The sequence below is a fragment of the Atractosteus spatula genome, chromosome 1 (assembly GCF_055471065.1).
Source record: "Atractosteus spatula isolate fAtrSpa1 chromosome 1, fAtrSpa1.hap1, whole genome shotgun sequence".
Taxonomy (NCBI): domain Eukaryota; kingdom Metazoa; phylum Chordata; class Actinopteri; order Semionotiformes; family Lepisosteidae; genus Atractosteus; species Atractosteus spatula.
Window position 1 is genome coordinate 40708610 of NC_142706.1, and position 144179 is coordinate 40852788.

Below are 144179 nucleotides of genomic sequence, written 5' to 3' on the forward strand. Positions count from 1 at the left end.
ACCACCCGTTGCACCACTGAGATGTGATGTAATTCATTGCTCAAGCTTATAATTTTCATATAATATGGCTCAGTTGAAAGTGCTTTGAGACGGTGCTCTTTAGGAACTATTACATTGTACATTATTATAAAATATTATAGCTGCATTACATGAAATTAACTTCATAGAAAGCATGAAAAAAAATGAAAAGGTGTGCAAATGAAATATGAATATATGTGAATATATGTAAATTTAATATGTGAATTATCATAAAATCTAGTCAGACGTGGAGCATGAAAAGTGTCATTCTAACTGATGAAAAAACAAAACCTGTTTAATTTTTACCTAATTTGTTTCTAATGCCGTGTCTTAGAAAATCCACTAGTTTTTATTTAAAAACACACTTCTACCCTTTTTCTGTGATTTTTCAACTCAGCAAATCTGGCTTTGTGCATTAGATTTTCCTCAATATGCATGACAATGATGGATAAACAGTTAATTATTGATGCTAGTTAGAAGACTTTTTTTTGTCTGTACGCTAAGAATATTTCCTGGGAAACAAGGCTTGCCAGGAGCCTGGAGGGAACCCCAGCCTTCTGTCATGTGCTGTAGTCACAGATGTTACCAAGAGAGTAAACCATCTTGATATTTGGCAAATAAAGCCTCCCATTTATTTCTCTTCTCTTGTTAAGTTAGAAGTTCACTCCACTTCCCTGGCCTCCCTGTTCCCTTCCCTTTTTGGATGATGAGAAATTTGAAAATTGAATCAGTCCAGATAAGATTTGAAATCTACTGGCAGTAGGTAGTAGGGTCATTAGTTATCTTGTCAGTGGCTGTTCCACGGTGACTGCTGGTTTGGAAGCTTAGGGCGGCTGGCATTTTACTACAGAGCAGATGGAGACTATGCTAATAGCAGTGTGGAAATCAATAGGAACTGTGGCCAAAATGACCCGGGCTACCCTGCCTGCGGCTGTGTATCCATGGGCTGCCGTGTGAACCAGACTTCCATCCCATTCATGCTGACCTTGTAACAGTTGCTCAAATTAGGTTACACAGATGCGTGTTTATAGAGCAGTGGGGTGGCTTTTGTGTTCTGCTAGTCTATTTAGGTATTTATGATCGCAGCGCGTGAGCTCATTTATTAGACTGAACACCTTTTCTCAAATAAAACAAACACATACACGTTACACCATGTGAATTAATTTGTTCCTGGCATTTGGTACTGTGCTGCTTTCCTCCTGTCACTGTTTTCGTAGTTGTATTATAATTTGGTGGCACCAAAAGTCTCATGTATTTTAATAAGCATGGGGAGGTGCATGTTGGACATGATATAATAGGTCACCAGCAGAAACCTGTTATCTTCAGTGTTGGTTCTAGGAGCTAAAGATATCTTGCTATTTGTTGAATTTTTACTTCTGAAGGTCTTGCTATACTTAGGGACAAATAAAAAGTCAAGGCTGCTTCTTATGTGAAGATAAGAAGGAATTTAGTTGCCTTTTGAATGTACAGTAGATAAAATACTAATGTTTGTTTAGGGGTCTGAACAGTATCACCTGATATCCATGGGGTACATGTAGTAATATGTATTTACAGCAGTGTTTTCAGGAGACTTTTCTTCAGCATTTTTTTCTAAAATTGTGCCATGCACAATATTATTTTGATGGGCAATTCATAAATCTATACAAATTAATATTTCAGTTCAGATCTTAAACTGTGTTTGGAGAGACTGAACCCATATTTCTCAGTTTACAGGGTTATATTCATATCCCTTTTCAGAATAATAGCTCTGTAACAAACTTCATTCAATCCTCATGATCTCAGCACATTCAGTCACAAATTAAAATACATTCCAAAAACAAGTATTTTTTGTTAGATTATTTTCGAAAAAAATATATTAACAGCATAATGTGACATGCTCCAGGGTGTCTGCTGGATTATAAATATATAAAAAAAACTGTTTTCTACCTAAATTCTGCCTAAAGTAAACTTTCATGCTTTTTCATGATGTGCATGATGTGTGATTATGAAACATTAACTCATAATCTAAAGGTATAATTACTTAACTTCCCTGAAAAACACAGCATTAAATCTCTACTGTCGCTGGTCGCAATGATGTTAGACTAAGTAAACTCTGTACTATGCTAAGAACAAAACTGTTTTGATTTCTAATACATAAATGAACACAGAAACATGTGTTCACCATACACTGCTTCACCAAAATATTAGAGGATGGTATGAGTCATAGGAGTGACCCATCTTGTCCAAAGCATTGGGAATGATAGTGTGTGTGGCATGTCTCATGAATCTTCAGATGCAATAGCAGGTGAGTGGTCCTCAGCTTTTCCTCTGTATGCTGAGCTATGGGAAAGTAGGCTGATGTACAGTAAGTGACCTTACAAGATGCATGATTGTTGTTGTACGTGCCTCTGGGGCATCACTAAATGTACCAGCATAGGTAGTTATTGTGTCAATTCAGACAACTTCAAGGCAGTTGCTAGATGATTGAAAAAACAACAACAGGAAGTGCTATTTAGGTCATTAGAGACTACTAAATCGCTACCTACAGTACATACTGTATATATATACAATATATCTCATATATACAATAGATATGTCAATTGCTATTTGCTGAGCAGTCCAATATACAGTATCTACAGAGGTCTGTGTACATCTAATGGAATGAATTCTGTGGTGTGATTGCTGCTGGGGATAGACTCACCTCCTGTTTGGTTGTTACGTCCCAGTGTGTGGTCGAAAGTGTGAGGAGACGAACACAAAAAATGAAAACACACACACGTAGCAAAACGAACGAAAATGAAGAGAAGCGAAGCCAAAGCTGAGCCGAGCAGAACCAAAGTCAAGCAAAAGGCCTCTTCATTCAGAAAACCTCCAAGTTAAATACTTGGAGTTCAAAATAAAACTATTTTTTTTCTAATACTCGATGGATGTTTAGTCATATGGTACTTTTCAAACGTATTCAGGTTTTATATTTTTTTTATGGTAATAATTTTGTTTTGAATTATTTCACAGAAAAAAACATTAGGATTCAATAAAGGAAATGATAAAATGTGAAACTGTAATCATGTAAAAGAACATGTTATTAGTGTGATAAATTCAGACTTCAGGAAACATTGATTTTATGTGTTATTAGTGCACATCCTATTGATGATACTGTAAGGTATTGCTGTTAAAGATTCAATATAATTTGATTGACAATTCATAAACCTTTACAAATTAAAGTTTCAATTTAAGTCTGAAGTAGTGTTTGGAGTGACTGAATGCCTATTTGTTACTTTATACATTTATATTCTTCCTTTTTTTCAGAGAAATATCTCTGCAACAGCTTGCATTTAGTCCATATTGCCTTCAACACACTGAAAGGATAGTGATCTCAGCACATTCAGGCACAAATTAAAGATATTTTTTTAGTATATAAAGATATAAAGATATATTTTTAGTAAATAAAGCATAATAGCATAGAGTGACATACTCCAGGTTATCTGGATGATCACAAATTAAATAAACAGACATTGTTGAGCTGAAATAAGAAATAATCTAGTAATCCTGTCCGTCACAAATAATAGACCATAAACAGTAGTGGTTATATTAATCTTTCTGGGATGGAAATTTCTGCAATTTCCCTCACAGGATCAATAAAGTATCTATCTATCAAATCATTATTAATATGTTTAATTGCTTTACCAATTAAAGAACATGCTGTCTCACTGTTTTGTACAATTTGGGTGGGAAGGTGCTTTTTAAGTACTATTACTACATGTTCATTGTGGTTTCCAATTGTTTGTAACCCACATAGCAATTGTGCGTCTATAACTCTGTCTCAGTAGAAATAAGGAGTAATTATACTGTAGCGCTTATGGGTTCACGCAGGACAAAGGACAAGTGGAGACGAGTTAGGAAAACAAGCAACTTCTTTTATTCTCCTTTCAAAACAACACCAACCACAGGATTTACACACACATAAGGGGATCGACGGAACACATACACAGGTAGGATGGTAACTCGTTAACAGAAAACTACACACTTATTAAGCTACACAGGACACTTAAACTAACATAAATCTATTTACATGAGCAGGGTCAGCTGCTAGTCATCGTGCTGACCCTTAGACTCCCCCCTGGCTACAACTGCCAGCCTGCTTCGCGGTACCCTGAGTGCCACCGGGCGAGAGCGCTACAATACTTTATACATTACTATCCAACTTCAAAACTAAATGAGGTATTGATCTCTGTGTGTTGTAGGACGTGAAATATATGTTTTAAACTCTTTTCCATTCAATGATAAGCAAGCACAACATTGATTTAGTATTATAATTCTTGATTTAGTATTGAAAAAAAGACTTGCAAAAAACATTTGAGCTTAACTTCCTGGGCCTAGCAGAGGAGTGCAATTCTTAGGTTTGTGCAAAAAGAAACAGCAAGCTCTGGGGAGATTTACTTCTCTTCAATTCTAAGACCTTAAGAACAGAAATGCAAAATCACAAGGTGAAAAGCCATCAGATTGTCACACCCTCTACAGCTAGAGGGCACTCCTACTCTGTCCTGTCCCTAGTTTCCTGTGCTTTGCTTGTCCTTCCGGTGTGTCTCTGTCTCGGGCTATTTATTTCCGGGTCATGCTTACCTTCATGTTCAGCATTGAGGTTCAGATGTCCTGAAACCCGCCTAGCACCAGGTCTCCCCAAGTTCATGGCCTGAGGGCATAGGATTCTATACGGCATTTCTGAACTGCTGAGCCCGGGCTAAACCCCCTCCCACCACTACGCATGGGGTCTTTTTTCACTTTCCTGCCATTCCACTGTTCATCCCTTTCGACATCTGTGACAGTGATGGTCTTGGCTTGGCTTGCATTGTACTTTAATTTTATTTTTGTGGTTGCTTGGTCATCTCTCGCTCTATTCACTGTCAGCATGGAAAATTATTAGCCATGGCTAAGCTGTAAAGCTCTCGCTGTTCAGCTTTGGGTGTATCACTGATACTTTACTAAGCCACCTGTCTATATTTCAAAATATTTTTTGTTTTATCCCAACACACTTAAGCAGAAACCCTAGAAAACTAGAAAAGTTAGAACTCTGTATAATGTATCAGCTATTTTACTAAATACATGGAAATATTGTCCTTAAATGACACACGTCATATTTCTCCTTCTAATTGATCTTATGGGAATCCCTTCAATAAGTGAAAGATATTGTGTCAACAACCTGCATTGCTGACATTTCTACGTACTGTACATTCATACAACATTGAAATAAACTTGATATCCATCTTCTCACCCTGGGCATGTTTTATAAGAGTTGCAGCTCCATTATCACTGTTAAATCTGGGCATGGAAAATCACATTGCTAATCACATTGTTAATATAGCCTTAATAGAGCCCATAATGAATATCTTAATGGAGTTGAAACATTAACAATTTAATTTCCTAATTAAAGAACTTAGAAATGTATGCTTAGAACTATATGCAGTTTTTCCATAAGGATAATTGAAAGGTTAAAATGATATTTCAATTCATATTTACAAATCTATAGCATAAAGTAGCATAAAGATAATATTAAAAATGATAAACAGCATTATATGAACGTTATATACAAAGCTGATATACAGTATACACACAAATTATACTGTATATCTATAGACATACATAAATACATAAATCTAAATCTGATGAATCAGCAATAATGTACAGTGCAGCCTCACTTTTCTTTGATAATTCATATTCCTCCTTTTAATTTGGATAATAGTTTAGATTATATATATATATATATTTTCACATTAAATGTAGCATTACAAATATTGAGAAAGCACAGAATAGAATGAATGCTTAGTGATTATATGGACTCACACAAAAATAAAAGGAAATATAGCACAAAATGAACTGAAACAATCTATTTGCACTGTGTTTTTGTTCAGTTGAATGTATGATTTCTATTGATAATAGATTAAAAATAAGTGAGATGTTCCTTTTTATATAAATTCTACATTTTGTATATACAGTATACTGTCTACGTATATAGGAGAACTACTGTACATAGAACTTGTACATAGAACCATTTTTAATGTCTTCAGTTTAAAATGAACTATTATGGTAAGGTATATTTGTGAATATTCGGCTGCTTAGGAATATGTATAACCTATGTGCGACATCTTATAAACTGCAATGTAAAGTACAGTAAATATAAAACAAATGATTTTTTATCAAGTAAAATACATTAAATTTAAAGACATTAAATTGCTTTGCACATTTCATAAGCCTGTTTGGTGGAATCACTGATTAATACTGTGCTCTTCTTTGCTACAGGATTATTCTAAATACATTTGATAAATTAGAAATGGAGATCCTGAGTGCAAATCTGAGTATCCAAAGTAGCTCATTCTGCACCAGAGCACAACAAAAACTGAGAATTGCATGGGAGCTCTTTTTCATCTCTTTCTGTACAGACTGGTTAGTCTAACAACTGTTAACACTGCAATGATATGACAATAACCTTTGCAGCAATAGTGATGCTGTGTGGTTCTGAGGGCTAGAAGATTTGAAAGAACCACAATCAAAATCCATACTGCAAGTACAGAGCGAGTTACACCTTCAATGATAGAAATTGTCTGAGCCTATACCCACCACCCACATGTATTTAATATCAACATTTTGCATTCAATTCTTTATTGATGCAAAGATCACAATAGTGAGCAAATGTGATTTATAATAAGTGATTGAGAAAATATACATTTTATTTTTTATTAGATAATGTCTGTTATTGGTTTGTTATATAGCCTCCCAAATCCAGTTTGATGTTTTTTCAAGATTTGGCTTTCTGACAATGACTACTGTATCCAAACTGTCAAAAAGGGGAGCATTATACAGTATGTGCTCTGCCAGAGCAACTTTAATAATAGTCCCACATGAAGGTCTTTGAGAAATGATTGTCAATATTAACAATGCTTTTTTGTGGAGAGCCATTTTTGGCCTTTAGACAGAGGTTGGCCCATCTTAAGTGCTTTTTTAAAATCCCAGAAGATGACTGATTGTATTAAAAGCTTCAAATGTTCCAAAAGCTCAGTTAGTTGACCAGCATAGTATTATAGCGATCTGCACCCCCTGGCTTTAGACTGTCCCCACGACCTCTCTCCTTTTACCCCAGGTTCACCCTAGGTTCACCCTTTCCTGCTGTTATCCTTTATAAAACCAGGGAGCAATCCCCACCCTCTCTATCCTACCTCTGTGTCCAGAGGATCTCTGCTCTTTCAGCTTGCCCAGCTGTAAAGAAAAGGACAGTATAACTATCAGTGAGCCTATTTGTTGTCTCCAGCCTGTCTTTCCAAATACTGCCACCAAATCAAGAGCATTGGTGTCAAGAAGTGGGATGATCCACCTCAGGTTGTAGACAGCTTGGAACACAGTGGAATGACTGCAGTCCACACAGAACCAAAACAGAGTAGCTAGGGGTGTGATGGGCTGGCTCACTGAAGGTGGACTTTAGGAGATTCCTCCCAGCACCCTGGAGGTCAAGCATCGCCTCGTTCTGCTCCCACACAAGCCAGAGGCAACCCAGAGCACCTGAACCAACAGAGGGTGCCGTCCAGCATCACTCCCACAAGCTGCATGTGTCCCCCACATACTGTGAGCTGCCAGACCCTGCTACCAGAGCATGTTTCCCCAGAGAAGACAGCAGAGGTGCGAAAGCCAGGATCCAGATGGTCAGACAGTACATTCAGACCCATGACTGGACTAGATCCCGTCTTCTTCCATTTACACAGAACACAGTCAGTCCAATGCTGGGGTTACAAAGTCTCCCTCAGGAAAGAGGTACGAGGAGAGGGGCTGTATGGTGATCTGTACCCCCCTGCGTTGGACTGTCCCCATGACATTTCCCCCTTTACCTCAGGTTCACCCTTTCCTTCCGTTTCCCTCTTAAAAACCAGGGAAATAGTCCTGCAGTATGAATAATGTCAGAATGAAGAAAAAATAGCATTCATATAAAAATAAAGTACATATTGTAAGGTTTAGCCCTAATAAGAAAAAGAATAACAAGAATAATACAAATGTAAGATTTAATTGAATTAGAAATTAAGAAGTGCTAATTTACAGTTTGCTGCATACCACACTTCCCCCAGAATTCATCACCCAGATTTCCACTCTTTTCCTCCCTTTCGACCTCCCCCTCCCCATTGTCACATTTGCTTTCTTTGGTCTACCTGTATGTGTACAGTACATACATTACCTTTGTGACTTTGAGTTACTTGATTATTTGATTTTTAATGATTAGGATCAATTTAACAATTGTGGTTGTGTCCAGGTACTTCAGTGGTGTTGATTGCAGGGTTGGACAGTTTGAGCAACACTGATTTAGTGCACGTGCATGTTGTTCTTTTTTTGCTTTCCCACATTCGTAGTCACTCTTGCACAGATATCAGTATGCAGTGAAAATAACCATGACCATAGCAATCATTTTACTTTCCCAGAAGATTAAATATGCCAGTTCCTACTGACTTGTTCGGCATTAAAAGATGGAATTAGAAATACTAATGAAGCTTACAATTGGTTTAACCCTCTGAATTTTTCAGTGAGTATTGTGTTTGACAGGGCTGACCATTTGCTTAGAACTCCTTAAAACAACAGTGATAATTTTTAAACTTTCCTCTATTCTCCAAGAAAATTAAATGTAAACTATTTAAAGTATTCAAGCATTTTTTTTCTATGACTTGCTGTAATCTTTTGTGCTTTTTCCTATACTCTGCTTAAAATATATCTGCAATATTTTGCCTTATTCAATACAAATTGGAGCATATTGCAACACTAAAAAAAACAGCCACAGACAAAAATGATATTCGCAAAATGCTGCTGAATATGGTCAAATGTGTCCTCTGATCTGTTGAATATAAAATGGTAGGATGGTTTAATATGTAAATCTTCTATACTAGCAGATATTTTGTTAGTGCTTTTCATTAGTCCCTGATAAAAGCAAGTCAGATATGTTGAAAGAAAGCTGACCTGAATGTTTTAAAGGTCACTGCTTCCTTGTTCAATGGACTAAACAATAACAAAGAAATTATGATTTAAATATATTTCTGAATTGGGGACCTACTGTACATATTAAATACATTTTAATTTTCAATATCTTACCCAATGGCTTTCAGTTCATCACCTCTGCTAAATGACTAATACTGTAAGTGTCTCCCACATCAATGTTATTGGATATTAATTTCTGTAAAGAACATAATAAACACAACAAAATACAGGAAATTAATTCATTCTAATGCAAAAGGGTGTACAGTAGTTTACAAAAATGAATACAAAGTAAGGCAGATTTCTATGCATTATTTCAAACGTAAACTATATTTATAAGTATGACAACTGGAAATACATGTAAGTCACATCATACATTTAGGATACAAGACTTGAACGACTTTGTATTTGGTTTTCAAAATCCATACATATTATAAAATAAATTCAGTAAGTTTCATAGCATTTCATGAAAATTATATACAAGAAATCTTTAGAAATGTTTAAGCTCAGAAAGAGACTGAACAATATTCTGTAAAACAAGTTTTAGAATGACAGTTAGAAACCAATACAACTTGCCTGAGAAGAATATTTAGTATTATAGTTCCTGTCCTAAACCAGCCAGTCTGTTTGGAACAGGTTGTACTGTTCCTCTCATTTTGGAAGTTTCACAGCAGCTGAAGAAAGGAATTCAGATGTAGGCAATTATTCTGTGCAGCAAATAGATATGACATTTTTTTCATGAAATATGGAATTCATGTGTTATAAATGGACTGTACATGAATGCAAAAAAGGGATGTTTTTGTTTTATTATTATAGTTTCATATGTAACCCATTGGCATTAACTATAATATGTATTACAATACTTTGAAAAGGAAATAGAGTTAAAGCAGAATTTTCAGTGTGATTAGGGGCATGTTTCATGTTTACAATGGCATAATGTAAAGGAAATTATTAATTTAACAGCTGTAATTTGTTAGGATAAACAAAAGGAAATTTATTTGTCATAACAGAGAATCATCTGAATATTTTATAGACTTTGATTGAACGTGAAACAGCTCCTTTACAGCCTTTATTAGCTCTTACTTTTCTTAATTTAAAACAACCTTACCTACTAAGATGTTTGCATCTCCAATGTATTTACGAAACAACTATCAGTGGAATCCTCCAACTGGACGTGATGGCAGTAGATATGTATTGTATCTTACCCAGTTCATCCCCTCCTGCTCATAGGAGCAATAATATTTATAGGAGATCTTTCACTGTCTCAGAATTTAGGAATTTCCAAAGTCACAACCAAGGACAATCAGTCTGAGGACATAAAATCCAGTTTGTCTTCTTTAAGTGATGACCTTTAAAAAAATCTAACATTTGAATGTAAAAAGTTATCAGTGAAATATTTAGCTTGAAATGAAGAAGTGAAATGAATATTTTTTTAAATCTAATTTAAGTTAAATATAAAAATACATTTGGCTTGCTATTAGATAAAAGTGCATTGAGGAGGTATTTGTGATTATTAGTTTGGAATATTTAACACAATTGCTTTGCAATGACAATACACTACATCTTTGATTAAAAGGATAGTCTTACATAATCTCAGTTTTATTAAGAAATGCTACATTAAATATCAAGCAGCATAAACCGAATATTAAGAAAAAATGTTTAAATTGAGTCATGTGAGATTTAATTCTTTTAAATTATTTTTTCTTCTAAAATTTGCACCAGGCTTTTCGTTGTATTAACCAGTTAAAAAAGTAATTTTGCTCTGAGAATACCATGGTCTCTTTTGCATTGCTTAGGAGCTGGAAAAGAAATTGAATGGCAACTGCTGTCAGTTCTCCAGTAAGCTATTGCTGAAAAATTTGGATCAGAGTAATCATGGCAAAATTCCCACATTCTTTGATAGGCAGCACCCATTCCTCCCTAAATTGTATGTGTACAAGAGACAGCATGCTCATAACAACCATAAGTCAGACAATCCTCACAGGTGCTTCAGTCTTCACCTGTTCTCATTTTCTCAAATCCCCTACGAATTAAATTACAGAGATGATTACATGTGGTAACTTGTTCAATTTCACAACATCATTCTAAAAATTATAACCACATACTGTAAGACGATGAATTTGATACAAGGTAAAAAAACTACCAATAGATTTTTTTTTTTACAAAAGAATAATATTACTTATAAAAGATTATGGACCTAGATACATTTGTTTTCTATCATTTGTAGGTTTTAAGGTATTTACTATTTGCTAATGCTGACCATAGTACCAGCTATGAGAATATAACCCAGAGGAAACATTGTAACATAATGTTGTATGTACAGTAAGTATTGCTTTGGCCTAAATACCTGATCCAGGATGCTCAGATCATGTTTAATTGTACTGCATATGAACTGTATAAACTAAACCAGCTCTTAGTTACTGAATGTGACGGTATTATTAAATCAGGTGAACAACCTTATACTGTAGGTCTTATGACTCTGATCAATGGCTTGTCAATCACTGTGGTTACTGTGGACTTTGGAAGAGAAGAGGGTAATAGATCTCCTAGTGTAAAATGAAACTGTTATAATGTCATCATACCTCAGGTCTCTCAAGAATATTCAAAGTCCTCTACATTATGAGCCTTTTGGAGTATACTGTAGTTTTGATACTTATTTGGGCTGTGTGGAGCAGGTATTTGAGAGTCTGTATGCTGTGCTTATACTGTACAAACACACAGTACAGTGCATTCATGCTGAAAAAAGATTTTCACAGGCACGTGACACAGCTACCATGACTTTCACCAGGAAAAGAGGTCTGAAAATGAATGGATAGATAACCAGAATTCAGATGAACTGAGGTAAATAAAGTACAATACAAGTCACATTTTCTTGACAGTGAGAAGCAAAGCTGCTCAGTGCACTTAGTTTTAAATCTCCTGGTTTGTACATACCTGTATCTATCTTATCTAAGTTTTGGATGAATGCTGAAAATATTTTAGATTCTAACTGCTTACAATGAATTTGAATCTTATTTTAATTCTTTGATATCTCTATGTATTTTATATTATATATGCTACTGTGATAGACTAGACTAAGTGGACTATTAATAGTGCTCTATATTTTATTTTAATATTTGATAATACAGCATACCTGAAGTCTTATGAAATAGGGTACTGTACAGTGATCATTGTTAGAGCTTTTAGTAAAATAATATAGAACTCTTCTACAATAGGCTTATTCTTCTTAGAAACTTGTTATATAATCCTTTCAGAAATGTTAAGTAAAGCCCATTGTTTAATAACCAAATATAAAACTACTGTAAAGTTAGAGCTTGTTCTTGCACATCTTTTTTTTCAGACACATTTTAGTCAAAATGAGGAATAAACAGGGGGGATTCATTCCAGTTCTTCAGTGGAGTTGATAAGTTCTGCTCGCTAGTCAAGATGAAGAGAAGAGTTGAAGAGGTCAGCTGTGAGTAAACTTTGAAAGTAATGGAACTATTTCATATAGCTTAGAGTATATTATAAAGTATGCTACTGCAGACTACAAGGAAGGGCTGCTGAAAAAAAAATGCTCCCATGTAAACACAAAAAATTATTTGATGCACAAGAGAGCTGATTTTTATATCCATCTATTGTTATTATAAGTATTTATTATACCTAAAAGAGCCCTGCTAGGTCACTGAGAAACACTTTCAATTCATGCAAACCTTGTCTGAACACCATTTGTAATTTTTTAGTAATGCATTTGCTGGTCTTGCTGTTTTACTGATGCTTGTCTAATACTATTTTTTTACTCTGCATTTTTAATAATATGTTAATTTTCAGTTTTAAGTATTAATTGTGGTTTCCTAGTCCTGTTCAGTTTTCGGATGTAATTTTCAGCTTTCTCTGTAATATTTCAAGATGTTGTTGCTCTGAATATATCTGAACTGTTCTTAATGACACACAGTACATTTTGGGAATAATTTGTCCTTTGTTAATTAAAAGAATGGTATAATATGTGTATTTCTCAGCAAACACAAATCATAACCACAACATACCACATTTACTATTTATTCAGAATTGCATCTTAAAATACAGTGTGTTTTCTGAACTTCAAATCATAACACTTTAAAATCTTTAATGATGTGAGGTAGTTGTTTTTTACTATTTTCCTACTGATGAAGCCTTGATATTAACTTACATACAGTATATATAATGAAAGAACACTAAAATAAAACATATTATCAGCAAGCCTTTACAAAGGATGTTAAATCAAATGTTTTATGTACATCACCTCTTAGTTATAGCTTTTAAAGCTGTTCTGTATATCCATGAATGCTTTTAATCCTAAATATTTTTTTTCTTATATTCCACACTATAGATACCACAGAATCTTTCCTAGTCCTGCATTGAATTTGAGAGTAATCAGCAAAGTTAATAGTACAATAAAACTATTACAAACCATGTCATTCTTTGCTGCACTATTGCTGCACTGTTTGGTTTGATCAGTAATTCGCTTGACGTTATGGTTAATACTATTGTGCAGCAGAGCACAAATTCATTAAATTAGTAATGTGGTCAAGAGCTGAGACCTAATTTTCTTTATTAATCTTCTGAAATGGTGGCTAATGAGAGCCCTGTGGTTGTCCTGCAAATTTCCACACAGGCCGTTAAACCTTGTGATACCTCTTTTCATAATGTGAAAAGGGGAAACTGAACAGATTAGAGGACATGTGAGCATAAATGTCTGCCAGTTCATTCTAACACTTGCCTAATTTATTTTGCATAACATTCTGATTGCCTTTGCCAGCAATGCAATGTAAGTGGATTTTGTTGCTAAGAACGGCAGAGTCCTCAATTAAAATGTAACACATAGGAAAATGTCTAGTTGAATAGACGGCTGCAATTACTTGGCTGAATACAGCTACCAACTGTAGTGGTACACATGGGTAAAGACCTATTTTTACTGTGTGAAGTAGAATAAATATGAATGGCAGCACATGCCTGTGCAGAATTTTGCTTTCATTCTAATATTTCTTCCAATTGATTTATACAGTAATATGTTTAAGTTTGTTAATTTTGTGTTGAAATCAAGGTATTTTGACTTTTGTGAGAAAGGCTTTTTTTATTTTAGCATTTTCATCATAAAAGAAAAAATAAGGGACTCCAATATTAAAATTTAATCTTGGAAACAGTAGAGGAATGCTGAGGAGTAACGGTTGCAGCAGATGAATACAGATGAGCAGATGAAGTTGCTTGTATTGTTTTAAATGAATCTGCTTCATAATTTCCATTCCAAACATGCTTTTTTATATACGTTTATATAATTACTGATGATAAAAGTACATTTCTTTCTTAAGAAGGTTAAGGTGCTTGAATCAGTTAATTGCTGAAATGGTCAAGGACTTCAACAAAATGCAAAAGTTCAGTTCTGACCTGCTTGAATGGTTTTCTAACCATCACGTACAAAAACAGCATATAAACTTTGGTTCCAGTTATTCCTTCATCTCCTTGTCAAGGAATAGTAAACCTGTACTATATCTATAGAAAATGATTCACCCAATAAGGTTTTAGCCTTTTATGTACAGTATACAGCGTTAAATTGCAGTTATTGGAAGGCAGCTCAGATGCTGGTTGTTTCATTTTTTAAGCAATACAGTACGTCTTGTAAGATGTATATATTATGTGCCATTTCACAAGGTAATGAGGAAGGGTAACTTTTGTAGATTAAAGTGGCGAGTTCTCACACAATTCTATAAACCCAGCAAGAGCACAGATGCAGGTTTTAGATACTGTATAAAATACTGTGACCTTTCTTCTTCATGAATCCCGATGATTTTAAAATCCCAGTAATAATGCAGTTGAGCAGAGTTGATCCATTTTTACTGGTACAAGAAAACGTTTAATTTGTGACACTGTATGACTTTTTTTAACCAAAGTGTCATCATTATGTTCTCTATTGAGTTTTCATAAATTGCAAAACAAATAAACAACAAAATATTATATGTCACAGACTCCACAGGAAAATATAAAAAAATATAAAAAGACACATTGTGTCTTTATGTATTAATGGACATTTTTATGGGAGTAGTCTTGATAAAATGAAAACAAATAACATGCTGAAGGCATATGAAATTTAGAATTTCAGATCTGCCTGGCAATAATGAGAAATTAAAGCTACTGTATTTTATTTTGTACTTTATCTTTCATTTATGCCCACTGTTCTGTTGCATTTTGCTCAAATAAAAAAAGTTATCTTTTGGCAGATGGCAGTAAATAATTTATAATTCAGTATTTCCAAACTTCCAGCAGGGAAGTGACATATAAGAACTGTCAATGTTGTAAATATTTTAAATTGTTTCCCCAAGTGACTTATCTATATTTCATACAGTGGTGCTAAACCAGTGGTGCAGGATTCATCTTGGCAACTTGTGCTCCTGGTGGAAGCATGCATGTGTGGAATGAAGAGATTTACTTCAGAGAGCAATTAAATAATTAAACAAAAATTCCTTACTGAACATAAGAGCTTACAGATATGACTTTTTTTTAAATTTAGCATGCTCTGAGAGTTTTTACATTTCTTTAAATTATGAATCATAAGAACATTGATTATGTTACATTACTTACCTCACCATAGTCACTTCTAGTCCTTTTACTGTAGGTGTCGTTGTCACTCTAGTCAACTGTATACACTGCAATTTTTTGTGTCCTCCAATATTAAATTCATAAACTAAAAAAAAATACATTGTATAGATTAGCAGTATATGGAATGACAGCACTTGCAAACTTATGAACACAGACCCAATCCGGCAGACCATCTGATCTGTTGTCATTTTCTACTGTATATGTATTCAATACATGCTCCCATTGCTTCAGATTATTTAAACCCACCAAGCTTTCTGAAATACTGAAGACTACTATAGATTTATTGGAAACAACCACTATGTTTCTAGCACTGTGCAAAGCTACATGTTCATGTTTCTTAGTTTGTCTCTGTCATCTAGTTTGCAATGAAATATTATGCTGAGTAATTAACATGACATGGTTAAGAAGATAAAAAGAAAAAGAAAAGAAATATCTCCATACCAAATGCCAAAAGTGTTAATGACCCTGTAAAAAAAAATCATCCAGTTCTGCCTAATTAAAAAGATCTATGTTATATGAATTAAATAATATGTCAGTAATGTTGGTCTAGTTCTAGGTCAAAACATGAAAGAGGTAATCTTTTCACCTTCTAAAATTCCAAACTGTTTGTTGTTTATTGTGGCTTTAATTAATTTAACAATTGTAAAGCTATGGCAACAGTTTGAGCTTCACTCCTTCCATCTTTAGAATAGATAATGACAGAAAATTAATAACTGTATTTTCTTTAAAAGTTAAAAATTTAATGGTTACACTGAAGGGCCAAAGAAGCACTACAGTATGTTACATTCCACATTTTAGATTTTGGTCACAGACAGACAGCATATCATTGAGAGTTACAGAAAAGCTGTGTTTAGTTTTACAACATTTTTCCATTCCTCTGCACATATAAAATAAGCTTACTCCTCAGCTCTCATTTTGGATTACATTTTCTTTTCTTAATGTATTTGTTTTGGTAAGTTAGTTATTACTATATAATTTCCAGGTTGGCTAGCTTCTGTTTATCCTAACTGCTGTTAGAAATACTGTATATTTAAATTTTCAAAAAGATTTCTCAGTATTAATCTGTAAATATTTCCTAACAAACAAATTATACACAAAATAAGGACTGTCATTATTTATAACAGTCCACTCTGTATGGTATGACGTGGTTGGTGTTAGTAGCGGAGGGGTGTTAGATTCCAAAGTAGGAAGAAGCAGCCAGAATCCATGTGTCAGCCATGAATCTTCGCCCTTGACCTGGTATATAATATATTACCATAGAAAGAAGAGAGACATAGAAAACATTGTCTACAACTACAGCATTTGCTTTCATTGGAACAGAGCAGTTAGTAACAGAACAGTACAAAGAAGCCAGACAAGCTATGGATTGCAATGCTGTTAGGCCTTATTATGACCAAATATTTATTCATTTACATCAGCGTTCACAGCAACATTGATAACCATATCGAGGAAGCCTTGGTGACAGAAGCAACATATAATTTTCTCTGAGAAATTTAAGTTTATTAATAATTAATATCTCCTTGTACTTATATAATTACAGTACATCTTTTCATCCTTAAATATCTCAAAGCTCTTTCCAAATAACAAGAGATCTACTGCAACCACCACTGAAATGCAGCACTGGCCAGCTTTTTACCTAGAGAACTAGAAATTGCTTCACCAATTGAATAAAGGTGAAATTTCAGAAAGGCTAGATTTTATAAGACCTCGGTAGAATTTAGCCAGGACACTGGGGACAGTCATGACTTCAGATTTATATCTTATCTGAAGAACAGCTCCTTGTATTCTGTCCCCCAATGCCATGCTGGTTTCAACATTATATTTCTTTTCTTCTCTTTTCAGCATGGAATAAACCTTTACTTGATAATTTTTGCAGGTTGATTTTTTTTCTCATTGTTTATGTGTTGTATATTATTCAACATACATTCCATGCAGTGGATTAAACTATTTGCAAGTCTTTATATTTCATTCTGGACTTTCAATTTTAATATCCATAGGAAACTTACTGTATAACAATTATTATTAAATTAGCTTTAGCCTCCCCTCACATACCACAGCTGGGTATGGCTGTAAAATAGAAATGATCATTAAAACTAAATTAGAATACTTACAAAACAATGGGCATTTTAAGAGAAAGCCAAGTGGATTTAGAAAGTGACTGTGGTTTTTAAACTTCTTTTCATTAAACAAGCAATGACAGTTTATTGAACTAAAGCATATGACATAATATACTTAGATTTCCAGAAAACATTTGTCAAAGTTGCTCATTACAATCTAGTTCTCAAATTCAAAGCAATGGGAATCCAGGGTAATTCATACACATTAACGGAGAAATGGTTAGCAAACAGAATCCAGTACATCTTAAGGGCATAACCTCTAAGTAAGTATAACTAAGCAGTAGATCCTCAGGATCTGTTTTAGGCCCATTTCCTTATCCACAGTTTTCAATTTAGATATAAGTACAGTATACTGCTAATTACATTTTCAGAATATTTAAAAATAAGAGGAATGGCAAACAGCCACAAGGCAATTATAAAATAGTCATAGACTGGGTAGAAGCTTGGTTAATAAAATGTAATGTTGATAAATGTAAATGATCTGCGCAAGAATTAAGAACTCTATAGATATTGCATGGATGGTTCTGAAGTGCAGGAACCTCGAGATTTAAAGGTTTTGAGTGTTTATATACTGTAGATTTTCTGTGTCCTCATTAAAGCAATGTGGGAAAGCAAGAAAAAAAGCAAACAGAACTGTACAAATTAAATTAAGTGAAGATGTGATCAAGCTGTACCATGCACTAATAACATCTCATTTAGAATATTAAACTCAGTTTTAGTCACCAAACCATAAAAATAAGATAGTACAGTTTTATGAAGAGTTCAAAGACGAACATAAAAAATGATTCCTGGTCTTAATAGGTTGTCATATGCAGACAAATTAAAGATGCTACATCTTTTTGGTCTAAAGCAAAGGAGATTGAAAGATTAAGAGGAGATTTGTGTAGTGCATAAAATCCTAAGGAGTACGGACAGGATCAACCCTTTCACCTATTTTGTGCTTAATCATGCAACATGGCCATAGGGTTACTTTTGGAAACCTTTAAAACTTAAGATAGGAAATGCTTCTTTTTATGAAACATTTGGGGTTTCTAAAACAGGCTTCTGGCCAGGTTACTGAAAACCAAGCTCTGAGTTCCTTTAGGACATAACAGGACAACATTGCAGTACTGTACCTTGTGAGCAAGATGGGACAAATGGCCTCTCACACTTTCTTAGGAGCAGGGAAATCAAAATCCCCAAAATTGTACAAGGTAATTATTCAGGCTTTGGGGATATACTGTACCTATAGGTCATGTTCTGTTTAGTTTAGAAGGCAGCTTCATCTCATCTGTTAGCCTTTGTAGGTGTTATACTGTATAGGATCTGAAAACTTAGTATTAGTCTTGGATTTTTGCCCAGGACGCAGACTTTAAATATGCATTGTTTGGGAGTTTGTAAATGGCTTAACTTCTATGTTGTACAGTATGTTATGTTGTGTGTTGTTTAATTTGTTTAATTTAGTGTGCCTGACTTAGTACTTTTTACACTAAAGCTGTGCTAGAGAATGAAGCCTTCAGATGCCTCCTATTATACCAAACACTCTGATATATTCTTGGAAATTTGGGGATTTTCATTATTCCTGATATTCACTGTTTTTAAAATGCCTATTTGTAACAATACATTTTCCTAGACATCTTTTTAGTTGTTTTTTGTTGTCTGCTACCCAATCCAAGAGCTATTTGGAATTTAAGGAAAAATCATATATTTAATATAATGTTGAAGTATGTTTAATATTATTACAACAAACTTTTGAAGTAAAATACAGTGCATATCAAGGAAACACACATAAAAATACAGATGTGTTAAAGTAAATGTAATAACTTGAATTGCGGGCCTTAACCACCCACCTCAAATGTATTCTCCAATCAAAAAACTAAAGAGAAACAGTGAATTAATTATAATGATCTCTTTAATTTAAACTTTAATTACACAGTTGAAAGCTTAAAGAAGGAGCAAATTAAAATGTGTATAATACGGTTTACTTTTTTTCTTGTACTTTAAGACCAAAATTAAAAGTTTAATCTTATTGAGAAAAAAAATAAGTGCAGGATTCAGAGATGTTCTGTTCTGTAGGTGGTACTCTGCACTAATATTAAAATGCAACTTTAAAGATGTAAATTATCTTTGACAAATAAATAAAGAACTGATTTTTTCTAAGAATGTCCCTGAGAAACTATATACTATATTGACTAAGTTAAATACAAATGTCTGTTCAATGTCATGGAGTTTTATTAACCTTTACTTATATGTTCATTGTGTGCCAAAATGATATCTCAGAGTTGACAGCGAAATTGAAAAGATATGCATCTTTGAATCCATGAGGGAAGAATAAATCTGAAACTGTTATTTCATTTTATGCTATTGTTATACCATGACCAAATCAAAAGCCTTGGCAAGATATGGCTACATTCAGAAGTTTAATTGCAAATCTTTTTTTTTTCCATCAAATTCTTGAAGATGTAAAAGACATAAAATGATTTACAGGAAATATGGTAAATGGTGAACTCGCAAATCAGCTGATAGTTAATTGCTTTTTGCATCATACATCTGTTTTATACAAAGGTAAATAAGGTATAAGGTCTATTTTTAGAAAATGCATTGGAAGAACATAAAAAAATGTAACTGCAGGGCATTTTTAAATGCATATTACACTTATGTTTTTTGGTTTGTAAAGTCTAGCTTTTGTAAAGCAAAAGAGAAAGGAGCTGTCTTAGGGTGAGCTCAGGGTTTCTAGCAAACTGGTGGATTGTGGACCCTGACAGGGGAGGCACACTCCTGGTGCTTCAGGATGGTGGACAGCCAGATTGCTAGGAGTTGGCTCCCCACTCCAGGATGGTGAAAAACCTGACTGCACACTGCAAATCACTTCAGCTGAGTGACAGTCTGCTGTATGGCCTTTGACGGGCACTGCGTACTGGGGAGAGCTGCTGGCAATTGGTGGTTGTATGGGTGCTGAGGGAGGTACTGCTACAGGCCATGCATGGGGCAATTTCAGCAGGTTGCTTTGGAGTCGATATCTATAGGGGAAGCTGCCAATGGGACACCCTGCACTTCGTAGGCCTGGCAGGTGTGCAAGGCATAGAAGGGGCATACTGTCCTGTCACAGATGTACCTGCAGCAGTACCTTGTGTGTATAATGTGAACTCAGACTGGAAACTTATTTAGCCTTGTGGAAGACACCCGTAGTGGTGGACACACTGCTGTAGGTGCTGACAACCCACTTTTGAGGTTCTCAAGGGGCATAAAGGGTTGGAAGTTTGAGGAATTATATTTCAGGTCTGTTCCACCTTCAGAGTGATGAACTATGAGACCACCTACATTTACAAGCACCCAGAGGACATTTACCCCCCCATCTACAGGGAGACCAATAGTTCCTCTGGCACAGGATCTATATCGTTGCGTGTAACAGGAAAATATCAAGCTTTTTTCAGTAAGTTTCTAAAAAAACTGCAGAAGACTAATTTGCATAGATTTGCATTTCATTGCTGTCTTCTACATTTACAGACCCATGCTAATTATTTTAAGTACTCACAGGTGAGCTAACGCATACAGTATATCTGATATTGATGTGGTTCTACTTAGAAATAACATGGAGATACTTCATTTTCTGTGCTGTTAAAGCAGGATGTTCAGAAGTGCATTAGCATAATCATCTCCTTATTTATAAATCACTGAGAAAGCAATAACAGTGTTTTTAGATTTGATGGGCGTGTTAGAAACACAATAGAAATAAAACAAGACATAATTCTCAACTTATCTGTGTATAAAAAGATTGATTTTTGCTTGAAACAAATTAAACTGTAGTTAATAAAGCTGATAATTTACTATTACCTACACCAAAGATTAGTATTTAACTTGTTAAAAGTCAACTAATACCAGAAATCACAGTAACATACTTTAGCTTCTGTCTTTAATTATAACTGAAAATAACACAAAATCAGATTTCATAAATCATATACAGTACACACTGTATCTAAATTAAAAAAACAGCTGCGGTGCAATCATCCATTTCTACATGAGTCTGGCCTTTCATATTTATGCACATGTTTTATTGTTTAATAACATACCACAAACACAGTAAAGTAAGAACATGTGACCATAAATTGATGTTTAATTTTTAACCACATTTTTAAGAAAAAGCAATGTCAAGAACAGAGTGAAAAGATGTGTGTTTACTAAATAATTCAGTAATACTGGATTGTCCATTTCCATTCACGGTCCAAAAGGATACATACTTAATCTGCTACCCAATATGATCTAAAAATAACAGTGGTAAAAATATATGTTTGATATAAATTAATTGCAGATAGCCTTCAGTATAACTTCTCCCCATAGTGATTCATTTTCATTCCACTCAATACTAATCAAGAGGATCAGAACTATAAAATGAAAGTTCATTTCATAAAGAAAATGTATTTGTATGATGTCATAGAAAACCACTCAGTCCTGCTGAAAAAGACATTGCACTACCATTCTTTCTGCTGTGGTCATAAACCAACATGAAGCTCTTCATACATTCCAGTAATGAATCTTGACATTATTATTATTTGAGTTACTTTATGTACAAACAGATTTTAATTCTGTTTTGTTACTGATGTGCTGAATCAAGGGTTCCAATCTGGTGCTGCTTAACCCCTTTCTGTGAACAGAGGATGACTCTCACAAAGAGAGATTAGGTACTGTTTGGATAATTTTATCAGATCCTCAGGCTAAAAGCTCAAGGGAAAGTATATTCAGGGTTGCTTTTATCTGCATCCTATTTGATCTGATTCAAAAATTGTCCTGTCCTCTGTTTTAGGATCTGAGACAGTTCTGTTTTTCTTCTTTTTGTTTTTTGAAACCAGTGGAGTCCATGGTGCTCACATTGTAGTTGTTCAGTTCTTTGAAAGACAGTATGAGCCTAAATAGTGGAATTTCACATATGTAATAACACAAAAAACTAGTTTGCACTTAATTAACTCAAGATTCTCAGCTCAAAAAGTTTTTTATAGAAAATATGAGAATGTATTTGATCACAATCATATCTTCTTTTTTTACAATGAATGAGTTCTATAGTATGAAGCTTACATTGCTGGTATTCTGTATTTGAGTCCAAGAAAAGGTAGCACATGTGAGAATAATGGGAATTAAAATCTAATGGTATACACATTTGTTATACAGAATATTCAATATTGTAAGAGTAATTGAATGTTTTGAAAACCATCATAGAGTTTCACTTCTATCAGTTGAAGATTCCTTGGTATTTTATAGAGATTATTTTATCAATACTGTCAAAAAACTATGCACCATTTAAGAGGTTTAGAGTTCAAAATCATTATAACCCTTGGTTAAGCCTTGAGCTGTCAACTTTATCCAAACAAAAGAATCTAACTTGATGAAATGCTAAGGCCTCTAAGGATTCAACTGATTTGCTTACCTTTAGACAAATTCAAAATAAATGCACTCAAGCTATTAAGAGTTCCAAAGTGAATTATTACAGTCATCAATTCTCCAGCCACTTAAACAGTCCAAAGAAATATCTGAAGTAATTTAAATTTATGGATAACAAATCATTCTCCTCTCATTTACCTGTTTCAATTATTTACAACAAACAAAAGAACAAATAATGAATCCATTCAAACGTGAATTAATTCTGCTGGTGTGTATGAAGTTGCTGGCTCTGCATTGAGATCACCTACATTCCCTCTCTTGGCATCATGGGATCCTGGCATACCTTAATGTTATTTTAAGGAAATTTATAATCTACAGGTATGTTGCCAATGGAGGTAGAGGTGGGGGTGTTGGAGGCCTAGTGTGCTGCTGCTGACACAGAGCCTTACATGATGTTTAATTGTAGATGTTTGACTGTGTTTTAAAAGTCCTCCGGCAGTAACCTGGATAGGAGTACTAGGGAGGGGGGTGGGTGAGGAGTTTTTGGATGAGGTGAGAAGACTTTTTTTTAATTTTGTTTTCAGGACAGCATGGTGGCTCAGTGATTAGCACAATTACAGACCTAGGGTGCTATCAGTGTAGAGTTAGAATATTCTCCCCATGTTCACACTGGTTTCCTCCGCGTGACCTGGTTTCCTACCACAGTTCAAAGACATACTGTGCTAGTAGGTCAACTGGCTTCTGGGAAAATTGGAAAAGTGTGAATGTGTGTGTGTCAGTGCTTGTGTCTGTCTGCCCTGAGATGAACTGGGATCCCATCAAGCAAGTATCCTGCTTTGCGACCACTAATTGCCAGAAGAGGCTCCAGTTCCCCTGCGACCCTGAATAAAGTGATAGAAAATGGTTTGACAGATTTAGTTGTTTTTTTTGTACTTTGAAAAGTCACTAAAATGATTATACAGTTCCTGTTGTGCTTTTGTTAGGTTGAAGTTTAAAAATAATAAAGATTCAGATGAGTTTGATGCTGTCGAGTTCCAGAGTCCCTTCATTTTTTACAATACAGTCCGTTACTGAGTCAGAAGCTTACTGACCTAATTATAAATACTATGCCTTGTAAAATTTGCAGTAATAAGTACACAGGTTAGGATCATATTGAACAATTTTTTAATGAAACTTGCTGCTCATTTTCTCTCTAGTCTTCTGACCATTTTTTGAATCTTTCATTTAAAGATTGAAATACCAGCAGACTGGATGTGTTGCCCTTGTTGACTCTTTTCAAAGGGGTTTGATAAGTCAGGCATGAAATGTTATAGATCTGAATAATGGAAAGAATTGTCAATAAGCTCTTTTTAGATAGTGTCATTACCGTATATTTTATCATATGTGCAGTCTGCTTTTTTATCTGGTCATGGATGTGTTATAGTAATTGTAAACATTTTGTCTTTATGATAAAAAAGTTTTGTCACAAATCTTGACGAAAAATTTCACTTGTTCAGATATCTTTATAGATTTGTCTATAGAGTTGCACTGGTCTTGATGTAACTTGTATGCTTTCTGAATAATTTAGAAACAAATGTACTGTATTTCTGACAAATGTATTTAATTACCTCATCCACTTATTAAGGGAGTCCAGCAGGACTCTATCTGGGCCCTACTCTTCTCCATTGATAAAAACAGTATTAGTCAGGCAGTAGGTAACGCTTATATCTACATTTCTTATATAGGCAATTCTTATATCCACATACTTATATTCAACTAGACCACGTTATCTCCAGTAATGTCCAACTTTAAACTAAAGACTGACAAAATTCATTTTCTATTCTGTTAACTTCAATAAAAATTATCCTGTTCAAAAATACCTAAAACAGCTTCATTATAACTTATTTGCTTATTATACTAATTACTTATTATAAGTAAGATGAAGCTGTAACAAGTCATGTTTTATAAATGTCTAGGCATTTGGCCAGAGAGACCTTTAGCTTTTCAAGTCTTATATTAATAAATTACAGGCAAAAGTCTAGCATAGACTGGTTACCTTTATCATCGTCTATTACACATTCCTCTAGTATAAACTAGTTAAAATATCCCTGTTTCCAGTCTTAGATTATTTTTAACAGAATGGCCTCAAAAGCTGTTCTTAGGAGACTTACAGTATCTTATTGCACTCTGCTATATGTATCACAGGTGTACCCTTCTTCTTCTTCATCTTCTTTTTCACAGCCTTAGTCCCAGACTGTCCTGGGGTAAGCTGCTTTGGTTGCTCTTCTCCACTTGTCTCTGTCGAGCACATCTTCCTCACTCACTTCACATACCTCCATATCTTTTCTCACACAATCTATCCATCTCTTTCTAGGCCTGCCTCTTCCCCTGTTACCTTCCACCTCAAATTCCATTAAAATTCAAATTCAAAAATTCAAATTCTTTGTTACTTCCTCAACGTCCCTCCTCATGATATGTCCATACCACCGTAACCTCGCCTCTCGCATCTTCTCAGCCACATCCACCACCCTACATCGTCTATGGATTTCTTCATTTCTGATCTTATCCTTCATTGAAACCTGCAGAATCCATCTCAACATCCTCATTTCAGTTCTTCTCATCAAGTTCTCTTCCCTCTTTCCAACTGCCAAGCATTCAGCTCCATATAGTAGTACAGGTCTAATCACAGTCGTGTACATTTTGCACTTTAACTTTCTAGGAATTTTCCTGTCACAGATTATTCCAGTTATTTCCCTCCACTTGTTCCATCCAGCTTTCACTCTTTGTTTGCCTCCAGTGTTTCTCCTCCCTTTACCAGTTTTGATCCAAGGTATTTAAAGCCATCAACCTGTTTCAGTTTTCATCCATTTGTCTCCTCAAAATTGGTCATAGTATCTCCTCTTCTCTCCATTACCTTTATTTCAGATTTTTCTGCATTCATTTTCAGTCCACCCTTTTCCAGACTCCTCTGCCATTTGAACACTTTCTCCTGTAGTTCTACTTCTGAATCTGCCATCAGTGCCACATCATCAGCAAAGATGAGTTCCCAAGGCACTTCTGTTCTTACCTCCTCTGTCAGTGTGTCAATAATGTTTATAAAAAGGAAAGGACTTAGTGCTGATCCTTGGTGTACTCCAACTGGTGTACCAGGTGTACCCTGTCACCTTTTTATTGTGTTCTTCACTCTTTGATAAACATCTTTCCTTCATACTAATTGAATGATTTGTTGGCCTAAGTTATTTTCTAGATTATTTATTTGGAAAACACTTTCCTTTCTCATTCATTTTATCTGTCTGTGCAGTCTGACAATGTAGTGCCGAAACTATACTAACTTTGTATCTTAGAGCATCGTCTGCCTGATACTTGTAATACTAAGCACACCTGCTATGCTACAATCCTGTTAATTGCACTTTATTAATGCTAATTTTATTGACTGTCCTTTATTTTGCTGTAGCAATGTAGGCTTCTGGGATACATGGATGATCTCCAGGTCATCTTTGTAAATGAGAGTTTATTCTTATATGACGTAGCTGGTTAAATAAAGGCTAAAATAAATAAAAACACAGAGTTCAGTGGCTTGAATGGAACTCTCTTGAGAGGACCCAATATCACATCCAAATGCCACTTGCTCAGTCAGCCAGGATCTGAGTGCCACAGAAACAGCAGCCTGAAACAGCAGAGTCTGCCTCAGTGGGAGTATCTCACTGCCACAGCAGATGAGGAAACCATGTCCTCCAGAGACAGAACAAAGTCACCAGAATATTCATATAGAATTAGGAGAAGAGGAGGAAAAAGATATAGAGTTGCAGCCTGGACTGCCTGTGCACCAGTACAGTATATACTGTACAAGGCTAGTCAGCCTCATGAGTCCAAGAGGGAGTACCAGAGCAGTTGAATCGTTATTTCAATGTAGACCAAAGACAGAGATGAGAAAAAATAGGATTGATCCCTTTTATTTGTGAGTTGCTGAAAAAGGATAAACAGAGAGCAAATAGATTTGTCTGACTTGTCCTGCAAGTTGAGCAAGAAAGAGAAAGAGCGTCAGTGTAGCACTAGCTTGATCTCAAGGGAGGGAAGGATCAAGCAGCATCACATTGGCTGAGCTTAAAACAAATCATACCTTCTCATGTCTCCGACGTAATTTCATGAAGCATGTCTCGGCTTGTTTTGAATGACAAGGGATCTTAAGTGTTTCCATTTTCAATCTTTTCCAGCTTTCTAAAAGATGCTGCAGGCCAGCAAAACCAGTACTGAATTCACCTGCAAGAGAAATCTATTGTTGCACTTGCGTAGTGTAGAAGTGCCAAATACAGTATATGTTTTGGTTTCTTCATACTGTATACTCCAATTGTTGGTTGCATTCTCAACATAATCTTTTGTTAACAAGTGGATGCAGTTGTTTCTAACTAATAACTTTATATAATCAATAACACAACATACACTAGCTTGCTTTTCATGCGTGATAGTTTAAGGCTAGAGCAATGCATTTGGATTAAGAAAACAACAGAAACATACAATGCATTAAAATTCATTGCCTGAGAAGGTAAGTGCTGGAACACAAATCTGCAGGACATTTACGTAATGGAAAACATTGAGGTCATGCAGAATCACAAGAGGTAAAAATGTTAGTCTGAACTATGTAATGCTAAGTAAGAACAATAGTAAACAAGAGGAGCCATTCGAATTTGAAGTTTGCCTAGGTGCCTTTGACAGTGCCTTTGAGGATGTTGAATGTTTGCATTATGTCCCCTCATAGTCTCTTTATTTTAAATTTAAAAAGTTCAGTTTCTTCAGCCTGTAGGAAATTCCCTATCACCTGCATGTACAACTCTACAGTGTTAACACCCTTAGCCTTAGGAACACTCCCATGAATCTGTAATGACCTGGTTTCAAGTGCCATCTACTGGTCCACCAACACCACACCAAAACCTGATTCTCCATGTAGGTCTTCCATTCAAGTACTGATGAGTATCAGCCTTACATACTGTAGTTAATGAGATATAATGAGATAGGGCATTGTGGTGGTAATATTATAAAAGTATTACAAAGCCTAAGGTTGAGCCTATGAAGTGAATGCCAGAGAAATTATTTTCAAATTTATGAAATTATATCTCAGAATTAGGTGATTCCTTTATTCAATCCAGAGAGTGTTCTCTTTTTCCCACAGAACAAGTCATTTTAGAATTTTGAGCCCTTCCCTTACTTTCATTATTGTTCTTGTTTTTGGAAAAAAAGAGGCTTGCCTAGTGTTTTGCTCTGAAGCTGAAGATTGCATAGTCCATTGTTTCTTTATTTTTATTTGTCGCAATTGATACTAAACCTGGAAATGATCACGTTGTGTGATCAAATACATACAGCACTAAGTCCACAGTTTTGTTGCCCTTCACTTATTCAGTTACACACAGTCTTTTAAAAAAACTTTGCCATTAACTTCTGTAGTATTGTCTTGAAGAGTAGATTGTTATTTGTTCAGATAACAGATCACTGTATATCAGAAATATAAAAAAACAGAGTGAAGATGAATATGTAAAATATGTTTTTTTGCAACAGGCATATTAAGGCTAATATGTTCTAGTAGATTTACATAGTTTCATAGTTTTACATAGCAACATTGTTATTTTTTTCTATTACAACATCAACATGCTGTGCCCAAATAATGACTTCACAGAACTATTCAAATATACTGAAAGAATAATTACAGATGTGCCAAGTCTCAGCTTTGGACTCCTGGAAGTGTCTTTTAAGTTTCCATATTAAGGCTAATATGTTCTAGTAGATTTATATAGTTTCATAGTTTTACATAGCAACATTGTTATTTTTTCCTATTACAACATCAACATGCTGTGCCCATATAATGACTTCACAGAACTATTCAAATATACTGAAAGAATAATTACAGATGTGTCAAGTCTCAGCTGTGGACTCCTGGAGGTTTCCTTTAAGTTAAATGAGGTTTTTCCTCTCCCCAGTGCTTAGCAGCTCTTTTTTGGACGTCAGGAGCTGCCCTTGAAAGGGGGTACTGGCACGCCCTATACATCTAGAGGATGCTCTACTTCTACTTCCTAGTTCCCTTTGATTATTCATGGCTTTTTCTGTGTGTGCCTATTTACAGTACTTCCTGTGTCTGCTCTGCATCTTGCTCAGCATTGAGGGTACGTATATCGTGAGACCAGCCTATTACCAGGCCGCCCCGTGTCCGTGGCCTGAGAGCATAGGTTTCTACACCGACATCATCCGACCTCCTGAGCTTGGGCTAACCTCTGTGTTGCTCCTTTTGCCGCTACGCATAGGGTCTTTATCGCTCTCCTTGTTATTCCACGGCATGCCCTTCCAACATCCATGACACAAAACATGTCTACTTAGTTTTCTGAACTTAAAAATAAGTAGTTCCTGCTCTGTAATTGTTCTGTCATTTGTTTAGTTGTATTTATTGTTGCAAACTGGAAGCAATTCATTTAGAAGGACAGAATTCTCTTGGCTATTGAATGTCTTTAAAGACCAGTGTGCCTTATGTCTCTAAGCTTAAACAATGCAACTAAATGTTCCCTGACAGTAAAATCTGAGGCTGTCTAGATTTTAAGAATAGCATTCTTTTATGATATGAGAATGAAAGGCAAAAGAGTTTTGAAAAGCAAAAAAATATTTTCATACAAAAAGTTTTCTTGTTTACCTATTAATGAACAAACAATAGACAAATAAACCATAACCATACTTTTTACACCTCAAAACAGCTTTACATCCTACTCTATGAACAGTATGTAAAAATACAGTATGTTCTTAATGCACTGTTAATAGAAATGCTACAATTTGTAATGTTCTGTTGTAGAGCAGCAGAAAGGCAGAATAAACATTCATTGAGAAAACACAGGGTGGCAAGATGGTACAGTGGTTCGCCCTGGAGCTATCTGTGTGGAGTTTGTACTGTATATTCACCCCATGTTTGCACAGGTTTTCTCTGGGTGCTCTGGTTTCCTCTCACAATCCAAAGACGTACTTGTAGATTAGTTGGCTTCTGGGAAAATTGTCCTAGTGTGAGCGTGTGCATGTTTGTGTCTGTGTGTATCCTGCAATAGATTGGTGGCCCACTCAGTTTGTATCCTGCCTCGCGCCCATTGCCTGCTGGGATAGAGTCTGGTTCCCCTGTGATCCTGTGTTGGATAAAGTGGTTGGAAAATGAAAAGATGCATATAAGTCTACATTTTACATTGAAATTTAAATATTTAATAGAACCCTCAATCCAAATTAGTGGAGTACTCAACATACTTTTACAGTGAATTGATTTGTGAAGTTCATAAAAAGGTTCCTGCCAAAAGTGCAACTTTTTATCATAATAATGTTACTATACATCAGTTTAGATAGGTCTTGACAAGACACATCTCCTTTGAAATGTTTGTGATGTATTATATTAGTTTACCATCTTAGTTAGTTTAACTAACACAACCTATTTTTAACATCATAATTTATTTGCTACCAAGTGAAACTTATTACAAGAATCAAACTTATTGTCAAGGCTGTAGGAGGAAGAGCCGAAAGATGCTTATACAATACAGTATATCAGATATTTTTAGCAGACACGGTGGTGAGACTTTACATTTCCTGCTGTATTCCAATTTTTATTTCAAAAGTTTAATGGATATCTGAAAGCAATAAACACATTGGACATGTACTGTATGTTTCAGTCTCTAATTTTTTTTTAATCCTAGAAAAAAGAAAGGCTAGAAATGAGCAGGAAGTGTTTAATAAACACACAGTTTGAATAGTCTCTTTCTTAACTATTTCACTTTAAAGCTGGAATACTATTTTAAAATGCCAACACCACTGAGGGAAATGTATAATAACATACATATTATAATTATCATAAAGTAAATTATTTTTCCAAATAATTTATATTATATATTGCAATTAGCAAAATAAATAATTTGTGGTAATATACAGTAACATGTTCTAACAACATTTAACATAAGTGTACCATCTAAAGAAGAATAACTGGAACGTTCATTCTGATTTATTACTTTGCAATAGGCTTTGCATCTCATTGCTATGTGGTTGTTAAGATGTTTCAAGATCAGATCAAATACTCATTTTTTTCAAGGTAAATGTAAATACTTTAAAACATCAATACCAACTAAATTGGAAACATGTTACTATACACAATATTATATACAGTATGGTGACATTAAACTGTCATAGAAACCATACATTAGCAGTATGTGTCCTTGCGGTAGAAAATGAGTCATTATTATTGGAATTAAATCTTCAGGGCTATTAGAACGTATACAGATTAACATAAAAACACTTTTACCCCAAGTTACTGTGAAAAGGTTTCATAATAAATAATGAATTAAAAATGCAGAAATATTACTGTTATCTTTGTAAAATTCTGTGGTTGTGATGGTATTCCATTTTAATCAGAATAAAACTATCATTTTCAGCTATGTACTGTATGATTTGTGTTGAATTTCAATGTAACTTCATAGCAGTAACATTTAGATAAGTTCTTTTGTATGACACACAATGATTTATATCCATGGACTCTCACATAATCTGAAATGGCTGCTAAACCAAGGGGGGTCATTTATATTCTGTGTGATGAAATAAGATGAAGAGAAAGCAGCTATTTGTGTGAAAATGAGCTCATGATTTGCTTGCCCCATTTTTCTGGCCTTATACACTGAGCAATATACTGTGGCGTTTGTCTCAAGAGAAGAAGAAAAGAGCAGGCCTCAATTTTTCATTCTCACTTCTTTAGTTCATAAAACAGTCCAGCAGCAGGGTTCTCATCTGAGAATGGTTGAATCCACTGAGATATTTTCTCAGCATACAAAATAAACGGAATCAATTCTGCTCCTTGTATGGAGCAGTTGAATAACCTTTTCCTTGCTATTGCCATGGAAGTGGCTGACCTTGGTAGTCAAGTTCCATATACAACACCAGAGAAAAATGAGTCCCCAAAGCTGCCAAGTGGTAGGTCCAAATGAAAAAAAACAACACATGCCACAAGGTGAAGAACATACAGAACTTTAAAAATAGTGTCCAACATCAAATACATACACATTTAAAAGTGGAAGCTCGAGTGGTTTGTAGATCACGGAACACCAGAAATGTTGTCTTGCATTTTTTAAAATACAGTACATGGATACCTCTTGACCTACCTAAGAAACAAAAGGAAGCAAACAATAAATACTTTTGAAATGGAAAAGAAAATGATCTGCTTGTTAATTTCTGCTAACTTCCTTGCAATCTTCTTGCTTGCTTGACAACAAGTGGAACCAGTCTAAATCACCAAGAAGACATCGACTGTAGAAAACAATGCTTTTCTCAAGTTAGCCAAATTCAAAATACATAAAAACAGAGTATACTGTAAGTGGTTAATTTTTGCCAAGGCATATCTTTCATGGTACTCTAGGAACTAGCTGTTGTTCTGTCATCAAAATAAGTTTAGGAACTGCAATACTAACAAGTAGCATGCATAATTTGATTTACCTACTGTACGTAACACAAATCCCAACGCAACTGTCTTTTCTGTTTCATTCCTTTTTTGCTTGATTTTTTTTTATTTCGCAATATAAGCAAAATACTTTGCATCAACACTAAGGCAACAATTCATTTTGGTCTTTGAAACTTTGACATGATCAGAAAATTATTGTTTTTGAGTAAAAAAAACAAGATTTAGCATAACATGGACACATAAAATAAATATATTTTTTAAAAATCTGTTTTAGGCCATTTTCAAAGTAAATAAAAAAAAACTTTGATTTGACTGTGTTTGTGGTGTGTGTGTATGATATCTGTATCCAGCAATGTAATGAAGACATGTTCAGGTTGCAATCCTTGTATTTTATGTTTCTGGGGTAGACTCTGCATTGCCTCAACTTTTACCAGTAATAACTGGCTTTCTGATAATGGATAGTTGGATGAATTCCAGTAGTAATAGGCTGTGGACATGTTCATTTTCAGCATGGTAAATAGAATTAGGAACTTGTTGTTCACCTTTATGCAATATCTTTAATCTATCAGAACAGCTGGGAAGTGCTTTGTCATTGCTTTGGCTCTGGGTTTAAATTGATTGCTACACAAGAGGAATATCAAATAAAAAATACATTAGGCTTTGCATTGCTTATCAGTAGCAAATAAGTACGTAACTGTTTGTCTATGCAGTAACACAAAACATTAGGGGAGTTGTAATAATTAATTTCCTGGTTTGTTACTATTTCCTTTTCGGGAGGATAAGGTTTCACTTACAATAATGAGCACACTACAAAGTGCTGAGTAATCCTAAGGCGTGCTTGTGGCTGATGCAAACCTGAATATTTTGCATCATCATAAGCAGCAGTAACTGAGTGTGGCAGCAATTTCTATATAATCCGACACAGAAACAGGAGCTGGAGCATGATGACAAGGCAGCTGGTAGGGAGAGTATTCAGTTGAGAATAGGCTCAACTTACAGTAAGCTGGGGAGGCAGTGTCTCTTTTCCACAGCAGCCACAGAGGGCTTCTGTCAAGTGTATGAGAGTTCAAGGCAAAGCCAGAACTGCCAGCTAAAGTTTTGACTGCCTGCAGCGAGTAAGATCACACATATCATCATGTCCAGGACATCTGCTGCTGTTAATAATGCCTACACTAGGGGATATATTAGAGGGAACTCCAAAGGGAGCCCAGGTGTAGAGTCACGTAATCAAGATGCCACAGGTAAAGTAGAACTAAGAAAAAAAGTAACTTTGCTGAGAGGAATCTCAATTATAACAGGGACCATCATCGGAGCTGGGATATTCATCTCACCCAAGGGCATCCTGAAGCACTCTGGCAGTATTGGAATGTCTCTTGTGATCTGGAGTGCATGTGGGGTCCTGTCATTGTTTGGTAAGAAGCTGATATTTTCATTTTATACTACAGTTGTGTAAAATAAAATGATAGAGATGGAAGACACTGAAAATAAGACAAAGTATAATTGATGTCTTTTGCCCAGTTAATGTGTTCTGAATTACGTCCTCACAGTTATAATATACAGTAAGTTATTTATTTATTAAATGAAATCCAAATGGTATTAAGATGTTTATCTATTCACATTCATTATCTTAGGCTGTATAAGTTAATGATGAATACACGAATGATTTATTTGGCAAATACCTTCACAGTTTACCTTTAATAAAGTTCGGCTAAGTATATCAATCTTATGTGAGCAAAAGCAATAATAATCATCAAACAAACACAAAAATTAATGTGAGTTTTTTTGTAAGTTTGTTTTAAAAGGTTGAGAAATGTAAATTACAATTCTACTATGGCAAACACCATTAAATAAAGAAAAGGAAATAAATGTGTATGCTCTCTTGTTCAAGCAAAATTATAAACATTTTTGAAGCACCCGTACTTTAAGGTGCTCTCAGATGAAGGTATTGGAATAAAGTTTGAATATTTTAATAAGAGGATTATTTAATTTCTAATTAAAAAACAAACAAACTTGTATTTAACTAGGGTGTTACTTGAGATATATTTTTTTAAGAGCATGAAAACAGAATGGCAGAATCACACAAGCAAACATACATTTATGGGAAATGCAAATTATATGACTTTAAAGTCAATAAGGACTGAAACAAGAAGGATGTTTGCGCAGAACTGCTTTAAGAACAAATACTGTAGGTATCAGTATTCCCATGTTCTTCACTGGCTGTAGGGTATAAAGGTGGGTCACCAGACCAACACTTTACGACATACGCTGTGCATCACATGCAACAGTCAACTCACTTCTCTTTCTTTTGTTGAGTTTTTTTTTCTGAACTGCTTGTAGTTCAGGATGATGACCAAACATCATCCTGCAAACCTAATGGGATAAGGCAAACCTTATACCATACTTACTCGATTGCGTGTCTACTGCCTTGCCCTCATGGCCAGATATTGACTCTCAAGCCAAGCACATTAATGTCAGACATTTCTGTAAAATGCTCTCTTTCCTCCAATCATTTTATTGGAACTGTCAGAAACTATGAATCGTCACACCCTGTTACTGTTATCAGCATTCTGGTGTAATTACATTGATAATAGAAGACCTGGTTGGTTTCTGGAAGTTCCTGACTTATTTTTCCACATCTGCAATTGCATTATTAGGCTTTCATATACAGTACCTTCTGATTTAGTAGAAATAAGTAAAATATCTTGGATTTGTAATAAGAGTGTTTTTTAAAGAAGCTAAGGGAAATCTGGTAAGACTTTTTAAACTGCAGGACTATAAAATCTAGAAAAAAAGAAAAGCTTTTCATTTTTTGGTAAAGAAAAGTGAGACATTTAAAATATACCAAAAGAAGCAGTGAAGAAGTGTTTGTAAACAGAATTTTTGTATGCCCTTTTATGTGATAGTCAGACTTTAACATCCTTAGTCAGATGGTAAATTTAAAAAATACTCCATTGTCTTGAATTGTATTTTACTTAATATTTTCTCTATAAAAATTCAGTAGATTAAATTTAATTTTTTTCCATCTAACTGCTTTAACCTATACAGGGTTATAGAAGAACCAGTCCAGGGTCAATTTTTTCAGAAGCCAATTATCCTATCAGAACTATTTTGTACTGTGGGTCAAACTGGAGTAACCAGAGGAAAGCCAATCAAACTCCACACAGATAGAACCCCTAGGAATTGAACCCTGGGCCCCATTAGTGCAAGGCAACGATGTTTTGCATGGCACCACTATGCCACCCAAATCTGCTTGTATTTTTAATGTTTAATTTGTATAACAGAAGGATTAAAATAATAGCAATATTACTTTTAAGATTTTAAAGATGTGTTAACGATATTAAGTTATTCCATTTAAAATAACATCTGTTTCTATACACTGCACCGAAACATGAGGCACTCTTCTATCAATATAGAGCAACTTTATTTAATTTGCTATTTGCTGCGGGCTTACTTCTGTAACGGAAGCCGATCCAGGCTCCCATGAAGCGTAGTTCAGGACCCTATGCAGACGGTATAATCCGGAAGTAAGTGGAAAAGGACAAAGGCAGGAGACAACGAGAATCGCGAGGGGTTGACAGACAGGGGGCATGACGATGGTGAACTGGTGCTCGGGGTGTGTAGCCAAGGTGAACAAGTCCAAGGAGTCCAGGGGGGAAATCTGGGGCGAAGTCCAAAAGTCCAAACGAGGTGATCCAACCGAGACGTGACAAAACAGAGTTATGAGGAACGAGATCCGGTACAGGGATGGGGAATAAAACCGGGATGATGAGGCTGATAGGAGGGCCATGTCCTCAAGCTGTGGACATAAGGCAGCTTGATGCTAGGCGGGCCTCCGGGCGTCCGTCTTCCAATGCAGAGCCCAGAGTAGTGAGAGTGCCAGGTTTAAATAAGGAGGGGCAGGATTGGAGGCAGGTGCATGAAATCATCAAAAATGTGAAAGAACCGGAGCACCCTTAAGAGGAAGGATTAAGATTGTGACAACTTCAAAGGAAACTTAATGTTATTCTGAATTGCATACTTTAATACACAAGTAGTGCTAAAAAAGCATCATTAAGATATTTCAAGACCACAAAGACAGTGTAGAAAGAGAAGAAACTATTTCCAATCCTCTTGCAATAATGTCAATACTGAAATTAGAGAAACCATTATTCAGTTTCACATTTTCACATTATCTTATAAACTCCCATTCAGTCAATATAATCTGTCGTACTGTATGTTTGTCTTAAATCTTCTTTAGTCAAAGTTAAAAAAAATGTGAAACTCATTTTTTCCCATAAGTATAGACACGTTATACTGTATATACAATATATTGTATATACTATATAAGCAATATACTGTCTCTATATCATATAATTTGTATTTGTATACAATATACAAATACAGTAAGAGTTGAAATCCAGTCATGTGTCATAAAAACTCCTCAATTGTTGCACATAAACCTGACAACTGGGTTAATGGATTAGCTGGAATTTAAACTAAATTCTGAAACAAATTCCCAAAAATTATTTAAAGAAAAAAAGTCTGAAAATTAGTTCCTCAAAACTGGATGCACATGGAATTGTTCTAACCTAACCACTGGGTTATTAATGGATTAGTTGGAATTTAAAACAAAAATCTGAACCTAATTCCAAAAAAGGTATTTAAAGAAAAAAAAATCTGATGTAGCATAAGGAACTAGGCAATATTGTTTTTCTTTGAGAATATACCTCCTTTCAATAAAAGCGTGGTGCAATTTTAACTAGCATCTCCAAACAAAAACACTTTAGGATATATCCATTTTTTATACAAGACTTCAACAGTTATTAAAATAAACAGATCTAATCATTGATATTCAAATAATTGAATAAGCTGAACACTTATTTACTGTGTACAGCATATTTCAATGTTTTTTACAGTTTTGAATCAATAAAATGTTATTTTATTATGATTTATTTTAAATAATTTTAAACACATGTAACACAAAGGGTATACTGTAATCAGTGTACTCAACAAAATGTTTTCTAAAGGAAGAGAAAGAAATATAGAAACATCAATATCATTCCATGATATTTTGATATTAATATTTTTGTAAATATGAATTACAAAGTTAATAACCAAATTCTATTGTTGTGCTGGAACCTCATAATGAGGTATTAACATTCAGTGCAATGTAATGTGTCTCAGTCCACAGTTTATGAGTGCTATTGAAAAACAGTCTTATGCCAGTATTAAGTAGTTCGCAAAGCAAACTTATGTCTTTAAGAAAATACTTATCCTATCTAATAGTGTGTGTATTTCTATGTCTGTCTATAATCTATTTTATGTATTTAATAAATCTCAAAAATTAATTCAAATTTTAAAGCTTATCTCACAAGCAGTTCAATTATGCCATCTTTTGAAACATCAGAAAATTAGTTTTCATAACACTTCAATAACATTTGTTTATTTATGCTTCAGCTCCATTTCTGTGATAGACAACTTTCCAGTGACATTATACCGTATGTAACCAGAATACAATCATTTATGAGTTGCAGTCATAGAAAAGTGTGGCTGTTTTTTCATTTTCCAAATCCTTCTTAATGATACCACAATGCAGTATTGTATGGTAAATAATGCAATTTATTTATTTTATGTTGCAAAATGGAAAATTAAAATCAGGAAACTTTCATCAAAGTTCTGACAGGTAAAGAGAATCAAACATGATATAAAATCCTGCTCTGAGTCAGTTGAAACCACACAACCTATCACTTTATATACAGTATATACTGTAGAGTAATAAAAATTGAAAAAATAGTATCCACTTATCTCTAAAAGTTGATGTCAGGTCACAATGTAGAAAAAAAAACTTGTGTTATATTCTAGGTCATCATGCAAATCATTTAAAATAAAACTTGAAACAGTAATAGTCTATTTTGCATCTACTGTATGCTCTTTGTGTTATTATTATAATGTTAGTGTTAATATTAAAAGTAATTTTTTACACTATTTTGTATGATACACACCTGAAACAACACCATTGAAATGAAAAAATAATCATTGCACAAAATCTAAAGTGACTATAAGAACTGGACAAACCAGTAGTGTGTATTAAATCGTTACAAAAAAAAACAGCGGAGACTGTTAATGGTCTGGGTAAACATTGTATGGTCTCAGGGCATAATAAAAACAATGCTTGTAGACAAAATTCAAGGAAAAACAGCTGGCCAACAATAATCTAGGACAGGCTGCGTGCAGGAATGTGAGATCTTTCATGTTGGGGCAGACCTAGCCCATCTACTACCTTATAATTAGACAGAGACAGATCTTTTAAGTTGGTTCTGTAAGTCTTGGGAAGCTGGCACAATGACATTTAAAATAAGATTAATATGATTCCAATGAGTTTTTATTCAGAGTCATTTAACATCATTTTGATCTAAAGTCCTTAGATAAACAAATTGCAAAATCAACATTGCTAAACACACAGCTGTATTAATGCACTATAGCCTAAAACAAAGTTAATACCTTGTGAAACAGACATTGCATTTGAAGCAAAGAGCTTGGTATTGTCTTTAATTCTGGCCAAACTTTGTAAGTTCACTTGTGCTACTAACATTTTAGTTAGCATTTATATTACACATAATCATGTATAATTATACTCAAAAGCATTCTAATTCAGCTCTAATTAATGCACACTGAAGTACTTTAACATCCTTAGATAGATTTTATGTAGATAATAGTAAAACATAGTACAGTTCTTCTCAGTGCAATAGCTTTATTAATAAATTATCCCATTTTGGACTGTATGCATATTATTTCGATTCTGCCAATATGAAGCTAACCCTAAACTTCACTTTACTTCACTTTAGTTCATCCCATATAACTATAGGCATTTTGTTTAGAACTCTAAGACATTACTTGTTTTAATTTAATGTAAACAAATGTCTGATCTTGTCATTCCTCAATCCACCATACTTAAGTCTCAGAATTGCTCATTATAAACAGACGCTGTGCTTGCTAATTGCTATTATTTACAGTACATCCTTATTTACATCCTTGCTCTGAGTATTTCCAATGATTAGGTATTACATATACTGTTGAATAAATAAATTTGCAATATTGGAAACCAAACACAACATATCAGCATTACACCATCTTCACTATTGCTTAAATTTTAATTGCTTTATTTTTATTTTATTAAAAACATTACTTTTTATAACTGGCAGGCCTTTATGACAGTACACAGTATGCTTGTATAGGGATGCAAGATGCCACAGAAAATTACAGTAAAGGAAAGGCCTCCCAGAGATCACATTTGGACAGGTCCCTATATGACCTCCATACAGTATAAATGCTCACAAGACCCTTCTGTATTCTAAAACATCTTCAATTACAATAGACTGCATTTAAAGATGCACATTTTTTACGACAAGTATATTCAAAGTAAACATTTTGATTTTTCAGATTTCCCCATACTTACTATTACTGCAAATAGCAGTATGTTTCTGATGCACAGTACTTTAATCATTATACAGAAAAATCCTACACTTTGAATGAGAAATGATTATATAAAGGAAACAGTACATATAAGCAGTGAATGCTCATATTGGGGTGGAATAATTAGTGGAGGGCCTACAGAGATAATTACTAGGACCACAGATATTCCTTATTTATATAGAAAATCTAGATTCTGGTTTAATTAGAAAACTAGTCCAGTTTACAGATGAAACCTTATTAGGAGGATTAGCAAAAACCTATAGAAGCATCAGATTACATTCAAAGTTTTACATAAAAGTAAAGACTTCAAGACTGATGATACATGTAGACAAGTGCAAGGTTTTGCCTGAAGGTATCAAAAACAAATCATTGATACAAAATGGGAACCGCAAAGCTAGAAGAAGAGGAACTTTTTTTTATTCTTGAACACAGAAGACCATAAAGGGAGGCGATTCAAAATTTACAAAATCCACACATTCCACAAAGACAAATTGATTGATTTAGTCAATCTAGATGACTTCTCCAGAATGAATAGTGAACCACAAACTGGAGGACACAAATGGAGACTAGGTGAAAGTGCCTTGAATATTGAGTTCAATATCCAGACACATTGTTGAAGTGAATAACCTGGCTTCTTTCAACAAACAGCTGGATAAGATGTTTACATCAATCAGCTAGTGATGACAAAAACAGGCTAGATGGGCCAAATAGCTTCCTCTCATTTGCAGCTCTTCTTCTGTTCATATTACAGTGTGTTGGTACAGTACAAGTTGGCGGAATGTGTGTCAGTAAATGCCACATCTACATAATAACTATAAAAGCATTGGCCATGATGACATTGCAATGCATTGAATGCTACTGCTGTATATGGCTTCAGAGAAGCAAATATCACATCAAATATGAATAACTCAAGTCTTAATTAGTGAAGGATATACCCTGGGATAGAATGCAGCCTAATTTCATGTTTCTGCAGGAGCTTTATGAAAGACTCTGAAAAGAGCACATCCTGACTCTGACAAGAGTATGCAAAACTCAAAACTTTGATAATTAAAGTATCTAGTTTTAAAAGAAATGCATTTATATGTTTCATTAATATTTTTCATTTATTTTTGTAATAAATGTTCATCTTTTAAATTAAATCTTAGTTTTGAAGCCTTAATAATAAGTATTCCACATTTTCCTGAACAATTTATTACAATTATTTTACCAACAGACATAATGAAATGACCATGAAATGGGAATGTAATGTTAGAATACCATAATGTGTACCAATGAATTATCATTATTTAGTCGTACATGGGTAAAGTATAATCAGTTTTCCCCAAAATAAACTCTACCTGTGTCCTTTCTTATATTGTCATTACAGTCTTAAAAAAAATGAAAAAAGAAAAGATAGACAAAATCATGATTGAAAAAATGAATGCCAATGTCAAGTACCAGAGCAGCACATGAACAAGGCTCAGAATTTTACTTTTTTGTGCAAAACTTTTAATTCATTTCCTCATGGTACTTTATTAAAACAAGGAACATGGAGAGATGCTGTGGTGACAAAGTGTTTTTTACGGGAGTTTTTTTTTTGCATAAACAGCATTTCTTCAGGATACAAACTAACGCTTACAGTATATCAGTTTTAGAAATAGGATACAGTGTGGAAGGTCCATGTATTGTCAAGGAGTTTGATAGGATTTACTTCTGACAAAACTGTATGCTAGATTAAAGAGACATCTTGTATGAGCTATGCTACAATGCCAAAACTATACAGTAAATAGCAGATTCAGGCCTTAAAGTTAAAAGGCAGAGGCTACAAAAGATGTGCATAAGCACAGCGTGAAGAGTAAGCCTTAACTGTTTTTTGGCTTTTGTAATACACAAAAATGACCATTGTAATAACAACAAAACAACTTGTATTTTGAATTTTATTATTCAGTCTGTTGATAACTGAATAGAAGCCTGTATGACATGTTGTAGATCATTTACATTTTCTTCTTTTTCTACTGTACAGTTATAGTAAGTGTCGGTACAGATGTGATTGGTATCACAGTTCCATTATTAAGCCTTCATCCACAATAGTAGGAGAAGTTAGTAAAGAACAAAACTATGTCTTTAACACTTCCAATTCCTGCCCCTTACTGTAAAATAATTTACTACTAATAATATTCTGTGTAAACTGAGGAAATTAAACATCCTATGCCACTTTTTGTAAATATTCAGGTGTTTACTGTATTTCACTTAATTTAATTTAATACCAAAAATTGATATAATAAAAGTAGGCATCAATAGCAACTACCTTAAGTGTACTTAATGTCTGTCTCTTACCCCTATTAAAAGAGATTAATCCAATTATTAAAAGTCCTTTAAAAAAACATATGCTAAAAACTGAAAGCTTGAATAATTTCTGATTCAGTTGCAAGTACAGCCATATGTTGACAATCATGCCCTAACTCTGATTAATTATCTATAAGTAAACAAAACTTAAAATAACACAAAAAAGAAGGACACACACTCAGTGTTTCTGAGTCAGAGGCCATGAAGTCTACGTAGTTTTGTGTGGGAGTGATAATTTCCTGTTTGTTCAATGTCATGGTCACAGACTGCAATAGACACAGGAGAAATCACCAGCTTTATAGAGTAAAGGAAAAAGAAAAAAAGGGAAGAGATGACTAAACTCTATAAGGTTTGTTTTCTTTAAACCAAGGTTTAAAAAGTCTGTGACTCAGCCACTACCGACAACATTTTCACTTCTTTTCTTGAAAGTTCTTGAAAAATCTAGAAATTCAAAGGCAACTGACTTATCTTTGCCTCTCCAAATAACCACAAGGTCACACTATTCATTAGAGACATGCACTGTCCTGTTGTCTGCATCTTTTCAGACTTATCTTCCTTAATGGAAACAAGTGAATAAGTGATTAAAAAAATAAGCAGACTATTATTTTCTCCCAATGTAATAATATTTTTATTTAACTTAACAGTAATTCAGTTAAACCTGCTTTTCATATTTGACCTATTTGTTCTTTCCAGCTTAAACATTTCTCAAAAATTCTTCTGATCTTCTTTTGTAATCCCTTTCAGGTGATAGCTAGTCATTACATTATGTTACGTTAAGACTATAAATTCTACTGTCAAAATGCATAACTTCTGATGTGACAGATGAAGATGTAAATCAGAAACTAAAGAAGTGATACTGAAGAAGAAAATTAAAACAAAAATGAAATGTTTAATGCAGCTACAGTCACTCCAGAAAACAACAATATGGCAATAAAGAAAATAGCCTGCTGTATTTAGTTTCATCTGCTGTTCATACTGTAACGCTTACGGCCGACAGGTACTGTGTAAGAGCCGGCTTACCAGAGCAGGTGACGTCACCGCCCTTCCCAGTGATAGCAGGACCACAGCCCCTGGGCTGTAGAGAGATCTCTCTTTGGCTCACCGGGCTGGGTCCCTACTGAGTGATGCAGGAGTCCCAGATTCGAGCCCCCGACGGTGGGGGGCTGACCTAATGCAGCAAGGGTGCCCACCTGAGCCCCTGTTGCATTACATTGGTGTCAGAAGCAGAGTGGGATAGCCCTTCGCCGGGGACGGCAAGTTAAGCAGGGGAGAGTGTAACGCTTACAGCCGACAGGTACTGTGTAAGAGCCGGCTTACCAGAGCAGGTGACGTCACCGCCCTTCCCATTGATAGCAGGACCACAGCCCCTGGGCTGTAGAGAGATCTCTCTTTGGCTCACCGGGCTGGGACCCTGCTGAGCGACGCGGGAGTCCCGGGTTCGAGCCCCCGACGGTGGGGAGCCGACCTAATGTGGCAAGGGCGCCCGCCTGAGCCCCCGTTGTGTTACAATACAGTATAAGCTCAAACACCAAATGTTGAATGCCTGAATAAAACTAAGCAACCATACAGAGAGGGAAACTGGAAGAAATCCTCTCTTACGTATTTTGTTTTAAAACTAATTTGTGGACTTCATATAGAAACACAAATGTTGAATCTTTCAGGTATTTGAAAAAAAAGACTTCAGTGAAGTGAAGAATATTCTTAAAAAATATACACACCTTCTTCTAAACATAATCAGCTTGGAAATTTGTTTTTAGTGATCTTTCAATGATTCACAGGCAAACAATACTTTATTTGAAAGAAGACAATATAAAATTGTTTTCCTGTGTTTTCTTAAGCCTAACATTTCAGAAATCTGCTTATTTATTAAAATATTTTCTAAAATATTCATATTTATGAAAGACATTTAGGAAAGGGCATTTATTGATACTTCTTAGTTTACAATTTTCCCAAGTATTCAAGGTTGATGTAAATAATGATGTAAATCTGTTTGTGATGTCTTTTACAGGAGCCTTGTCATATGCTGAGCTTGGCACAACTATCAGGAAATCAGGCGGTCATTATACCTATATGCTGGAAGCTTTTGGCCCACAAATCGCCTTTATAGGACTTTGGGCAGACTTGGTTGCAATCCGGTTAGTAATGCAAGCTAATTCATCCTTAAGTTCTTTAAAACAATAATCACATCTATAAAGCATGATAATGTTGAAACAAATACTGGAAGGTCTTTACATATTTTTACAAATCTTTTTCATGCATTTCTATGCATTCATGCATGCAGACTATACAGTAAGTATATAATTGTACACACAGTAGCATCTAATACTGTAGTTCTTGTCAATTGCTAATTTGCATTCTTATTCAATGAATTTGCAAAGAAGTATAAAGAACCTAAATAAGTTCAAGAATTGCAATATACAGTATAACACTAGAACAGGTAGCATTATGCATAACAAAGCGTTCAAGAATAAGGTCTTTTTTATTCTTATCTTCTGAGATTTCAAATAATGAACAAATGGTGATAAGAGATTACAGGTTGACATACTGTACATATCATAGGATTTATAATAAAAATTGAGCTTTGAGCTGACAACTGAAAAGACACAGTCCAAATGCCTGCAGACAAAAAAAAAACGGGAAACACTGATACAGAAGTGCCTACTATGAAGAAAGACTTAGGTGTTTATGTTGACACATTGCTTATATCTTCTAGTCAATCAAAAGGCAAACCAAAAGTCAGGATATATAGTCATGAACTTAAATCAAGGAATGTTATATTAAAATTGTACATTGCCCCATTAAGTCCTCGTTTAGAATCTTGTGTAGAATGTTGGTCAACTCACCACCTCATAAAAAATTCACAAAAAAAGAGAGCAGCTGAAGATTGTGTGAAAATAGAATCTTATTGATTGTGTTGAAAATTGACTTAACCGACTTTGTTCCGGGCCAACCTCCCAGCCATGCCCAGGACGTGGACCCCAATGCCTGGTAAAAAGGCAACCAAAGGTAGTAGCAAAGGTGATGATTGGGTGGAGGAAGGATGCAAAACAAGGAAGAGGAGAGGGTGACGTGGTATATACTGTATGGGAATCTTAGAAATTAGGTCAGAAATAGTTGTGAGTTGCAGAAGCACATGGCTGCTCTTGTCCCTCTCTAACTTTTATTAGAACTCTGTTATGTTTCTGCTCTATGAAATTAGTCTTAAAGTGTCATTTACAGAGAAAATTATGAAGTGACTTGGTGCATCTATGCAAAATCTTCAAAGGCATTGATAAAATTGACCCATTGGACTTTTCAGAATCAGAAGCGAAGTACAAACTAGAGGACACAAGTGAGAACTACTGAGAAAAGGAGGCAATTCTTTACCAAAATGGATGTGGGAGTATGGATCAAGCTACCCAGCCATGATGTTTAAAAAATATCCTGGTTTTCTTTAAGAAACAGTCGGATAGAAATCTTGGACCAATGAGCTATTATCTACTAAATGTGCTAGATAGGCCTCTATTCAATTGTAACCATTCTTATGTTCAGATACTGTAACTTAATCTAAAAAAGGGTTTAAAACAAGAAAAATGAGCAGGAACATGAAATAAGAAAGCAAGAAACAGATTCAGTCAGTTGGCCAGGAAACCTGAGGAGAGTAGATGAGAAGGGGTATAATAAGAGACAAGACAAGACAAGACAAGACATTACGGCCAGCAGCCATATCACTCTGCAACTCACAACTGGCAACCCACTGAAACTAAGTAGGTGTGAACCTGGTCGGTACCTGGATGGGAGACCTCCTGGGAAAAACTAAGGTTGCTGCTGGAAGAGGTGTTAGAGGGGCCAGCAGGGGGCGCTCACCCTGCAGTCCATGTGGGTCCTAATGCCCTAGTATAGTGATGGGGACACTATACTGTAAACAGGTGCCATCCTTCGGATGAGACGTAAAACCAAGGTCCTGACTCTCTGTGGTCATTAAAAATCCCAGGGCGTTTCTTGAAAAGAGTAGGGGTGTAACCCCGGCATCCTGGCCAAATTTCCCATTGGCCCTTACCAATCATGGCCTCCTAATAATCCCCATCTATGAATTGACTTCATTACTCTGCTCTCCTCCCCACTGATAGCTGATGTGTGGTGAGCGTTCTGGTGCACTAAGGCTGCTGTCGCATCATCCAGGTGGATGCTGCACATTGGTGGTGGTGGAGGGGAGTCCCCATTACCTGTAAAGTGCTTTGAGTGGAGTGTCCAGAAAAGTGCTATATATTATATATTATAAGTAAGTAAGCAATTATTATAACAGAGATAGGAAAGAGGGTGACAGTCGTGATGAAGAGAGCAGCAGGCAAGAATAAAAATCTGGTGGAAAGTGACAACCAGCCAATGAAACAAAATTAATAAAAAATAGGGCCTGGATCAACATGAGATAAAAGAGCTCCTAAAATAAAATGTGGGTGCTATAGACTGCAGGTTGAAGGAAATTTACATTGCACTGTGCTGTAAAATGACTTGGAAAAATATTATATAGTAAAGGTACTTCTGCTCAGTATTTCTTCTTAATAAGCTTTGAGAGATCTTCACAGAAACCTTTTCTCTTCTGCAGTATACAGTATATATATAGCAAAATAAAATGTAAAAAATATGTGCACCAGGCTAGTTAAAACTTTGTTCTAAGAAGCTAAGTAACTATATGACATATTAATTTAAATTTTGTCTCTAGCCCTTCAGCTGTAGCTGTTATAGCCTTGGCTTTTGGGCAGCACATTCTGGAACCCCTGTTCATGCCATGCGCAGTACCGGAAATTGCAGTGAAACTTGCCACAGCCATCGGAATAAGTAAGTATTCAGAAAACATTCCGTTTCTAGAAAACTGACCTTAACTATAGAACATGTACTGTAACTTGTGTGGAGAGACCACACTTTTATTTAGAAATTCTCATTGATTATTTGCAAATAAACTTTACTTTAAAAGATAAGGAGAGAAATGCTAAAATGGTCACAAGTGATGGGAAATGTGCAGGCAAGCAAACAGATGTGGATAAAAAAAATCAGGAAATGCCACCCGTTTTCAGATGAAAAGAGATTATATGTCTCTCAATTAAAAGGGTTGCAGTAGTATGCCTAGTGTAGTATGGAAGCATTTTAACTATTTTGGTTTACTGAGTCAAAATAGTGATGTGGTCTTTGTGGTGTGTGAAATTCTCCCATTCTGGAGCTGGAGCTGTAATATGCAGAAAATGAATGGAGAAGCGCCCTAGATGCCGTGTGGAGGGCTATAGAGAAAAACTGTTCTTCACCTGTTCCAAGTAGCCAAGAAGTCCTGAAAGACAGCAGAGACATTTTGGGGGTTATTCCTTAAAGGCACGAGTTTGTCAATGAAAATGCTACTGTTTGGAGCGCATCTGAGAGAACTGGCTGAGGAGAAGTTAGTCAAATCATGGGTGGTACTGACAGCAAGCAATAAGGCATTGTGGCAAAGAAAGTGAATTCCGGTGAAAGAGAATACCCTCCTTTCAATAAACAGAATGTTAGAGGTAACATTGGATATACAAGCACTTTGAGAAGCCACCTTAAAAGGCGCTATATAAAATAAAGTTTATTATTATTATTATTATTATTATAAAGATAGGCCACTTGAGGAGATAATTTGCAAGTACTGATCAGGAAGAGGCAACGAGCAGATGGATGGTGGCCTTGGTTTTCGTCCTTAATGTTTTGAATCATTGAAGCAAAATAGCTTGTTTTGAAAGGACATGTCTTTTGCATGGGAAAGATGGTTCTTTTTTGTAAGCAATGATTTATGTACCAGTGTATACTGTATGTAATATACAGTATATTTAATGTTAAAATGTTTTGGTTAAAGGTTATAATTGTTATTAATATAATAAATATCATTGTTTACTTTTCTAAGCAACAAAAAAACTTTGAAACAGGGGTGATTGTTGGGGTACAGTATGTTTGGCAGCTCAACCTGGTTCATGATCAACAATGTCTAAGTTGATGTCAGCTTGGAAATGCGAGGGGAAGACATCATCAGCACAATGCAACATTTAGAAGAACCACATACTCTAGGATTATGTTATCCTTGCATTAATTCTAAATGTGTTCTAAATGCAAGGCAAATCAGGTGAGCAACTGCAGATCAATTGACCGGGGAAACCTACAGGATGACAATGCCCTCATCCACAGGGCATGTGTGGTTGCCCAGTGGTTTGATGAGCTTGATACTGCTGGTACCCATACTGTATGTCATGTCCTTGCCAGTAACCAGATCAGATCCCAATCAAGTACTTACGGGATAGTGTTTTTCACCTCCAACAGCCAGGCATGGGTTGATTGAGCTTCTCATGGAAAAATAGCAGCACACGGCATTATGCAGCAGAGATACTGCACCTAGACTCTATGTCGCTTTCCATTGATGTTTCAGTTTTTTTGGCCACTACTTGATAGTTTGATTGATGCACAGTTGAATTTGTGAGAGAAAGAATATAAAAAATGTTAATTTTTATGTCTCTATTGCATGTTTTAAACTGCCAACCTACAAATCAATTAAATGCCATTATTATTTTTATTTATTGCAAAGTTAATCTAACTGAATGAAATGACATGATTTAAACTAGGAAATATTGTTTGGAAAAATGAATTCGCATTCATGAGAAAATGTTTATGAAGATATTAAAAACAGTGTTTGTTTTCAAGCACACTAGGAAGAATGGTTAAGTAAACAGTGATTAGTTATTTAGACATATCTTGCTCTTCTAAAAATGAACAGGGAATCTTTTCTAGAATCTTCCCTTGAGCCCAATTTGGTAAAATTGATAGCAAATGATCTGAAAACCATTATCATCCCATAAGTATAACAATTTATTCTACTAATAAATAGTGAACTAAAAATGTCAAAGCTAACAGTGAAACATAACCTAAGGGACTATTTACAGGTTAACAAACATCTGTGTCGAATATATCTGCTTTCAAAATATATTGCATTTTTATTACAAGTTAAATAATAAGAATAAGAATACTCCTACAGTATTTGTTATTTTATGAAGAAGGCCCTGTGTAATACACTTATGCATTTGAATCATTGAGGGAATAACCTTTTGTTTTAGTTTGATTCTAGTCAATCCACCTGAATACTACATCAGCTATATTACTTATTAGACATTTCCTAGTACTGAGGGAAAATTAAGGTCATTTCGCAACAGGTACTTTTTAAGGTAAGGGCCAACAACTATATGCTTATTATTAATGTGCTGATAAAACAAAAGTTATATGATGCTTTCTTTTTTGTCATTATTCACACTTCTTTGCTTTTTATTAGATAGTATTTCTCACTAAAATCCAAATCAGTTTGTGTGATCTCAATCCATTTGCTCATTGCTCTAGGTTCAAAAGATATGCATGACTGGCCTTTAATAATTATAAAGCTTTAAGCAGTTATGTCAAATAAGAACAATAGCTTGCTTGCCATGATTAACTGGTACCCATTTATACAGCAGGGTATTTTACCAGGACAAACTGCTTGAAGTACTTTTGCTCAAAGATACTGTACATCAGCAGTGCACCACGCAGGCTTGAACACTCATCCTTTCAGTTACAAACCTAGAGCCCTAACCATTGTTCTACATAGCAGACTACTTGAAGGTTTGAAAAACTTTAAAATCAATTGGCAAAATTAACCATGTAAATATTTTAGATTTACTTTATTTATTCTTCCTTTACCCAATGTACAGCTCTTTAACAGCCACAAAAAGCCCATGTTTACGACACCTTGACAAAGCTTTTTGTTAACCCAAGCATCATTCTAGTTGACTAGAAGTTTCTTCATGTAGTGTCTCATAACAGATGTGACAGACATCCATACCGCCTTTCTAAACATCTGCTAAATCATATTTTTTAAACATAATGCAATGATTATGTTGCAGCAAATGGTTGTAAACCTAGTTGCTGGGAAGCATTCTTATGTTATTTAATATCATTTTTTATAAAATTTTTTCAAGCAAATGTATGAACCAGTTTAATTTCACAGTCAACTAAAGCGTTTGTTAGCTGCAATTCAAAATAATGGTGTTTTTTTTAAAAGCTTGCTTGTTTCACAACATGAAAGGCCATACTTTTGACAAAACTATTCTTTGGATAGAGTTTATGTGGCATATACTGTACCATACAGTACATATTACAAGGGCATTAGACAAAGGTTCATGGATAGAGTTAACTGAGTGATAGTATTTGAATGGAATTGATGACAAGTATACTGTATAATTTTGACTGTTTGCATGACATTTATTTGTCTGTATAAAAGTGCAGACATTAGATTTATTTGTAGGTTGATAGACTAAAACAGGTCCCCAAGGTAATATGGAGTGACTGGGTAAAAGACAGACAGCAGATCAATAGGTGCATGTAAAATATAAAGATCCTGTCCAAACCATACCTCTTGAAATAAAAAAAGAGTCATATTATACAATATTTCTTTGTCCATACTCACACATCCACTTTATTGGTCTTAGGGATTAATTCAGATTTACTTTGTTATAGTTGCAATCAGTTTTGAGCATCAAAGAAGAACAAAGCTGTAAACTGTACTGTAAATTTAGCTCTGCATTTTTTACAGGTAGTAAATTATAGCACATATTGCACACACAATAACTGTCCTTTTGACACAGGGATATCTGCACAATATAAGGGGGAAAAACAAATCAAAAGATTGTTTTGCAAAGAATACTATTTTCATACCATAATATTTGCAAACCATATAATGTACTATCTTTGTGACCATATGGAAATCAAAATTAAATTCATTTCATAGTAATTTGATCAATAAGATGTACTTGTACGTAGACCCAGATTCATTAGTTGGGGAGGGGAGTGTTAAGTTCTCACCTGTCCAACTTTGATTCTTTCCCAAAAGCCAATTAACCTACCAGTATGTTTTTAGAGTATGCAGGAAATTGGAACACTGAGAGGAAATCCACATAAACACAGGAAAAACATACACAGATAGCACCCCAGGCCCTGAATTGAACACAGGGCTCCAGCACTGCAAGACAGCAATGCTAAACTGTGCCACCTTGTAACATTTTAATATCCTACAGTATATTATAAGAATGGAAATGTTAATTTTAACCTGATAAAAATGCACCTGAATTCTTACTTTTTAAATTATTATTAAACAACCTTGGGTTTGAAAAGGTGCTTTATGAATATAAATTATTATTTTTTTAAATTGCAAAGTTTGAGGAAAAAAACATGAATCAACACACCATTTCAAGTGAAGAGCTGATTGGTATAAACATTAAAGTAGCACCAGTGTTGAACAAAACACAAATCTACAGTATATAACCCTAGTTGCAGAATATAAAAAGATGTCTTATGTGCTTTTAGCTTCTGATGACAATGTAATCTCTATCTCTTTCAATATCAGTTTTCTCACTCATGATCAAGCATGCATTTACGGTATGCCTAAGCCAACTCCCCAGCTTTTATCTAATCATCCTACATATTGAAATCTTCAACCTGTCGCCCGCTGTTCCCATTCTATGCATGGCACTTAACATTCTGTCTTCACAGTCCTGAAATGACATTGTTTGATTCTTGTTCTGGCACAGAGCCCAGTACCAAGGGAGACTCCTCTTTCTAAAGCACCATCTTTTCTGCTAAGCTGTTGCCAAGCAAACATGTCACACAAGCAGAAAGCATAATTCTCCTCTGAAAGGAAGATGTAGAATCTTTCACTTTGACTTTGGTCCAAATATGACCCAGCAATCTGAGGCTCTGTTCAAGCTTCGGTTGCTCAGCTTGGGTTCAAATAAAGATTTAAGCCAGGATTTCTTTAAGAATACAACAATTTGGGTAACAATCGGGTAATGTTAAATGTTTAAATTCCTATCAATGAAATAATTGCAGTTTTATTAGCTACTTCTCCTATGTATTTTGCTAGGCCTGAGACATTTATACATGTATCTTTACTGCCAACCTAATAATTTCTCCTTGTATATACAATACAGTAATAGCGGTTCTGTGTAACCCAGGTCGCTGCTGCACTTTGTTGGTGGCCGAAATGAATCTGCTCTTATACCTAAAGCACATATGGGATCCTTTAGGATGAAAAATGCTACAGAAATGCAAGGAATTAGTAATACAGCAATTTAATTTTTCATCGACAGTATATCAAAGTCAATAAAAATTTTATTCAGAGCCCGGGCATAAGATTAGAGTAAGAAGATGGTTTGCTTCTTTCACAAATCAACTGTGTTTTACTTCTAAAATGTCCATAGAAGAACATGCGCTTTTATTAAAGTCAGCCACTGAGGCAGCAAGAACAACTGGCAAAACGTTTGGTACAAAACAAACTCAACTAGACCTTCTCAGGCTTTCTCTAAAGGAAAAAAAAAAAGGAAAAATCAAATTTTTGGAAAAGTATAACAATACTGTACTGTACAGTATGTCTTAATAGTAAACCATACCCGTAAGTGCATAAAACAAATTACAACTAATATATCCCATTTTTATAAATTTTATACATAATACATAAAAAAATATTTTAGAATAGTAGGACCTAGAGCATTTCTTATGGTTCACTAGCTATTACATTATCTACTGGCTATTAATGCTTAATGGCCACAGAATCCTTCTATAAATGGCAATATTTTCACTTAAACATTAATTCTGGTCATAAATGATTATACTTTTTTTTAGTTGCCACATTAATTGTTTGTAAGAGGAATACACTCTGTTCGTATTTTTTTTTATAATAGGCAAACATTTATTTCACAAATCAGAAACATTGATGCCTAATATGCTGGTTTTGACAGCAAGTGAGTTTTTTAAAGCAAATTCCATTTGTCATTGGACATTTGTTTCTATATTATATCATGCATTGCATTTGATTACCATCATGAGAACTGTTATTATCATTAAAAATAAAACCATATCTGCTATTAATTATTGAATTTGGAAAAACGAATAGACCAATGAGGAAAATAATTCACACAATCACATATAACTGTATACAAATTACATGGGAACAATAACAGACTGATAATGACCAAAAGGTATCAAATGAGCTAATTAAAATACGTTTTATTATTTGCGGTCATAAAAAGTGGAAGATAATGAAAGTGCAATTTACTGGGCTATTCTCTACATTTCAATATGTTATGTATTGAATATGGATTATTTCATTTGCTTTACACTGTCAAAGTTGCTTAGTAATTTGAGAAAAGAAGCAACTATACTGTATGTACAGTATATGACTGGGAAATATCAGTTGTCAGCCAAGTGGCAGTAGAACTGTTACCCTAGATTGAAGTAACCATTTGTTGTCATTAGATGAATGGTCACATCAAAACTACTGTCAAAATTCAAACAGAAAAAACAAGTAAATCTAGGTTTAGCAAATTATAGAATGAATAGTTTGATGACAAAATTAAGAAAAAAGAATGAGGAAAGAATTAAGATAGGCTTTAACACCTTAAATAAAAGGCCAAACATTCATAAATAAATACAGTATCTATGCTCAGTTGAAAATGACAATGTAAGTAGGGGGATTTGTTTAATTTGCTTGCTAAAGAGCTGAAAACATGAATAGGAGGAAAAGTATACATAGGAAACAAGGACTCTCTGCACCATTTTTTAAATTGATAATAAAACACAAAGATAAAGCTGAGCAATTTTAGTTTAACCACTTTGCTAAAAAATTAACGTGTTTTTATTTTACAGCTGCTGTGATGTACCTGAACAGCATGAGTGTCAGCTGGTCTGCAAGGGTACAAATCTGTCTGTTTTTTTGTAAGCTCATTGCTATTGCAATTATCATCATACCTGGGATGATTCAACTTTTTAAAGGTACCAGTATCTTGGTGGTAGGTGCAATACCACATGTAATGGTGGGTGCCTTTGCAAAAGAATTCACATTTTGTTGGTTTTCAAGCTTAAAGCCATTTTAAAATAGCAATTATTTGTTATATAAAATATACTCTACAATTCCAAAGCAAAAGAAGAAAGAAATAATACGAAAGAAAAATGAAAGTTTTGATCATTTAAGTATTCAAATCCTTTGCTTTGACAAACCTGTGTTAATTTAGGATTTAGGTGTACACACTTACAGTACTTTAACAAGCCACACAATTAAGTGAGTGACCTTTATCTGCTTGCAATATGAACAGTTCACATTATTTCAGAATAGTGTAAATACATACATCAACGTAACAGCCCTCAATCAAGTAGTGAATTGAAAGCAAAGATTAGCTATGAAGAACAAGGAGCTTTCAAAACAATTTAGGGAAAAAGGTATAAAAAGGCACATGTCAGGAAACATGTCAAACATCCACAATCACAATGCAGGAATCATATCAAAGATCCACAATATGTCTTTGACCACTGTGAAATTAATTTTTCAAAAGTAGAAGTCATTTAGACAATGCCTAAATCAGGCTATCCCTCCAAAATGAGTAAGGAGGGAAATGATTAAGGAAGATTAAATGTCTAATGACAACTTTGAAATAAGTCAGTTGTTGTCATCTGAGAAAATGTCCATAGGTCAAAAATATACAAAAGGGGTTTGTATTGAATTGAAAAATAAAACATTCCAAATCCCATATGGAGTTTGCAACAAAAATATTTTGTGGTTAGGCAAGAAAAAATTGGAAGTTTTTTCTCTAAACACAAAGGTCTTACACTGTGGATCAGTTAATCAGCAGCAATCCTCCTATCAAACATAGAAGGGAAGCATTGCTACAGTTCTGTTTCTCAACAGTAGGGACTTTGAAGCAAGTCAACACAGATGGGGACATATATGGAACAAAGTAATAGTAAATCATGGTGGTAAACCTGCTTCAATGGGACAAAAATTAAAGCATGACATTGTCACAAAGTACAAGGCCAAAGGTGCACTGGGGTGGCTTAAATATAAGAAACTGAATAATCATGTGTGGCTCAATCAGTCCCAATTTTCTATTGAATTCAGTGTGCAAAGTTGGTACACTTACCCTAAAGGATTTGCATCAGTTATTGCAGCTGAAGGTGCTTCTACGAAATGTTGCATTCACTCAAGTGTCTGAATACTTATGTCATCAACACCTTTCAGTTTTTTTACTTAATTCTTACTATCATTTTTAAAATATTACATTTAAAAAATACATATTTAACTTTGTAATTTTGCAAAGTGGGACACCTAAGAATACAGTTTAGAGAGAAACACGCAATGTACAGCAAATGGAAAGTCTCAGAAAAAATAACATACTGTAGCATACTGTATTCTTCCTAAAATCCTCATTTCTTAGCAATCTTTTTCTTTTAAAATGATGTTTTCTCCTGTTCATATTCACCCTAATACCATTTCCTTTGTTGAAAAATTCTGTTTTCACCTGTTGGCATAGCAACAACTTTCCTGTGTGCATTCATTCATTTTTGTGCCCGGCTCCCCTTGAAAGAACTGCTGTTGTAAACATTTTGTGCATGTTCAAACTAATTAGGTTATCCTGTCTTATGGGAATTAGAAGAAGCAATGACGTTGAACATTTTTAAAAAAGTAAATAAAATTACTTTTACTACAAATAGAGCAATGGGCTTTTACTCTAAAGGGACTATTAGCTCAGAAAAGTATTGAATCTTTTCCAAGAAAATACAGTATATGATATGACAATTTTACTGTTGCACAAAGATGGTAGATATTTTTGTCATACAGTATGTAAAGTAACTAATTGAGAATGCTATTTAGAATAAACCACAAAAAGAAATTCAACACTCAAATCTTATGGATTTAATCAAATATTGACAATACAAATATCAGGAAGTCATAGAAACTATAAACAGACTGAAGACTCCTAGGCTTTCTATGTGTAACGTGACATTAACAAAATTAAAATGTTACAAAGTTGTTATCAAGTATGACCTGATGCTCATACTCCTGACATGGAACATCAACACAATCCCAGCCTGAATAAGCAGTTTGGGGATTTTCTGTTGATGTAGTCAGCTGGTAAAAGTTGACCCGTTGCAATTTCCTTTAATTGATGGCATTGGAGATTTGGTACTGCACCATACAGTTTATTGGACAGATAATGTATAAGATAAAAATTCAGTCAGAAGAAGAAATGTCCCCTGTCAAGCCATTGACTACAGTATATACTGTATAGTGACACTGCACAGCACTGGATTAATAAGATTGTAAATGCAATGAAGCAGTAAAATAAGTATTTTTAACAATTGTAGTAAGTTTAGTAAGTGTAGGGGGCTGCACCACTTATTTTAGAAGAAAGGACATTTACATTTTACTGTTATAACTGAAACTCCTCAACCTTTTGATATAGAAAAACAACAATTTCAGTAGTTGCCTCATTTGAGGGCTAAAGATTGAGTTTACCATTAGGGTCAGCATTTGGGTACTATAAAATAAGATTATGGAATAACAATAATTTGATTAGCTAAATTAACATGGAGAGTGAGAGCTAATATACCACAATGCTAATGCATTGGCAAGAAATGCTTAAGATGCCCACTGATTTATTGCTTCAATGCATCTGCAATTATGAACATTAGCAAAAAAACAAAATCAGCATAAAGGAGCACATGGAGCCCTGTATTGGCCAGATGGAAGATCTGGTTTGGCTTGGCAGAGTGAAAAAAAAGAATGGGCTTGTTTGTCACCAAAGACATTCATTTATGGAATTACTGTATACATCATCATAGTTTCACCACTCCAGCAGTTGGTTTGATAAATGCATCAGACAGAACAACACTCACCTCAGTGTTTTCACACATCCTTCTATGTGGCTTAACAAGGGAAAAACAATATTCATTGGTGAAGAAAACACTCCACCACTCTCTGCAACCATCTCAGATGTTCTTTGACCCACGGGGGATGGCTATTTTGTCTCCTGGCTGTCAATGTCACAATCTGAGCATAAAGATCATTGCCATACAGATGTTGAGCTAGATTTGTTTTTTTGATGTGTAGATTATTTCTGCACATGTTTCATTATTGTACATGTGACTAGATACTGTATGCATGAAAATCTGTATGCCTGGATCCTAATAGAATATTTCTAGAAATTATTTCTCGATTAAGGCCTTTCATTATAACCTCAACATTGTGTATTAAGAGAAACCATTTTGCAGAGATCATGGACATACCAAGAATCTTGAGAAAGAATATTAAATTGTTTAATTGGAAATGGAAATCTGCTACTGTTTCTTCATCTGTCTTGGTGACCACCCAGAATCATAGTACTACTGCAGATTATTTGTGGATATATACACATCTTTTTCAGTGTGTTTTCCATCTTCCTCGACCAGAAATTTCATGTTGACATAATGTTCAATTGTAGTGAACAATTCATTTTGTCCCTTAAAAAAGTTTTCATTCACTATACAAGCCAGAATGATAATCCATTGCAAAAGAACAAGCTCACAGAAAAATCTTTGCAAGAATTTACATTAATTTGCTGCATTAACTTATTGCCTCATACTCATATGAGTTACAACACATACAGAAAAAATGAAGCCATGAAAACAGGTTTGCTGACATAGTGATAGAGCCTTAATTTAGAAAATGTATAGTAAGATTTTCCTTTACTTAAAGCATCAGCTATGTTGAAAGTGTATAGTATTTGACTTTTGTAGTAGAGTTGTTGTCAGTTAAAATTGCAACTATTCACTATGACTAGTAATTACTCTAATTCAGACCTGAAATTCACTGGAAAGTGTAGTTTGAAAATACACATTCATTTAATCTGCTGTCAGAGTGAATAACTATATTTTCAACTAATGTTAAGTCTATATTATGTCAGCACTCAGTTTTCACAAGGTAGACATTCTTATACAGTACGTACTATACACAGGTATGGTTTTCTATGTAGAAAATTAATTGGCCTATAAATATACAAAACATTTCAAAAATCAATACCCCAGTACAGTGGCAAGGGACACTGCACTGGAAGTAGTAACACTCAATTGAAAACGCTGGTTCACCAACACATATGATGCAGGGAGGACTTTTCTTCAATACAATAATACCTTTGATGCAGGGTAACTTTACTTCTCAGAGAAACATTAACAAAAGTCGTCAAGTCAACAATTTTTGTGTTGCTGCAAGCCAATTCACAGCTGCCAATTTTCCAGCGGTAGAGTTCAAGACTACACAGTTCTAGAATAACAAAGCATGACTTAGGCAAAACAAAGCTGAGGTCTTGCTATGGCCAGTTTTGTCTTCTGCCCTGATAAAACATCAATAGAACATCAATGGAGTCCATTATTCCTTAGTTCTGTTCTTAGTTCCCCAAAGTGGAGCTCAAATGGCCAGCAAAAATTTGGGAACTGCAATTTTCCAGTGCTGACCTGCAAACTCACGTAACTCAGAAGGTTACCAAAAAGAGGAAACCTGAAGAATATTGATTATAGATATCAGATTGATGTTTTTATATAGGATTATTCAGTGATGATCTGAAACATTTTGGGCATTCCATTAAAGAGACTCAGAATAAAGTAGATGTAGGGAAAGAAGCTACAGTATATTTTTTCCATATTTGTTTCACTTTCTTAACCCACCTGGCAGAGTCTGCTCCTCTTTATTTATCTGCACCTTATTGTAAGGGCCAATTGACCTGCTTTTACTGGATTATTTGTTTTATGAATGACCTTTACTTTCTCATATAAAAAATAATATATTTTCCTGGGTGTATTAGGTAGGGTCTGTCATGGTATTAAATGTTGGAGTTTTTATGCTCTCCAACTCATTCCAATTGTACATATTAGTCTATATATTTACATACTAGTAGATACTAGTTTATTAATGATAGTTGGTTAAGCTCCTGCCTAATTATCAAATTGTTCACAGGAAATTAAAAAGCAATGTGACCTGCTCAGTATTCCCTGACCAGTGGGAGTGTTTTATTGCTAAATTTAATTGCAAGTTCATTGTACTGAGGTTGTTATCAGGACTGACTAATATTTAAACTCTATTAACTCTTAACGCCCCTCTAAGGTTACAATTAGTCATTAAAAAATAATTCAACTTATAATGTATTTTTCTTTTGTCTTTCAAATGTGAAATTAAACTCTATTTTAATAATTGTTTAATACATAAAAAAAACTTTGATTTCAATTGTATTATTTCTTGTGTCATTTAAGGTGAAACCCAGAATTTTGAAAATGCATTTGAGGCTAAAGAGGTTCAGATAATGGGACTACCTCTTGCCTTTTACTCAGGAATGTATGCCTATTCTGGATGGTAAGCTTAAAAAATAAACTTGTTGTCATGGTAATGTGACTTAAAAAAGAAGCAAAGAAGGAAAGAAAGAGACAATTTGCAAAACAACACAGGCATCAAAAATATTTTGCCGGTTGCAAAATAGCATATAGGATTACAAATTCTAAATCAGTTTCTCCATATTTGTCATACAATATATTAAACAGTAATTGTTCCCAACACCCTGCTATACAGTATATGTTGCATTTACAGTGCAAGTTTGTGTTTAAAGCATTAAATGTAGTCAACAAAATATATACTTTTTGTTTATCAAAGGTTTCACTAAAAACTACAAATATTACAAACAGGACTCTATGAAAGAAAATATATTCTTTGCTTTTACTTACATTTTTTTCATAATCTTTAAACAGTATGTGAACAAGATGACAGTGGTCTATTTACCTATTTCTACTTTTGTGAGACAGTAGCTTCAACAGATTTTGTTTTTTACAGCTCATCAGTACGACACAATTAGCTTTGAACAGTGAAAGGCATAAATAAATGTGTTTCTTAAATATAACACCTTTCATAGTTGTGTTTCAAGTTGTTACTTTACAATATAGTTACTGCTTGATCTTTAAAACATACATGTCACATGTAATGTTATGGTTATACACAATAAAAGAATATTATAATATTAAACTAATAACAGTCATATCTATACATTTATATATACAGTACTTACAAATCACACAAATCCAGACTCAAAACCTTCTTTAGAAGAGCCTTTAATTAACTGGTTTCATTTACCCCTCTGCTCCTACTGTATTTCTACTGTCTTCTCCCTGTATTCTCATCGTGTTTATCTTGCATATTTTTTATATTTAATTGTTGTTACTGCTGCTGCTGCTGCTGCTATTGTCGGCATTCTGTAAAACACTTTGCGAAGCCACCTTTAAAGGCGCTATATAAAATAAAGTTTATTATTATTATCATTACAAGGAGTGGGTTTTGGAAACTTTCATCTTGTTTAGAATTTTTTTGGGTTAACCACCAAAGGCATTAATATTATTTTAAAGGATCTTCTGTATTTTTACTAAGTGCTTTGAGATACGACATGTAATTTTAGTTCTTGACTATGAAGTAATGAGAGAGTGCCTATGTGAGGAAGCTCCTTTTGATCCAGAACTTCCTTGTCTGATCCTGTTTGGTCAGGGACACTTGTTTGATACAAACACTGGCTTCTCTGACACAGCAGCTGTTGGATTTCCCCATTTCCATTCTCTTTCATTGAGACTCTCCATCTTGTGTACTCAACCTGTACCATCTCTCCCTGCATTGCTAAACACCTAAGTGTCAGCTTAGGTGCAAACACTTCATCAGCCCAAGTTCAGCAGGCTAGCTCTGTCCCTTAGCAGTAATCCCCATTTTCCTGGCAAGCAAACCACTGTGAAACCCACCTGTTTAGAACCTGTGATAAACTTTAGTATAGTCTACACTGTATCTGAGGCCCAGAGGCCTGTAATCCAGCCCATTCCATTACTATCAAGAACTGCTCACGGCTCACGGCTCACGGCTCACGGCTCACGGCTCACTGCTCACTGCTCACTGCTCACTGCTCACTGCTCACTGCTCACTGCTCACTGCTCACTGCTCACTGCTCACTGCTCACTGCTCACTGCTCACTGCTCACTGCTCACTGCTCACTGCTCACTGCTCACATTCCTTCCCTACTGGCATCTAGACACAGACTAAAAGCCTTTTCCTCCCAGCTGCTCTTAAAAGCCTCTTAATTAGCACAGAGGAGTGACTAATTCCAACTAGAGCCTATCCTGACAGGTCCTTTCCCTCACATGGAATCTCAATTCTTTCTGAGAGCCAAAAACTCATTCAGATCTGCTGTGACTTATTGTGCAGATTTTCCCAATTAACAGGTGGCCTTATTGGCTCAAAGCCACACCATTGGGCCTAAATATAGAGTCAAGGTGGTCAATGTCTCAGAATGTATCTGTCATCTATTGGATATATTTATCCTGATAATTATTTTGTATTTTGCAACTAATATATATAAAATAGTTTTCAATCCAGAATTGTTTTTTTCTCCAGCATGAAAATAGACGTAGATGTGCTGTACAAGTTTTACTAATTGCGGGCTGGTTTTGATGCTTTGATTGATACATTGCAATAGAATTATTTGCAGGTTATAGTATATGATGAACGTATAGTATGCAGCAGCACTTCAAATGGACATTTTATACCAAATATACCAAATGCTATGTGGACAAGATTATTACAAAACCAGTTCATGTATTAAGTACAGTTTAAGTCAGTATACAGACTTTTTATAAAACATAATAAAATAAGTAGTTCATATAGCTGTTTTTAAAACATGTATACAGTAGCATGTGCAAAACAATAAAAACTGAAGCAGCATTTTTTTCTCATTCATCAAACTTCACGGTATGCTACCTTTTAATGATATAAAATTTCTGAAGTTGAGAAAACCCATATTTATTAAAACGTGTGGAAATTAAAAAAAATATTGTACAGTACTATATACCTACAGTATATTATTGTTTTATGTTTTATGTTTGTGCTATTACAATATTTACTTTCAAAGTCTTATTTTCATTCTGTGTCATTTTATAAAATAAAAGTAATTGTTTTTTCTAGTGTTTTGTGAAATTAAATTTGGATTTCAGAATAATATACTGTACTGTAGGAACATTACATTTTTGTTGTGTTAGTTTTTTTATAAAGGTAAAGAACTTAAAAATTTCACATTTTTAGGTAAGGTAACTTAAACTGCTATTTGGACAGCTTAGCGGTTAATTTTCAACTCAGGTTATTCCTTATTTTATATATACAGTATATATTAATTCTTATATCTATGTTTTCATGCAGGTTTTACCTCAATTTTGTTACAGAAGAAGTGGAAAGACCTGAAAAGTAAGATTTTTATTATTTAATATGTGTTGAAAATTTTAGCATCATAGCTCCAGAACAATAAAAGCAACATCATATGTTTATATTATCTTTTTTTCATTGTACATTACAGAGCACAGAACTACAGTGACAGTTCTGTACAAGTTGAAAGTAATCTATCACTATAAAATATTGATGATAGAACAATATTTGATTTTGAACATCCAGCATACATTATAAAGCAGAAGTGTGAAGGAGGGGTTTGGAGTCTCTACTCAGAACTTTGTTCAAATCCCATATAGGGCAATGACGTTGTTTCCTTGAACAACAGTCTGAAATTGCTCCAGTAATTTGCCAGTTTGTATAAACAAATCTACTGTAAGTGTAAGTCACTTTGAATGAAAAAAAGTCATCAGACAAATAATAATTAGGGAAACTTCCACAATGTTTCCTTAAGAGGCAATGTAATCTACAATTCCACTACTAGGGAGGTCTCCAACCCAGGTCCTGTAGAACCCCAAATGAAGAAAATTATATAGATAACTCTTCATTAAGATTTCTAAAGATTGACCTGTAAATGATTGATGAACTAAGTAATCTGGTTAAGTAAAAGAATCCTGGTCTGTGAGGGATGAAGAGTATTTGGGTTTGATAATCTTTCATAATAATGATAATCAATGATGACAGAATCACCTTTAACCCAAAAGACAATTGATACATTTTACTAAATCAATATCTATATACAATAACTGATCATTTTAAAGTAATGTATGTTATAAAACATATATTGGAATCTTTTTTTCATCATTTTAATTTCTAATCCAAAGCAATTTTATTCTTATTTAAAAAAAATCCAGTTCAGATATTGTGGTTGTTAGTTTTCTATTAATTAAGCTGTCCTGTTCCATCAATTCCTGACTTTGATCTGTTTTTTCCCTAAATACAGCAGTAGATCTAAACAAAAGCATCTAGAGAAAAAAACGCATTAGTCAAACTCATCCTCTATAAGGGTTAAAAGATTAAAAGATTATAAATATCTTTAATGAATAAATCATATGTAGAAGTTGCTATACATGAATGGAATTACAGAATTAATGTAAATAAATGAGGTCCTTAATCTTGCTCCTTAACAGGATATCAGTATTCTCCCATCATTACCCTCTCTTTCCAAAACAATATTAAGAAGCTCAACCCTTTTCTTTTATTAAATCTATGGTACTTATACCACTTTGACCCCCCACTCCCTTCCAACTTAACTGGAGAGTTTAGAGCACAAGGTTTTAGTAAAAAAATATCAGAGAAAATTTCACAGGAAGAATTGCACTTTCAAGTCTACGCTTTCACTGCATGTGTATTCAGCATTTTTCTTGTCTATCACACAAAGTCCAGTTTTGAGATTGTATGGTAAGTAGTGAACAGCTATGAGTTTCAATTCACACCTATTGTAGCGTGAGAACCCACAGCCTCCATTTCAGTTTTAATAAGCACTGTCGGTGCTCCATTGTCTCAACAACCACGGTATCCATTTTAATTAGTTTAGAAGCATAAAATTCTTTCAGTCAATCTTCTTAATTGAGGATGAAGGAGATGAAGGTTCAGTCTTTTGTGATTTTGATACGGTACATCTGATAGAGTGCTACGAGTAAATGTTGTTTTTGATAGACGGGTAATTATTCTCTCTTTGACCTTATTCAACATTCAAAATTATAATAGAAAGTTCTAACATAACCTAACTTTCCAGTGCTATTTCAGAAAGACATTGTAGACAAGTGACTACTCACAAGAAAATCCTGCTAGACTTTATGGAAAGTGTCCGAGTTGGTCAAATATTTTCATATTGTGACTTATGAAGAATTTACTATGACTTAACATGCAAGGTCAGAGAAGGAATCATAATAGATCTCTAAAATATGATATGTCAGTATTTAATGAATTGTGCTGATGTCTATAAAGCTAAATCATTTCTAATGCTGGGATGGTTAATGTGCCATTTTTAATTTAAGAGAAAAAATACATCGAAATCATGATTACATTAAACAAATTGTGGTAAGCTGTGATAATTCAAAATAAATGCAAACTGTAATATCAAAAAATGCCCACAGAAAAACAGTATACAAAACCAGAACTTGAAGTCACACCAGAAAGAGAAAATAATTTGCTTTGCTGCCCTATTGAAATGTGCAGGTGTTTCTGTCCAGCAGAAGATAGTGTGTAATCCACAAAGCAGAGTTCTGTGGCAGACACTGAAGTGAAATGGGTAAAAAGTAAGTGGGATAGTGCTCTGAATAGTCTTCTCATACACGTGACTATTTTTTACCTGTGGGAAACACACGATTATACTTTTTTTTCTAAAAAATATCATGTTTCATATAAAGGAGAACAAGTAAAAAAATCAAGTAGCTACACTGTCTTTAGGCTTATTGTGCTCAACATTGTTGGACAAAGTAAAACATGGAATCCACAATTAGACATTCTATAATTACAGCAATAGACTCAGAAGTAGAAAAGTGGAAAACCTGGAACAAAATAGAAAGTAAATGCCTCCTGTGGAAACTGTATCAAGCTATTAAATGTGAACTTGAAATGGTGGCAGACTGAATGTGTGCATACTTTCTTATCTAGTTAGAACATCCATTTATAAATAAAACATATCTATTTTTTGTACTTTTATTAATATACAACAAATCGGCTAGTATTTAAAGAGTGTGCAAATTCCTGTTAATGGAAGCTACTAATGTCCTATTAACGAAGGAGCCATGACATCAATGGTTGACTTTTATAAGTTTATTGCTGTGAAAGCAAATCAGGCCAAACCTGCTTTCAAGCAGGGATATATATAAAAAAATAAATATCCTGCATAGTAAAACAACCAGATACTCGCAGATATAAAAGTAATAGATTTCAGCTCCTTCTTCTATCTTTCTGCCTTAATAAGTGGTAACTTGTGACATGACAGATTTGATACTTCTTCTAATACCATTGGTTTTCAACATAAAGTGATCTTATCTTATCATCAAAAGGTGTGCACACTTAGGCCTTTACGAAAAATCTTTTTTTTTGTTGCTTTTACTGTACATACTTAAAATAAAATATAACTGATCATTATGCTGTTACAATATTTACTTATCACAGCCTAATCACCAATCAAATACCGGACATATTTTTTTGGATAAATTTCAACCACAGTGCCTTTTCTAAATTCAGAGTATAATTATATATCTAATCTAGTTTCCATGGTGAATATATATGATATGTTTAATGCTCAAGAATTCAGTAGACATTAACTATATTGTATTATTGAGTTGTTTGTTTTAGAGCTGCAATATCATATTCTTTAGCATAATAGTTTAAACATAAAACGTTTTTAATTTTACTTCTAAAAGTAAAACCTTTTGAAACAGGTGGCAACCCTACCACTTAGTGTTGCAAGCAAATCCATGTGTAAACACATATGTATCGATGTTAACTTCAGCATTTTAAAAGTACTTTTAAAGCTGCAGATGTAGTTGACAATGTCTGCATTAATTTCCTGTCCAGTCTTACTGCTGCATGACTAAAAACTATTTTTGAAATAGTTACTGTTGTAATGGTGGAAGCAACAATTATATAATAGTAACACATGATAAACCTGAAATCTGAAGTGTGTAATTCATTTATATATACTGTATATATCCCCTAGGTATTACAGGTTTAATTACTGTTTTTTCACCATCTGTTGCCTCCACCTGTCTGGTGTCAACCTTCATTACCTGTTGTTTGAGATGCATTGCTATCTGAATATCAACAATTTGTATCCATTTAAATTTACTCTAGAATAGTGGAGGTGTATGCTTCCATGAAGGTCAGATCAGTCAAGCTTGGATGTATTTACTTATCACTAGTCTGTTAAATACAACATTTCCCTCACAACATTAAGTTAGCTCTGTGCATTGAGTGTCATTAAATTGTTATGAAATAGTTTTGTACTGATGGATAGTTAATTATCAGAAGTGTAAAAGCATTAAAATGTCATGTTTATTTTAATAATTAATTTTCACTCTTTTCTGTTAATGCTTTGTCTTATTATTTGCTGTTTCATTTCTCTTTCTTTTTCCGCTTCTGTATCTAATTTTTCATAGATTCACATTCTTCGTAAACTATTTCTGCCACACTACCTCTTCTTAAAGGTTCCTAACAATCTTTAAAATGGATCACTCCACTTTTGGAAACTGCAAACTGGTGAGCAGTAGGTCATAACTAGTGTACCTGTGTTCACTGAGAACATTTAACATGAAAATATTAAAATCCCCCAAATCTCAGAGATATATTTTATAATCATTTTTCTTATTATTATAATTATTATATATCCTTTAAAGATGTCTAGTCTAGGAGACATATGTCTCTGTTCTTTGAATCTTATTGTAGATTTATAGCCCTTAAGCTCAGAGATGAGGGCACTTACAACAGGTCAAATCTGGTGGCATCAAGAAGCTCTTTGGCAAGCAACATCCATTGTTAAATACCAACATCTGAATTTAGGAAGTATAAGGAATAAAATGCTAACCTGAGGCTACTGCATTAATTGGTAGCTGTGAATATAGCAATAACTAAACAATGGCTAGAGGAGAACCACAGGGATGAATATATAATTGATGGGTATATGTGTACTGTATATTGTTTGGAAAGGTAATTGAAAAGCTAGTGGGGTAAGACTATATACTGAATGAAAAATAACCTGCAGTCTAAGGAATCAAAGCAAAACAAAAAAAATGCAATACATATATGGTTATACTAGATAAATTAAATAATAGATAACAAATGTACAGTATTTTAACAGAGTGCCTAATGCTGACACAGTACTGTTACTGTATGTAGCAGAAGCAATATAGTATTAATGGGGGTTTCATGTTTTACTTTACTTTACTTACATATAAACAGACAGCTAATGTGGAATTAGAAAGAGGTTATCTTGCTAAACTTAGTAGATATTTTAACAATCAACAAAGACAGTTTTTACATTTTATAGAAGGTTTAAATAATTATAAAACTATTGCACAATGTTTCACAAATTCCTTCTCTATCTGGTTAGAAGGAGAAGTTAAATAAACCACATAACAGATTTAGATTTCCAGATAGCCTTTGATAAATTTCTCAAATAACTTGCCTTAGGAATCAAAGACACATATAACATGGATTGAAACCTGAAAACATTGTTTCATCTTAAGGAGAATAAGCTGTAACTGGAACAGTGTATACTGTGGTGTACAACAGGTGTCTGTTTTAGGTGCATTCCTCCTTTTGATCTACAGTACATCAATGATTTAGATTGTGTTATAGCAAATTAATTATATATATACAGATATAAAAAACGCAAGCAACAGAAGCAGTGTTGAGACACTCACAAGAAGACTCATGGATTGGGCATATCAAATTTTAACATTGAGAAGTACAAAGCAATCCACACAAGAAATAGGACCAAACACTATACAGTACCTATCACATGGATGATTCTGAGCAGCAGTGGAATAGCCTTTAGAGCATTGACCCTCCTTCTCATCCATATAATCATGTTCAGATTTCTTAGCCTGAACTCCAAGACTCAAAAGAAAAAAAGTCTTCTCACATTGCTGAAGCTCCTGAAAAGAAAAGGGTGATGGTGATGATGTGCCTTCTTCTCTCTCCTTCTCTCTGTCTTTTTCTCTGTTACTTTCTTGTTCTTACCTTGCCTCTGTATTTATTTATAGCTCTGGTATTGCCATGAAGTTAATTAACCTGTGTAAAACATTAGAGACACCTTTCATCTGTGTTTAGCTGCTTAATTCCCACTTGCCATACACATAGACAAACAATTTAAAATGATGCCCATTATTTAAAGTTTTTAGCTCGATCTTGCTGAGAAAGCAAACATAAGCTAAACTTTGCTACCATACAGTAATATTATATTGTAAATACAGTAATGGAATCTTTGATTTTTTTTTTTACCATACGAGAGTGTTGGAAACCAGTCATCATTTTACTGTCCTTATTTAAAAGAATTGCATGAATTCAGACGATCGATAAATTTATTTAAAAGAACATTGTGATGTGCATGAATGAAGTGCACAATTTGCAGCCTAGATAAAAATATAATAAGTAAATGAATACATTGTTTATCTTAAAAAGTATAAAACTCAAACAGCTGAAACTCAATCTTTGAAGCTGTCCAAAAATGTGTGAAAATAATTGCTTTGTTAAGTACTTAGATATGCAGAACAGAACTAATGATAAAATCTTGCACTTCACCAATATTCACCTGAACCTTACACTGATTGATCATGATTATGAAAATGATGTAGAAACATTTGTTTGAAGTGCTGAATTTTATGATTACAAAATTAATTTTAATTAAAATGCAATATTCCAATTTTAATGTACTGCAATGAAGTGTAATCTAAAAATTGCTTTCTAATTTTTTTTTCAGAATTTTACCCCTTGCCATTTGTATCTCAATGGCTATTGTCACCTTTTGCTACCTGCTAACAAATATTGCCTATTACACAGTAATGACTGCTGAGGAGCTACTTGCCTCAGAAGGTGTTGCTGTGGTAAGTAATTAAAATATTTAATTTATATTGATCAAACCATTTTTTTACGCTTTTTACTGTGAAATAGTTGAACAGTTGTTACATCTATCGAACCCTCCAGCAGAGTCAAAGTCTGAAAGATACTGTATATCAATGTGCAATTCAAACATTGTAAATAAATAGCTCCTCAAGGTGAAATAAAACATCTATTTTACTTCCCCCAGTGGTACCTGTCTTACAGACTTTGCTAATGTTTTGTCATAAGTAAAATGGTATCCTATTTTACTTACAGTACCTCTGCTTTTAACTAGAAAGAGGAAGTTTATATATTAATACAACCACAATTACGAGCATTTTGTGCTTTAGACATAGGGCCTGTTTCACTAAAAAAGGGAACTTTACATTATCACTTGGTTAAAGGAACCCACACTATCAACAAACATTCAGTAGTTGCTTCCGTTTACTGATGTGCTACTGATGTGCATAAGTAATGCAGAGAAATGTGTATTTTGCATGGACAGTAGTCATATTGTGTGGATAGCAAAAGTCTGGTGACAGCAAAAATACCCAAGAGAAATGGAATGAAAACACACACCTACATAAACAGGGGCTGCACTGAATTCAGCCCTCGTCACTTCTAGTGAGGACAGCTGATATTACAATCTACAGTGCATTGCCCTTGTTAACAAGATTAGAGAATGCCATGCAATACCTTCATACTCAAAATACTTTGTATTGTTGGGCTTCTTTTCTTAGAAGATTTCCAAATTAAAAAGCAGATTTTACAAAAATATATTTTATACATATTTCTGTATTGTTTTCTGCATTTGTGGCCAAATGTTTAGAGCCATCAATAATCCTACCAAAGTATTACAAAGCCTTAATGAAATGCCATGGTGAGCTGATTCATGTGGCAGTCTATAAATGGTTTTAAATATATACAATTTTTTTGTCTTTCATTTATCATTTAATCTACTAAATTTCTCATAATAGTCTCCTCTTCACTCTCAAACCTTCACATACTTAGTGATTTCAAGAGCTTGTTTCTACTTCATCATCATGAGTTTCCCTTGTGTGTGCAAGGCTTCATTTTTTAATATAATAATGCATAATAATGACGATGATTGCATACCCCAGTCTTGCCTGTTCATAACCTTCAAGTAAAATACCATAGGTGGACTGTAAAAGGAAGGGAAATAAGGCATCTAGTATAAGAATTCTATGAGAGATAATGTATGATGATATTTTGTGACAGAATCATTAGATTATATGCAGTTTTCATTGATGTTAAAGTTAGGTATTTTTCAGAGAATTCAGGCCTTCAGACAAACTGAGGTGGTAAATAAATGTACATGCATTCATTTTCTAAAGCTCCCTGCAATTTTGGGGATGGGGGAGGGGGCTGATTCTATCCTGGTAAACAACAGGCACAAGGCAAGGTACACCCTGCATGGGATGCCAGTCCATTGCAGAACACACACACATGTACATACAGTACGCACACAGACATACCAGAGCCAATTTTCCCAGAAGCCAATCAACCTACCAGCATGTGTTTGGACTGTGGGAGGAAACACCGAGGAATCCCACAAAATCACAGGTAGAACATACAAAAACATGCAGATACTGCCCCAGGTCAGGAATTGAATCCAGGGTCCCAATGTTGCGAGGCAGCAATGCTAACCACCACATCACCATCTGTGTGATCCATAATTTGAAAAACTGGTATATAATCTAAAGAAACAAAGGAGCTGATCTATAGTTGTTGATTAGGAGCTCACTACAGAACGTTTGAACCATATAGCAAATATTTCCAAAATTGTCACTGTCAATACAGTATATTATGATAGATAATCTACAACCTTTTATCACAAAACAAGTTGCAGAGAACTGTTACTTTGTAATATTTCTTTCAGTTATTAAAACTGATAACACCCAGTTAGTTTTTGAAAGTGTCTTTGCTTCTTTACCTGTCTTCACGGTTTATCATTATTAAAGAACATTTTCATATGCATATGGCATATGGATAATATAATAATTTTATTTTGTGCAATTAATCGTTATTTTATTAAATATTGTTTTTGCATTTTAACAGACCTTTGCAGAGATGTTGATGGGAAAGTTTTCCGTAGTGGTTCCAGTATTTGTTTCATTGTCTTGCTTTGGCTCAATGAATGGTGGGATTTTTGCAGTTTCCAGGTAGGCAGCAGAAGATATTTAATTAAGTGTTATGTGCTTGTAAAATTACCCCTTGTATGTCCTTATACTGTTTAACAGCCAAGTGGTTAAAATGTTGCAAGTACCAAAAATGCTTTGAAAACTGAAAAGCTGATGTACAGTGCCTTACAGACCCTTAAACATTTTTTAACATTTTGTATATTTTGTTGCTTTAAAAATTGACACTTTCAAGTCAGAATTAATAATTGCTTTAATTAATATTTGTTCTATACACAACCTATTCCAGACATTCAGTGAATGTGTACACAATTGCCTTCATGAGCCACACAATCAGTTGTGCAATAATAGTGTTTCACATGGATTTTAAGTGATGTAGTGAATGAGGATAACGGTTTTTTAAAAAGCTTTCAAAACCTGAAGAAAAGTTGTAAAAGTCACAGATCATGTGAAAGGCATAAAAAAATCAAAGACACTAAGTTTCCCTTTGTGTATGGTGAAGCTGAGAAGAAGTAAATTGCCTTCCCCACTAATAGCATCCATGTCACCCTGCAATTCACATCTGTTAACCCAATGAAGCTCAGCAGGTGTGAGCCTGGTCAGTACCTGGATGGGAGACCTCCTAGGAAAAAAAGATTGCTGCTGGAAGAGGTGTTAGTGGGACCAGCAGGGGGTGCTCACCCTCTGGTCTACAGTATGTGGGTCCTAATGTCTAAGTATTGTGAGGGGGACACTATGCTCTAAAAAGTTGCTGTCCTTTGGATAAGACATAAAACCGAGGTTCTGACTCTGTGTGGTCATTAAAAATCCCTTGGCGCTTCTCGAAAAGCGTAGCGGTGTAACCACAGTGTCCTGGCCAAATTTCCCATTGGCCTTTACCAATCATGGCATCCTAATAATCCCCCTCTATGAACTGGCTTCATCACTCTGTTCTCCTCCCCACTGATAGCTGGTGTGTGGTGAGCGTTCTGGCACACTATGGCTGCCATCGCATCATCCAGGTGGGGCTGCACATTGGAGAGTCCCCATTACCTGTAAAATGCTTTGAGTGGAGTGTCCAGAAAAGTGCTACAGTATATAACTGTAAGCAGTTATTATTAAATTATGTAATGTACTAGATCAGAGCAGTGCCTCTTGAAATTGAGAACTTGGCCTATGAGGAAACAAAGCCACTGTGAGGTCACGGTTAGCATAGCCACTGTGAGGCCAACAGTGACATTGAAAAAAGCTACAGTTCAATTGATGCCAAGAGTCAAAGCTGACAGAGTGACAGAATGGAAACCATTGTTGAGGACGATGCATCCACCAAAAATGGAGTTTCAAAGTCTGAATACCTACAGTATGCAATATACATTTATTTTTTTTACTTAGTAGTTGCTGAAACTTACGCTAACTTATCTTACCCTTAGAAGTCTTCAGTTTAAGCATTCAGGTTCTGAATAAAATATTAAGTTTAAAAAATCTGTATGCACCATTTTGTTATTTCACAAACTGAGACACTATGGAGAAGACCGTAATGCTTTTATAAGGCACTGTAAATAACACATCTGAAAGAACTTTAAACATCTGCCATATTTGAATACATTTATAAACAAGGTGGGTAGCTGCGTCAGCATGCGTAGGCTGCAAAGGAACAAGTAATAGGTTTATTCCATGCTGAAGAAAAGAAGAAAGAGAACACAACGTTTCGGCCGTGGAGCCTTCTTCAGGTGTGTCACACCTGAAGAAGGCTCCACGACCGAAACGTTGTGTTCTCTTTCTTCTTTTTTTCAGCATGGAATAAACCTATTACTTGTTCCTTTGCATTTATAAACAAAGCTTATATCAGTAAATTTAATGTATTCAAGCCCATAATTACTTGTCACTTGCCTTAGCTAAAAAGAAACTATTATAGTTTATGTTATTCTTATTAATGTAGTGTACTGAGTTTGTTCAAACAAACATATCTTTTTATGTTTTTGTCTTAGATTTAATGCTTGAGTAATGAAAAATAAATTCCAAATAAAGTAAAAGGAAAATGTATCGTTTGCACTGTTTTGAACTTTTATACCTGTATTTTTAAACAGGCCACCATTACTCAGCTCTTTATAAACCCACCATTGATCCTTCATTTCCTATGAATTATAATTCTGTCCTCCCCTCTTCACTTCATGTCTAGGCAGTGCACTAACTGCTCTCTACATTCCTCCTGCAGCATTCACTTTTTAAAGACTGGATTTCCCTTGTTACTCTCTACTGAGACTTTCTTCCTTTCTTTTACAGATTATCTTCATCCAGCCTGTGATACAGTATATCAATTGATATCTCTATTCTCCTGTCAATACTTACTGACCTTCCTGACCTTAGAATTTGTGGTAATGCTCTCACCTATTCTCCTTGTGAGAAGGCAATAGGTTTAGACAAGATGGAGATCCTTTTCTGAACTGAACCAGATTTGCCAAAAAACTTCTGGGAATGAATTTCTGCCCTCAGTTACCTGACCAGTTGGTAGAAGACAATTGGTCAGGTGACAGTTTAAAACCCAGGAAGGAGCAGCTTACAATAGTTGAATTATGGGGACAGGGAAGCCCTGTACTGTTCTCTTACCACTTTATCTCCATCTTCCTCTGTCAAGAGCTTCAGCATTAATTTCGACTGTACCCCTTCCTATTCCCAAAATATTTCCCCACTGGTATGAAATTTCCACTTCTTGAGCAACATTCACAACCAAACCCTGCTACTATTTCACCTGGGCTATTGTACAGTAATTTGCTCTCTGTTAGCCTTCCTGCTAAATCTACTAATCCACTATGTATCCGGTAATGATTCTCTCCTTCATTTTTTTCAAGATGTCCTATTACTGTTGTCCCTCCACTTGCTCCCTGGTGCATCTGATCTGATTCTAATCCCAACCCACTGCTGTCTCAGCCACTCTGCTCCTACCTATTTCAGACCCTTACCTCCCACTGCTCACTCCTCTCCCCAGCTTCCAAATGTTTCGCATCCAAATTCACTTTTGCATTTGTTCTCCCACACCCATTTCCCCAGAATGACTCCTCAATGAAGACAGTTATCTCACAAGAATCTTAAAAATAACATTTTGATATCCCTAACAACCTTTTGATGCCTGGTCAAGTTCCATCTCTCTAGGCATCAACTGTGGTCTAAAATGTACATGTACAGCAAATCTACAAATGTATATGTAAATGTATCAAATCAAGTAAGTATTACAATAGTTGGAAAAGGCAGAGATACTTCAATAAAAAAGAAGTGGTACTAAAAACAACAAAAATATGCTTAATGGGAGTTCATAGATGTAAAGCTTTTTCAAGGTGTATTAACTGACCCTTATTTATATATACTATATTTTCAATTTAGACATTATATTTTATCAAACATTATTACAACAAACCTACAGCTACTGTATGAAACACATCAGCTACTTCAGATGGCAGTTGCATTCACCATGGTTTTTCAGGTTACATTGATTGTAATTGGAAGAAAGCTTGCCACAGCACTTCACAGTTTTCTTTGTTGTAACAACCTCTGCACAACTCTTTCCCATTAGGACATTTTATGTTGCTTCTCGTGAGGGTCAGCTTCCAGAAATACTCTCCATGATCCATATCCGCAGGCATACACCACTCCCTGCAGTAATCGTGCTGGTAAGTTCAAAGCAAGAGGCAAACAAAGGAAGAAAATATGTTTCTTTTCCTATGACAATTTTTGTTAATTTTTACCCCCTGGTTATTAAACCTAGAAGGGAAATTTATATTTAATTAGAAAAACTGAATGAACTAGGTCATTTAACCTAATGTTTAACCTCTGTGTTTGAATATGCTGTATCCTACATTTCTTTTTTACCTGTACGTCTAAACTAGGTCATGCACACAAAGTGTTGGGATCATTGAACTGATTTGTTTAAAAATATTTTTAAAGAATTAGATTTATATTATTTTAGACAAAAGTAGATGAAATAGAAAACCGTGGCTGATTAGACTATATATTCTATAGAAATATTTTTCCATCTCTCAAGCGATAAGTACTAACCTGATTTGTTTTATTCTTTCCCATGCTTGTAGTACCCACTGGCCTTACTGACATTGTTCTTAGGGGACCTCTACAGCTTATTGAATTTTATGAGCTTCGTGCGATGGCTTTTTATTGGAATTTCAGTTCTTGGACTTATTTATCTTAGACATAAGCACCCTGAAATGCAACGTACTTTTAAGGTAATGTATCTGATCAAACATGTATAATTCTGCATAAATAGCTATGACACTTGAAAAGATCCAAAGCATTTGTAAATTGGAAAAGGAAATATAATTTAAGGGATTGCACTACTGAATAAAAAGGTTGTCTAATGAAATGCAACTGAGCTATATGATTTCAGAGCGTCTTTAGACAGTTTTCCAGTGTGCTTTATGATTTTACAAATCATATTTGGCATAACTTAGATTGTAATATGTTAATCTGATATGAACCTGTAAAAAAATGCATTTCCTATGAATTTACTATGCCTCTATTATTTTTATACGTAATCCTCCGAAATAAAAATAATAGTAATGTTGGAAAACAAATTGGCTAGATTTAAATCCTGTTTAGAAAACCAATGTGAGAAAAGGGTATTGCATGTGTAAAATACACAACATAACCACAACACAGAGTACAGATAAGGGGTAAAAGCTAAAACTGCAGTTAAGAAATTTGTGGAGTACGTCAGGAATCTGTAAGTGAACAACTAATGCTCTTCTTTAACATTATGTCAATGATTTGGATTCTGACATACAGTAGCAGGTAAACCAGTCAGCTTCATAGATGAACACATTAAGAGGATTGCCAAATTTTTTTTAAAAATTCAAGATAGTGCACAACCTTGACAGATGATATGTAATGAAGATAAGTGTGGTGTTGCATCCAGGTGGCAAAAGTTTGAAGGGGATATTTGGAGAAAAAAAACTGTTCTTGTAGTCAATTTCAGGTTCTAGACATCAGAAGAGTGGTGGAGTCAGTAAAGAAAATGGAACATTATGATATAATCTGTCCATTTTCTAACTGATGGTTCTAATTACGGGTCACAGGACCCTTGCCTATTGCCTATTCTGGCAAGCAACAGATGTACAGTAAGGCAGGGTACACCCTGGACAGGATGCCAGTCCATCACAGTACAGACAGACACAAACACAGAGAGGATCACACTCATACTAGGGCCACTTTTGACAGTGTGTTTAGAAGAGGCCTTGAACTATTAATATTTAAGAAGTCATTTCACTGAAATGTAAGAAGCAGAAATAATGACAAAAGGTAAGTGTACATTTAAAAGTAGAATAACTATTTTGACATTCTTCTGATTGCCATTTTGTTTATTTATTACTGTTTATATACTCTCAAACTCATTATCATTTAAAATAATTGCATTCATTTTTAATCTCATTATATTATTGATATCTGAAATACACAAGTGTATCTTTTGACTTCTAAATCATTACGCCATGACAGGTCTCTGAGTGTTAGGAAACCTTTTGATGGATCCCACACAATTAAAAAAAGCTGTGATATAATGAGGAAGCACATTCCTTATTGGTATTGGACAGTATGAAGTGTAAAAAGAGTTGTATACAGAGGCCCATATTTGATGTAACATTTCTTCAAATGTATAGTCTCTAGATATTCATGTTTTCTTAAAATAAATATGTAATAAATTAGCATAAATGTAGAACTAGTCAAATTTATATAACTGAAATATTTTAAAAGTACATTATGAAGTTTTCCTTGTCTTGGTGTGTTGTACTAAAATCAGACCAACCCAGTTTGTCACTGAAATAAACATAAAGAATCCCAGGGCCAAGAATGACGTAAATTATGTACATTAAGGTTATGTCTTAACACTTTAGGATAAATGTTGAAAATGACACAACATAATTTAAACCAACAAGAAATAAAATCTGAATTATATGTCTACATAAATATATATATATATTAATGTAAGCATTCTGAGAGAAATAAGTCGCCTCTAAGTACTGTACTACTGTATGTGAACAGAGTCGTGCAAGACATCGCAATAAGGTTAGAGTGTGAGTTTATTCCACGGAAGCCCTTTTTGGAGGGCAAAGCAGTGATACAGAATATATCTTTCATGCTATGCTCTAACACAAGCTTTTCTGAGGGTTTTTTAAATGTTAGAATATGCTTATATACTGTATAATATATACTTATATACTGTATAATTTTAAGAAGATATTTTAGGTTATAAAGAATCATATGAAAAGATAAGCTTCTTAAAACATTAAATATGTTATGGTGCATTAGATATTCTACAAATTTGCCTTTATTAACTTAAGAACTCTATGAAAAATGTGTTTTCCTATAAACATTTAATTACCTTAAATCAAATACTTTTCTAGCATACTCCAACTAACCTTTTCTTATTGTTCAATATTTTTCAGGTTCCTTTGTTTATTCCTGCATTTTTTTCCCTTACCTGCTTCTTCATGGTCTTTCTGTCACTGTATTCTGACCCCATAAATACTGGGATTGGATTTGCTATCACACTGACTGGTATTCCTGCTTACTACCTCTTCATTGTGTTCAACAAAAAGCCAAAATGGTTTCAAAGGATTTCAGGTAAGATTACATCTACTTAGTTAGTACTAAAAAATTACTACATTTTTTCAATGTAATTTTCTGAGTTGCTTTGTATTTTTTTAAAATAACATGGTCTACAATCTCCTGTTTCCCAATCAGTAATCATTTTCATGTTCTTCCCTTACAGATTCAATAACCAGGTTCTTACAGATCCTTCTAGAGGTGGTGCCACCTGAATAATCACTGAAATTATAAAATGACACATTGACGGTTAACCAGATTTGCCTTACTTAACATACACTGATATTTTGTTTAATACAGTAAAAATGTAACCATGCAGATATGTAAAAAAAGACTGGGGATGTATTTTTGTGAGGTATTGTTTAATATTTTAAAATTATATACTTTTAAATATATGTACTGTACATATTTTAATGATACAAGTTTTTCTTAAAAATATAGTGGTATCCATGATAAGGTAGTTTTTGAGTAAACCATGTGACAAGGGATAGGTATATTACATACTGTAAATGGTGCATCTCTGTACTTGTTCAAGACAGTACTGTATACTTGTTAAAGAGATTTGTTTTATGATTTCTAGGTGCCTGATACTTTTGTTTTAAATGTCTCTTGGATTACAAAATTGTAATTTCACTCTGAAGAGATATTCCCATTAAGCAATTAATATGCTCTTAGTTTTACAATTAACTGTATAGTTACACTTCTATTTAATAGGGAATATGAAATTCTATACAATGAATAGAAACAATCTTAACAATTAAAATAACTCCATTTCCCCATGTAATCTACTGTATAGCTTTTTTATAAAACTATCACTAAATGTTAAAACATTAAAAATGAAACAGAATGGAAATATACTGTATTTCGTTGACATAAATATGAGCTTTTCACTTGTAAGTACATTCAATTAACAAGAAGATACAGTAGCTACAGCAACATATAATTTTATGCCCTACTTAAATTACTAAAAAAAAAAGAAAAGCTCAATTTAGTTTAGTATTAATGCAATACTTTTGGACTTATATTTTGGGTTGGATGAAGTGAAATACATTCAAGTTGTTTCTGCTTTTTGCCCGTGCAACTAAATATGATAATATACCTGTAACAAATTTGCTCTAGCCAATGAAAGAGGTGACCTGTATCCAGCCCAAAGTATTTGCTTCATTTAATGATCATATACAGTTACTTGCAATAGTACAGTATATAGACGCATGCACAGAGTTGCTTTTATATTTTATTGCTTTAAAACTTACAGTCATGATACTTTGAAGTAGCAGTTAATATTATTTATATACTGTATATAATCTATTCCACACATCAAACCTAGAAAAAAAAAGAAAATCAATATGAAAGAAAGTAATAAATTCTTAAGTAACCAAACTCTTTGCTGTAGCAAATTAATCTATATGCATAATATTAGTTAAGTGAACCCTGTCTGTGTGTAATGATAACAGTTCACATGATTTAATAATACATACAGTTATCAATGTACAGTACTGTAAGGTACCTCAGTCAGGTAGTAAATTTGAAGGAAAATGTCAACCACAAAATCCAAGGAACTTTCAGAACAACTCAGGAATAATGTTCTATAAAACCACAGATCAGGAAAAGGGTATAAACACATTTTAAATACTCTTAATGTCTCTTTGAGCATAGCTAACCAATAAAGAATGGAATGAATGTCCATTGGTTAGTAAAATCTCAGTAACTCCACAAATGGGGCTTGTACAGAAATGCAGAAAAATATAGCAAATGCAGCAAAACACCTATGTAATACTGTAAAAATGTGGAAAAAAGGTTTTGAGGTCAGAAAAGATTACATTGGAAGTTTAGTGTGGTCTACATGCAAACCATTACATAATTGCATTGCAAAATCAACCTAATGCATCACTCAATTACCATACCTACTGTCAAGCATTGTGGTGGCAGCGTCAAATAAAAGCTCTACTTTTCATCAGAAGGGACTTGAAAGCTTGTCAAGAGTAACAGGAACATAGAGCTAATAACTGACAAATCTTTGAGGAACACTTTCAGACCTAAAACTAAGACAAAAATTCACCTTTCAGCAGGACAATGTCCCAAAGCTCAAGGTCAAAGCAACACTGAATGAGACACACTAAATATAGAATATGTGGAAATACTTGAAAACTGCTATATATAAGCAATTCCTAGAAAAACTTGAGAGATCTTGAGGAATTCTGTTAAGAATATTGGGAAATTATTACACAAAGCCAGTGCACAAAAGTTGGTAAAGACCCAAATCAAACCCAAAAAGACGTGCAGATATAATTGCTACCAAAGTGTTAGGAATTAGTAGTGAGGACCCTAAGCAGAAAACCAGGGTGATCCCCAGAGGTGTAGTTGATAGAACAATCCGAGGTCCGAAAGCCGAAGGTAGACAAGCCGGTGCAAAAGTACAAACCAGAAGCGAAGCCGTAAACCATGAGGAAGCCGAGAGTCAAAACCAGAACGAGAATCAAAGTACCAAAACCAAAAACCAGGAGACGTAGTCGAAAAACAAACCAGGATCAGGAAGCCAAAAACCAAGTAGTAAATAATCGCGAGAATCAAAGTAGCTCTAGCCAGGAAAAACCCTGATACTGAGCACAGGGGAGAGTGTGAAGCAGCTTTAAATAGGCTGGGGTAAATGGGCTAATTGGGAACAGTGTTGGAATGCGAGGTGGAATGCTGATTCCTCCGGGGAAAAATATGATACTATATGAATTGTCCAAATAATTTCGCAAGGCACTATATACTTATAGAAAAACATTTTAGTGGATATGAATGAACAAAACAAATGTTTGTAATGTACTTTTGAGTGTGCTGTCGATGTGGACTGGTCATCCTGAAAGACCAATGCACCTGCATTGAGTGAGGGGCATTTAAGCCCCACTGAAAACAAATATGTAAAGAAACCTTTTTTGAAGGCAGTGTTAGTTTTGAGTTTTAAACTTATTTGTAAAAAAGTGTTTTACATCAAGGTTCACATTTTGATATTCTTAAAAAAACTGCATGTTTAAGGCTTGGTGTGGACATGAGTGTTAACTGGAGGGGCTGTCACACAATAATGCAGGTATGAGAAATATCATCGTTTTCCAAAACGGAAAAAAACTTAAACAATTGTTCAAAGTAATGTTGTAAATGGGAATGACAACAATAAAAGTCAAGGATATCACATATTCTATTAACACAATTTGCCTATAAAAATAATAGAAGTGAATGCTCTCCTTTTACCTCTTACCATTAGTAGTGGGTCAGAGAAAAGTGCATAAATGTTAATTAGTACTGTATGTGATCACCAAGTGATGGAAGCACAAGCCATATAATTAACATGGCAGTCATGAAATCAAGGAGCTGACAAATGGAACGGCTCAAGCAGGGTGCTTAAGACTTGACATATCACCCAAGTGTAATTGGGATGAGATGTGGTGCTTTCAAAATCCACTACATTTTTTGTTGCTTTTTTTTTAATCCATGGAAAGTGTTAACCAGAATGGCCCGTTAAAACAGTCTAACCAAAAACACCTGGTCAAGGCCTGTCACAAAAATGACTCCTTGGGTTAGATACAATATGTTCTGCTGTCTCTGTTAAAAGACATCATCCACTATGATTCCCTCTTATGGCATTTAGATGCTAACATTTTACCTGTTTCTTTCAAGGACTTGAAATTAACATTGCAATAGCTATCTGTTTACATATTTGTAGTAAATGAGTTTCAGGGAGGTCTGCACACAGCTCTGTACTGATCACCAGATGATTCGGTGCCATCACAATTATTACTTACAGTACTTGTTGCTGGAATTGACCATGGACAAGCTTTTGCCAGTATCTATGAACTCCAAAACTGCTTATACCAATTTTGGATGTTGAAGTTCTATTAGAATGATTAGTCTCTCTCAAATCCGTTGATTTTAAAATTACCAGAATCATAAAAAAACTTATTTTTTACCATATTAAAAGTCACATTTTCACAAAATGTTTTACTTGAAGTGAGAGTTTTGTAATTTGAAGTGGAAGATCCTGAAATTTGTCATATTGTGTTATAGCACTCGTACGTCTTTTCACCCAAATGTATTTTTTACTGTATTTTAATGTATTGTTTTTCAATAGCCATATATTCAGTTCATTAAAAAATAAGAAACTGACTAAAATAAATAGACTGAAAATAAGAAAAATAAGAACATTCTGATCCTGAATGTCTTCAGGATGAGAGCTGACAATTACTGGATAAGATTATGTTGCATGAAAGGTTTGTTCATACAGATTTTTGAACTGATATATGGGTGCTCTGCGTTTTAATTTTATATATCTGCAAAAGTAGTACAATACAGTACATAGCACTTCTACAATAATAGTTGTATAAACCATGAGGCCAAGTTACGTATTGAGCATTGGGGTACCCCAGTCAGGATTAAAGACTGATGGAATAGAGAATGAAGCTAATAATACAAATTATATAAAAGCATGAAAACCTATTGGGTTAGGTAACGACTTTCACTGACTTTCTAGTCATTAATGTCCAAATGATGAAACTTCAATGAGATTTTGGATCAAGTGGGGTTCTGACTGACAGTCTTACAAATAAATATTAGGATGTCAAATCCCTAAAAGTACATAAATACGACTTTTTGCTTGTAACAAAACATCATTGCTTTAATGCTATTAAATAAGACATATAAGAATGTGTTCAAATCATATTCACCATTCTCTGTTGTCAAGTTGTTTATTATTTTTGTATTGATTAAAAAAAACATTGTAGGTGTTTTCAAGCAGAAAGATAGATTCAAATAAATGCAGTTTTTGGTTGGATATTAAATCCAGGTTCCAGTTTGAAAATTTCATCCAGAAAGGAAAATGTAAGGTGTGTACCTGATTATCTGGTGCAAACGTGAAGCACTCTGTTAAAACTGATATTTTAAAAAGAACAGTCCTTGCACTCTGGCTTGCTGTCTTCATTGAGGTATATCTACATAGTGTTTAGCCTGAAATATGAGAAATATTAGATCAGTCAGCATCTAATATATAAGTCAGCATTTTATCTGAAATGGATTTCTCAGAATCTAAAAGTACAACACCCATATAAAAACACTTTAAATTGCTCAATTACCAAGTAATTGCTCAATTACTTGATCATAATCTTTAGCTACACAACTGTTTATTTGGGGATAGCCTTTGACAAAACAACAAGTGTTAGGAAACAAATACAGCATGAAAACAAATACAATATATAATTTGTAGTTAGTTTGGACGTGTGCTAAAAATACTGTTATGATAATAGAAGGATAAATAGTTTGTATGTTTTATGTTTAATGCTGATACCTAACTAGAGTCAAAATAAGAATCACCTTGTCTGGCTTGTTCATTTTTCAGGTAAAATCCCACTTTCCACCCAGAAACATGGAAATGAAGAGAAATAGATTAAGCCAAATAAACATTTTTTGTGCAGTTTTCTTGTAAAACACTCATGGAAAATGTAATTATCATACACTGTAAACATTTCCCTTAATAAATCTCAGAAAGCAATCCAAAATTACCAGGGTAGAGGGCATTTTACACAATGTTTAAAGGAAGGTGTTAAGCAGATACAGAGTGTCTGTTTCCTGTTTGTTTAATAATTTTTGTTTTACTTCTCTTATCCACTGTAAGAATAAGCTCTTCATACCTCTGCATTCCTCATCTATACTACACACTGTCAGCAAGCCAGCTTGTCTTTTGACATTTTAAGTGGCCTGTCTCCAGTCTGCTATACCCCCTCTGGGATCATAACTCTCTCATTTTGTTATCGTTTCAGAAAAGTCTCAGACTCCTCCATCTGCAGGTCTTTCCAAGGCTCTTCTCTCAGACACACAGATCTCTTGATGCTTGTCAGACTCTTCAAACCCAGGCATTGGAATATTCATATACAATCCAGTTCACTGCAGGGCAGCTAGCTCTCTCTCTCAATTCATACATCTTCACTCTTATTACTCCTCTCTTAAACTCTTTCACATTCTCTCTTCATTTTCTTTATTTCCCGTATCGTGACTAGAGAAGCATCTCTATAACAAACACATGTGTCCTTGACATACAGTAGACAGTTTGTTGTTCTTATTTTCTCTCACAGACTTCCGTCCTGTCTGCATCTTTTAAGACACAGAGACTTGAGATTTGAAACCCAACCTTCCACCTGTAGGGAGAAGGTGCTATCTTGCCAGGAGATACCATACTCTTTGAAGTCCTAACACCTCCATGCAGCTCTCATTCAGCAACCTAACCTAGTTCACCATTAAGCCTTATGCGTGAGCTACCATGCATGTCTGTCCAGAAACTGTATCCAGAAACCCTTTTAAGCTAAAATATATCTCCCAAAATGTTACCTTATCTTTCATTCTCTCTCCTTCTCTGTTGGAGCCTAGATTTTCTTCCCAACTTGTTTTATAAACTTCTTAATTAACCCTTTAGAAGCAGCAGATTCCACACAGAATCACCAATGATGACAGCTCTTTTCCCTTATGTGCAATCCCTCTACTACTGAGTGCCAAAGACTCACTCAGACCAGCTGTGCTTCATTTTCCAGCTTTTCTAAATTAATAGGCAGCCATTGTAGCTCAAGGCCACACCACTGGGCCTGGGCTATAAGCCAAGATGGTGGCTTCCTAACAGAGCCAACTCTCCCTACAACACATTCACATTTTGTTTCAAACCTGATAGGTGAATAGAATTAAGTTTTTGGCAAATTCATGTGTCAACTCACTAAATGAAAAAAAAAGATGATTAATAAAATCACCCAGCTCATATCACCATAACTAAGAACCAGTAGTAGTTTAACATTTTTATAAGTCTGTGACAGAGACATTCCTTCTACAATTCCTATACAATCTGGATTGGGTAATGTCATATGTTATGAAATATTTATCATCTCAATATTACTAACCAACATACTGTATCTGTATGCTTTTGTATCCAGTATAGATTAAAAATAAAGAACATTTTATGTATAAAGTCATAAACTATAACAGCTTTATTGAGCACAGGATACAAAAGCATAAAGATATGTGGTGCTGGTGAAATTATGTTAAAGAAAAGATGTACCTGCTTTGACAAATAAATGATTATATTAAACAACAATATAAGTACTGTAGGTGACTATTACTCAGCCCATCCTGTTGGTTAATATAATAAAGAATAAGAAAATGACTTACCAATGTATTCCGAAGACCAACCAATTTTGTTTCTTTAAATATGTTTTCTAAGTCCCAAATGCACTTCCTATTAATTGTGTCATTGGGAATTCTAATTTCTGTTTTCATCAGCTTTTATACTGGATATTTGATGTACATTACATGGCCTACCCTGTGTGGTAGAGGTAATGTTGAAATATGGCAACATTAGGGTTAAGCTAAAAGCTCAAGAGCAACAGTTTCTAGGCATTGTTTAAGGAAAGAAAAACATGCCTGCTCATATGAAAAGACAGATAAAAGGATGAAAGTGTAGTTTGTCATTCATGAAATACAATTGGCCCCATTAGTGATAGTTCGAAGGAAATCAAATCACCATAGGTCTGCATTTCCCAGGGTGATGGATGAGTTCACAAGAAGTTGTAAGATTACTTTTAATGTGTGCTTCAGGCATACAAAGCCAACAAAACAAACACTTTGTGCTTTGAAAACCAATTGTAAACTGAGGCCAGACAATCAGCTGCATATTCGCCGAAAATATGTACAGTCTCTAGAGTTTGGTACATAATGGAAGAGAAGGAAACTGCTATCCATTCTTAGCCAAAAACAAAATTAGTCTTTGACTGCAATGGGAAACAATCTGCCTTCCAAGATTTCTTCTGCATTGTTAAAACTGTTTTTCAGTGCTCTCAGACAAAAATCGCAAGGAACCATCAAACACAGGAATTGCAATTAAATAATTCATGTTCTTTGTCAGATTGTGGGGTGAGGGGCACAATTCAGGGTTTTCTCTGGTTACAAATGGTATCTTGCTAGGAGTTATAGATTCTTCACTAGACTTGAAAAAGAACAAATGCATATCTACCCTATTATTCATTTGTTAAATACATATAACATCTTTATGGATAGCTTCAGTTCACATTAGCTGCATGCTAAGCCAAGGCATAATGCCAGAAATTGAACTCATTGAACATATGTAAAAAACATATACTGAGCAGTTGGAAAGTATTCCAGTTAACTGGCTTCTCACGATCCTATCACGCACATTCAGTGCCAAGAATGGACTGGCTTTTACAGACCCAGGATCTTGTCCAAAAAATGTGCTAGTAAATTGTTTCCTTTTTAGTCCATTGCATCGCAAGGACCCTGTTATAAAAGGGTTGTCTGGCTCCAGTATATATAAGCAATGTTCTTTTTTTTTTTTTCAAAAATTACATTTCTCTGCAATTAGGTTGTTGAGAAAATGGGAAGTTGTGAGTGATGAATAACTGTCATACAAAACTAACACATAGTGTTTGACACATCTGTTATTTGAAAAGTGTATAAAGATTTGTCCATGACTGTAATTACATTTTTGATTCTGTAGAACTTGTTAACTTAAGCAATGCTCCTGTGGTTTATAATGCCACAGGAAGGATTTTTTTTTGTAATTTGGTGCTGATAATGCATTACCTTATGCTTGTGTTTGGCTTGGGGTTGTGTTCTTGTTTTTTTAGCACTGCTGTTATACATGGCCATTCATCAAAACAACAACCGTGACTGACACAGGTGCGGTTTCTTAAAGAGAAGGCTAGTTGCTACTGATTGGACAGCATTTTTCACTGTCCACTAATTGCTGATTATACTCTGCAAAGCAACATACCTCAGCTCTGTGCAGTAACTGCTCTAATTGCTACATTTGGATGGGTCATAATTTAAAACACACAGATGTGACACTCATTGGCATGCTCCTGTTTTTCACAGACTCTTATCAAAACTGACCCCTACAGCTTTGTTTTTAATATAAGGCCCATGAACTTTTCAATCACATTTCAGTGAAAAGAGGAGACCTTGGGTCATCTACTTGAACTTTCCAAAATGCTGCACTTTTCAATTGTTCCAGTGTAGTGCATCAGACAGTAACATTAGTTACATAATGTTTGTTGTGTGGAACACTGTACTTAAAGACATCTGTGCCACATCTCCAGTGTATCCTAATGAAATAGTATGTTTTTAATTTCTACCTGACTTTTAATAAATATGTATAACATTGAAGGATGGTGATTTCCACAACTCAGATAAATCTAGTAAGTGGTGATCTGTCTTATTCTTATGAACTTGTCCAAAATATATACATGTTTAGTGAACATTAAATAAAAAGAGTATCTTAGAATTATTCAGCCTTTTGAGTCATTAGCCTAGAAAGGCTTTATTAGCCTGTTGAGTTACATTATTAAGCAAATGTATGTGTTTTTAAGTATCAAAATTGTACTTTTATCATCTGCACAGTTTTATCTCATTAGAGCCTGGAGGGTTTATCTTCTTTTTTATCGTAACAAGAATAAAGCTTCTAGGAACATTGGCCCTGGTATGAGTGGGTGCCTGTCTGTTTGTGTGTGTGCCCTGTGATTGACCGGTGTCCTGTACAGAGTGCACGCTGCCTAGTGTCTTGCTTGCTGCTTGCTGAGATACTGTAGGCTTCAGCTCCCCCACAACCCTATATTGAATAAAGCACTCCAATACATTTATAACATGTGCACTATTGTATACTACTTTGAGTTTAATTAAATGCTAATAAATACAATTATGTTATTTATTATTATAATAAATCCAGGGTGTACCCTGCCTTGCACTCATTGCCTGCTGAGTAGGCATTTTGGATTCTATATTTAATAGAATAGTAAAGATAAGATATGATTGAAACATATCTGTATATGCCAATAATCCTATTTTGATAGCTATAGCTGTACTGTTGTTTATGACTTCAGGAGAGACTTCTGGAGTACACCACATTGCATTACCTGAATAAAGGTCACAGAGTTCTATTAAAATAAAAGTTCCTGTTGAGTAATGAATATTCATGAAGAAACATACATTATGGTTAATGAAGATGCTCAAAGTGTCATTACTAAAAAAATGCTTGATATGCCTAATGTACAAAATGCTGCAAGTCTATTCATTTATCAGGTTCAGTGGTGTTAATCAGTTTTAGGTCCCTTCATTTTGCAAATCGGGCCAATTGTTATCTCAGCTACTCTATGTGCTGCATACTAATGACAGTTTCTAATAGAATGTGCTTGAAGTGATTCACTCCGCATTGCCAAATTTTCTTTTGCAGAAACCTCAGCATCAGTCATCTTAATTTTGGTAGTGATGTTTTCAATTTCTGCACTCTCTCAGCAGAAAATTACTATAAGCAATCAACCCAACATGTATTTAATTTGTACTGTACAATATCAAACTTTTAACCAAATTTATCAATAGCCATAAGCTTAATAAAAAAATAAAGAACTGAGTTCAGGTAGGTAACAGCATACGGTATGGTACAAAATGTTACACATGAGTATGGGCCAGTTTTCCCCTCTTGCTACTCACATGCTACTTGCAGTTAAATTCAGAAGAAAATTCATTTGTCATGTGAATTAAAAGCGTAAACATCACCTGGATATTCCAAATAAGAATTGCTGTCCTTCTATCATTCACATTATGAGAACCATAAAGTTTCCACTTACTACATTACTTTGCAGTGTGTGTTATTTGTGATGAACATTTCTTTTCACCATGGTCCAAATCCAAGTGCTCCTACCACTTCTTCACAAGGTAAGATCTTGCTTCACAAGGTAAGAGATGCTTCCAAATGAAATTATGCTGGTTGGTGAATAAGACATTTCTCACCATCATTTGGGCCTCATTGTCATCACTGACGGTTTTTATCTCAGTGCGGCTTCATTATTGGGGCAAACACAGAAGAGGTCAGTGGTGAGAGATCTGGATTGTAAGTCAGGCAAAGCCTCCAAAAGCTTCTCAATGCATTGTACTGTTGCCAAAAACCTTGTGTTGGAGAAGGAAGAATAACTCAGATTGCCATACCTTTGTTGCTCTGTATCTAACCACATACTCTGTAAATGTAAGGATTTTTATGTTATAATTAAATCAAAGTAAAAATTCCATAAGAAACATTTATACTGTGTAATATTTCAAATGCTTTTATCCTCAACAAGCAACAGTAGCCAGATTCTAGATTAGTCTGACAGCACCCAAAATGTTTTTTTGTGTGTGTAACCAAAATAATTGAAAGCACCTAACACACTTAACACACTGGCACACACTGTAAACACATGAGAAAGAAGTCATGTTGGTTGGAGGTTGGACTAAGTCAGGACAATTTCTCTCGCTGTCTGCAGTACTCTGGGTCAGCAATTTCTTACCTGGCAAGATATTATAACCAAACATGTCAGTCAGTGATAAAGACCACAATCCATGATGCCTTGCCACAACATGGGGATGGCCTAGTGTGATGTTGAAGACGGGAGAGTCAAGAAGCTACAAAACACCACAAAAAAAAAAGTGATTAATAGCAACATGCCTGCAAAGCGGTGATCATTTTTTTGGACCTACCTAATTTCTAATCTGTCTACTTTCTAACAAGACTATGTACAGTATGTCCTTAAGTACGTTGCTCATAAAACAATACCTTTTACAATATAAGAATGTAACATTTTTGCAGTTGGATACTCTACACATGAGTCCAATTAACATGTATGGTCTGGGATAATGTATGGTATCTACAGCTCATATACCAAAAAATACTTGTCCATGCTTGTCCAGGTTTTTTGAGAGAAAGGGGACAGAATTCAACAAGACAATTCCTGAAAACTGGAACGATGCATGTGTCTTGGATGTAACACGTATATTGCTTCCAACAGTGACCACACATTTTACTAGCCTATGTCTTTCACAGTAAACCCTGTTGATGACAAATGTTAATCTACATAATGACTTTACATGTGTCCTACCGTGGCATGTCTGTTTAACGCAATGCCTATGCACCTGCTATAAAAATGTCTGCTTACTGAAGCATCAGAAACTGGGAAACTCACAAAAGCACATTATAAGATTTGTTTTTAAAAATAACAAATGACAGGCTGTTATGTAGGTTTTTCTGGCATTTAAAAAAGCAGTAAAAAATGATTTAGGTGAACCGTCTGAACTTGCCATACAAATCATCATCATACACTACACTGTACCCCTTTCAACTGTGTAATGCTGGATGCTTTTGAAAGCTCGCAGTTGGTAAAGTGTTTGAGGCTGACGTGAAGAGGTTTCTGACACTCAGCTTCTTGTCTCATAAACTAAATGGGGACATCCCTTTCTTTTAACAGGAACCACAGGTTATTCAATTATCGACTCAAAGTTTACAGTACTGTATCTTATTAAGACGTGCTTAGTAGGTATATTAGCATAATTACCAGATAATAACTGTCAGATAAAGGAGTGAAAGAGAAAAACACTTCACCACCAGACAGGCTGTCTCCCAAACTAAAATGTCTTGTAATCTTGTTTTAACTTACCTTTGCTTGTAGAAAATTAAATTATATTCCTGTCAAAAAAAAGATATCTACAGTACAATACTGTGAAAATTAAACCCCTTAATAGACTTATCTCTATATTTTTGGTGGTCTGCTGGTATACAACAGGTAACCAAAGAGGGCTAATGTTTGAACAAAGAATTGGACCAGAGCAGTGCATGATATGTTATGGAATTTAAGACCAGATTTAATACCAAGATACCTACAGTATGAACAACTAAAAATGAAAAGGAAAAAAAATCAATCTAAACGTGCAGTATGACAAACCCTAAAGAGTAGTTTCTCTGATAAATTCACCTCTATATTCCAATCAAGATTCCATAGGTTCAGTTTGTGCCCTGTCCAGTATATATTGACATTCTTTCAACATCAGCACACAGAAATCAAATGAATGTAATGTATGCAGTACCGCTGGAGAAAACCCTCCCCACAGATAAGACTTAGGTGAGCTACTGTATGTGGTCAGTCTCTGTCAATAAAAAAAATATCATGTTTAAATTTGAAAATAACTCAGCATAACATCTTTTTACTCTCCTTCACCGTATTCAGGATAAGCCACATAATACTGGATTAAATATCTTGTTTTCGTTTGTTCAGTTATGATTCTGCTGATTATACTGCAAAATTCCTGAGGGTCAAGAACCTTGCAGATTCTTCTGAATAATTAGTTCTTTATTCTAACACTAGAGGGAGCCATAATGCAAATCAACTATTGAAATGGAGATGAAGATTAATTTAAATACTCAGAGATGTGACATTTTATTTTATTTTTATTTTTAACGAAAAATGTTGTAAGCTTCTAATAATTTGAAAGAACACTAAAAGAAAGAAAAAAAATTCAGCAGTTCGGTTCTTATTAAACAATTTAAGAAGAGTTATTAGAAGAGAAAAAAATATAAATTATTATAGGGGCATAAAGCAATAAGCTAAAAAGGTTGTGGGTGTTAATTAAGTGCAAAAATGGATTGTGAAGCCTACTGGCTTTGCCCATGCCTTAAGGTTGTTCTAAATAAAAGTCTCTTCTCATTATCTTTTTTGCTTGTTTGCAGCCCATCTGCTTACTGTTTTTTTTTGACGTTTTATCTCAATTTAATGTGCTGAGATAATCATCCTATTGTAATCGATCTGTATTTAAAAGTCAGAAGAATATGTTAGCTATAATCATCTGACAGGCTTCAATTTAACAACTTTATTGTTGCTTATTTTTATAATCAAAGATTTTACAAAATAACTGCAATTGACTCCAAAGGCACAACACCATATGCTATACTATGACCCTTTCCAATTAAGGCACCATGAATGAATCTGTTTCAGCAAGAAAGCATTAGACTTTGTGAATGGAATAACATAAAAATCAGATCAGTAAAGGCCACAGATAGAGAAAGGATGAATAATAGTAACACCTGAGAACAAAACAGTGCCAGGTATAATGTTTGAAGTTAAGACCTGTCAAGTTTGAAAATGAATCACCTACAGTATCACCCATGAAATTCATATTACATTTAATCCAACAAGGCAACCTTGGAAAAGTCATGAATTTGATTCTTATTTATAAAACAAGATGTAAAAATTAAGCAGTTTTGCTTAAACACAGTCATAATTCATATACACATTATAAATAATGTACATGCTTCTATGAAGAACCATAGAAATAATGTATGGCACCTACATGCTGGAAAGTTAAATATGTTCTATATCATAATCATCCAGATATGAGTCTTCCTGTCTTTTCCTTAAGGAAACCAATGCTGATTTAAAGGATACCAGGTAAATTTAGATAAATACTTCTCTTCTGTTGGTCACTATATATTTTCATGAAGGCAGTAAGAATTTATGAGGTTTTAAAAATAAAAGCTAAATGTTCAAACCTTTCGTTAAAGCCACGTAATAAACCTTTATGCTGAGATAAAAATATCGAGACTTAAACTTAAAACTCAAACTAACTCTTTCAAAAGATACTTGTGCAACCTTCAGAAATCTGCAGCAGGCACAAAAACATAGTTATAGTCAAAATGCTCTAAGGTAAAGAACCAACTGACCTTCAACAGGAAATTGCTGCTGGTGACTTATAAGAAGTATGAGAGTGAGAAAAATTTCTGATGACTTGGGCATACTCAAGTCAACTATGGATAATGTAATTCAGCATTACAGGACAACAGGACAATCTGAACCACTGCCAGAAGGCTCAAGTACCATCCTATTCAAAAACTCTGAAGGTGCAATATTCCAAAAGAAACATTTTCTTTGGAATATTGTCAGAAATGTACTTACTGTACTAAACCTAGTTATTCATCATTACACTTATCTTTTTTTCATACAAAACCTATTAATACTAAACTAAATCTGCTATTTCCAGTACCTGTCACATGTACTGCACAAATTCCAATGATATGGTAGTAAAAGGAAGGCATGGGAGCATAGCAATTAACACTGCTGCCTTGGCCTCTGTATGGAGTTTATATTATTATACTGTATATAGTATGCATATGCATATTCTTCCCATGTCTGTGTATGTTTTCTCCAAATGTTTCCCATTCCTCCCAAAATCCAGAAATGTAGAATCAAGGTTCATTAAATTCCGATTAGTATCTAAATCATTGAAATCCCCTGCATGTGCCCGTGAGTAAATGTTTGTACCATTGGATGGACTGGCATCCCATGCTGGTTGTAGCCCTGTCTTTTACCCTGAGCCTTGCCAGGTTAGGCTCCACTCAACATGACTATCTAAAGACTGAAAATAGATGGGTCTTACAAAAAAATTAAAAAAAAACAACAATAAAATAATCCCTGCAAACTGTCACTGTAGGTTTTTACACTTTAAAATTATTATGAATGAGGCTCTTGCATAACTATTATCACTATCCTTATAGAAACACAGGCGGTCAAATGTATTTAATAAAAAATAGAACTGTTTCCTTCTGAGTTAATATATTCTTACATAACACCGTAAATGTTATTTTCTGCTATTTGAATTGATTCATAGGGAACTATTACCCTAGACAGGACCCTTCGTGATTTACGTTTCATTTGTCTCTTTACACACTAACTTTAGTCACACTGTATTCAATATACAGGTATATGTTGTCTGCTTTTTATAGAACAGATTATGTATCTGAAAGAATACCCATTGATTGCCAGTGTCAGTGATGTTGACAGTCCGAAAATACAACTACAGTATGATGGAAGTTAAAAGCACTGGTGTTATTTTTGACCATTTGCTTTTTGTTTTCTTAAATGTGCATTATGAAAATTACTAAAGAATCTTTCTTCCACCTATGTAATATTCAATATTGTATATATGACATTAAGACTTTTGTTCTGCTTGTCATTCCTTTATTTCATTAAGATTAGACTAATAGTACTGTCCACTTACTGGAGTATCTTCTAGGGCACTAAACAGGACTCTTTTAGCCAATTGCAATGAACTGAAAGCTGTTACATCACAGCTATTTGAGACTAAGAGCAGCAGTTACAGACAAGCAGGAATCCAATTGCAAGGACTCAGAAATCTTTGGTAACTGGCAGGGAAATCAAAGGTTGGAGGTGTTTGGGACCCACCGGAGACAGTCAAAAATGAACGGAGATGAAATGAAGTTATGGTAGATGGGAAAGGTGCAGAAAGATGGACAGTTGTGGAAGCAGACACTGCTGGAGTGGAGCTGTTCTGGGCTTTGGTGTGCTAGGGAATCATCAGGGTGCAGATTGTCAGATTCCAGGTTTCAGGCTTCAGGCTTGTGTCTCACAGGTCAGCAGTGAACTAAGGACTGCTTGGAGTACCTCAATGTCAGAGCATCGTTCCAGCGGCTGTTCGGGGATTATAAATGGACATTAATTGAAGGATTGACTGGCAGACTGATGGGATTATTGGTAGAGAGAGGGGGAAACAGATAAATGATCCAAGTTTGTTCTAAGAACCCAGGGCAAATGTCATCGCTTGTGAGAATGTTACCATGTCCTGGGATAACTGAGGACTGCAAGCTACCACCTTCCCAGGTGTGACTAAAGCAGCATAATAACAGGAAATGATGCATTTGACACATCATGTCCAGAATTCAGCAGCACATGCACTAATCAAAAACAAAATGAAAAAAGTGTATTCTTCTTATTATTATTTTTTATTATTACCAGCCATGTTCTAAAACTCTGAGAAAATTGAAAATTAAAATGTATATTTAAAATACTGCAATGGACTGTATGTATCTTACCTTGTGCCCATTGCTTGCTAGGATAGGCAAGCTCTCCTTTGACTGTGGATTAGATAAAGGGATTATAAAGTATATGGACGGATATGGAAAATAATTTAAAACTAATTTTAATATTACATTTGTATTTAGAAATTTCATTTTCTTTAATCACATCCTTAGCATCCAATATTGTTTAGCATTAGTCTAATTCTCTGTGAGCATTCAAACCAGAAAAAAACAGTGAGGTTTGTGTTTTAAGATACAGAACTATTATTTAATTTGTACACTTACGGTAGATATTTGGCTCTGAGAAGAATAGAATAGAACTTAGAAAATGTGTTCTGTATAAATATACATGTTTTGGCAGTTTTAGTATTTTAGTTTTTAGTTTAAACTAGATTTAGATTTAATTTGTGCTGCTTTCTTATTTTTTACATAGAACAAACCATTTTGGCAATAGGTCATGTTAAACTATTAGGAAGACCAGCATTATGAGTAAAATTAAGACTGTACAGCTATGACCAGCTCCTTATTAATAATATTCTAATTATAGTGCATTGCTTATTTGCTTATTAGGAACAAGTAATAGGTTTATTCCATGCTGAAAAGAGAAGAAAGAAAACACAACGTTTTGTGTTTTCTTTCTTCTCTTTTCAGCATGGAATAAACCTATTACTTGTTCCTTTGCAGCCTACGCATGCTGATGCAGCTACCCACCCGAACTACTTATTTGCTTATTTATTGTAATCTTCTATAAGTAAATATAAATATTCCATTCCACTTTGTGTTCTGAGGTTATTAGAGTCAACTTAAAAAATTCACAAGTGAACCTTTTAAGGCTGATTGTCAGTTACCTTATGATTGCTGTATGTTATAATGCAATAATTAAATACACCCAATAAAAGGAAAACACAGTATTTTTGGTATTTTTTGTGTTATGGTTAAAAAGTGTAAAAGTATAGGCTTCTTTCTCATATCCTGGCAAATAGGTCTGCTGGAAAATGAGTATGTTAGCTTCATGTGCTTCCGTACATACATTTTTGTAAATAGCCACCAATAAGTGTTATCTCTCACAAACTGACAGTGATGAGAACAAGATACAATGATTCATATAATTTCAGAATGGTATCATGTAAGAATGATATAAGATCATTAACTCATCATTAATTCATAAAAAATGTTAGGCTTTTTGCAGGTGCAAAAAGGAAATGCCAAATTTGCATTAAAGTTTGGACAGATCATTCACTTACAATCAGCTCTCCCGAGCTCCAATTCCAAAGGAAAATCCAGAATTTAAGGTCACCAAAATCTCAAAGAAATGAAATATATTAATCAATTATCTTTTGCTGCTCTTCATACTGAACAAATTATACTAATTGTACTGTAGTATCTGCACTCATGATAATTATGAAAGATTAAGTTTGACAAGACATACAGTAATTCAATGGAATTTACTGCGACTGAAATTAAACCAAATGAAGAGTAAATCTCATAGTTCTGTTATGTTGGGCATTCTTTATGTCTAAACTTGATGCATTCGTTGTGGAAGAGAGCTAAATGATTATGCATATGTTTTTCACATTCAGTAAATGCATTTCTGGAAAATTTCACAGGAGTCCAGAAACAGAGCATTTTTTTTACTGAAGAGGACAGGTAAAGTCCTCAAAAACTAAAGAGAATAAAATGAATTACAGTACATTGATTGCATAAGAATTTAGACCTATGAAAAGAATATTTTGTGCAAGCACTTTGACAGCACTAACTACGTCTCTACCAGCTTAGCACACTGGCATGATGTATTTTTTTGCCCTTTCTTCTTGGCAGATTTTATCAACCTCTCTGAAGCTGCTTTGGGATTGGGCAGCTGTTTTCAAGTCTGTCAGCAGATTTTCAATAGGGCTTAAGTCAGGACTTTAACAAGTCTACTCAAGATCATTTAATTGGTATTCTTCAGTGTATTGTAGCTTTCGTCTTGTTAAACTATTAGATCATTTTCCTGCTGAAAGGTCGATTTTTGTCCCAGGTTTAGATCTGATGCAGGTTCTCCTCTACGTTTTATCAGTACTTTGCTCCACCTAAGTTCCGATCACTCTTCATGCCTTTCCAATCTTCCCAGTCCCCGATGATGAAAAGCAGAACTACTGTATAACATAAAGCTGCCACCACCATGCTTAGAATGAGCAATGCTGTTAACTAAGTGATGCCCAGTGATGGGTTTGCTTTAGATATAAAGCTTTCCATTTAGATCACAAAAGGTTTAGTTTTGACTTGACAGAACACAAAACATTTTGCCACATGTTTGTAGTATCATTGCATTAGGTACTCTGAATCCCTATGTGGAATTTGAGGTGTTTTTTTTCTAGCACATAAGGATAAAATCAAAACAAATGCAAATGCAAATTGCTTTTTTGCAATAGAAAAGAACCATGTAGAATGACTGCACTAACCTTAAGTATTGAGTGCAACAGTCTGAGGCAGCAGGGTGGATCCAAGTGTGGGTGAGGACAGATGAACAGGCTGTAGAAAGCAGGCAGTCAAGTCGGTGAAACAATCAGTTTCAAAGACAATCAGTGAAGCTCAGTGTGAAGCCGTAATCAAACACAAAGCAGTGTTACAAGTTGAGAGGTAACAGGGCGAAGGGTGACCCACAGGAGTAGTTAACGAAGCAAGCCAGGTTCGTAACACAGAAGACAGTCCAAAGCAGGGTTGAAGTAGGCTGGGTAGTAACTAGAAAAGGCAGACAAAGCAAAGTGGGTGATCCAGAGATGCAGTAGGAATAAAGCGTAGAATGAGACTGGTGAAAACAATTAAGAAAACACAAATTAAAACACTGTAATGCTGAGTCAAGATATGAGACTTTATGACTGAATGGACCAATACTGTCAAGGCTGGACTTAAATACCCGTCTGGTTAAAGGTAAGTGATAGATTAGTTGCACACAAGTGGAATTGATCTCTGGCCATATCGTGTCATCATGGCAACTGACTGATTGACGGGTTGAGTAGAGGCGGGACTGGTTGCCATGGTGTTTCAGGTGAGCAAACCAGTGCTACCATAGGAGAAAGTATAAAAAAACAGTTCAATTACAAGTCAAGGGTGACATGGAAGCTGCCTTACATGCTAGGGCCCCAGATTAAATTCTGGTCCTGGTGCTATCTGTATCCAGTTTGTATATTTTTCCTGCGTTCACATGGGTTTTTGCTGGGTTCGCCGGATTCCTCCAACAGTCCAAAGGTATACTGGTAGCTACTGTATATATAAAGAGGTTAGAAAATGGAAGCATGGATAACTAGTCAAGGACTAGCATATGCTTAGTGACACAGTTCTCTAAATGCATATTTTTTTAATCCTACTGCTGTCAGGTTCCTAACCTCAGTCTTAATTAAAAGGAGAAAGGTTGAGTATATTCCTCTTGGTACAATTAGAGCATTATAAATTGTGTGCTAGGAAATTTAATTCACTGCTTCTGATGTCGGTTGCCTGGCAAAACCGTATTGCTGACCAGGCCAGCTAAGAATGAAATCTGCCAAATTCTTTATTTGTTTTTTTTTCTGTTGTCTTCTATTAAAGGAGAAAAATTCACAATGTAAAAAAAAATATTTAAAATAGTCAAAAGAAATTAAGAGATATTTCTTAGATATTTTAGACACAGAAAGGCACACTTTGTGTTATTTAATGACCAGCAGATTATATAGTCTTCTTGATAAATTAATTTTAAAATATGTTACTGTATGCAGTTCATTGGCATCCCTCAGATGAAACCCCATACAGACCTCCTGCTATTACACTTCATTGAATTCTCACTTCCTCTTCAGTGCATCACTAACATTTCTTCTTCACTGTCTTGGACATAGAGTATTGCCTTTCATTTTTTTCAGAGGAGGCTTGTTTAAGTTAGGTTTAAGGTCATTTTCATTTCACATTTGCCATTAGAGTAAAAGGTCAATTCACTTGAGGTTAAACAGTTCCATACTACATCGTTTCCATTGTGTGGTCCTTTTATGAAGTTTAAATTGAACTTGCCTTTAGACATACAGAGCTGGATGCTTTATACTGTACATATGGCATACTATGTCAGAAGCAGCAGCTTAACTTGGAACATACTGTGAAAAAATATAAAATATGTCTATTTTTTTGTCCATATATTACATTATTTTAAGTTTAAAAAGCTTTTTAAGCCCATTACTATTATAATAGTATTTAAACTGAAATTCAGAATGAAGTAAGCAACTGTTTTCGTTACTAAGAATCTAATCTAAACAAAAAGACCAAAAACAATGAAAATGTATGATTAAATAGTAAATTCTATTATTAAATAAATATGTGCTAAGCCTGTCTAAAAACAGTATCTGAAACTGCATGGACAAAATAGTGTAAGGGTTACAGTAACCAAAAACTTTGGAGTAGATGCAAACGTCAGTACATTTTCTTTTATCTTATTTTGTTGTCTTTCCTTTTTCCTTTAGTTGTGTGATTCATTCTTTTAAAATTTGGATCATAGTTTTTTGTGAAATTTAACTAAACAAAATGAAAAGGTTTGGCTCCTGAACAACCAAAATGGCACATTTTTTAACTTCTTTTACATTTGCAACATATACACATAACAGAAATACCAAGTTCTGCAGGTTTGTATCCACATTGAATCAAAGCACATCTCAGTAGAATAGTATAACTTTGTTCTGCAATAGTCTATTTCTCAATTTTCTGCTCTCTGTCAGACTGATAGATGAGTTCAAACAAGGCACTAACACAAGAGCTTATTAGGCTTTCTACAGCAGATAAATGAACTTGTCCTAGAGGTTTGGGCTAAAGAGAAACCTCCCTAAGAGACCAGTGTTTTATCAAGGTATAAAAAAATAATAGCACATAATCTAAGGTCAAAGCCAGCCATTCTGAGAGGTTCTAGCAGGCATTATGGACAATAGCAAATATCTACTTTATACTGTACATTATGAGACTGACATTTTATAATAAGAAATCAGTAATAATATTCACATAATTTAAGACTGTGCAAATATAATGTGTTACTGTCATGACAGATGACATCTAATGTAGACAAGTGAGGGCATCACATACTGGTAATGAAAACACAATCTAATGTTCAGGTTTACCATATCTAATGCAGGGAAACTGAGTTTTAAAAAGCTGTCTATGAAAAAGACTCAGGGGTCTGTTTTGTCACATCATTTTCATATTCACAGTGTGGGAAAGCAGCATAAAATGCATAATGTTAGTACATACAGTACAAAAGAGTAGATTTAAATGAAGGGATGTTATATGAAAATGGTAAAATCTGCTGATAAAATATCACTGAAAATATTCTGTTCAGGTAGATATTATAAATGCAACGTTTTGATGCTCTGAATCATTGCAGTGAAAAGCTTCTAAGTACATTCCTGTGCTTAAAAGAATGTTCTACTGTAACCTGCTACAAGAACTGAATGCTTTTAGTCATGAAGAGAAAATAGTTTTTAGTTGAGCTATGGGAAAGTTCCTTTAGAACTGAGAACAGAAGACACAAAGAGATGTGGAAGTCTATGACAAGCTATTCAGCTAAAATGTTGATGACGAAACTCTGGCTTCTTTTAAGAACTGTCTGGATGGGATCCTATTTGCAAGATGAGTTGGATGGCCTCCTCTCATTTATAACTTTTCGTGTGTTCCTTAGGCACTTACAAAACGAATGATTCCACATCACAAGTAATAGTTTAAGTAGGTAATTTCCATATCCAAGCTACATTGGCTCTGTGGTACAGAGTATTTCTTGGTTTCTGTGGTGTTAAACCAGTGAGAAAGTATGTGGCTCACCCCCTCCCCAGCCTGGAAACTGGTTAATCATAGGGATTCCCAACAGCAGTGCACGTTCCCATGTAAATAACTGGGTGGACAGGAGCAACTTAGGGTAAAGTACTGTACTCAAGACACAACAGCCGGCATCCACAGAGGGGATGTGAAGCCACAGCCCACCAATTATGAGACCTGAGACTTACTCACAGTGCTCTCCCAATAACAGTTTACACATCATATGTTTAAGTACTGTATAATATTAAATAGAAATGTCCAGTTTTTATATTAAAATTCAATAGTCATATTACAAAGCCTGCTTTCCTGCAAATATTACCAGTCCAACAAACACAACAAATTTAAACAAATGTATTTTTACAGGCTGTTGTTATGCTTCTGTACACTTACAAATATCCAATATATAATGTGTCACTGTATTATGAAATTTTATTTTTATTTTTTTATTATGAAATTTTATACATTGACTATACCAAAACAAAAACTAAGAGACCGACAGACTACAGGGACTTTATCTTGTATCTAAATTAATCCCTTTCATTTATATACAGTTCTTTTCATCCTAAAGTATTTTACATATACAGATGCAGCCATTCAAAATGGGTGAGGTATTTCGCGGCATACCCCGGTGGGCGTGTCGCAGTATCACGCGGTATGACGCAGTTAACGTGGTGTCACGTGGTTAACTATCCGGCGTCGCCTTGTAAAACCGCCAGGGGGAGCTTAACCTCTCATGTACAGCATTTGAGCCTTTAATTTTGAACTGTGTATTACAGCATGTTAATCATCAGTCATTAAAATGTTGGTATATTTTATGAAAGCAAGATTGCTCAGTTGGACAAAAGTACACAACCTACCTTTATCAGAAATATTTATGCATCAAAGCCTTTACTGAAGATATTACTAATAGTATTAATAATGGATGACTTTGGACAAGCTGTATACTCAAAGTATCATTTCTTTAGCACATTTGTACAAGCACTTGGAATCTGTCCAAGCCATACTTTGTCAGGCATTTTGTTTTACTTCAACGGGCATAAAAACTTCCTTGCTTTTAACAGGGCGTTTCATAATTTCTAACTACTGTAACGCCCTCGCCTGGTGGTGAGGAGGAAGCGCCCCTAGGCGCTCGTAGTACCGCTGTGCATGCTGGGAGTGGTAGCCGGGGAGAGTCTGAGGGTCAGCACGATGACCAGCGGCTGACCCTACCTGTGTAAATAATGTCCTAGTAATTCTAGTGCCCTGTGTAGTCCTGTAAAAGTGTAGTGTGTTGTTAGGTAATTACCACCCTAAATATGTGTACGTGTTCCGTCAGTCTCCTCATGTGTGTGTAGATCCTGTGTTTGGTTTTGTGTGGTTGAAAACGAATAAAGCTAATGCTTGTTTGTTAATTGCGTCTCCACTCGTCCTTGTTCTGGAAAGAACCTGCAAATGCTACATTGGTGTCAGAAGCGGGCAGAATGGACAACTCGTGGCAGACAGTACCCGATTCTATTAAGCGCCGGCTGATGCTGGAAGAAACAGAACCCATCGGCAGCGCACATAGGGAGCCTGAGCAACTCCTGGGTGCGACAGGTGGCCACGGCCCTTACCAGGGCTATTCAATAGTGGTCCCGCCGGTAGAATTGGGGCGACCGGCCGCTACTCCTGGTCAGCGAGCACCCCATATAGAGGATACTCTCCCTGCCGGAGCCGATCAGCGATTCCCACACCCATCGGCGCGGGTGAGACCAGGTCGCTACAATGGGGAAGCGCCGTGGGAAATCTACGAGGCGCAGTTCCAGCTCGCGGCCCGGATGAATGGCTGGAGCCGGGCGGAGATGGTCGGCCACCTGGCGGCAGCGCTGGAAGGAGCGGCCTGCCAGGCGCTCCTGGACGTCCCGGAGGAGGACAGAGGCGAATACACGGCGCTGGCAGTGGCTCTCCAGCTGCGCTTCGGTGTGGAGGAGGCACCGGACTTGATGCGGGAGAGGCTGGCCCTGCGGCGGCGCCAACCAGGAGAGCGACTGGGCCCGGTTGCCGCTGATGTCGCGTTCCTCGCCCGCCGAGGATACCCAACTTTCCCCCGGGAGGCGCAGCGGGAGATGGCTCTCCAGGCTTTTCACAAGGCCCTCTCACCCGAGGAGCTGCGGCGCCACGTGCAGCTGGCCGCGCCAACATCGCTGGAGCAGGCCTTGGCCCTTGCTACATGGGCTGAGGCCGTGTTCGGGGTGGCTGGAAGCGCCAGCAGACGCAGTGCGCCCTGCCGGCTGACCGAGACGGCGACGGAGGGATCCAGCGAGGGGGAAGACGAGCCAGCCCGGGCAGCGACCCCCGCGGAACAGCCCCGCACGCTGATTTGCAACCGCTGCGGGAAGAGGGGACACCGAGCCCGGTTCTGCCGGGCACCCGAACCTCGCACTCCTCGATCGGCGTCGGGAAACGGGAACATATGCCCACCCACCCATTTTCTCCAAAGTGCAAAGCTGCAAGATCTACCCCTGATATCCAGCTGTGATACTGTATACTGTATTGAAATGTCTGGCACTTCTTGTTTAAGACTTTTTACAAAATTGTATAAATCACTTATTAAATGCAGAAGTTAATAAGTACCATCCAAGACCTTTTGTGTAAGAGTGTATAAATGTAATTCCCTTTGAATATCGTATCTTGTGCACTATACAGCCCTTACTATTATAATTAGGAAATAGCCTTTAAAATTACATTTAATATTGCATCAACAACATTTATGTATACATATAATATAAATACAGTAGCCCACACCTACTATATTGCAGTGAATAATTTACTGAAGGTATACTGTAAAGCACTCAGATATCACAGCCTTAGGCATGATTTGAAAGGTGAAGCAATTGTCCATCACCTGTCAGATCCAGTTTAATTCAGTCTGAATCTCTTGGAAGGAGCCCTGTGTTATTTGTCTGTACATTCCATTCTATTCCCACTCCATTACTCTGCCATCTTGCAACAGTATAGTTATTAAAGTACCATTTCCAGCAACCAATGTGCCACTTGGGGAATCCTGGTTACTGTCAGTTAATGGTACAGCCAAATGGGGCCCATTCTTGCATTCTGAGTGCAGTCTTTACCAATAAAGCCTACTGGGAGACTATATTTAGAATTGTTTCAATTCTTACTTTATAATAAAAGTATATTTGTATGGGTTTGAAAAAAATCAAAACAATAAAATATTCTAGTAGTTATAACAGATATTGTGGTTATCACTTCGTAAATAACCATATTCCATCGTATTCCCTAGTGCTTAAGTTAATTGTAAATGTGATCTACAGTATTACTGATGGGATGCCTGCTACTTCTGGCCCTATAAATACTCAGTGGTCTGAGCAGGTGGCCCCCAAGGTGATTTGTTTGCATGGATTAAATGTCAGGTTTGGAAATATGTTATTACAGTAGACCTCTGGAGCAAAGCACAAGGGGGCTTCAAAAAAGATACAAACCGCTGAGTTTTTGACATTGCATGTCATATTCAGTTATGAACACATACTTTTTGTTGATTTTTTCACCATGCAACAGGGTCTAAAAATATGAGACAGACCTTTCAATATAACAGCAGCAACACAAAACTTCTCATACTTTCCTAGAATGTGTTTGACTGGCTCCCTCAGTGCTGTCAAAAAACATTAATGCAGGTTGAATGCAAGTTGAATTGTGCACCTTTTAAATAGATGTGTGTTGCTTCTTGACATCTTAATGGGTATTATTTCAGAGTGCAGTACAGCAAATATGAATGGATGGCCACATGTCATCATTAGCCTGTTAAGTGCTAATTGTAGAAGTATTTCTGAAACTGGAATTGATCCCCAACCTGACCAAATATATTCTGGGCCACATACAGTACACCCAGTTTATCTGGTCTGCAGAGCAATTTAAAATAATACAGTGCAGAGACAGATTTCAGCAAATCCTTTTAAGATTAAACAAATCATTTTGATTGTTTTATTATGTTTCAATTTTAATTTATTTTAATGGAATTGTTTAAATGACTTATTATGATTGTTGTCAATTTGTAAATTTGGTTTAATTCTTTCTAGAATTACAATGGCTGTTTTTTTTAGACTAGAGAGTCATTGTATTAAAGTACTTTATAAATACTTTAAGAATATGTGAATTCAACAATATTTTCTTTAATTTAATATTTGAGATTTCAAGCTGCAGAAGTTTATTATAGTTATAAGTCTTTATAACATGAAGTGTTTAAAAAGAGCGTTACCACAGACACCCCTGCATGAACTAATCTGCACGTTGTTAATAGTTTTCATAACTATGATATTAATTAATCAAATAATGTTGATAGTTTATTTAGTATTCAAGAGTACACTGTGAAATGTCTTAATGCAAGCTACTGTATAGAGACATGATTAATATTGATAATTCATTTGAGATAATCTGTAGCACTATTTCTTTTTAGAATGAGACTAATGACATTTCAACAACAAAAAAAATTAGAACACCTGGAATATGACTGCATAAGAAATACTAAGATTCACTTGTCATAACAGTTTGAGAATTTAATTGTAATCAGTTTCTTTATAATTAGGGAAAAAAAGAAATATGTATTTAGGAGAGATGCCAAATTACATTTTAATGTATGCTTTTTATTGTGTGAAAGCTACAGTACATCGACCAAGATGTCATCGTTTGGCAGAAATCATACAGTTGGAATCTATGGATGACAAGTGTGATGACAAATGTAAATATGAGTGGCCAAACACAGAGAGATACACACACAGAGCAAACACACAACTACACACTGAACATATGATATGGAATAATTAGATTTTTAGAAGACTTTTTATTAAGTTCATTAAAAGACTGATTCTCAAATTACAAAGGACAGACATTCAAGAAAACAAGAAAGAAAACAGAGAGTACAGAGGGGTGAATACTCAAATTGGAGTATTTAATTAGTGGAGTTCCACAAGGTTCTGAACTTGGTCCACTGTTCTTCTTAATTCATATCAATGGTCTAGATTTAATATAGTTAGTATACTAGTCAGGTTTGCATATGACACCACATTAGGATGATTAGCACATACTGTAGAAGCAGCAAATGAAAAAAAATCAAGGCTGGGAAAACTTGGCAGATGATGTTTAATTTAAACAGTTGCAGGGTATTACTTGCAAATAGAAAAACACCAGCTATGAATACAAAATGGGAAACATTGAGACAGAACTGGTTACATATGAAAACAGTAGGTGTTTATTTTAACACATCTTCTAGACAATGTGAGGAATCTATCAAAAAGACAAAATGTCAGGATATATACTGTATAGTACAGTATGTCAGGTTATAAGCAGATATTAAATCAAAGAACGTTATGATATTTTTTAATATTGCTCTACTACGTCCTCATTTAAAATATTGAGTACAACACGCTATAGAAAAGATAATGCTGTTCTGGAATCAGACGTCCAGAGAATAGCAACTAGATAAGGGAATGTCATACACTGACAGGCTGGAGGAACTGAATCTTTTGAGTCTTGAATAGATGAGATTGAGACTTGCTTCAAGTATTAAAAGGCCCTGACAAATACTTAGCCCAGCTTACTTTTTCAGAATAAACACTGAAACATGAACCAGAGGACTAAGTGGAAACTATGTGGAAGTGCAATTAAAATCAAGAACACTCCTTAACCAAAGTGTTTTGGGAGCATGGAACAAACTGCCCAGACTTACTGATTTTAGTCTAACCCACTACATTAGATACAGTAGTTTACTGCCCCCATTTGAATTGCATACAAATAAACTCTCTTTAGCAAACATGAATTTACCACAACTCCCACTACTGTCATTTCTATATTTTATGTGGTCAATGTGTTTATTTATGATGATCAAATGTATAGTAATTGAAAACTTTTATATTGAAGTATAATTAAAAATTATATGAACATTGGAATTAATTTGAGCTTTTAATGCCTCTGCTCTCAATATACTATACTGCATGTACAGTATGCATTTGGGGTCCTATATAATGTACAGTAGGTTATAAGTATAATAAAGAACAGATCCATTTTGATTAAAAAATAACATTTTATCTTCTCTGTTTTTCTGTTTGACTTGTCTGAATAAATAATCTGAAACGAGTCATAAGTAAAACACATGTACTATACTTACATTTTGTTATTAATGGTGACTAGTTTATGGACAAAATGCTTTACTTCAGCATTATGGAAAAATATTTTCAATGTGAGTTCTTGCATTTATGAGTTACTATGCACCAAAAACTATATTCATATTCCTACTATATTTTTGCATTTCTGTTGTTGCATTTGTTATTTGTTTTGTGTTGTTTTCATGTGCCGGTGGGAAAATACTGACACTCCATATATTTCAAAGGAATACCGTGTGTTACCAAGGGCCTTTTTTCCACTTCTAAAGCCTTAAGGAATGATTGTAGTCAAGAACTGTTTTTTTTTTAAGTTTTCTTTTTATGTATTGCATTATTTGACATTTCTGAAACATTTCAAAGCCATAGAAAAAGAAAACAAATAACTAACCAAGCAATCCAAAACTTTATAGTTTCGGGAAAACAAACAAACTAATAAATAGAGCAGCTTTGAAATTTCGAGTACAGGTCTGAGCAGAAAATGAAGGAAAAGTGATTACTGACAAGTCTAGACTTCATTTAATCTTCATGCAGCCAAACATATAATTATGACAGAATAATATCTTGGATAAGCCCTTGGATGTGCTGTAAATAAAAAAAAAACAGTGTGAATATTTATAAATTATCTCACTGTCATCACTCTTGTCTTTCAGGGTAATGGATTATGATAGATGGAGGAAAGACAGCTACTTCAGCATCTTTTCACAAATTTCATCTTTCAAATGGTCCTGACAGATGAGCATATTTACATCAGGCAGCTTTGTTAACAAACACTAATAACATTTCAGGACTATGCTTGTCTCCAGCAAAGAACTGTACAGCAGTTTCTGAAAACAATGACCATTGCATCAGTGGACTATTGCATTTGCACATCTGAAATGGCTTCATTCTGATCCACTATACACAGCAAGCTGTCAAGGTCTTTACTCCCCAAGCTGTGCTTGAGTTGCCTTTCTGTCATTCTAACAAGAAATCCAGAGAACAACTTCTTACAAAAGCATTCTGACACAAACAGAGATCCTACTGTGCAGAACTTTGTGGTGCAGTAATAAATGTGCCTATCAGTTGTAACGACAAAATAATACCTTCATTAATCCTCTCTTTTTTGTAAGTCTGTAATATTATTTATTTTCTTTGAAACAAAATCAGGGATATCACATGCATTAGATTCTGCCTTTTTCTTGAAGGGTATTGATACATTTTATTTGTTTTTATTACTGCTGGCTGTGCAGATTCTGCTCCATAAGACATGGAATACCACAGAGGGAGACAAGAAAACTGAAATTTGCTTTTTATAAGCATCAAACATTTTTAATAAAATAGCTACAGTAATGATAGAAAAGGAATTATTTTTTAAATGCTATTGTGTCTGCAAAAAAGAAATACACATTATTTTATTTTACCAAATTCTGCAGAACATTTGTAGAACACGTTTCTTTTTATGACAGGCTCACACTTGATAAATTATCCATTGTCTAACCAGGACTTCCAATTCAGGATCATAAAGGAGCCTGAACCTATCCCAGCAATCAACAGGAACAAGGCAGGGAACACACATGAACACAATCACACTAAGGGCCAGTTTCCACAGATGCCAATTAAACTAACAGTATATTTTTGGACTGTCAGAGAAAATCCACACAATCTACATACAGTAGATAGCATCAGGTCAGGATTTGAATGCAGGACCGCAGTGTTATGAGGCAGCAATACCAAACACTGCACCACCATGCCACCCCTGATAATGTATTAAATGCTAAAATAATAATTCTTTAAAAAGTCCAACATAAAATACAAAGAAAAATATGATCACAACATACTTAGCCACAAAAATGTATTATTTTAAACCGTAAAGCTGTACAAATACTGTATAACCCACGCCTTGCACACGTTTGCAGATGCTGTCGTGATTAATTCTGTCCGATTTTGTTATATAGCCTGGGAAAACATATGCCTGTGTACTGGCCTCTGAGCCCTAGATGCCACATGTTATTCCAGTTCATCCAGTGTTTGATGAGGCTCAAGTCCAGCAAGGAGGACATCCATAACATACTGTACAGTAACTGTTATATTCATATCTCACAAGAAACCATCTTATAAAAGAGAAAAAGAATATACAGCACAGTACATTGTCCAGCTGGAATTCTGTAAATGTAGTTCCAGGTATTTAAATTACAATCAATCAGTCCTGTTGTGTTTAGATAGTTCTGCTCAGAGCATCACATTTTTCCTCTCAATCAATCTAGATGAAGTGTTGTGACTTGTGGTCTCCCACAAGTCTTGACCTACCATTGGCTGACTGTGGTCAGTTGTAATGTCTTTCCAGGTTACAAATTGCTAGCAGTTACCACCCCAGACAGCAAGCAGTGTACTGATTTAGTCCACTTTCCAACATACCTCCTTAGCTGTGCCCAATCAGCTCTGTCACTAATTTAGTGATGGTCAATGTCACTCCAGTGTATTACAGTCAATAAAACAATGAAGCTATTAAACAAAATGCTGCCAGCAATATTTAATCATCACTAAAATCCTCTTATTTATTATTTTTAAATACATAAATAGGGACATACATTGCAGATATCCACATCATCATAACTCATCATGTACTCATGCTTGAAGCTGATTGAACCAGATGCTGATTTTGCACGATTTCATTTTCTAAATAATTAAAATCGCATTTGAAAAATGAAGTTACAAGTCTTTGTCGACAATATTTTGTAACCAACGGTATAAGAATACAGAATTTCAAGATGAGCAGGGACGCGATGCTGATGGTGACTTATTGTGTAATGTGGTGGGGGAGGAGAAGGGTGGGGGTATAGGTGATTTGGACTTGGAGATTGTTTTCCATGGGGCGTATGGCGCACCAGTGACACGAGCCATTTGGCAGCGGAGTGAACAGGTGCACGACAGGTTCCAGGTTCCTCCGTCCCTCCAGCTGCGACACACAGACTCACACTGCTCCATGGACTCGGGCTACTTGGATTTGATCCAATAGCAACACCTCCTGGCCACTGTTGTTAATGTTGGACAAACATGGGATTTCTGACATGTGGTTAAGTTCCTGTGCATTCTGGGACATGGAGATGGTTGCGATTCACTTGGCGTCCAGGTTCAAGACCATTTCTTACTGCATGTGCCGTAAAATTGGTGCATTAACTGTAGGTATTTGTGGAGAACCTGCAGGAGGGCTTAGGTTAGCTTAGGCATTAGGGAGGGCAAAAAATAAAATGGATTTAAAGGGGGAAGCAGAAAAATTCTTAAGATCTGCATCATGTAAACTGCTTTGTTAGACCTTTTTGCTTTGAGCAGTTTTGAGTAACCTGTCACTTTCTGGAATGACCGCAGCTTAATAAATCTTGTTTAAATGTGAGAAAAGAGTAAACATTTATATTTTGATATGTACAGTATTACTATGTCCTGTGACAGCTTAGAATATTATCATTGTATTATCATTATTATTTACATATTTTTATTATATTTCATTTAATACAATATACATTTTATCAACCTTCATCAAAGTTATCAAGCAACTATTTCCAAAAAATGTTGGATGATACATTATTAGTGCATTTACAGTAGCAGCACTGTGGTACAGTAGATCCCAATGACATACAATACTGTAAAGTTTTTACAAAGGTACAAAGGGCTACATTAAGAAATTGGCCTATTTGACTCCTTCTCTTGCTAACATCTGTGTCTCCAAAGGCTATCATCATTGCTTGCCCAACCTTAGCACACAGGTTAATGTGTTTGAGTAAGGATTTGGGGATTATAAGACCTACAGTACAACATGGATAGCTAATACATGATAGAAAAGTCCAAAGAAGAGTTGTATTCACATCCCTTTCATGGTATGTGCTGTGGATTGGGATGATCTACTGGTTATCCATTCCTGTCTTTCTGTGTGGCAAGTGAGGTATCAAAACGAGTCCGATTACAAATGCTACCAATTATCTTATAATGAAATTAATTATGATACAGTATATTTAAACATTTCAGGACCATCCAAAGTGCCCTGCTCCACTCATCAGATATTTTTTTATCACTTTCATCAAATCAGATGATATATGGCAGATGAATGATAGAAACTTAATAATGTGTTTTTTATAGGGCCATTCACATGCATTATGGCATACTTGCACTGATGCCATTCCACAAAATGTGTACACAATTTCAGAAACAATGCTGTTAAAATATTTTACTCATGAATTCCCCATGAATTAATTTTTAATTCAGATTGACCTACATGATTTATTGAGCTAATGATTTTTTGCATGATTTATCTCATGAGGATTAGAAATCTGATGAGGAATTGGAATTTTTATGGAAATGTTTCTCTAGAAATCAAATTTTATTTTTCCAAATCTGTGGGTTAAATAGCCTTTTGTTTTTAAGAAAAAGATTTTTATAGTTGTCTACCAATAACACTGTGGTGTAAAATAAACAGAATTACTAAAAAAAAACTCTCTACAGTTCTTTAATTGTGATTTATGCACAGTACAACTACTACATAATATGACATAGGCCATTCCTGTAAATGTTCTGCAAACTTCAGTGCACGTGACATACAAAGTGCAAATAAAATATATTTTTAAAATTATTTCTTTTGAACCAAAAATTACTTTTGAAGGAATTTCAGATCTTGCTTGGATTTACAACATATGACAATGTTAGTAATTTAATGGCCTACTGAATGTGCTTGTTTTAAGACTTTTTACAAATGTGTTGTGTACCTCCAGACTTGTTTAAAGCCAATACAAATCTGGAACCTCTTAATTTTGTTACTAGTCAGACCAGAGGATAGGAAGCTTAAGATGCTGATTCAGAAATCACTTTCTTCCAGCCTAAGTCTACTGTTGTTTTATAAAAAAGAAAAATATTGTCATAATCGTGAAAAACAAACAAAAAAAATCTGTTTTAAACTGTTTTAGAGTCTTACGTCAATTGATTGAGTCTTGAGTCTTTTCGCTGATGTGTAAACTTTCATTATTTATTTCCCTACTCAGCTTGTTTTTTATATTAAAAAAATTATGATCTTATTACTAAAATGGGATTTCAAAATTATACAAATTTGAGATGATTTCTGACGGTGATGTCAGACAATTATAGTAAATACTTAGTTTTACTCAGCCATTGCCATCTTTGTTGGCCTTATTAAATGCCTTTTCTTTTTCTAAACAGTAGGTGGACCTAAAGTCTGTATTGTCCCCAGATTGTAAGATTTCTATGATGCACATCTCACTTAAGATGATCAAGGGATTTCAGCCTTTCATCCATAATGATCGTGTCTTAGCATTTTCAGCCTGAAATAGTAATTGTACACCCCTGAATAAAATGCATTTAGTCATGTCTACATATTTTTTTAAATGAGCATTTAAATTTTAATACAGTATATTGCATGTATGTTTAACCATCTAGTGAAGTCAAACTGTGAGGTACAAAAACAAAATAGATATATTGTATAGTAGATATTTTTTTAATCCTAGAATAAAAACCAGGGTAGGTATACAAATATATTGTGCACAACTTTTAGTAGAATGGTAGTAACATTATGTTATGAGTAATGTCTTTCTTTTGTCTTAATTATTTGTTCTTACTGACCATAAATCAGAAAAAAAGGTGAGATATTCTTATCTGACCCTTGCTTTCACAGCATCTTATATCCAAACCAATAACTGGCCTACAGAATACAAGGTAGTGCAAAAATATTTTTTGTGTATTCAAAACAAAATAAACATCAGTTCACTTTAATTTTCAATAAGTTAAAAAAAAACAATTGTTTCATGGGATTTTGAAGTACAGGGATATTTGGGAGATTAGTAGCCCATGGGCAATTTCCCTGGAAAAGATGAAGGGTCAATCATGGTGGTTTTGTTTGAACTATAGATATTGAATGCAGTTCCCATAATAAAGTTTATTTCCTCATTCGAATTGAGAATTTGTCACAGAGAAGTGGTACTCAACTTTACTGGCAGGTGGAATTTATCATGAAAGATAAGGAAAAGACTTCCTTCACTATTCCAAGAAGGCTGTGTGAGTTTGAAAGGATCACTTTTGCACAGTGCAAAAGTCCACAACTTTCCAGGGCTTGATCCAGCAATGTTTTCAACTATAAGTGAGTGAGTGTTCATAGATGGCATAAATGTGTACACACCTACTTTTGAGGTTCATTGACTTCTTTGGAGAAGATGTTTTTGAAACTCTGAAAGCATGCCCTAATGTTGCAGCCACAAAAATGTGCACTCCTTTGCCAAAATATGAAGTACTGTGATATGCTGTCAGTTGATCTGGTGTTGAAACTGACCGAGAGAAGCTGCCAGCAGTAAGAGATTGGCCACCTTCAGTGACTGCACAGATACTGTACAATTCTTTTTGGGATATTTGAGGGTACTAATAATGGTGTATTCTATTGAACATTTTTCAAAGATTGTAGATCCATTACATGCTTTGCAAGGGACAGTTTCCCTTGGTCAGAAAAGGAACAAACTTAGTTACCCACCATCCTACCAGGAGCCTTTTGAAAACAGAAGTGGGTGGCCCAGTTAACAAAGTCTTCATTGATAGCAAGTATCGGCAAAGGTTGCTGACTCATACTTCCAATCTTTTGTATAAAGGTCACACTGGGTTGCGACAATGGTTGTTTTGGTTTAGCAACCTAGTCTGGTGGAGGTGAGAGCTAAAACTGGGATACTTCTGGAGATCTACGTTTAAGAATCGATGATAGCATGAGGGTCCTTGGAATTGAAATGGAAGGAATGGAAACAGGGCTGCCCAGTAATGATGTGGTGCAATGACACTATCAAAACGATGATGGGATGGGTAGGGATTGGGTGGACCTGGAGCACTAGGAAATACCTGCAAGGTGCAAACTAAGAAAAGCTTTGTTGGGAGCACCATAGGCCACCGGAGGTGTTAGATGAACCTGTTAATGTTACTCCAATAGTTTTATTGACCTAAGATGGGAATGGAAGGGACTTGTAAGTGTTTGCAGTCTGTCCACATTAATGCTTGACTTCAGGGGATAACCCCCTTGGTTTGTAGCACCATACCCCATCAAGGTGTTAGTGATTATGGGACGTCTGGGGGATTCTTACTTGTATATGCTTGTGATGATTGACTTGTTTTCTGCATATACTTTACTATACTCCCAGAGATCAGTGTTTCGAAATTCCTTGGGGGGGGGTCCTGTGGAAGCATGTGATAAGGGCGGTCAGTTGTCCCAAAAAATATATATACAGTACTTTGATCACAGAGTTCATGGACTTTTCACAGGACAAACTTTTTTTCCCTACTGGCCAGATGGATCAGGTTGTTGGGATCCAATGCTGAGCTTGCATATCCTAATAGCCTATGTAATCAGAACCTGTAACACCAGACCTGAGATTGCAAACCTAGGAAACCTCAGCTACAATTTGACAATAATTTATTTTCTCATTTCTTAGAAGTTTGTTTTGCAACCAAGCATCTATGTTGTACACACAGAGAAACTTACAAACAGGGCAAATAAGCATTGCATTGCAAATAAATATAACCTTGCATCAAATACATTAACCCCTACAGTACATAGTCATTGCACTCCCCCTACACTCACCCTAAGTTGCTAAAATTGCACATTATTCCTTCATTTTTTTCACATAATCCATTGATTGCACTTTAAAGAATAAAAAAATACTGCTTTATTGTGAAATTTATTGACCTCACTCAAATAACCATGATGACAGACCCTGCAGGGAAAACATCAGCCCTGAACTTTGCAGAAACTTCTCATGATCCACTAGAACCAATGCTCCACACCTGGCCTGGAAGGTTTAGCCACTAAAATTGGGACTCCCAGAGGTTTATTTTCTTCTACTGGGAGTTTTTGTTTTCCTCTCCTACCTGCCCTATTTTCAACTGTTATTATATTGTTTACAGCTAAAGAAATATTTAAAGCACTCTGTGACAAAGTGCTTTCAAAGGGAAGTGCAACAGATGATTGAGCTATTAATAGATTAGGAGGAAGAGCATTACCGGTGGACTGCACAACTCTTTGAGTTCACAAGACTCTGGGCTGTCCTTTTTCATTATGATGTTTGGGTGGCGTGCACACTTGCCGATGGAAATGTTGGTGGGTGTGCCCACAAAGAGGTGATGATGAGTTCTTGGAAGGTCAGGTGCTTACTCATTACTCTGTAGCTAATGTATCAATATGTGCATCGGGAGGTAAAGAATATGAAGACAATTGCTACTGTGACTGAAAGAAGCGGACATGCAATTGCTACCAAAAAATGGATATACATGGGGGGTGGGCATCTGAGGGTTGGATCTCTGACTCGGGAATTTTCACTACTATGGATGTTTGGGTCCGAGGTGACACTTACAGTACACATGCAATGTCAACAGGAGACCACAGAGGGAGGGGGGTAGTTTATATCCCAGTATCAGCTCACTCCCAGAGACTGAGGGAAGATTAGAAGAATGGAAGTCAGGACCGATGGAACAGAGGCTTTTTAGTCAGTGACTTGGCTTTTTGTTTTGAGTGATGCTCTAATCTACTGTACTTTGTGCTCTGGTTGTGTTTGGCTGTTTTTTTTCTTGCTCTTTTTTAGTAGCTCCCGGGTTTGTTTACATCTGCTTTCCTCCTGTCACTACCTACAGTAGATATTAAAACCCCTCATTACAGTTTTTATTTGTAATGTTGGCTCATGTAACTAGCTCCTGCACAGTAGATTGATAGACCAGAAAAAAATGAAGACACCACCCGTGCAGGAGACAATAGAACTTTTTTTTCCTCTCTTCCAGTTTATTTTATTGTGGACAGCCAGTGCAGTGGGAGGTCTCCAATAGGGTTGCGTGAAGAATGGAAAAATTAATTCATCATCATCAGGATAAGAGAAGGCACTGACAAGTTATTTCAGGTACTGCATCAATTTTTTGCCCTTTCGATTAAAGAATACAATGCCAGGAAGCTGGGAGTGAGTTAAATAGGTGGGAAACCAGAATTATTACTACATATACTGTATTCGTGTGACTTTGGCTGAGAAAAACTGAGTCATTTTTCCTTTGCAAAGTGTTCAAAAGATTTGTGGGGGTAGAGCTATTTTTATTTTATTTTGCTATTGTTTTTTCTTGGATGGTTCATGGGGCACTCGCCAGAGATATAGAGGGACAGCATGGATTGGGGTGCATTCTGCCTGGGAGGGAAAAGATCATCCATAGAGAGAGGGAGATAAGCAGATTCTAAAGTGAAATACCAGTAGATTGAAGGTTTGGGGTAGACAAGTGTTCACTGACATACTGTACTTCCTGAATGTTGTTTTATTTCTCTTTTCATTCATTTTATGTTGTTTTAATTCTGACATTGGCATTCACGCTATCAGAAGAATGCCAAATACATCCTCCGCCCACCATCATTGAGAGTGGGGCCCACTGGAATCTCTGTTAAAACAAAGTGTGGCTACCATTACAAGTTCATCAAGAGAGACTGGACTCAATGGCTGCACATTGAGTTTTTATGTTTGGATAATGGGAATTCTTGTTTATATTCTTACTTGACTTTCATGCTGAATTCACTTTTCTATTGTATTTTAAACTTTTACCTAGTCATTCCAGATAATTAGTAAAGGCCATTCTGGGTGTTTTAGCAGTGTAAATTTTGCAGAACAAAACAGCAAATATTGACCCACCTACCTTATATTCTAGTCCTACAGATGCAGCCATTCAAAATGCGCGGGCGATACTGCATTATTTTGCGGTACGCTGTACGCAGTCTAACGCAAGCTACCGGTAAATACCGCGAGTTACCGTAAATTCTCCTATAATACGACAAGCAAAATAATAGTATCCGGAATTTCCGCAAGGTGGAGCTAATAAAGCTCAACCTCTCATGTTTGAGCTGTGGCCATCAAAGTCTTTAACGAAGATATTACTAATAGTATTAATAATGAATGACCTTGGACAAGCTGTAAGTGTAAACTCAAAGTATTGCCCTGGTCAACATTCTTTTTTTCATTGACCATCTTTGTAAAAGTAACACCACAGCATTTCGCAATCACGCATTTGTTTCCAATCATGCAAAGTACAGTGATTCACCATGCCTTTCACATGCTCATAAAAGAGATTGATTTAGGAACATAAACATATTACCGTATGCAAACTGTACTGTATACAGTATGTATATGTATATTTAATGTCTTAACTGTGCCCGTTTAAGTATTGAATATTCATATCTAATTTTACCACTGAAGGGAAATCTTAGTAGCTGAGGATAAAAAGAATAGGAGCATACTGCAACGCGTGTGAAGGCCATAAACGATATTAATTTTGGAACATAAACATACAGTATATGGCTGGTCTCGGTACTTTAAAGAAAAAATACACGAAACATGGTTTCATTATGACCAGAATCGGTCTTGAGATATTTTTAACTTGATTTACAGTATTTGAGAGGTATGTCTTAACACCGATACTACAGTGCTTAAGTACTGCTCACGTATATGTTTCTAGGTTTATATTATGCATTTCATACGGTCAAATTACTTTTGAGCAACTAATAAGAAGCGCGAAACGGTATGCGTTTTAGTTTCGTTTCGTGCTGGGACCCGTGGATTGATTAGAGATATCAAGTACATACAAGTCATTTTTTAAATGTTGTAGTTCGTCTTGAAAAAATGTTACGAGTGCATCATCTATCAACAATTACACAGGTTCTGTTTCCATATTGCGGATTTTGGTTACGTAATATTATTTTCTAGATTTCACGTTGTGAATATATGATTTGGGCAAACAGAGCCGCAAAGAAGTACATTATGGGTTGTTGTTGTTTTTTTGCAGTTTTATCTAGAACAAGCGATGCTTAAACCTTTGTTTGATTCTTGTGAAACTATCCACACGACAGTTACAGTACCTAGGAGTTGACTTCAGTGATGTCACTGATGGGATGTTTCTAAAAATCCATCCTCTGTAAAACGTCTTCTCTAGTTGTCCTGCATATGTATTCGCTAATGAAGCTGTGTGTTCTGAGCCTGGATCTCTACATTTCTGTATGAACCAGCTTAGAGGGCTAAAGACAGCTTGTGTTTAAATTGAGTGTAAGGCAATTTATGCTTCTAAAGTCATGGTCAGCATTTATTATTGTACTGTGCTGTAAACTTGTTCTGTGCCAAGTCACATTATTTTATAGCGTTTTTATAGCGTTATCAAATCCGGTGGCGCTGTGTGTTAGTTTCCTGACTCCCATGTCACTTGGTCTGTGATTGAAACTTGTAAAACCGGTTTAATTCGTCACAGCCAGCACTCCGGTTGTAAAGTAGAAGCAGGCGAGATTTCCAGCGAAAAACACCTCCCCCTTCTTCAGGTGTGAGGGTCTTCTGCTCAGAATGAAACGCTAAAATGTAATGTAGGCTCTGAATGGGTTCAATTATGATTTGGGCTTGATTAAGGTCGCTGCCTTTCATCTAAAACCCTACTTGAATCCTTCTAAACTAAAAATCAGTGTTAGTGAGTTCTAAATAAAGAGGTATCCAGGTAACAGTGAAACGGGCGGACAGTCTGGGGAGATCGCCCGTTTTCCATGTAAATAGTTCCCTGGTTCCGCACCCCTTGGTGTTTCTCTCGCTCTCTCTCGGGTCACCTGATCATTAGCTCGAAAGATTTGAGTGCTTTGTGTATATTCTAATGGTAGTGGGGGCAGGGTGTGTGGGAACAGGTTTGGTTGAAATTGCATTGGAGATCTATGTTCTTCACACCTGAAACATTTTCTCTGAAAGCATTTTCTTCGCAGTTTAACCGATCTTGTTACAGCATGTTACAGTTTACTATTATTAACCATATTAATTTTAAGTGCTTAATGTAAAATCTTGTAAAAATATATTTTCATTGTTCAAATATACATTAAGTCTGACTATCATATAATAAGTTAAATACAAAACTAAAGAAAAAATAAGGTTAAATATAATTCAAAATATTTTGCTAACAATGTTAACTGTTTATGAATAATAAAATGTATTAACTAAGGAGTAGGATGGCACAGTTGTTAGTATGTTTTTTGTTTTGTTTCTTTTTCATAAATACAACAGTAGTACCTGATGTCTCAGTGGTTTTCAAAATTAAATTATGCATGCAAACCTGTGAACTAGAAAGATAACTAAGATATCCATCCATTATATTCCATAATATCCATGAAATATATGGCGCTGAAATATGTGTGACGCAGTGGTGGCCTGACACGGTGAGGTGCCCTGGCAGCTGTATGATGCAGTGGTGGCCTGGCACGGTGAGGTGCGCTTGCAGCTATGTGACGCAGTGGTGGCCTGGCACGGTGAGGTGCGTTGGCAGCTGTGTGATGCAGTGGTGGTCGGGTATGTAGAGGTGCACTGGCAGCTGTGTGTTGTGACGCAGTGGTGGCCTGGCACGGTGAGGTGCGCTGGCAGCTGTGTGATGCAGTGGTGGCCTGGCACGGTGAGGTGCGCTGACAGCTGTGTGGTGTGGCGCAGTTGTGGCCTGGCACGGTGAAGTGCGCTGGCAGCTGTGTGATGCAGTGGTGGCCGGGCACGGTGAGGTGCGCTGGCAGGTGGGTGATGCAGTGGTGGCCTGGCACGGTGAAGTGCGCTGGCAGCTGTGTGGTGTGACGCAGTGGTGGCCTGGCACGGTGAAGTGCGCTGGCAGCTGTGTGGTGTGACGCAGTGGTGGCCTGGCACGGTGAGGTGCGCTGGCAGCTGTGTGATGCAGTGGTGGCCTGGCACGGTGAGGTGCGCTGGCAGCTGGGTGATGCAGTGGTGGCCTGGCACGGTGAGGTTCGCTGGCAGCTGTGTGGTGTGACGCAGTGGTGGAAATGTTCACCATGTTTCACCATGCTGAAAATGTTTGTACCAGACTTTTTTGAGGCCTGTTTAATTGTGTCTGAAGTCTGATGTTGTAAATTTTATTGTTAAAAAGATCCATGAAAATGTCACTACTAAAGTTAGCTGGTACTGTTGGTATTGTAAGTGGCAAGTAGAGCTCATATTTTAGATTTTGTGTAGTTGCTAGCGTTGAACTGTGTGTTGGATGCACATGAATGTATTCATTATATGCCAGCGCACCTCACCGTGCCAGGCCACCACTGTGTCACATAGCTGCAAGCGCACCTCACCGTGCCAGGCCACCACTGCATCATACAGCTGCCAGGGCACCTCACCGTGTCAGGCCACCACTGCGTAACACCACATAGCTGCCAGCGCACCTCACCATGCCAGGCCATCACTGCGTCACACCACACAGCTGCCAGCGCATGTAACCGTGCCAGGCCACCACAGCGTCACACCACACAGCTGCCAGCACACCTCACCATACCAGGCCACCACTGCGTCACACCACACAGCTACCAGCGCACTTCACCGTGCCAGGCCACCACTGCGTCACACCACACAGCTGCCAGCGCACCTCACCGTACCAGGCCACCACTGCGTCACACCACACAGCTGCCAGCGCACTTCACCGTGCCAGGCCACCACTGCGTCACACCACACAGCTGCCAGCGCACCTCACCGTACCAGGCCACCACTGCGTCACACCACACAGCTGCCAGCGCACTTCACCGTGCCAGGCCACCACTGCGTCACACCACACAGCTGCCAGCGCACCTCAGGGTGCCAGGCCACCACTGCGTCACACCACACAGCTGCCAGCGCACCTCACGGTGCCAGGCCACCACTGCATCACCCACCTGCCAGCGCACCTCACCGTGCCCGGCCACCACTGCATCACACAGCTGCCAGCGCACTTCACCGTGCCAGGCCACAACTGCGCCACACCACACAGCTGTCAGCGCACCTCACCGTGCCCGGCCACCACTGCATCACACAGCTGCCAGCGCACTTCACCGTGCCAGGCCACAACTGCGCCACACAGCTGCCAGCGCACCTCACCGTGCCAGGCCACCACTGCGTCACAACACACAGCTGCCAGTGCACCTCTACATACCCGACCACCACTGCATCACACAGCTGCCAGCGCACCTCACCGTGCCAGGCCACCACTGCATCATACAGCTGCCAGGGCACCTCACCGTGTCAGGCCACCACTGCGTAACACCACATAGCTGCCAGCGCACCTCACCATGCCAGGCCATCACTGAGTCAGAGATTAAATAAAACCTCACTCGCACCAAACAAATTTATATTTCTAAATATCACAACATGATCGAATTTAAGTCATTTTAATAACAATGAATAGTCACCTAGGCGTTACAATATAAACATTTATATTGATTTAAATAACGTTTTGATTTAAATCGCAAATGCGGGTTTAAATATATGTGTTTTTTGATTCACAATCAGACAAATGCAACATAAATTGATATCTTTGTCTTCTAAGTATCTTAATAAACTTTCAGCATAGCTTTCTCCCCGTTTAGATTTATTTTGGGATCAAACGTGGAAAGATTAGATTGTAATCGTTTTTATTTTTTAAATACATTTTAGAAAAGTGTAATCTATACTAAAAAGCTGTACACCACCTGCTATAAAGATACATATTGTAATACTTTCGGGTTCGGATAGGACAGACACAAGAACTCAGACTTGCGGAGTTAAAGCAAGTTAAAGCCTTGATTTTATATATCACCTTTAAAAGTGGCATCTCAAAGCAAAGTAAATACCCAACACTGATTGTACCCATCTGTCATGCTAATAAAGCAGCTTGAATTGAATTGAGAGGGGGGGGGGGGGGGGGGGTATATTTGCTTTGTGTATAAAGTACATTGTGAATGTTTTCACAGCCTTCACTTTGTCGTTTTTATGCCATTTTTTGACCACGCACGAATATTCCTATGTCCGTATCTTCGCAAGGGAATCAGTGCGAATTTTAATACTAATTAAATGACCGCGGGCACTTTCCACCCCCTCTACATTCTCAGAGTAGAACAGACTAACCTTCTAATGAAAGACGGTCCACCCCCCACGGACAGGAAAAGTGCCCACAGGCACTTAAATTTAATATTGTCAGTAACAGTAAACAGTAACTTGGTCAGAAGGAGCACGTACAAACGTTTCCGAAATAACCACATGTAAGACTCTGATGCTTAAAATGTTTAGGGAGAAAGTGGAATACTGGTATGTATTTTTTCTTTAAACTACCAATACCAGCCATATACAGTCTGTAACGTAGGGATTTCTATATGTCTTTATTTAGTGGTTACATTAGTGACAAAGGCTAAACTTTTAGCTTCAGTAACGTGTACATATCTCCCCTTTTTATAAAACGACATGGTTGAAAACTGTTCCAGAGCCACTGTTGTTTCATCAGTGAAAAGTACATCATGAAATGCCTCTCCCTGTTCAATCCACTGGAAAAAAGAAAAGGAGCATAAAGCTTCTGATGGTCATAAACGATATTCATTTAGGAGCAGCATCAGAGGTATGTTTTTAACTGCACTGCATTGGAGAGAATACCATAGTGTGTTTTTTTTTTTACTCCCTGGCGGAAACTGGCTTCCAGAAGAATCAGTATGGCTCAGAGATTAAATAAAACTTCACTCGCACCAAACAAATGTATATTTCTAAATATCACAACATGATCGAATTTAAGTCATTTTAATAACAATGAATAGTCACCTATGCGTTACAATATAAACATTTATATTGATTTAAATCGCGTTTAAATCACCTTTATTTAAAACCCATAAATAAAGCTGATACTGTTTAGACTTTTAATTATTTAAAACTGTATTAAAGCAGCACGATACACAATGCAACGTAAATCGCTATCTTTGTCTTCTGTGTAATAATGTTCACCTCTCTGTCCAGCAAATTTACAATAGTAATAATAATGAACTTTATTGTATATGGCGCCTTTAAAGGTGGCTCCTCAAAGCGCTTTACAGGTTAAAAACAATACTGTTAGGCTGGGAAAATGATTTTTTTTTAAGAAATACAAAATGAGATATAATGATATGTTCCGGCTTAGACATTAACGAAGAGCATAACGCGTGTACTGTATACACTGCAAGTACAACCCCCCTCTCTGCAGGAGTGCTGGCTGTGACGAATTGAACCGGTTTCACGGGTATTTTCAAAGTAGGAGGCGAGATTTCCAGCGAAAGACACCTCCCCCCCCCCCTCAAAAACCCAGTAAGTACAGTACTTACTAGTTAAAGGCTAGGCTCCTCAATAAAATCGCTTTAACATGCTAATGCGTTGGTGTAACAGTCCGGGCGTGGCAAGCTTCTAATTTCAACCCGACTACGGCGAAAGGAACCCTTCTTTCATTAGAAGACAATGAACATATTTTAGCCCTGAATGAATTAATAGCAAACATGGTTTACATAAAAGACATTTTTCCAAGAAAGTTTAGCCTTTGTCACTAATGAAACCACTAAATAAAGACATAAATATAAAAATCTTAAGATTTTTAAAATACATGACTTTGCTAAAATTTATTTGAAAATAAAAACAATTACAACCGCCAGGGGAGAGAGAGAACAGGGGAGGGATGTTGGTTTTGCATAAGGGGCGGGGCTATGGAAATTAGGTCTGTTTGGGAATGTGTAGTTACATGTTCTGGCTGTTTGTGAATTATCGTTGTTGAGTATGGAGTGTTGAGGTATTGATTTTGTGTAATGCTTTATGTTGAAAATTGAGGTGGATTTTGTTTATGATAAACAGGATAAACTGGGATGGGAGGAAGGTTTGGTTTTGCATAAGGGGCGGGATTATGATAATTGGAGGACTTTGCGAGAGTAAAATGGTTTGATATATTTGATTTTGTATTGTGGTTGTTATCTATGTTTTTGGTTGGTATTATGTTTATATGGTTGTTTTTGTTGGTTGGTTGTTATTATGGTTATTAATAATACGATCTATAGTTGAAATCTGAGCCTAAATAAAAAGAAAAAGCAAGTGATTAGGTTTATGAGCAATCTAATTACTTATTCGTTTAAAACGCTATATAAAATAAAGTTTATTATTAATTTGCTGGACAGAGCGGTGAACATTATTATGCATAAGACAAAGATAACGATCCTGATCAGTTTAGAAATCTGTGTACGCTGTAAGGTTTTTACTTCTTAAACTTTTAAAATACACGTTTTGAATAGAAAGAAATCCTCTTCCTGGTACAGTATGTATAGCAAACCAGCACGTCTTTTTTCTCCAATCAGAGGGGTGTCAGATGGTGTCAGCCAATCACCATTCTGAAGCCCTACCATAATCTCTGGTATGGGGAGACCCCAGAATTCTGTCCCATAGTTTAGACAGATGATAGATACTTTTATTGATCCCGTGAGGGAAATAAAGTAAATCATTTTCATTTTAGGAAATTATTAAACGCTCGGTTAGAAGCAAAGGAGATTGTCTGTTATAGTGGACATAAAAACAAGAGTTCGCTGGCATTATATCCTGGAAGACACAGACCGGCGCCAGACCGGTAAAATGCCTCATGAACTAGGGATTGGACAGTTTCCAAGTGCTTGTACAATCGATGGAAATGTTCAAATAAATGTGCAAAAGAAATAAAAAAATAATAATTTATTTCTTTATAATATTGGGTAGCTAATGTCCTCTCTTTGCTAGTTAGTGGCTGTGTTTCTGCATTGGGTAGCAACAGGTGACTGTTCTCAGGCGGAAGATGTAAACAGCTTAATGTTCGTGTTAAATAATTTTTTTTAATTAAAATTCATTCTATACAGCAATCGCATATTTGGGTACCGTTTCATAAAACTTTCATGCTTAAAATGTTTAGGGAGAAATGGAAGACTGGTGTGTATTTTTTCTTTAAACTACCAAGACCAGCCATACACAGTACAGTTTACATACATACAGTAATGTTTATGTTCCTAAATTAATATCGTTTATGACCTTCAGATGCGTTATGCTCCTCTTCTTTTTATGCTCAGCTACTAAAATTTCCCTTTAGTGGTAAAATCCATATAAATATTCAAAACTAAGCGGATTAAAATGTGCACAGTAAAGACATTAAATGATTAAATCTTTGCACTACCAACCAATGCACCACGAGTGCCCCTGTCGGTCATTTTGGCCAGCCAATCACTTACCGCGGTGCCCTCCGGTGCCCTGCGGTGGCTTGTGGGTAGGTTACTGTACCGCGGGTTTTTACCGCGCATTTTGAATGGCTGCATCTGTAAATCCTAGTACTTCTTTAATGGTTAGAGGGCCTACAGTACCTGCAAATCGTGTCTCTATTGTCACAATAACATGAATTAAAGAGGTCCTTAATTACGCACCAGTAATTTCTGGCCAGGATGCTCTCAGAAAGTTCTCACTATTCTTCACTGTAATGAGGATGGCTACCATTGTTAATCTGAAACTATCACCACCCCTTTAATGGAACTGATGAAGCTTTCCTTTAAAAACCCAGTTCTCATGGCATGATAGAAGCTTACTTCCAGGAAGAGGAGAGAGAGAGAACCTTAGTTGAAAAAGTTAGGTACAGAATTTAAATAAGAATGGTTTTGCTGCCCTGGTTTCTTCAGTTTATCTCATCTTCACATATACTATACAGTCCTTCCAAATTCCTCCTTTTCTGGACAGCACAAATGTAATTGAACACGTTTCAATCTCTCATTTGTATTCATGTCTTGTATAACTTGTTCAGACTGTCAATTCTTGAGACTTCTACAGACATATGGAGAGATGTAAGATGTTTATTGCATAGACCAGCATTATGTGAAAATAAAAACAAGAGGATTCCCAAGGAAAACAGTTACCATGCCTGCAGAAGAGCACCCTTTGTCATAAACATCCCAGTACATTTTTTTTCTGTGGTTGCCTTAGAAAAAATCATACTATGTGCCTGAAGCTGACAGACTATATGACATGTGTCATTTTCTGACCAAGACAAGTTTACTGGCCTTAATTATTTAAAACTGAAATGCAGAATGTGAAACACTGAACACCTTTTTTGTAAGGTGCATAAGATTTTAAAGTGCCACCTCTTAAGGCTATACTTTACCAGAAATTACCTGAAGCCTCCAAAGTCACACTCATCTTCCACCAATACATCTGTGCTGAAATTGTTTTCAGGGCCTCTTTGATTTTCCTAAAAACTCACAAACAAATTTATAAAATACAAAAAAGTGTTACTCTGTGAACTTCTATAGATAATACATTGCTTTATGTAAAGCAGCAAGAAAAGTTTTGATGCATAACTGGAAATATATTTTAAGAAAAAACAAGCAAAAATAGACTGTATTTACTGTCACTGGATTGCTACATACTAATGAAAAAAAGAAATAAAATGCTAAACGTCCTCTAGAATAATACGTTTAATATTTTTATTTATGAATGTATAAATTCATCTTTTTCTAATAATGAGTAGTCCTGTCAGTGTACTTATTCTGAGCTTCAGAATAGGGTGTCCTTATTTAGAAGTCAAACAGAATAATGAATCAGGTTGCTTCCACTGGGGGGTTTGAACCCTCCATCTCCTGGATGAAAATCAAATTAATTTACAGTACATGACTACCAAACTTGACAATTGTATTTGGCTTAATTAAATATTTAAATCATAAAATGTTTCCATGTTAATAATTTAGAGATAGTTAAGCTTTAGCAGACACTAAAGTACCAGTAATGGCACACAATGGTGTCATTTTTAGGCCAAAGTCGACCTTTATCTGCAAAAGAAGCTTTACACAATCTCCTTAGCAGAAGATTACTGTGTCAATGTTTTTAGTGCACACTTTTTTATATATATTGTGTATTTGAATATTATATTCAGACATTGTCAATAATGGACAATGTATTGATTGTACCTGAAAAAATAAACTAAATGGAATTGTAAATATAGCATACTGTATTTTGAATTAATGCCCATGGTTCTAAAAATCTTTGGATGGATTGAATAATATTTTTGTATCCTTATATAAATGTTATATGCTGCGTACTCCAACTCCAAAGATCAGCACCTGTCCATTTCTGATCATAGGTAATAGATGCACAATCAAGTTGCTAATGTGCTTGGAAAAATCAAGGTTTATTAAATACAGCCAAAATTTACTATACTCATAAAATCCATGCTAGGAGTTAATATGTAAGATGACAGAAGCACTGTCAGAAGCTATGATATCAATTTTGAATGGGTAACATTTTCTGACATAGAAATGCTGACCAGTGATGTGTTTTTCTGTTAGAAACTTGTCAAATAGTTGAGTTTTGATTCTCTTCAGGTCTTGATATCCTTAATGAGGTGTCATTATATTGGTCTCAATTGCATATCATATAGCAAGAAAAAAAACCAATAATAAATCCCATACATACTGTAGTCTCTTCCTGCAGTATATCTATATAGCATCTTTCTAAAAAGTATCCATTCTTTCTTTACTAATACAGTACGTCTACACACCCTCTAGTTTAGGCTCTGGTGCGTTCCTGCCTGGATTAATTCAACTTCCTCAGGCAAGCCTTCCAATCATCAATGTTTGTCCTCAACTCAATCAACTCAATTGTCCTCTACTCACCTGATATTTTTTTATCTCTTTTCTTTCATGCCACACTGTTACTCTTGTCTCTCCACTGGCACATTATAGTTGCTTGCATCCTTTAATTAAACAAACATGCTGTTGGTTGCCCATCTCTTAAACCAGAATGAATGCATAATTGTTCAATAGCCATTTTTTTCAGTCTTCTCTGCATACACATTGTACTTCTATAATGTACCTTCTTCAGTCTTATTCTTTACCTGTCCTGTTATTTAATTGATTTATTTTTATACTTATGTATTACTTAATATTTTTAAGCTTAGCAATTAATAATAAATGGGAATTTTCTGACAGGCTTGTCTTATTTATCAAAGTTTACTAACACATTTTTGGAAATTACTGATAGCCTTGTAATAGAATGAAATGCATTAATTAACATATCTTCTTAAAGGTACACAATAAAACATATACAGTACTTCTTTACACTGGTGATATATGGTATTATAAAATGCAACGTTTAGTAAATGCATTCCAAAACTGAGTCAAATCAAAAGTTATAAGAAAACTATGGAATCCATTACTATTGTCATTTAATGTGCAACTAGTTGTTTAACTGGAGTCAACGCTTGACGATTCTTGTAACCCAAACCCTACTCTTGCCTGAAATGTACGCTCAATTCACTACTATTTTTGCAGTATTTTTGAAGATGGTGGAAAATGTGCCTAAAGAAGACACTTCCAACATTTCCAACAGTAATTTTCAATGGAATTGGTTTAGGCTCAATTTTTTTGTTTAAGGAATATTTTCAAATGTGATTACTGGAGTGCTTCAGAGACAGAACGCAGGATTGGTCTGCTGAAACCCCAGCTAGAGTTAGGGTTAGGATTCCAACACTACCTAGACATTCTTTACACTCACTGCTGGATTTTGGGGCCCAGGGGAACTTTAGGATGAGTGATGAAATGCTCATACTGTATCTGCAACTTTGTTTTTGGAGACCTTTGGCTGCTTTATTGTATAATGCAACATTTAGCAAATGTATTCTGACACTGAGAGAGATCAAAAGTTGTAAGAAAACTTTTTCAACTGTGGAATGCTTTTTTTTACATTTTTTTATGCTCACTGCTGGATTTGGGGTTCCAAGGGAACTACAGGACAAGTGATAATTTGCTCTTAACTGCAACTCTTTCTGGACATGTGAGATTTATCAGTTATAGTTATCTAATGGGATATTTCTATATGAACTTGTTTTAATAACAGTATGTTTACATTAATGACATTTATGTATTATTTGGTGTTTAACATTGTCTAAATATGTGTGTACAGAGCAGAGAAATCAACAAAAGCTTCTTCCTTTAACCCACCAATGCAATTTTGTATAGCAGTATCATCTCTTCAAATAAGCACAGAATATTTTGGAAAATTACTGTATCCATTCAAGGATAAAACCTCCTTTGTATACAAATTCAAGGGAAGGAATATGAATGAATTGAAGATAGAAAGATATTTTCAACCTGACACTCAGAACAAATTTAAAATCATAACTAAGCATAGTTTGTAGTTCTTTCATCTACTTTCTCCTTCTGAAACAATCCCTTAAAACCAAAAAAAGCAACAGATATTTATATTTTAATTGAATGGAAGTGTTATTTGGTGGTAAACCATCGAGGAAAGTTAATGCTACATTTTAGCCCTTTAGGCATGATGAAATGAAGAAAAGGATGAGTGTTCCTGCTGGTAAAGACAGCACATTTGGTTTTTACTTCTTATACTTTTAATGGAAATCCTGCTGGCTTTTCCAGGCTGCAGAGTGAAGACTGACAGATGTTTCTTAGTTATGCCTGGGGGTCCTTCAGCCACTGAAGATGCAGAAAGGTAAAGAAGGAACATGTCAAAGGAAGTCAGCAGGATGGCAGATTAAAGAATCCTTTTAGGAAGAAGACCTAAGGACAAGATTCTGAGGATTCATCTTGTGCTGCATTATTCTGTCTACCCTTATGAAAGAACACAATGGTGTGGGATGGTAACAAAGCAAAGTACAGTAAGTGCATAATAAAAGCTATCAAATGGATACAGGACACTTACAAAAAGAGTACTGTAAAGGATGTAGACTACCAAGAAAAAGAATCAAAGTGAATTAATGGAAACAATTGTATATATAATGTTGGAAGAAAAGAGAAGCAATATCTAAAAAATGTTGCACTGATCATCTGTGTTACATACAGTGATAAAAGAGTGTTATTAAGGGAATTCTTCTGAATTGTATTTTTACTTTTAAATTAGTGGAAAGATTTGAATAGAATACCTTCTGTTTATTTATTGTTTATTATTGTCTGCTTATTATTTAGTAGAAATTACAATTACAATTAAAAAAGATATTGTTACCCAGGGAATGTATTGTTTAACCCAACCTGCCTTACACAAACACTTAGAATCCTCTTTGTATGAAGTCCCCCAAATAAATTTCGTTTGGGCAGAACCTCTTTACTCCTTATCTTCCTTTGCAAAAAAATCTTTACTCTGCCCTTCAAATATTAATTTAAACCATGAGATTATTCGCTCTACTTCAATACTGTTATACATACTCAAACCCTTCCACTGACTAGATGATTGTAACAGAAACACCACAATATTATTAGTATTGTTTGCACATAATTATAATAGTGTATTTACAACCATGTTTAAACAGTCACACCTTAATAAATCCACTAAACACATCCTTTGCTAGTAATCGTTTAAATTCATACTACAGGAAAACAAAAATCTGTGATTGCTGTAAACTACCTTCCTGCTCTGTATAATGGGAAAAAATAAGCATACTGTATATGGATACACAGTCATGGATGTGCTCAGCCCCATTTAATAACAAACAGCAGTTTGCCTAAAGGTTAAAGAAAATACACTTTTGCCTAAAATGTATTTTCGCTCTAATATATACAATTATACAAGAAAAGAAGGTAACACTGCATCATATCTCTGCACTAAAAAGCAAGCCTGAAAGACTCCACCCTGATGAATGGTTCATCAGTTGCAGTATCTGAAAATTGCAATGTGCAATGTGCAATGTAAAATTGCCACTGAGCATTGAAATGGAATTCATGACTCGTAGTTTATTCAAAGTTGTAAATTTATTCCAGATGTTTAACTTTAGATCTTAATTCTAGTTAATAATTCTGACCTCTTTTTAGAAGGTAAGACATTGAGAAGTGCAGCCTCAACACCATATGGTCAACCATATGGTGAACGTGGGGTTTTTCCTTTGAGTTTTGCAAAGGAAGAGGGAGTTCAAAATTTCTGCTCCAGTAGATGTTTCTTTGGATGAAGTAGGTTTGTGCTTGAGATAGGAATTCAAATGTAACATTCACATAAATGTGCTGCAGTGATGCAGTGACATAGACCAAACCAGTACCAGTCGTATAAGTCAATCACTGATCCTGGTGTGGAGTTTAGAGAGGCATTCCTGCCCTCTAAAACTGTTATTACCAACCCTGGTCCTGGTGGAACACTGTCGCTTTTGGTTTTCATTCCAACTGAGGACTGTGTCACCTGTGCTAATTGATGCCTTCAATAGTTTGAAGATCTAAAAGCAAATTTGTCCCCAAGATGAACATTAGCCTGTAATTAAGCCCTGAGCTAGAGCTAAAACTAGAAGATAATAGTGGTCCCCTGTGACCAGGGTTGGGAACAACCATTTAAAAGTCAAGAGTGTAACTTGTCTCAGAATAACAGAGAACCTGTTACATTAATAGCACTCTTCCTGTCTCTAATGAGCCTTGAAAACCCTTATGCATTTACCACAATATAGAACATCATTACCCAGACTTTTTTTTGTTCAATTTTATGATCACTCAGAAAATATTTTAATCAACTCTTGGTGAAGTTGTTGACACCCTGATTGTTGTTAACACAGAACTGCATGCATTTATATAAAATGTGAGTGCAAGTCTATACATTTGTAAAAGCAGAAGACCATCCATTCATTTATCTTCTAACCACTTCATCCAATCTAGAGTTTCAGGGGAGCCAGAGCATATGCCAGCAGGCACACGACAAGGTATACCCTGGTCAGGACACCAATTCATTGCAGGGCACACAGAGACACAAACACAGACAAGCACACATCCCCAACAGGACCACTTTTCCCAGATGCCATCTAACTTACTGTATATCTACAGTATTAAAGTGTATAAAACATAGCACTCAGATGGAACAGGTAAGAGCATAGAAGCTCCAGACAAACAGCATCCCAGGTCTGGAATTGAACCCTGGGCTCCAGCTCTGTGAGGCAGCAATGCTCACCACTGTTCCACTGTACCACCCAAAGCAGAAGACATTTAAATTAATAAAAAATGATTGACATATTCCAATAACTGCATAACCAAAATGTTCGGATTTCATCAACACTAAATCTAAGATCCATTTTACAGGCTTCCGAGTTATTAATAGTTTTATTTAAGGGAAAATAAAGTCAAGTATGGCACACTTTTCTGCTTGCAATGTGATTAGAATGTACATCTTAAAATTCCTGCCTGCATGTAATGAACCATAACCAAAGCTGCAGGATATATAATATATATGTGAAATCAACATTTCCCTAATTAAATTGCTAGAAATCTGAATTCTGAATAGAGCTGCAAAGCCTCAATACCTTGACAGGTGCAACTGAACTAAGGGGTTCTTTACAAAATCAAGCTAGAGTAAGTGTCTAAGATAATTACAAGTGTTGAGATCACAGTCAATTTTTTTTCCAGGATCATTGTCTGTTTTCCCCTGTTTGAAATCTGTATCAATTAAATTCTGAAATAAATATTCCTGTGTAAAAAAAAAACAAGTTTCACAAAAATAAATAACAAAGGCTTTGGCCAAAAATGCATAAAATACCTTATACTTTAAGGAACACAGAGCACTTCTGAAATATGATTTAATTACTGCATATATTATATCGAATTGGCTATTATTTCTTTACCACAATACAATGCACCATGACTTGTCTCCAAATGACAAAGTTTTCAGAAACAAAAATAAAGTGGAATGTGTAAAAATCCACCAGCGATATGCAGTGAACTTGAAACTTCTGACAGAGACTCAGAGACATGTTAAAGTTTGATTTTGGCCAATAAAGTATTAAATTAAAATCCTGATTAATATTTACTTATGATTATATCTGAAGAGATTTGTTAGAAACATGTTCTTGATTGATCTACTTCCATATATGCTGACTTTGGAAGTTTTTTAATTTATGAGGAGTGAATACAGCTCAATTACATTTTTTTTAAGTAATAAAATGAATCCCATTGAGAAATGTTAAAGCTTTTCATGATCCCACACCATTGAAATCCAAAGTACCTGCCCATGATGTGAATTGTGCAGTGTGCTAAAAGAAAACCTGTTCTATTAAAAATATTGAAACAAATACACCAATAAGATAATACGTTTTTTCAGTTTTTTAATCAGCCTGCAAACCTCAAGATGGAATCTAACAACAGACTGATTAACCATTAAACAGAATCTCAGCTGCATTACTTTAAGTATTACGTATATAAGAAAAATATAAAATTCAGTAACAACATTAAAAAATATTTAAGCTTCCTTTGTTAAACTGCAAACATTTTTTCAAACAGATCCTAAAGTCATTTCTGATATCATCATTAAACCACAGAAAATAATCCAATGGATAATGCCAATGTTGAAAAAAGAATTTCTGAACCAACTTTTAAATTATGGCTTTAAGCATTTTTCTGATAAGGAATGCATCTTCTCCTTCCCAATAGGGACAAATACCCAAATATCAAAGATAATTACACACATGATAGAAATAAATGTGAAATACATACAAATCCTTTGCCCATGGTCAAATTTATTTTCTAATAAACACCCTTTAATCTGTACAGTATCATTAATTGTAATACTGTATGGTGTCAGGTGATAATTGTGCAATGTGATGTGCTTCTTCTGGATGAGATGTTAAACTGAGATCCTAAAGACTTGTAGTAATTAAAGATCCTATTTCAGAATGACAGATGCACTAACCCACATACACTGACATCACATTTCTCTATCTAAATTTTATTCTAAACTTTTGTTGACCTTGAATTTTCTCAGTCCTGCACCTTATCTGCTGTATAGTGAATTTCTAATGCAAGTCAACTACTAAAAACTGCCCCAGCAGTTGCTACACTTGAAAGGTGTCCTACCATTGTCACAGAACAAGTAATAGGTTTATTCCATGCTGAAAAAAAGAAGAAAGAAAAAAGATGAAAGAAAACACAACGTTTCGGCTGTGGAGCCTTCTTCAGGTGGTCTTCACTTGTTCCTTTGCAGCCTTTGCATGCTGACGCAGCTACCCACCTGAACTACTACCATTGTCATGCCCAGTACACCTAGAGGGTGCTCTACTTCTCTCCTGTTCCTAGTTCCCTGCGATTATTCATGTCTTTCTGGTGTGTCTTGTTGTGTAGCCTATTTACTTCCTGCTTCTGCTCTGCTCCTCGCTCAGCATTGAGGTTCAGATGTCCTGAGACCCGCCTGGTCGCACCTGGTCACTCCTGTCCATGGCCTGAGGGCATAGGTTTCTATACGGCATTTCCTGAACAGCTGAGCCCGGGCTAACCCCCATCTCGCCGCTACGCATAGGGTCTATTTTCGCTTGCTTAAGGGTCCTTAAAGGATGAGAAATGCTGCAGGACTGCAAGGTAATGTTATTGTTAAAAATTATTAATAATTATTATAATTTTCTAAAAATGGGGATAGTCATATTAATGGATTATCTGAATGAAGTTACTCTGACATAACCCATTACTTACTGTATAATACAGCATATAATTACTTATAATGTAACAAAAATAAATGTACATTTTTTTAAAAAAACCCAAAGTCCAGCAGTGTATGTCTGCTGTTGCTCAGGGATGTGCATGAAGAAGAAATGGCTACTGCAGTCCAATCACCAATTATGAAATTATATGACAGGTCCACAGTAAAGTGTATCCCAACAGCACATTTCGAAATAAAATGACAGTGCACTACTACAAATACAACACAGGGCTACAGTAGTAACAAAGAAGCAGATTCAGAACAAGCTGGGATTTTGGCTTTTTCTTCCATAGGTTTCACTTCAAATTTTGAATAACCTGCCAGCTGGCTGTCTTTAAGATTATTTAACACAACAGGCTTAGCTTCTAGATTCAGCATGTCTTAAAGAACGGAAGCAAGTAAGGGAATTAGCTGAGGATGAGGTAAGACTTGAATAAATTGTGCACAGTGAGAACTGATTCTCTGTATAGGATCTGCTTACTGAAAGTGAATTCACAGAAACACTGAAACAGCAACCTGACACTGTGGGACAATGCAAAATTATATAAAAGAATTCCTTCAGTTCTTTCTTAGAAACTCTTTCAGAGAGCCTTAAAAATCAGCAACCATTATTCTCAATTCAGAGCCATTTGTGGCTACCACTGAATAAAGTCCTTTACATTAAAAAAGAATATCTTACAAACTTGAAAAAGGCATGCAGGCAGAAAAAAAGCTTGTGGAAAGATTTGTGAAGAATTTTTAAAATTGAAGAGGAAATAAAGAATGTAAGTGAACAACTGCCTACTTTACAGCCTTACAAGCTAAGCTTAGCATGCTGAAAGTTCAATGTCCTGTCATCCAGGAACTAATTTATCACCAGGAGATTCTAAAACTCAGGTGCCAAAAAGTATCATAAGGTGTTGAAAGTTGCCTTGTGAAGGTAAATCTGATCACATCAAGACATGTCTGAAGTTGTTAAATCAGATTTCTATTTAAAAAATACTTATGAAAGCATCCCTCACAGCCCAAATTAACCTTTTTACTGACCAGTAGTCTGGATAAAAACCCTCCAGATAGACAGCCATCACTAGCAATGATGCATATTCACTTTATCAGTCTTCTTATTCTTATCATCATTTCTATGCATACAGTACCTGTATGTACAGTAAAGCCATTCTTAAAAGAAAATAAATAATAAACGTACATTTACAATCCCCCCAAAATTAAATGTTTCAGATTATAGTACATGAGCTCAGATTACAATTATCATTCAACACTGAAATATTTACAAAGACAATAACTAAAAACCTTGTAACTTTTATCATATGTGGCTATTTTCATCACTGATTTTATCATTTTGCATGAGTTGATTGCATATCTGAAATTCAACTGGTAGAAGATATACTGTAGCATCAGGTTGGAGGATGGAGATGCAGATGGGTATTGTGCTTCAGCTTTTTTTAGTTAAGAGTTAAGAGGAGATAGAACAGGACAGCCAGAGCCTGTTGGAGAAACAGGCGCAAAGAGTTTGAGAATGGTCTGAGATCATTGCCGAGACGCTGACAGAGGGGAGGGTAGAGAGAGAGAGAAAGATTGTTTTCCTCAGGGAAGGCAGAATAAAGTTCCAGAACTTAGGAGCTTGAATCTCAGAGACCTGTAAAGTCTACACATTTTCTTTCTGGTGTTTAAAAACATGAAAGAGTGTTTTGTTTTGTCAGCAGGTAAGTGAGCTGTGCCAGTTTACCAAATGTGCTCAATCAGAATGCAAAAGGCAGTTTTGGTTTTGTTTGGTTTTATTTCTATTCTGAGTGATGTGAACTGCTGCACTTTGAAAAGTCTCAATAAAGAGTTTGGTTTTTGTTTACTCCTGTTTCGGCACATTTTTTGTGTGTGTTAGATTCTGCCTGTTAACAGTGACCCAGATATTTCACCCCCCGGGACATCAAAGTAACTGCATGCTATAACTTAATCATCCACATATACAGCATTCAGAAGTTTTAATATTTTAAGTACTTACTATAAGCAGATCACATAGCCTCCTTACAGGTTTAAACAAGCACACCATTCCTCATCTCACTTGGGAAGACCACTAAGGTCCTACTTTTGTGGGGAGAAACATGCAAATAATCAGAGCCTTTGTACCTCGTCATTCCACAGTTTGGGCAACAAATGTGTGAACCATGTAACACACAATGGAAGAATGTTGTTTTACCAATTCAGAACAATTCAGCACTTTTGATTGTGTACAAGGCCAAAGATCATGTGATGATAAATACTGCCAACATAGAGAGTAGTTTGAAGAAATCAGTGTTGCAGAAAGAGCATTTCTTAAATCAATCATGACAGACAGATAGACGAAGATATGATATGACAGAAGGCTCCACAGCCAAAACTTTGTGTTTCTTTTCTTCTTTTTTTAGCATTGAATAAACCTTTACTTGTTCCTTTGCAGCCTATGCATGCTGACGCAGCTACCTACTTGAACTACGTCAGCCTAATTCTGCTGTGACCCACTATGCTTTCTGCTACATCTTTTTTCTAGATCTATTCCTCATTCCTCTCCTCCTCCCTAGTCTACTTGCCCTTCTCTCACCAAGCCAGCATTCCGTCTCTTCACAGCGATATGTTCCAAGACCAGGCTTTCTAACCACCTCTTATTCCTTTACAGATGTTGTGTTTACAATATAATTCCTAAAGGATTTCATCTGAAATTTAACACTTTTTCCTTTGACTCTGACACCACCACAGTATAAGCAATAGAGTTCCACCCACTTTGAACATGAGTTATAATTACTGTACCTCTCTTAGTACTAATTCTCACAACACTCCATTCTCTGCAATGCATCCTCATTTCTAAGCAAGTCATCGCTGCAATTTATGGTTTCTGTAACACATCCACGTCCAGAACAACAAACTTGAGTGGTATTTAAAATATAATTGGTGTCTGTAAGGGATGAACTGCTTGTTAACAGTGCTAAAATGATGAGAATGTAACGAAACAGTTCTTTCCAGACCCTATGCGGACGACGCAATCCGGGGTAGTGAGGAAACACTAGGAAAAAGTCATGCAGGATTCGGGAATGAATACGGGGGGGCGTGACCAAAGTGCACTGGTGTCCAGGGGGGTGAGTCCGGGGCAAACAATCCAAGGATAAGACAAACGGAAAATCCAAAAGACAGGGCAAAAGTCCAAAAGCCAGGCGATCCATATGAGACAGACGATTTAAAAATGGGAACCGGGTCGGAACCGGCAGGGGGAACGGGAACAGGAACAGAAACCTGAAAACATAACAGAGCTAGGCGATTTCAGGTCCTGGGCTCGCACGATATGGGAATCAAATGCAGAGCCCCGAACTGAGTGGGTGTTTAAGGGGGATGGGAAGGAGGCTGGAACAAGGGGCAGGTGCACAAAATTAGGTCCGAAGTGAAAGAGCCGGAGCACCCTTAAGGAGGAGAGACTACAATCGTGACAAAGAAAAAATTAATTTAAATGTACAGTACTCACATCAAGGGCAAACTTCCAATCCACTTAAATTAGCTTTTTTCTGAAAAGAGAATAATAGAATATTTTTTATTTAATTGGCAAAAACTAATGATTCAGTATCATAGTGACCAGCACAATTATTAGAAATTTTACTGCCAGTTTTTCAGAACTGGAAATCATGAAAATGGGAATGTCCTGTAACTACCTCTCAAAGCATTTCTCTTTGACACCCTCATAAATATATTGAATCCCACTATGCTGTAAAATGTTCTCTCTCTTTATTATCACGTGGCTAAAAATGACAATTAGGAAGAAATATATAGCTTCCCCTCAGGCTAAGCTGGACAGGAATAGGTTAATACAGGTGTCTATATAGAAAGGGCTGACACCAGTGATAAAGCAAGCTCTTGCTCCTCAGTAGTACTGTCAGTAGTATTGTATAGCAAATGCTAAGAGAAGCATTTGGCCCAATCAATGACACAATCCGTGAGAACAACACAATCTTTTGCTCTCTCAGACATGTTTGCACTGCTCAGGTCAAGATAATGAAAAAGCTTGCTGGCTATGTTGACACACACAAAGCAAAACTGCAACAGGCTAAAAAAGACTTTAACTACTATGACCAGATGATTGACTTTATCTTCTGAGGTTGTTTTACATTAAGGATTGGATATGCAGTGAGGGTTGTTATATATGATCAATTCATATTTATTTCTCACTCTTTACTGTATATTATAGAGTGACATTGGAATGCTAGTGTTTGAAATCGCTGTGTGTTCATCACTGACCTACTGTATTTTGTGGGGTTAAGGCTGGAGTGGCATTCTATTAGAGGAAGAGTAGACTGTCTTGCTATTCATTGCTTTTCCGTGCAGGGCTCTCAGACGGGTGGTGAAGGGGAGGTGTGCTCTCTGGTAGGAGTGATGCACTGTCAAGCTTTCCATTTGATGTCTGTTTTGGATCACCTTGAAGAGCTCTGGTTAGGGAAGGAATTGCTGAGGACCCTTACTGTATTAGTATTTTGGTGTATTTCCTATGATCTTCTGACTGTTTCTGTCTTTGAGTTATTTTCAGGATCAGAGCACTGTACTTGTATGCTTTCTTTTTCTGCAAATGTTTTTATACATGTCTGTTGTCTTTAGATTTGCAGTATCATGCAATTTTTTATCTGACCCTTGAATTTGTCTTCAATACTAATGAAGAACTAAAATATCCTGTCCTGCAATATGCAGTCTATATTCTATTTGCAGTCATTTCTTTAGATTATGTAAAAGCTTTTAACCTTATAGAAGGAGCTACCTATGGAAGTTAAAACATATCTGTTAAGGAGCTGAAGTTTATAAATTATATAAAACAATATATGAAAACACCTCACATTCACAGACACATTTCTAAGTCTTGTAAATTCACAGTTATCTATCTCCAATATGTCCAGTCACTTTGGATATAAAACCAGCTGATACAGGTCTGCTCAGCTTCCTCTGAAAACTTCACTGACAAAACTGATTCTACCTGTAAGCATACCAAACATGCTGCTGGTAAGCATTTCACATATTTTAATGTTGAAATTAATTGTTTTTTAGCATAGCTTAATTTTAAGCACAAATTTGAAAATCTGTCAGTTTTCAATTCAGTGGGTGCAGCTGATCTTAAGAGATTTCAAACGGGTTTTTGAATCTGCAGTGCTCACCATTATCTTGTTGGTTGTAAGATTCTAGGTTCTGTCTACCTGCTGAAATACTAAACTGAAGTATTGTAATTCCAGGCGTTTTCTGAGATTTCCAACGGGAGCATTTAAGTTAAGGAGTCATGTGCATTGAGTAGGCACACTGTTTCTCACCTAAACTCTCCATTATACAGTATGTATCATGTGCACTTCATTTTATCAGTGGAGAGCTAATAGTTGTTCAGTGTATATAACAATAAAAATAAATTATTTGCTTGCATACCAACTTGTAAAGTTTCCTTTTGTAGATTTAAAGAAATTTAAATGTCAATAGTATTTCAAAGAAAGCTTTAACAGACTGACAAAATTATATATGTAGTTTAAAAATTCAGAAAGATTAATAAAAATCTATGCCTTGTTTATCACAAAGCTTAAACTGCACAACAAATGCTGATTCCTTCTGTCGACTCAAATTTTGATGTTTCCGAAAGCAGAAAGACCAAAAGAATGTCTTTTAGTTTAATTCTATCAGCCCTAGGTCAACTCAGATCTCAATGAATCTGTTTCATGTTTTAACCACTGACATTTCCTTTGGATTGCTCCAAAGAACGTCAAGATGACAGATGAGTTCAAAGCCTCAAAATCCTCTAAATTGCTTCTTGTGCACCACATACTCACATATGCACACAAAATGAGTTCACCTCAGAGAATTAGGTTATCAAAGGACCCCCAGAAAACCCCAAGGTAGAATCTAACATCGGAAGTTCAGAGGTCACACTCTGATTTCTTATTTTCTCACCTAACAGTAATGTCCTTATAAATTGTACTGCGAACAAACATTCTTGATTACATTGCATCTTATAAGCACCTTGAAAGAGAATCGTCCCCATCTGATTTGATCTGATATTTACTGTATATAGATATTTTTAAATGTTAATTAACATACTTTTCTGCTTGGCTTTTTGGCTTGAATTCTCTCATTCCATTGGTAGAAGATGCATAGATATTTTATGAAATTTGCTTAGATATTTCGATATAGAAATATTGTCAACACATATATACAAATTATGTGTTTTAGAGGAAAAAATAAAATTATGTAGTTTAGCCCTAAGATGTTAATTTTATGCAAAATAATCTAGCCTGGCAAACTGTTAAGGCCTCTAAGAAACCCTATGACTAGATACTCAAACTGAAAAATTCTGTAAATACACACAGCCATTAGAAGTTTTAAAGTGATCCTTGAAAACCATTATTCCTCTAATCCCTTAAACACTTGTAAGAAATATTAGCTGTTAAAGAGACAGAGTATAAATAATTATACTCTTGTTTACCAGTCTCATATATTTAAGAAAACCCTATCTAGGTACTAACCCTCCCCTTCATAAACAATCAGGACATAGGGAATCCCTAACCTATAGACCTATGGAGTAATGATTCCAAATGTCCAATGTCAGTGATATTTTTATACCCACACCTGGTCATCTCCTATTTGGAGAAATGTGTCTTGTAACAAAAACCTCATTTGACAAATAACACACAACAATTATTTGTATGGTTATTTATTTAAATTAAATCAGTCAGTATTCAACAAAAAAGTAATTGCACCCTTTTGTCCTTCCAATACCATCTCGATTAAGAGGGTATGTAGAATCAGGTGCATAATTGCGTAGATTCCCATCTGGTAAAAAGGAATTGTTAGCAGCTTCAATACATGCTTTTATAGAATTCTACAGTAAACAAATGGGAGGCTTGGCGTCAACTGCCTCATGTATTTTCAGATTTGTATTAGTTGTGGAGGTAAAGTTATGTTAGAAGTTTTAAGTATAGAACTTTGAGGACTTTTTATATAATTTGTCCATTGTACAGGGACAAGAGTCAAGTCTGCCTTTGAGTAATAAAGTTAGTCTTGGATCAAGCCAGGAACATCAGTTCAAAGAAATTCAGTTCAGCTTTGAAAATGCTCTCTGGAAAGCACCTACGGATTGCTTTGGGAACAATTTAAACCAGAATCTGAAGTTTTGAAACCATTCTGATTCAGTCTCAAAGCTATCTTAAATGACTTCATTTTTGATGAAGAAAAAACAGCTACCAAGGGGATGTTAGGGATTTGGAAAAAATACAAATCTTTTCCAAAGAAAACTACAATTCTTTAGTTTTTAACCAGTTCAGAACATGCTAAATGGATTTGAAAATATACAGTAACATGTCGTACCAGATGTCAATATGTTTTTTGATACTTATAAAGTCAGGCAAAGTAAGGAATTTGCAATATATACAGTAATTTAGCACAATAATTTCCCCTTACTTTAATTTTTAATCTATAAACACCTTCATGTTGAATTTTATCACACCTGCATGACTTTAAAGTTTGAAATACTATCCTGTATCAGCAAAGTCAAAACTCATTATTGCTTTATGGTCAACAAATTTGTAATTGTATCATACGTTTTATATGAATGACAAGTACAATGCAATGTTTTATTGTAATGTAAATAATTGCATATGATCATATTATTGTAGATCAAAAACATTCTGTATTCAATTTATTGATTTCAAGTAATTGTAGAAAAGTGAAAAGAGTGTAAAATTCAGTATTTGGGTATATATTGGTCCCTTTGAGGGAATCAATGCATTGAGTGCTCAACCCATTAAGATTATATTCAATGAATCATTTCAATGCTTTGCCATATCCATTTTGAGTCCTTGCCTATTCTCAGACTGTCCCGATATCAGTTTATTTGTAAACAAAGATTAAAATCTGGAGATCAACTTGAATAGGTTAAGATTCTCAACTTTTTTCTCCTCATTAATTTTTTGGTTGCATCGCTTGCATATTTTGTGTCATTGTCATGCTATGTGGTGAAGTATGATTATTCCTCATTATGAATTATGAGTATATCTTCATAATCTGACTTTCTGTAAGATCAGTGTGTCTGAGTGAGGCAGTTCCAGAGAATTATATGGATGCCAAGGTCATGACATTATAGTACCTCCAACATGCTTCAGAATTATAAAGAGTTTTAGAATAGACAAAACCAAGAAATGTTTATCAAACTTTACATCATGGAGACAGAAAGGAATTAAAGATGCTCCAAAGAACACCAACTCATCTATGAAGAGGCGTGAACATGCATGGCATTTTTTGGACTCCTATGCTGATGAAAATTCATAACTTGTTCATCATATTTCACACTCACATCACTCATGACATTGAGTGATACCACTGTCTGTAGGGTCATACACCATACGTTTTGAAGGCAGTATAGATAATATGATTCTGCTTAAAAAGGACATGTATTCAGTGTGAAATGCACTGTGATATCTATATGTGGTAGTAGTTCAGGTGGGTAGCTGCGTCAGCATGCGTAGGCTGCAAAGGAACAAGTAATAGGTTTATTCCATGCTGAAAAAAAGAAGAAAGAGAACACAACGTTTCGGCCGTGGAGCCTTCTTCAGGTGTGAGAGAGACAGGGCAGTAGGCAAAGGTAAAGTAGCGGGAGAACAAAGGTTGGGAGGGAGGAGGAGTGAGAGGCGGGAGCAGGGGACAGAAAGAGAGGCCAATCAAGAGGTGTGAAGTCAGAATGGGTGCAGAGAGGTGTGAAACGAAACTTCCAATGAATGGAGAAAATTTAAAAGAACAGTAGTCTGTCGTTAAGGGAAGGGAGAAGGTGTGATCCTAGCTGCAGAATAATTTTAGTTTCGGTGGTCTTTCTGATGTATGAGTTTGGAAAACCGTCTTTGAGAACACAGACGGAGAGATTAGAGTGGTCGTGGCCGTCAGAGGTGAAATGAGAAACAATGGGCTTGGAGAGATCTTTAATCTTTACAGCCCTGACGTGTTCTCTGAAACGGTCTCCGAGTCTCCTTCCTGTTTCTCCAATGTAGATGGCTGGGCATTTACTGCAAGAGATACAGTAAACAAGGTTGCTGGAGGTACAAGATGCTGTCTGGGTGATCCGGAATTGTCCTGAGGGGCCTTGAATGAGTGTGGTGGTGGCTGTGTATTTGCAGGTGATACAGCGAGCTCTGTTGCAAGGGAAAGTGCCTGGTGTGGATGGTTGTTGAGGGCGGTCAAGGGAGCTGTGAACAAGGAGGTTACGCAGATTAGGTGGTCGGCGATATGAGATATCTATATGTCTGGTTCCTACTAGGAGAGGAAAAGTACATTTGATTATAGCTTGAAATTTAACTCAATCGACTCTATATATAATTTCTATTATTGTTAAATACATTGAATGAGCCTGCTTAAACCATCAACCGATATGATGTGCAAATTGTCCTATCCCTGTGTAGAATGTTTTAAATGAATTATTCAATATATACTCCATCATATAAACACTATTGTGCTGATAAGTACCATCATTGTCCCACCACCAAACTACCAAGCCAAATGGATTTTAAAACTGTTTATTGAAATGTGGCTGCAAAAACATTTCACAGCATCCAGCAAAAACCTAGCATCCCCCAGTGATAAACAAGCCGTGTACACACATACACAGTCTGTCATTTATAGTACAAAACTTCAGTACCACCAGACTCTGGTCTTGATTGCCTCCTGCAAGTACTAGACATACAAAGAATAAGAGCAGCACATACTTGAAAATATAGGAAAAATGTAAAGCTGTTATTAAATTATTATCAAGTTTTTACATTTACTTTAATTATTTGATTCATCAACATTATAATTTCAGTCCGGTAGTCCTTTAGAATACTAGGGTTAAGACATCCATTTTAAAGACTGGTTTGGTTATCTGACATGTTTAAAAGCAAGACTACTGTTTTGTGGCTCAGTGTTTAATCTGACTGACTGGGACCGTTATAGTCAAGTGACGACTGAACATTGCAAGGCAAGAATTTCTGGAGATCAGAAATATTTTCTCCATGCTGGTGTTTAAATATATAAATATTCTTTCAAATATGTCCTTTTTACAAACATAACTTTTATGTCAACAAATGAGCCTGTCTATTCCTAAAATTTTAAAAGCATGCAGAAATGCCTTAGGATATTAGAGTTGAGGAGTGAGAAAATGTAATGTTGTTGGTCATTCTTCAGATGGCCTTTCATAACTTGCAGTAGGGTCTTGACATTTATGAATTTGATTATTCGGGATTCAGTCTGGCTGAAGGGGTTCTGTTTGGAAGAAGAACGAAGTGGGATAAAGCACAACTTTCAAATTAGTCAGTCATCTTCCTGTGACAGATTAGTTTTTCAGATCAGTTGCAGATCAGAAGCTTCTGGGGATTTTTTTCCAGTCAAGCTATTTTCTCTGGAATAGCTGTGCCCTCACAAACGATTCACACCGTCCAGGTGCAGATTATTCAAAAGCTGTCTCATATAGGCCTAAAATCTGAACTTGAAGGTAAGGGCCAATCAAGGACATTTACTTTCTTACTGTTAAGCCCTCCAGTACAGCTTTGAATCATCTTCCTTAAGACGTGAATTTCTTTACCAGTTTCACACCCGAAGAAGGCTCCATAGCCAAAATGTTGTGTTTCTTTTCTTATCTTTTCAGCATGGAATAAACCTTTACTTGTTCCTTTGCAG

At 35.5% G+C, this 144179-nt stretch overlaps 1 protein-coding gene across 1 annotated transcript; it reads left to right on the plus strand.

The window, feature by feature from the left end:
* The first annotated feature begins 33436 nt into the window (after window positions 1-33436).
* On the plus strand, window positions 33437-78246 carry slc7a11 (solute carrier family 7 member 11). The gene is made up of 13 exons (XM_088938216.1): window positions 33437-33461; window positions 33801-33914; window positions 44288-44414; window positions 46982-47097; window positions 53983-54108; window positions 59392-59491; window positions 62354-62398; window positions 68814-68937; window positions 71012-71115; window positions 74639-74735; window positions 75153-75302; window positions 77517-77694; window positions 77843-78246. The coding sequence occupies exons 2-13, from the start codon at window positions 33869-33871 to the stop codon at window positions 77893-77895; spliced, it is 1266 nt and encodes a 421-aa protein (XP_088794342.1). The 5' UTR covers window positions 33437-33461; window positions 33801-33868; the 3' UTR covers window positions 77896-78246.
* The last annotated feature ends 65933 nt before the right edge of the window (window positions 78247-144179 follow it).

Bases quoted from the DNA above. Each gene is read 5' to 3' on its own strand.
- slc7a11 (XM_088938216.1), top strand. From the start codon at position 33,869: ATGTCTCTTGTGATCTGGAGTGCATGTGGGGTCCTGTCATTGTTTG. The intron at 44,415-46,981 runs GTTAGTAATGCA...TTTTGTCTCTAG, and splicing joins GCAGACTTGGTTGCAATCCG to CCCTTCAGCTGTAGCTGTTA. The intron at 59,492-62,353 runs GTAAGCTTAAAA...GTTTTCATGCAG, and splicing joins ATGTATGCCTATTCTGGATG to GTTTTACCTCAATTTTGTTA.